This window comes from Pholcus phalangioides, unplaced genomic scaffold (genome assembly GCF_987345545.1).
Source record: "Pholcus phalangioides strain wild (caught in Gottingen) unplaced genomic scaffold, Ppha-v1.0 ptg000042l_1, whole genome shotgun sequence".
NCBI lineage: Eukaryota > Metazoa > Arthropoda > Arachnida > Araneae > Pholcidae > Pholcus > Pholcus phalangioides.
The window spans coordinates 10,619,912-10,730,971 of record NW_028301628.1 but is presented as its reverse complement, the minus strand read 5'-3'; the positions used below and the strand labels follow the sequence as shown (position 1 = coordinate 10,730,971).

At 37.4% G+C, this 111,060-nt stretch overlaps 3 protein-coding genes across 5 annotated transcripts; 2 read left to right on the top strand and 1 right to left on the bottom strand.

Moving 5' to 3' along the window:
* Window positions 1–3,646: 3,646 nt before the first annotated feature.
* Syn1 (Syntrophin-like 1) lies at window positions 3,647–20,435 on the bottom strand. The gene is made up of 6 exons (XM_089255490.1): window positions 19,964–20,435; window positions 15,529–15,929; window positions 13,350–13,492; window positions 9,107–9,315; window positions 5,991–6,169; window positions 3,647–3,976 (listed from the first exon to the last, which is right to left on the bottom strand). The coding sequence occupies exons 1-6, from the start codon at window positions 20,409–20,411 to the stop codon at window positions 3,884–3,886; spliced, it is 1,473 nt and encodes a 490-aa protein (XP_089111616.1). The 5' UTR covers window positions 20,412–20,435; the 3' UTR covers window positions 3,647–3,883.
* Window positions 20,436–20,642: 207 nt separating this feature from the next.
* LOC149064468 (Fanconi anemia core complex-associated protein 24-like) lies at window positions 20,643–27,659 on the top strand. The gene is made up of 5 exons (XM_089255491.1): window positions 20,643–20,798; window positions 23,386–23,525; window positions 25,948–26,100; window positions 26,454–26,598; window positions 27,380–27,659. The coding sequence occupies exons 1-5, from the start codon at window positions 20,726–20,728 to the stop codon at window positions 27,475–27,477; spliced, it is 609 nt and encodes a 202-aa protein (XP_089111617.1). The 5' UTR covers window positions 20,643–20,725; the 3' UTR covers window positions 27,478–27,659.
* A 5,466-nt stretch (window positions 27,660–33,125) lies between these two features.
* On the top strand, window positions 33,126–110,148 carry LOC149064467 (rhophilin-1-like). Of its 3 annotated transcripts, none has more exons than XM_089254591.1 (15): window positions 33,126–33,436; window positions 92,940–93,055; window positions 99,662–99,793; window positions 100,495–100,570; window positions 101,258–101,335; window positions 101,966–102,090; window positions 102,198–102,306; window positions 103,162–103,314; window positions 103,512–103,607; window positions 104,722–104,878; window positions 104,983–105,099; window positions 106,261–106,455; window positions 106,593–106,669; window positions 107,972–108,211; window positions 108,841–110,148. In XM_089254591.1, the coding sequence occupies exons 1-15, from the start codon at window positions 33,395–33,397 to the stop codon at window positions 109,270–109,272; spliced, it is 2,145 nt and encodes a 714-aa protein (XP_089110717.1). In that variant the 5' UTR covers window positions 33,126–33,394; the 3' UTR covers window positions 109,273–110,148. The 3 variants fall into 3 exon arrangements, with proteins under 3 accessions (XP_089110717.1, XP_089110718.1, XP_089110716.1); XM_089254592.1 differs by lacking the exon at window positions 33,126–33,436 and adding an exon at window positions 56,632–57,928; XM_089254590.1 differs by lacking the exon at window positions 33,126–33,436 and adding an exon at window positions 79,369–79,694.
* Window positions 110,149–111,060: the final 912 nt, after the last annotated feature.

Sequence of the window (111,060 nt, the reverse complement as noted above, 5' to 3'; positions counted from 1 at the left end):
TTGCCCAAGTCACACATACATTGAGAGATTAATATGCACCGCATGGCTCTCTGGTGCAGTTTGTGTCTAAATACTTTGGGTATATAGCTTAATATTTGTGACACTTATCAAAACATATATAAATGTTATCTCAAGCAGTGCATGTAATTTCTACATAACAAACCACTTGATGTCCAAAAATTCAAAAATAATAAGCAACATTACAATCTATCGAAATAATCAGCTCCATGTGATTCATGGAAGCAAATAAAAATTTTGTTCATATTGAAAACAAAAAAATAAAATAAACTGGATATTTTTCTCATCGCAATTAAATCTACATTTTATGCGTATAAAAAAATAAACTCTCAATTTTTTTTTTTTCAAATTGAAAGATTTGATTATATTTATTCACTCTTTTGAATTTGAAACAAAGATTCCAAATTTTTTTCAAAACTATTATATACACTCCCTGGACAAAAGAAAGGGGGGAAAAATTAGTTTGCCTGGCATAATGTTTTAAGGTGGTTTTGTAACTTCAGGTACTTGTAGATGTTTTTAATGCTGATCGAAGAGAATCACAATATTTCCAGGGCAGTGTAGAAATGGGTTTAATAAAAAGAGATGCCTGTCTTGCAAGGCCAACTTGCATAACTCTTTGATGCAACAGTAGATGTGTTGACACAACAGCATGTAAATGCTGATGTGTCTTACATCCAGAAAGTCCTCAGCATACCAAATCGTAGCTCTTGTTATTAAGGCTAGGTGACTGATTTTTATATCTACGGAGTGCCTGAATTTCAGTTTATTTGTAACACTTTATCATAGGAAAGTTCTTATCATAGAAAAGTTTAAAAAAATTCAAAAACTTTTCTCTCTGGATAAAACAGAGCCATTTGATGGTTTATATTATGAAAGTTTTGGCCTCTATCAGTCATACTAGCAATGTATGGTGGTAGTAGTCATACTCACTTCCACTATTCAATACACGAGCATTAGCAAACATACTATTTAGCCATTGTCTCTGTTATAATCCTACATAAGTAGGATCCCACAACGAAGGAGACACAGGACTTGTCCCAGTGTTCTGCAACCACTATCAATGGTAAATTCAAAAAGAAAAGATATTGAGGAATTTTTTTTGTAGCAGCAGTGCAAGCTAATTTACACCTGTGCATGTCCTACAAGTACCTGTCATTTTGCAAGTGAGATGCTAACCATACAAATATGGTTGGAAAGCTGATCAACTTTAACTCGCACGTTTCTAACTAAGAAAAATAATCACTATGTATAAGTTAAAAAAACAACGTTCACAATAAAAGCTACTCAGGAACAGAGAGCTATTGTTATTTTATATACATATATAAAATGCAGCTGCCAATTTCATTTAAATATCAAATTGAAAAAATGTTCAATTCTGTGAAAAATTTCTAACATAAGAAACAATTTCTTTTTTACATTATATTCTTGCAGCTATAGAAAATTTTGCAATGACAAATAGATACCTTCATAAGACATGAAGTTTAGCAGTTCAAACAACCTGTCAATATTAATAAATATCAACTTTAAATTATTTAAACAAGGAAAGGAGTAGAAAGCAACCATAATTTTCCTCTAGGGAAGAGGGGACATCACTCGTCTTCTCCCACTTGATCTAAGTGACTATTCCCTAAACCCACACATACCAAGCAGCATTCTACTGCAATTTTTTTCATAAACCATTGTCATTGGAGCGTAGTTGTTTACAAAATCCTCCAAGATGCTTTAAAAAAAAATGGTCTGAGCCAGCAAGGGTTTCACAAATGGTTTTCTTGGTTAAAATGTCATCTGAAAATCAACTGTTACTTTCCCTAAATGCAATGAATGAAAACATTTTCAAAATTCATGATGAGATTAATGTTTGATCAGTGTGGAATGATCCTAAATTAAAGTTATTGACTGGAGTTCCTTGGAGCTCATGTAAATTAATTTTTTTCAGTTGTTTTTTTCCCCCCTGAAAAGTAAACAAGTAAACAGAACTCGCAGTATGGAAATACCTTACATCATCACAATTTTAAATTTGACATCGTGACTTGATGGTAGAGGTCCCCCTAAAAAAAATGGCACCAATTTCATAGATTTTTTGTAAAGAACGCTCGGTCAGAGGATAGCCATATATACACACACACACACACACAGTGAGATGACAGAATTTAAGAACCCTCTTCTCTCAGAAAAAATGTTTTGTTACTTTGAACTCCCATCTCGTACATTACATTGATGTCCATAAATTAGGGTACAGTTAAAATTTAAGGAGGGGGGGAAGTTTTTGAAAAGTTCCTGATGGAAAATACTTAAATATATATAATATACGCACACTAAAAAGAAATTTACATTAATGAAGAAACCGCCTTCCATTAAAATTCAGGACATATGGGCTGCAAAAAGTCATTACTCCTTCACAAGAATGATGCAACATGATGATAACGCTTGGGCTATTGTATTCTGTCAAACGTAAGTTCGGTGGAGGATATCCCTCACTGCAAAGCACGCGCTCCTCACTGAATTCTCTAGCAGATAGTGAAGTAAATATCGGCTGTTTCTGTTCTAACACCATGACCATATAGCTGTTATATAGTATATATGCTATACCATCAACTGATGCTGACCGCCCTCAGTAAAAAAAAAAAAAAGCTAAAACTAACATTTTATATTTGTCTCTTAATTTATGGACACCGGTATAGCTATAGTTTATTTTGAGGTCTTATTTGGCAGTGCCAGAATAACTTCTAGATTCTCAGATAAAATCTAATTTCTTGGTTTTAGTACATCACAGTAGTCAGGTAGCAAAATACACCTGAACAAATGCTATTGAGGGAATACAAGATTACACACTAACATTTAAAACCTTGAGTAAGAACTGAAATAAAAAATATGAAAATAGTCTTGCTTAAGTTCAAAAATGTCAAACAAAAATGGATCATCACAACAATAATTTCTCGATGTATTTCACGCTTTTAACAATCCAAAATTCTTCCTTACTACAGGATACATAGCATGAACTAAAGTTATCAATCATGTAGAAAGATTAATAAAACTAAGAATTTCATGGATACTTCCGCAGGAGAGTAAAGTTTTTTCATGGTTTATATACATGCAAGATACACACAAGTACGAAATTTCTTTGTTTTGGATCGCAAACACTAAAAATTCTGCATTCATACTTTCAGATTGATCGAAACATTCATTCTTCCCAGCCATGTGACACGACCACATTCTCGAATTTCTACCATAAGGCTACTGTTTTACTTAAGAATATTGCTTTCTTTTATTCCCCCTCTTACATTTCCACAGGTAACAACCACAAATCAAGGCATTGTAAAGCTCATTCCATAGGTACTAAGGGTGTTTTTCTACATTTGAGTTCATAAAGAGAGGCTGGGACAGAAATGTTCCACAGTTCTTGGTATACATATATGATCATTAATAACTCATACAAAATTGTTTCATAAAAGCTGCTTCAGTGAAAACGAGAATGAACAGAGTTCCATAAGAACTCTGATTGCAACAACTTGTACTTCAGGTGAGGAAGGAGTAAAAGCAGATACGATTATACAGCAGCAAATTTCCTTCCCCCTCTTTCATCAACTCTACTAAGAATATAGAGTTGATGAAATATTTTCTTTCCCCCCCCATTTATGATAGAAAAACATCAGCAGTATCAACATCAGGCTACAGTGAAACATACAGCGCAGAGTGAGGTATGATTTCAGGACAACAAATAACAGGAAGCCAAGATGGGAAAACTTTCATTTCCCAGAAACGTCCACAACAAATGAGCTGCTTTGATGAAAGATATCAGTTATCAGGGGTAAGAGTTGAAATACCTTGACTCCTGATCATTCCCCCAGTTTTGTTGCCACTGTCATGCTATCAAACCCAATCTGGTCACTTTCGCAGACAAAAACGTGTGCAGAGTAAAGACAAAGGGCTTTGGTGACTGAAGCATGTCCAGTTCCTAATTAACAAAAAAAAAAAAAAAAAAAATATATTGTTCAGTCATATTTCAAAATCGTAAAAACCCAAGGGAATAAGAATATCACAAGACAACATGAATGCTTTATGTACGTCATTATACTATTTGACAAAATTCTTTTTAGTCAGTTCTGCTGAAAAATATACAAAACATCACTGCAAAAAAAAAATAATAATAATAAATAAATAAAAAAATTTATTTGCTGATTCTGGCAAATATGAATGAAAAAAGAATGACCTAATTTACCATCCTTGGTTTTCCTACAGGAATTTGATGCTAGTATATATCTGAAAATAGCTTTATTGTATAACTATAAGCAAGTGTTTTTGCAGCAAGTGGTCCAAGGAAGTTTCATGTCAGTCTGCAAAAAATTCTATCCCAAATCATGTACAATGAAACCCTTCATAATGGTCATCCTCTTTTACGGCCAAATAATAAGTTCCATTGTATAACAAAAAAAAAAGTATTTGAAATTCCTGATTTAGTCACCCCACTTTCACTGACAAAATGTTTTTGTTTTCCAGTGTCTGCAAAAGATGGGTTTTATTGTAGTTGCTACATGATCAGAGATGCAACATTGCTTCTAGGTCAACACAAAAATTTCAATTTTCTATCATGTGAAATTTTTTTTTTCAATTATATCAGAACAAAAAAACTCATTGTTGTTAAGGCAGTACTTTGTCTCTCAGAAGCAACACTGCAGTCAAACGTATGAAATTTTCTATCATAAAAGAACAGCAAATGTTCCACACTAGCTAAAAATAATAGTTTCATAAACACTTGATTTAATTTAAAAAAATATATATTATCTGGTCGTCAGACTGTCTACAGACTACTTAATATTTTTCCTGTCCATAGGTGCAGAATGTATGAAAAAAAAAATAATTAAGATTTTTGAAAGTAAGGAAACGTTTCTTAAACAGTTCAACCTTCTATGGTCAGATGCATATTTGAATATAACTGCAAATGCAAAAATAATGCAGGTATAATAAAAAAAATTATACCCATTTCATTTCTCAATACTATTGTTACTTTAGAAAGTACATCTTTCAGTACCATTCCAGAATAAAATACGTATATATAAATACAATAAAGAAAAAGTTTATTCCTTGTCAGTGCCATTTTTCGAAAGCTGCTGAAACATTGAGTTTAAAAATTTATAAAATTGCATCAAAATTGAGGAAATTTAAATAAAATTCAATGTTAAAACCTTGGCCTTTGCAAAGGCTGGGACTACATTATTAAAGTTCTTTTATTAAACTTCAAAAATGCAACCAATAAGGCTTATTGATTGTTTTTTTCCTTGTAAATGCTCTTGTATAAAACTTTTATAATGTAATCTAGACCGAAGCAATATTTTTCTGTTTATAGATAAAAGTAAAATAATGGAAGACTTGCATTTTACCCTTAATTGGCCATTGTAAGTATTAAAAAAATCCACTCTAATCAATTGCTTTATTGATGTGTTACTTTGATTTGAAAAATGCTAACAGGACTCATTTATATCCATATTGGTAATTTTTTTTTAATATGTTTTTATGGGGCAAACCATAGAGGGTTAATGCAAAAATGTGTTTCTATAATAGTTTAAAACTGTTAATTGAACCACTCTTATTTTTTTCTGAGTTCAACATCAATATATAAATATATTTTTTTGTTGAATGATCATCTTACGATTAAACATTTTAATATTCTTGTAAAAATTTTGTAAAAAAAGTATGATGAATGTTAACTGTGATTATAGGGTATTTAAATTCATATTCACAAGAAAAAGTGTTTCATGGCTAAAAATTCAAATATGAGGAATTATTAGTATCGTATACGATTACCCTATATAACAGTGAATGGTAACATCATAATCAGACAAGAAATTTCATTGACCTGTTATAAAAGTTACCAGTTTTTCAGATGGTATGAATGATGATGAGTTGCAACGTGAATTAAATGTAATAAATGTGAAGAGAGGAAGTAAAATAATAAAGGCACACTGGCTCACCTTTTCACCATCTTCCCCTCCGAAATCAAGCCAAACTAATCTCATTCCATCATCCGCAGACATTCTCAATTTTTCAAACGGAAACTGCCACAGAATTGTATGATGACGAGCATCTTGAAGTATGAACCCATTTTCAAAATGCAATGTTACTACACACTCTTGACCTTGATACAGACAAGCTGGAATAAATTTGTTTACATTTATGACTTATAATAAAAAAACCCTATGAATATGATCTTTAAATGATTGGAAAATTCATTCTCAAAACAAACTTATTTTTAACACTTATTTCTTGACAAAATATTAATTCACATTTTATAAAATTAGAGGGGGAAAAGTTTTTTTCGTCTTGAGGGCAAGATTAGCACACGAAAGAGATAAAAACCAACTTATCAGTATGGGAGTACCAAATTTTTGATAGGCCAAGAGTTTCAAAGACCCCCTTTCACTTAGCTCATAGTGAAAAGAGAAAATGATATCCTGGGCTCCAGGGTCCTGTGAACGTCCTCCATGCATGAGGGGTGTGTGTGTGTGTGGGGGGGGGGGGCTCATTTATGGATGGTTGATCATAATTGACCATAAAGTTTTCAGGAGATAGAATATTTAAAAGACAATCTTAAGCAATTGCATAAGCCAACTGTATTTTTTTGAAGATTATAAGTATGTCAAATATCATTATTTTACACCATTTGCATGGCAAAACTTCTCAAGCCATGCAGCTTTATAGACAAAAGTGGTGCATGTGGCACTCTACAAATTTAATACTTGGACCATACATTCAGTGTTTATAGCAAATGTTTGTTTTTTGACACACAGTAAATATATAAAATTCAGTTGCTTCGAAGTTTTCATTAGAAATTTTTACAACCGTTTGAATTTTTTTTTAAACTGTTTTCAAATTATTAATTTTGTGGATAAAAATCAGTATAAGAATTCAAGTTATTTAATTATTGTAATTACAGTAAAACCTCAATAAGTGATCACCTCATGTTATCGAAAAATTATGATGGCTTAATAGAAGTGCCGTCAGTTTAATGTGCAATACTGTGAAAATTGTATAAATTTAAAGTAATATAACATTTTTTAAAATATGAATTAAATTTACAATATTAATAAAATGTATGGATTGTTAAAGAAAAAAATAGACATTTTTACCTTTTTTTGAGCTCTTATTACTTAACTTATTATGGTAAAAAGTGGTACACTTTGATTTAGACTAATTCCACTTTTCACTTGAGGAGGCCTTGGGTAGGGAAAAACATACTTCAGTAGACCTCAACTTTGTAAAAAAAATGTCTGGTTTTTCAACGATATTTTGTTTAAATTTGAAGCCCCAAATTAATGGAGGTCCATGCAGAAATCGGGTCTAGCTCGAACATCCCCCAAAGCTAAGAACATAGTGGGAGCGGCAAACAAAGCGACGAATGAGAAGGAAGAGAAGCGAGATGAGACTATAGCTGCGAGCAAGAAACATAGCACAAACAATAGGGGCATTTAATATAATAGAGAGTATCAAATAGAAACTCGCAATCAGCTTGGTTTTTTTAATTAAAGAATACTTAAAAATTTCATAATTATAAAAACTATTGCTTAGACAAAAGTTTAGAAATAATAGTGTTGTGTGAATATCGCTATTTTTAAATATAACTACGGAAATATTCCTCATATTTTGGTTGCTTCCCTCCCTATATCTTTTCCCTCTGCACTTGAATGCAATCACTTCTCAAAAGATCAATAATATTCTCTACTAAATTTATGAGTAAAAAATTAAGAAAAATATCAAGTTTATCAAAGTCCCCCCCCCCCATTTAAATTTATATTATTAGCATAGGCGGGAGGGTAGAAGTAGAAAATCCCCCTCCCTCCGCTAGAAGACTCTTTTACACAAGAAACGTAATTATTGACACCCAAAAATCCAGCATAAAAAACATTCAGTACGCTTCCAGTATGGAAATATTGAGAGTACACAGAAAATAAACAAAGAAATAAAACTTGAAGTTTTCCACAGAAACATACATGATTTTTAATTCAGACTACTCAAATACATTTTCCCCCACACGGTGCATGATACATTAGCTTAAAACTCAAAATATAAATCATTTTTGGTTTGGTTAAGCATGTGTCCATGAAAAAAGTTTGATGGGAAATGTATGGAAATATTTGGTACTTGCTGTTTCCATTTGATCGTCCACACAATTTTTAAGTACGACGAGAACTTAACATCAAAGATTCTGGTGACATTTTTAACCTCACTATTGCTTTTTAACAGCAAAAATAAGCCCTTTGACAGCCATCTTGAAACTACACGCAAGTGAGCAGAGCAGCGAAAACAAAATATTTTGAATGGGTTGCTCTCATCGCTTATTGCACAGTTCCTGCCCTGCTGTGGTGCACGCCATGATAAGCAGGCGCATTAGAATCAGTGTTTGATTTCGCTGCTCGGATCTCTTCTCCCCTTGTTGCTTTGCTCTCCATCTTGCTATGTATTCAGCCTAAGGTATCAAAAACTGAGTCAGCAAATGGACTTCCCCAGCTAACTTTCATTCTTTGAACTGTTTCATTTGGGACATAAGGCTTTTATGGCAACTTTTAAGCACATGGCAATGCTGTTAACAAGTTTTTTTTTTAAAGGAAACCATAAAATTAATCTGTTCCACTTTCTCAAACTTTTTCACAGTGATGAGTTAACCGAAATTTGAGATGAGTAAACAAGATTTTAATAACATTGTAGTCTATGAAAGCTAGACAGGCCTGAAGAAAAACGACGACTTAACCTGGGTGATGACTTAACGAGGTTTTACTGTATATAATATTAATAATTTTAATATAAATGAATAGCATCCTCATAGAGCAAAGAAGCATATTTTTTTAAACTGGGATGAGATGGATTTCTTGGAAGAGAGACGAACAGTGATGTGTGTGTGTGAATTGTGTGGGTTCTACTGTGCATCAATAAATTTTATACATCAATTTTTTTGCACGTTTTCTAATTTACTATTTATAATAAAATGATTTAAATTTTTTTTTCTCATCAGGGAAAAAAACCCTTCTTAATTAAACAATTTGAAAAAGCTGGAAATCACTTTTAAACAAAGGAATGAAAAATTCAAACTTACAGAAGTGAGCTTCTTTAAGTACTAATGCTGCACTGTGTGCTCCTTGAACAAGATGACGAGCCCAAAAAGCCAAATCTCTGTGTGTTTCTACTCGCATTACTCTTGATTCAACGCCTTGTCTTGTGCCTAGTCGAAGAGTGAATGTGGTAACATCTGTGACTCCGAGTACATATGTCGTTCCAGATTGCCTAGTTGATGAATGAACTAGCCTGTGAAAATATAAAATATTTTCAACATTCATCAATCATACAAATATATGAAAAGTAGATAAATTTTGTCTCCTCTCGGCTTTAAAAAGAACATGTATAACATGAGTTTTCTATCCAAAATTATCAACTGATCTAATTTATTGCACAGTGAAATTTATGAGACTGATGAGTTTATTATGTGTTTCAATCAATTGTATTTGAAAATATAGTACAGTGGAACCTCCCAATACATGTAATGGATATTTGCTGTTAGCAGACAAAATCTTCTGCCCCATTGTGTCTGCTGTCGATTATGAAACATATTGTTCCACCTTGCATATATCCTTTAAACTTCTAAAGATGCTTATAAAATCAAATTAATTCTAATTCCTTAAAGCTAAACACTTCATTGGTAATTTTGTCACACCAAAGTCATTTTCTGTCTAGTGTAATAGTAATCTCTAGTAGTGTAGTAGTAATATCTTGTCACCATTATCACTATTCATGTTGTACCTCTGTATCAGGAAAGACTCTTTTACAAATCAAAAAAAAAAAATTTAGGCACCAGTTAAATTTCTTAGCTGAGCATTTTTACCAATTAAAAAAAAAATATATATATATATATACACACACACACTTGATGCTTGTTATAACAACCCTTATGCTACAGTGACCATTCCATTACAAGGACATTTCAATCTAACATTAAGACATTACAACTGACTGGTAGGATAAGTCATGAATTTTTTCATATAACGACTATCATATATTTTTTTTCTTTGGGATCAGGGTTATATATATATATATATATCATAATATGTACCCCATATTTATTTTCAAAATATCATATCTGATATTTTAGATATTTTCAGTCAAAAACAACAAATTAAATGTATTAATATGCAGGGTTGTTTGGTTTAAACCACGTTGATTCTAACCAAGTGGTTTTTTTTTTTAAAAACAGTTTTTTTGAACAACCCTGTTAATATGTATAATTATATATTTTCATGGTTTAAATATCAATGGATTTACAATATAAATTCTCTAAATTTGTCGATCAGAAATTGGTTAATCTGCAAATAAATAGATTTGTTTGATCATTTTTGTCGCACCATGGTCATTTTCTGCACACCAGGGCTAATTGGACCGGGACCTACAATAAATAGATTTCTTCAAAAACAGATGTATTCAGTTTGAAATGGTTTGATATTTTCCATTGAGAAAAGGGTTTTATATTTTCGATCTCATGTTTTTATCCAAGAATGATTTATATCTTCATTTGAGAAGGGTTTCATATTTTCAGTTCAACTGAAAACATCAAATCATTTTCAACTTAAAATATGAAACCATTCTAAAATGAAATATGAGACAAAATACCAAACCCTTCTCAACTGAAAATATCAAACCATTTTCGTATAATATATTATATATATATCAGAAATAAAGGACGTTCATAATTAAAAGACCCTATTTTAAAGTAGCCTACAGGCGAAACCAGTCATCAGAAAATTGTGAAATTTTGATACAGAAAGATATTCCACATGTGTGGATCTTATGGACAGTGAACATGGCCTATCCAATGCCTGTGGTACATGCCTGACACTACTACACGCCCCGAAATACCACGAGAATTCGAAGCTCTGTCCTCTTCCACCTGAAGCGAAACCTCCTATACTGCGTCTATAGAAACAGGTTTTCTTCCTCTTCCAGGACAAACGGCCAACAAACCCGTGGTTTCAAATTTCATTATTATACTCCAAAGGTTTATAACATTCATTGGACCTTTTTGAATCCTCTTTCAAGTCCAATATTTCCGTAGAGCAGTTACTGCACAATTGCTGTTTTGGTAAAACAATTTGACCAAGAAAGCGCAATCTTGTAAACTTCTCATCACTGTGAGAAGCAAATACATTGAGAAACAAGATCTCTGCAAATGTGTCTAGGTTTTATAACAGCTGCTGTGTGACATCACATAAATTTACATGTTTACTACAGGTATTCAAAGTGAAACGCCCTATGGTGGCGAGATATGCAACTAACTTTTCCCTCCATGAAACAAATTCCCATCATTTCATGAAGTCCTCCACAAAATTTCACAATTTTCTGATGACCGGTTTCGTCTGTAGGCTACTTTAAAATAGGGTATTTTAATTATGGACGACCTGTATATATTAAAATGTCAGTTATACATGAAAATACAGGATGCGAGATGAGAGAGTAAGAGACAAGATTTAAAATATTTTTTTCATTAGAAAAAGGCAAAAGGAAATGTTCATATCAAGTGAAATTTCTCATTTATAATTTATATCATGCTCAAAACATTTATAATAAACAGTACGTTGACTATTGAAAATATTGGATAAACCAGGTGTACATGTATGAAATGCAGATTTCAGACAACAAATGGTTCACCAATCCAGTTTGTGGTATAAAAATTTGACACTGCACCATTTTGTTGTGATAAATCATCAAGTGTCAGACACGCACAAGTGATAAATTAGAAAAGTGTCAGACACGCACGAGTGATAAATTAGAAAAGTATGTGCATAGTCTTGTGTTTAGTATGTCAAAATTTATACTGAACAAAGAGCATTCGCGGACAGCATTAATTTTTTGTTTTCATTTGAAGAAAACTGCTGCTGAATCATACCGATTACTTGGAGAAGCTTATGGGGAACATGCTCCATCGCAAGATATGTGTGAACAATGGTTTCAGCATTTCAAAAGTGGTGACTTCGATGTTGCAAACAAGGAACATGGAAAACAGCAAAAAAAATATAAAGATGTGGAATTGCAAGCATTGTTGGGCGAAGATGATGCGCAAACACAAAAACAGCTCACAGAGCAATTAGGCTGTCAACAAGCTGTTTCCAATTGTCTACGAAAGATGGGAAAGATTCAGAAGATCGATAGATAGGTACCACATGAGTAGAACGACAGACAAATGGGAAAGTGCAAAAAACATGTGAAAGTTTGCTCCTTCAGTACAAAAGGAAGTCCTTTTTGCATCGTATAGTTACAGGGGATAAAAAGTGGATTTATTTTGAGAATTCCAAGTGCAAAAAAATCATGGGTAGACCTAGGCGCATCATCCACATAGACCGCAAGACCAAATCGCTTTGGCAGAAAGACAATGCTCTGTGTTTGGTGGGACCAGAGGGGAGTGGTCTATTATGAGCTGTTAAAACCTGGGGAAACAGTTAATACTAAATGTTACCAACAATTGACCAATTTGAACCGTTCGCTGCTTAAAAAAAGGCCAGAATACTGAAAGAGGCAACGCAAAGTAATTTTTTCTTCATGACAATGCTCCATTACATATGGCAAAACCGGTTTGCACTACATTGGATGCACTCAGATGGGAAGTTCTGCCCCATGCGGCTTACTAACCAGAATTGGCTCCTTCCAATTACCACTTGTTTGCATCGATTGGTCACACACTTGCTGAGCAGCTCTTTGGTTCGTACGAAGATGTGAAAAAAAGACTCGATGAATGGTTCGCAGCAAAAGGGGAAGATTTTTACTGACGTGGTATTCACAAAATGTATAACAAGCAATGGAGCATACTTTGAATAAAGCACTTTTTATCATTATTCAGAATTTAACGTGTTTTTAAAAAAAAAAAAAATCCATATTTCATACTTGTACACCTGGTATACCTAAGTATTGGATGTTTTCCCTATTTTCGCAAATATTGCAATATTTACGAACCCTGCTTTGTAGGGTGTGAGTCATGTAATGACTACCCCATATAATGGCTGTTTCTGACGGGAAAAATGAGGGTCATTATAACAAGCATCAACTGTTAATAGCCAATATCTAAAACAACTTTTTAAATTTTTTTGAAACTTGACAATTCCTCTTATTGTTGGACATGCAGACATAAATTCCAAAAATGCTGTGTTTCTGAATAACCATTACAACTTGTGATTTATTGAGCCCGCTGTATTAATTCACCACAACACAGAAAATATGTGCTACTTAGTCAGTATATATATATTTATTTTTTATTTTTTAACAAAGGTGCAATAAAATAATATAGCTAATATATGTACCTGGTATGAATTAGAGGTACACTGTTGACAGGAACTGCCCAAGCTTCTTTGGTCCAAGGCACAAGGTCATATAACAAAAGATCTCTATCGGTAATAGCTAGGAAAACTGGCCTCCATTGAACTCCCCCGCCTTCATCGCTCACCTATCAATTGATACACAACAGCATTCAATAAATATAATAATAAGAGCATATTGATTTGTCTTGTGTTTCACTCCATATAAATGAAATTTATACCAACATTTACAGTCATTTGATCATCTTTTGTTGCACTGAGGTTATTTTATGCATACACAGGGTAAACAGACAAGAAGCTGTCCCCAGTTGCCTAACCACTCACTGTGTGTACTACTACTTAACGGTACACACATCTTGTACACATTCCTCTGCCATATTTCCAATGGATCGGTATGTGCCGGAATGTGTGTTCTGAGTTTATGTGGCGATCCTAACATATTTACATTGCCAGAGTGGTACTTGTTCCGTGTTCTGCCATCTGCCTTCCATATTTTGAAGTGAAGATGATAAATGCCCGAATTTTCATGTTGAAAGTCTGCCCTTACTCTCTTCAGAGACTTTCTCAAATGGGACACCAGCTCCATCACTGTGCAGATTGCTTGAAAAAACAATATCTCGCTACATTCAAAAAGTTCAGGGACTAATTTTATTGCAAAAGAATTAATACAGATAGAATACTACACTGTATGAATGAATGAATGAATATCGAATGAATACAGTAGTTACTTCAAAGTAAACACCAAATAAATAGGTTGTTTACTTTGAAGTAACTAGCATGTGCAACTTTTCCATTGTTCATGCAAAGATGTAAATGCAGATTGCAAGGATATTTTTGTTACACCCTCCAGTGCCTTCGTCGTTGCTCACTACACTTCTTCGGAACTTGAAAATCGTTGCCCCTCAAGCAAATTCTTGATTCAAGGAAGGGGAGAAACGACATGGGACGAGATCGGGAAAGAAGCTGGTTTTGGAAGTATTCAAATGTGATGTTTTGACAGAAAATCTGACACCGGGGGGACCTGCGAATCCTCAAACGTCTCCCCGATTCTGTGAAAAGCAAGAGGCCAGATCTTTGGAAGGCCAAGTCTTGGGTGCTCCATCAAGATAATGTGCTGGTTCACAGGTCTGTGGTGTCAGATTACCTATCAAAACATCACATTCTAACACTTCCAAAACCAGCTTATTCCCCCAATCTTGTCCCATTTAACTTCCTCTCAGATTAAGAATTTGCTTAAGGAACAAAGATTCTCAGGTTCAGAAAAAGTGCAGTGAGTAATGACGAAGACCCTGGTGGATGTGAAAAAAAAAGGCTTGCAATCCCCATTAACATCTTTGCATGAACAATGGCAAAAATACATAATTGCACATGGTAGTTGCTTCAAAGGAATCACCAAATAAACAGGTTCTATCTGTATTCGTTTTTCCATAATAAAATAATTTTCTGAACTTTTGGAATTTAGCAGTAGGTCATCTTGAGACCACAAGTGAAAGTTTTACCTCAGCATTAGTTCTGACAAGGACCTAGAGGTTATAGATGAAGTAAGGCTGTGATCATAGTGGAGCAAAGAGATCCGAGTTCCAAGAAAAACTATCGACTAGAAAGGATAAAATTCATAGAGGTGGAGGAAGAGATGCCAGTACATACTAAAAGAGAAAGAGGATAGAGAACATGGTCGGAGGAATTCTGAAATGGAATGTGTGATGATGATGATCCCTCCACAGAAGATGGAAAGAAAAAAAAAGGTAGAAAAAGACTAATCAACAGATAGCAAAATTCAGCACATCGAGGTGAAAACAAACAGGATTGTTCAAGTTGGGCACCTCATTGAGTGACTTTTCTCTTCTTTGTCTTGCTCCTAGAGTATGTGCAGTGTAGAACAAAACAATACAATTGCATTCGTTGCTGGTCTCTATTATGCACTCCCATACCTCGTGGTCACCTCACTATGCGTTCGGCCTAAGGGAGCGTCTGTACATTATACATTGATTATTGTTGTTTTTGTAACTTTGGCGCAGAACTAAAGACATATTTTATAAATGAATTTTTTACTTCTCAAAGCATATGTATTGATAATATTGTTGCATATTATTTAAAACATAGAAAATAACCAAATAATAAATTGCTGCAACCTTAATCACAGAATAAAAAAATTCTGAGATACCTTCTCAGAGAGCCAACCCATGTGCTTCAGCTCAGCTTTCTCCAAAACATCGGAAAGAAGAAGTCCTGCCTCCACAACAGCTTGAGACATGAGGTTGTTGATCGCAGTATGTATTGCATTGAACCAAGCTGAGCACTGAGCACTGTCACAACATCTGAGGACACAGGAGTGTCGCCTGTCGGGAGAATGGAGTTCAAATGTCCTGTTCTCTACATCAGGCATATTCAAGTTACGAGCCAAGTGACACAATAAGAGTGGAACATGACGAGTGTCCATGCGACCGCTTCTGTAACGGCCCTGCTGTGATGAAGACAGGAATCCACCTTGCTGAAAATCCCAACCGACTTCCGAAAGTGCCATGCCCTTTCTGAAGTAAGGCGTCACCTCTCTCAAATATTTCACTGGAACATTGAAGATATATTAATTTTATTTACAGAATTGCACACACAAGATGACATTCAACATAAAGTTATGGGAAAACCTATAAAAATGAAAAACTCTCGATTATTAATAAGTTTTAAGTCTCATTTGTCAGAGGGTTCGGTGTTTGTTTCTCACCACTAAGGCTAGTCGTCCATCTTGAAACGATAAACAAGTTGTGCGCAGTTATCTGTATTCGCAAGACTGATTCCATTGCACTGAAAATCTGGAACATTTTCCACCAGAAATGATTTTGAGCGGTGACAGCAGCGACAACTGCCAGATCTGAAAAATTTGGGATGCGACTTGCCAGTTCTGCACAGCACAGTGCAGTGGCTAACATTTTTTGCAGATCTCTTACTCCATCTCTCTCTCCTTTTCTGCATGAACATGGAGGCTAAAAATTTGATAACGGTCATTCATGGATTGTGATGACAAGTAGTAATTGATGAATTATTAATTTATTCATTCACAGCATCAGAGCTTTCTCCACGTTTGCGTCAGATGTCTCATTAAGTATGGACCATGGACTCAACGCTGGCTTGTTGCTTCCGGTGGATAACCAGCCTAAGATAGTTAATTTCTTGTCACAATGAAGTAAAGCTTTAGACTTTGGTCAGTAATGGGTTCTTCATTTTTTGTCAAGAGAGAGAATGACTATGGATATCTGATAAGTATCATATTGATTTTTGAAATGCTCATAATCAGTCAGATTTTATTGCTCAACATTTCGAGTCAGGGTTTAAGCTACGGTTGCATTTTTCGCAAAATGCGAAAGAAAATCGTAGAATGCGAAAAAAGTAACAACCACTTTTGCAAAAATGCTTACACAGGAGGTACGCAATGAGTAGACGTCCAACCATCAATCATTACATTAGCATTGCGGCATTTTGCTAAAGCTTTCCCCCCCCCCCCATTTTTATAGAATGCGAAAAAAGTAACAACCACTTTTGCAAAAATGCTTACAAGAGGTACGCAACGAGTAGACGTCCAACCATCGATCATTACATTAGCATTGCGGCATTTTGCTAAAGCTTCCCCCCCCCCATTTTTGCTTTTTTGCGAAAGGAATTTTTTACCCAGCTTAACCCCTGTTTTGAGTTTAGGTTGTGGCGATATCCAAAGTTTGTGCACATTGGTCAGACCTTGAATATTGACCATAACACATACAATAAAATACTTAGTTACACAAATATTATCAAGGAACCAGAGAGAAATGTATCATTATCAAGAAGTTATCGATACAAATAGAAAATACTACTACAATAAAAAAATATTCTGAGACTTATCACAGAAGAATGAATACAGATAGAATCTGTTAATTTGATTTTTTTCTTTGAAGTAACTACCCTGTTCTATTATACATTTTTGCCATTGTCCATACAAAGATATAAATATGGATTGAAAGCTTTTTTTACCACATCTTATGGTGCCTTTGTTGCTGCACTTTGTCAAAACCCGAGAATCGCTGCCTCTTAAGCAAATTTTTTATCTAAGGGAAAGTCACATGGGGTAAGATTGGGGTAATGAGCTGGTTGTAGAGGTATTGGAAAGTGATGTTTTCACAAGTAATATCACACCATGAGAGACCTGTGAGCCGGCACATCGCCATGATAGAACACCCACCACTTGGCCTTCCAAAGATCTGGTCACTTGTGCCTCCTCACTGAATCATGCTGATGTTTAAGAACTTATAGGTCCCACCTGGTGCCAGATTACCAGTCAAAACATCACATTCCGATATTTTCACAGCCAGCTAATTTCTCTAATTTTGCCCCCATGCAACTGTTTTTTCTCAGATAAAAAAAATTGCTTAAGGGGCAAGGATTCTCAGGTTTCAAAATGAACCAACAAAGGTACTAGAGGATATGACAAAAAAAGCTCACACACAATCTGCATTTACATTTTTGTATGAACAATGGCAAAATGCATAGGTTTACAGGGTAGTCACTAAAAAGGAAACACCAAATAAACAGGTTCTATCAGTGTTCATTCTTCCATAATAAAATAAGTTGTGAAACTTTTTGAACAAAGCAGTATTAGCACTACAAAAAGTACATCAGAACCAGAGTGATATCATTTTACAGGCAATTACTGTTATAAAGTGTTTAAGGGTAGGCTATGTAATAGATTTTCACTGCATATAATATTGCTCAAAACATCTGGATGTCCCCTGCTTCCCCAGAACTGGGTCCAAAGCCTATTTTGCACATGAGGGACAAAGGACATGAGCCCAGGACAGACAAATTAGCTATTTTATATTTTAGTCAAAGCCGACATGTCCCCTTCCCACTGTGAATGCGGTCATCCAAAATATTTTGAAGTGCAAATAACAAATTCCTGAATTTTCATGTCACATAAGTATTTTGTTGAAGGTCTGCCTGATCTCAGCGAGTGAGGAAACCCTTTTAAATGGGGGACCATCTCACCATTCTGTGATGTTTGGTCAGAACATGATCTCTCCAAAAAATGGCTTTTTGATCTTAAAGTCATGCTAACTAATTAGAAGTGGGATAAATGCACAAATACGTGTGTGTGGCTAAACAACATGCTGATGTATGATATTTTCATTTGTATTTATGTGTATGCTTTATTTTTTATTTTTAAATGACAATGAAAACGCTTATAGTAGCTCAAAAATGTGACTTTGGAGTCATCATGTTCTGACCAAACACCACAGAATTTGTGCCTTAAAGTTGGAAAACCAACTCCAGCTGTTTACCACTATGTTACTAATGGTGTCGAACCTGGATCTTCACTATGCCCAAATGACCCCCCCACAGTAATAGCTTTGCTTGGCCTCCTAGACATATGATTTATATATATGTCAAGAATAAGAGCCAACCATAATAATTTATAATCACTTTTATTTACATAAATGCTGATACCAGAGCATTTGATCTCTCTCATTCCACTATATCGTCGATTTTCCCGCTCCTTGGCCTTACAACTCGATCTGCTTCTTCTTGGATTCCTCTTCCTAACCTATCTTCCTGGCTCCAGGACATTACAATCCAATCCTTATATATCACTTTATCTTACTTCTAACACATCTTTTTTTTTTTGTTGCAAAAATGACTAGTTCATAGTATTGATCTGAGGATAGCGCCATTGCACCACACGAGTGGATCATATTGCTCCGATGGTAATGGGTGTTTGTCATCCTAACGACTGTTCAGTTGACTTTCTGGGCATTGTGCCATCATTCTGAACCAACCCCGCGGTGGAAGCTCCACAACTTCCAATTCAAGATGGCCAACAACACATACAATTGCACAAAAAATTTTATTTATGACATTACGTCAATCTAATATGCGGTAATGTGTTATAATCAATTGAAATATGCAGAAAATGCGGTAAATTATATAGAAATTATACACAAAAATTAGAATTAACAAAATATATGTTGTTTGATAAAGGGTTGCCAAAACTAACAAACACTATATCAACATTAAGGTTGCCAATTCGGGTGTGAAAAAAAAGTTGCCACATTGGCGATTATGGAAAATTAACCTTGTCCAGGTGGAACTGATTCCTTTTCACAGATCCCCTTAGCATCTTGGATATTTGCACCTCTGGATATTTGCCCTGCGCTCGATTTCACCCCATGTCTGCCACCCACACTGTGTCCTACATTCAGCTGCTCTCGAAAGCAGAGACTTTGGTGATTATTATAATATAATAAAGATCCCTTTGCGCAACAGTAGTTTCAGTTTCCATAGAAACAGCTGCTATTTCTTTATAGGACTACTTTTTTATATTTTTTGTGGGAGTTTTTTTACTACTTTTTACAGGAGTGCATTCCAGTTACAACCCCCCCCCCCCCCAGTCTAGGAACTTTAGGATTTTCAGAGGCGCTTTATGGGAAACTAATAGTGTAAAAAAAAATTACTTATTCACAGCCCCAGGATTAGGGCCTCTCCCATATTTCGGGGGTGGATGCATAACATAACGTAATTATAACGAAAATCAATACGAAGATAAAATCTTATTTGCAAATGTAAATTGAACTGACCTTCGAGATCGACGACTTTGCCAGCTCGTTTGAGCGCACGAACAGCCTCGTCGTGAGTGGCATCGCGAAGGTCCTCTCCATTGACAGATAGGATCGCATCACCCACGTACAGCTGCTCGGTTTGATCGGCGGCCATGCCCTTAAAGATCTTGCTGATCAATATCGGCATCTTGTTCTCTTTTCCGCCCTTTATGCTTATCCCGAGCCCGTTGTTATCTTGTTTGACAACACGCACCACCCTCTTCTGGTTCGCGAGGCTCTCGGGTATGTCCGGCGGTTCCGTGTCCGACAATCCGTTCGTGGGTCCGTTGCTCATCACGTCGTAGCTTTCGTCTAAACTTATAGTGAGACAGTCTTCTTCTAAAGTGACGAGAACTTTCTGCCATTGCTGACGCGTGTAAACCTCGAGTAAACCAGACCTATGAGTTACTCGGCCTCCAGCGGACATATTGGGCCCATGTAATCTCTCATTTCGCATGACGTTGCCACAGACCGGCGAATCAATATATACATATTTCATCAATCGACAACAATGTATCATTTAAATTGTTTTTCAGCATAAAAATATAATTTCCAGTTTTTTCGTATGTTTAATTTGCTTTAATGTTTCGAAATTGTCGAAATTAAACAGATTTTTTTTTCATTATTGTAGGAGCAGAAGATGGATCGACATAACTTGTCTAGTGGTCCTTACGACTTCTGTTGGAATGCTTGTAAACAAACAGAACTGGGAAAACTTTTGTTGTGTATGGTTGCAGAGAAATGGATGTCCCAGCTGGATATATTTATGTCAACGAGAGATGGAAAGGACAAACTCTTTCTTCAATGTTAAATCGTAAGAATTTTTATTTGGTTTGAAATTAATTGACACGTTCAAAAACAAATACGATAAACATGTTGGGGTAAATCGAGAAGCTATCCATACTTAGAATAAGACAACCATAAGTATTCTTTATGGGTGTTGTATAATATTTAATCATGTGTTTATAATTTGTGTTAATTGCATTTTTAATTGGGTTGCTGTTTTTTTTAAAATATATGACATCCATATTTTTATGGGCATCTTTTTCTCAGCCACCTCATTGGGCATTTTGCCTGTTGTGCGGTTGTATTTGGTTGAATTTCTTGAAAAATTGTTTCTAGCCCTGGGGAAAGTGGGCATTGGGGATCTCCACTAACTTGTTCAAAGTTTTTGTTTAGTTAAGGAATATACGCATTCGTCTAGAAATCTATCTTTGTTAGTGACTAAGAGTATGTGTGCAAGCATTTGAGTGACTAAAAGAGTGACATGTAAATTATGGCAATGTTCAACTTAGGGAGTGACCTAGAGTGTGTGCAAGCATGTTTACCAACCAGAAAAATGACTTAAGGAGCGAGGGACTGAGCTAGTGTGTGACCAAAAGCGTTACTTAAGAAACGAGGGACTGCATTATTATATGGTCAAAAAATGCCTTGGGAATGAGGGACTGAACTAGTGTATGACAAAAAGAGTGACTTAGAGATGGTGTAAGCATGTAGATGATCAAAAGAGTGACCTAGAGATAGTCTAAGCATGTAGATGACCAAAAGAGTGACTTGGAGGCAAGACTCTGAGTCAGTATGAAAGCATGAGCACAGGGCTACAACTAGATGCCTGGTCAGCTTGGGAATTTTGTTGTCCCCCCCCCCCCTCCCATAATGTTGAAGGGTGAAATTGGATCCCCCTCTGGTACAGTGGCTGGGGCAACAGACCTGCCTGCTTCCCCTAGTTGTGGCTCTGCATGGGGAGTTACCAAAGAGTGATCTATAGAGTGAGTAAGTATGACATTGACCAAAATATTGCCCAAAAGATAGAGTAACCACGTCAGTAAGCAACCAGAAAAGTGATGTAAAGACAGAGACACAACTAGAAACAAAATTTTACTCTGTCACCTGGGGAAAGTACAGGGCTGTAACTAGGCTGGGGCAATTAGGGCATGGCCCTGAGCCGAAGAGGACCTCACAAAGAATGTACATTTATTTTGCAGAATTTTTTCCTTTTTAAGGGCCCCCCAAGAAAATATCTGCCAGAGGCCTTAAGAAAACGCTGTGGCCCGGGGCCAATATAAATTTTTTCACCACTCTCTGTAATTGTTAATAAAAAAATAGTAAACTCATCGCCCTTCTTGGTCCAGGGCACCAACTGCTCTCACCACCCTTCCTCCCCTATTTGAGGCGCTGCGTAGAAAAAGTTAGGCACAAGAGAGATTGGGAAAACAAGAAAGCATGCCAGTGAGAAGCCAAAAGAGTGGCTTAGTTAGCAAGGGACAAAAATAGTGACCTAGAGAGTGCGAAAGCATGAGAGAAACCGAAAGAGTGACTTAGAGACAGAGGCATGTTACGGAATGGGGCTGAGGTTAAGCAGGTTATAACTGACAGCAATTTTCAGGAAAGATTGGTCAAGAGAACTAGACTAGAATAGGGGGAAAGGGCAGCAAACTTTTTATAGCCCACTCGCTGCAAAACTATATCTGCCTCTGACTATATGTTACCTAAATTTGGGGCCCCCTGGTGAAATTAGCACAGCATGCCACACTTGTCCTTTGCTGTAATTATTCCCAATTGTTAAATTATGTAGATACGGTCATGGCCCCCACATCCTGGAGTAGGGCCCCTAGGCTGGAATCTTTTGTGGGCCCCCCGACCAGACTTTCACGGACCCTTTTGTGATGGATTTATAGCGTGAAAAAACAAAAAATAATGAAAATCGTCCCGGGCCCCAGGGCTGGAGCCTTGCTAGCCCACCCCTTGTGGGGGTCATTGATACGGTATTCTGAAACTTTTATGTTCATACCCCACTTGAAAATTTTAAAATGCAATCGAATCCTGTTTTAACAAATACCATTATAGCAAAAATCTTGTTTTAATGAAAACTTTTCTAATCCTCTAAATACGTTTAGGTAGGAACAATGCTAAAACCTGGAATTCCTTTATAACAAAATCTTGTTATAATGAAGTGATTCCTCCGGTCTCTTGGAAATCCATTAACAGGATTCAATTGTAGTTTTTCTTAATCTTTTTATCCCACGGTCTCCTTGTCTTATACAGAGGCCCATTACATATCCCCCCCCCACCATCCAGGAGCAAGACCCTTTCTACTCATTGAATTGAATTTTAGTCAAAACTAAATTAATGTAAACTAAATTTTTATAAATATGATCGATCTCCTAAACCCTGGTCCATGTAAGGATCCAGAAGAGGAATGATATTCCTGCTAAAAGCTGAATAATATATGGGAAATTTTTTAGAGAAATTTTAACATTTTGAGAAGCATCGCCTTACTTCTACAGCGATGCAGCTCGAAATGTTGATATGATAAAATGAAGTTTTTTTAATTTTAAAACTGATATTTTCCAATGAAAAAATATTCATCCATCAAGTTTTTTTTTTTTAATATATTTCAGGTACTGCAAATTTGAAGTTTATGAGAGACATGGGTGTCGTTGATTTTCATCCTTTCAGTGATGCTGCTGCGGTATATATCACTGAAGCCGCACTCTTATCTGGGAATGACTACAAGAAAAATATTGTGAAATTGCGAAAGGTAAGTACTTTCTTGATAATGAAATTAATACAATATTCATGATTAACAAATAAGTAGAGCATGTACTCATGTGTAAGACAAGTTTTATTTTTGGGGATGCCAGCGAGTAAGCAGGTCAGTTTTGAAGAAAAAACCACTTCAGGACCATTGTTTTGGTAGTCCTGGAGGGCTCACTTACATAGGAGTTTGCACCAGGGCTGAACAAATCCCAGGTGCCAGGTCTTTATGGTAGCACCCGAGTGGCGTGGTGGTAAGATGCTCATCTTACGGTCAAAGAATCAGAATCAAGTTATTTACCCACCGAGCCTGAAGTGCCAACCGATATAGATGGCACTTTCATTTCCCACTCAACTCCACTGGTTGGAAATTGCCATATGGCAGTATATATCAGGAGTAGGTGTGTGGTAAAGTAGTAAATCCGTGTCGTCTTGAGATACTGTATACCAGTGGATCTAAAACAGTGGGTCACAGCTCTCAGGGGTATCGTCAATTTCTGTATGGGGCGTCTCGAGGAGTTAGTGTACTGATGTGTGCCCATTCAGAGCTTTGAAATGATTTTTTTCTAGACCATTCTTGAGAGCGATGGATAAACGATGACAAGGCCAAGGAAGTCATGGGTGGGAAAGTTTGAGAGCCACAGCTGTATGGAATTTAGTGGGACCCTGATTGTCCAACCCTACAATAATTTCGGGTTATTCAAGGCACTTTTATTAACAGATTTCAAAAATTAGATGCAGTAAAATGACTTGCGAAACACTTTTTTGTCATGACATAACTGATTCAAGTAGCATTCACTGTGTCAAAGAGTGAGTGGTACTCATTGGCGCATGCAAACCCTTAAGCCTTGAGAAAATTCTGCTTACGCCTATGGTGATACTGCTCTTTAGAGGTAACGGGAGATGATGAAGGTTTCTGTCCCGAGTTCAAACCTGTGGCAGGATATAGATAAAATATTTTCCCTAATGAACTCGAGGCGACCACTGATAGACAGCACCTTCATTTCTAACCCATCTCATTGATGGCAGTAAATTTTAATATAGTGATATGGCCAGAGTTGGTGTTTGGTGAAGTAAACCTTCATGGTGTCTAAAAAATCTGTATTGGTGCTTAAAAGTTTTTAAACGTGGTTGTTAAATTGGAGTCTAAGAGTAGCACAAAATTTCCGGATTTCATTACGCTACATCTTTTAGCATGGGAAAAGTAAAAGAAAACAGTATTTGGGACTTTTCTTTTTTTGGCGAAATACCATTCTTGTCTCCTAAGAAATCGTGCTAGCACCTAAATATTTTTCAATTTGTCACACCATGGTATACACAGTATGCTGTTTTACAGACATATAATTTGAAAAAAAATTCTTAGATAGATCAAACCACTGCTGCTGGAAGATGTTGTGGATTCTCAATTTCCTAAATTATACTGAGTATAAATTAGGAAATCAAAATTTTATTCATAAAGCTCAACCAATTAAACACATTTAAAACACTTCCAATATCCCTGATAAAATAAAATGTATGATGTAAATGAATAAATAAAAAATGCTATACATGAAATAATCCTCAGTACTTTTATACATTTTTGATGTCTTTTGTGCTAAAAACTAAATATGCCACTCGACAGTCATTTCACCAGCATAACTTGTGCCTGTGTGGGGGTCTGCCTTTAAATCCCAGCAGGAGCATGGCTTTCTCTATCGAACCATTTAAAATCAACTCTAAAATAATTGTCCTAGTCTAATTTGTGTATGAGAGAACCAATTAACAGGTCGAACAAAACAAAAGCTAAATGTTTTTTTTCTTAACCATGTACAGGCACACATTTTCATGTACAGGAAACAAACTTGGACAATTTGTGTAAATCTCAAATTTTCTTGTTCCCATGTTAAACCATGTCCACACCTGCAGAACTGCACAGCGCAAAAAATGGTTTTAAGGTGTGACTTGCACAGCAGGGGCGATTTTCAATGGTTGATTTTGCATAACTACACCCCAAAACTGGTTTTTTGCACTGCAGAATTCTTTAGGTGTACACCCGTCTTTAAAAATAGAGAGGTATAAAAAATGTTAGTGCAGTAGAATTATCTTTTGTGACCAACCACATTCTTCACCCTCCCTATATGTCTCTCTTATATGTTCTTATTGTCTTGTATATAGTAGAAAGATACTTTATATGGGGGGGTCATTTAACAAGAGTATAGAAAGACCTGGGAAGGAAAAAAAAAAAACTACTTCAGTTTATCGGGTTACAATGAAGCTTCACTATTATGAGGAAAAAGGTGTAGAAAACAGGGAGACCTAGAATGATTTTCTTCCATTTGCATTGGGCTGAGATATTTTGTCCCTGATCATTAAAAAGTTAATCTTTAAACATTTTTGTTTTTCATTTCTAGCTATGTTAATATGTATGTGCTTGTTTTTTTTTAAAGGCTGGATGCTCCAAAAATCTAGTCATAGTAGAGGTTACTCATGTAAGCATGCAGTATTTCTTCAACCTCGAGAAGTTTGCTGTTATGGAGCTTGGAATGTCAGTTCTCCCAGTCAAAGATCAAACCAACTGTGCCAAACTCCTAACATTTCTTGTAAGTTTCTGATGAACTCTCGTTTTAGAGTATATACCCAAATGGCCCCAGTTTACAGTATCCTGACAATGATAGACAGAGGTTTAAGAAGCAAATTTTTCTCACACATTTGATACAATGATTGTATAACAAATTTCAACTGTGTTATGTCAACGCAAAATAATTTTATATGTAAATCTGTTTAAAAATTAGTTTTTGAATTTCTGTGAACAGTATTTTTCAATGGAATTATGTCTATTATATGCAGACTTGACTGTATCACATAAAGTACTTATATATATTTTTGAAATTTTAATTTGTTTAATTAATTAAAATTCTTGATCAAACTAATAAATTTTTCCTTTTTATTGCAGGTTTGCCATATTAGCAAGGGTAACTCCAACCCTTTTCAAAATAAAATAAGGATGCCTCCTTTACAGACATGCATGCTGAAAACTTTATGTAGCATTCCATCATTGGGTGAAGTCAAGGCCCAGGCATTGATGGATAGTTTCAAAAGTTGGTGCAGATTATGTGTCAATATTTATATAACTTATCTGTAAATTTATTTTATTTTCGTGTGTGTGAGAGAGAGAGAGAGAGAAGGGGGGAAGGTGCAAGCAGGCAGGTCATGTGTCTTGACATTTCTGATCTGCAATGAATTAAACTATTGACTTAAGAAAATAAGAGATAATAGTAAGATCGAATATTCAAGTTTCCCCCCCCCCTCCAAAAAAAAACAAGTTAGAAGAATTATATTTCATCAAATGAGAATAGGTTCCTTCTAACCATAAATTACAATTACACTTCCCATGTCTCCATGCAAGTGAAGATCACTACACAAGTGGGAGGCTGAGGGGCTTCAGCACGGTGATCAAACCTTTATTTTCTAAATTTTTAACTATATGTTTGCATCCCACCCTCTGGAAGCCATTTTTCAATGGTGGTTTTTAAATGATCTGAGTTTTCAATAATCGGAGGTGGTCTTTGTTTCATTCACCTTGAATTATTGAGGCTCTACTGTATCACTAAACTAGGCATGTGCTACCATAGGTGTGAATGGCGATAATAATGAGGATAAAATTGAAGATGAAGCCGAGATTTTGAAATGTTAAGAATGATTATAAAATGTTTTCAAACATGTGATAATTTATGAGGAACGCCAATTAAATTTTGTTTCGATTTTGTATTTTTGGTATATCCTGTAACCATTTGTTATGCTAAATATAGCAAAAGCATAAATCCAAATGATTATAAAACAATAAACTGCTTCCTGAATTCAAATAATTGTATTTTACAGGCCTGAGTGACATCTCAAGGGCTAGTGTAGAAGATTTGGCCAAAGTTGTCGGACATAAAGTAGCTTTGAAGTTGTATGAATTTTTCCATTCCTCCTGATGATATGAAGTAGTACATGCACATCACCACAAACTTCATCTGAAAGAGAGAAGAATCAAGGGTGATTCTTGAACTGTCGGATGTTTGCATCTTGTAAATTCATAGGTTTGAAATGTTTCATATGTTTACATATTTTTGTATCTCATACCAGAATTTTCACAATAAACTCATGTATGTGTCAATTGTATCTTCCATTTCTCTTCAACTGTGTGGATACTCAGATATATATTATCTCATATACCTATCTCCATAAGTTCAAGATAATTTGTTTTTCCCCAGCATCAGAAATCAACGTTAAGTGATTGTTTGCAATTGGTTTCAGGCCAAAAGCTGCAATGATGTTTAAATCTTATGATAATTAATTATAGTTATTCTGCTGCTCCTGTTTTTCATTTTTCTGAAAATTTATATTTAAGTGATTCACAGTAGCATTTCAATGTCTGATTCATCTCCCCCTCCTTTTTGTAATTAGTTTACACGCATCGAAATAAAATACAAATTTTTAACATTATGCTGCTTAACAAAGGGGGGAAAGGTCAGAAATTCAGGAAAAAAATGAAATTAAATAAAAATAAAGAAATTTAGAAAAGAAGGTGGAAATGGTGAAAGGTGAAAATGAAAAGAAAATGGTAGAAGAGATATAGATGGCTTTTTTCTCAGCCAGAGATATCAAGGAAACAGATTTTTTGTTTTTTGGATATTATGCTGAGGTGAGCTCGGAAAGAAAAGTCATCACGTCTCCGCCGGGACTCGAACCCAGGCCCTCTTGCATACCGGGCAAGCATGCTACCATCTACACCACTGGAGACACATGAATCTGCCTTCCTAATTTCACGCACTGTGTCGTGAGGCGCTGAAGTAGAGGCATTAGTAGCCTCTCTTAACTTCAGGAAATGGCCCCCGGGTGGGACGGTTTAGAGAGATATAGATGGCTTTTTTCTCAGCCAGAGATATCTCTATTTATTATATTAATAAATTCTAGAGCTTCAGGGACCGAACAAGTTAGAAGTTGAATTTTTCCTTTGCCTTTATTTGATCTTTCCTGAAAAAATTGCTGGGTTGGGAGTACCAAAGTGCAGCACACTTGCCCAGTGGCGTTGGAGACTGGGGGGCTTGAGAGCCCACGGAAATTGTACAACGGGTCCGAGCACCTCCCAGAATTGATTCCGAAAATCCTAAATTTCCTACATGAAACTCAAGACAACTACCCACATGTTCCAAACACTTACAACGCCCCTGCAATTGCCCCTTTCGACAGGGTGCATTCTTATTTTTGGTATGGTGTTACGGTTGCAGACCGTGTTTGTTCCTTCCAAAAGTGTGGTGTCGTGAATTTTTACCATTGGAAATTTTTTTCAAATTTTGTCCAACTAAGGCCAGGGATGGCTCTTGGGCCGTGCTCCAGGAGCGGGTGCCTAATCCGAGGTAAAAGGAAGAAAAAAATTTATTGACCAGGAAAAAAAAAGTTAGAGGAAAATGTACCCGCTCTATATATAGGAGGGGCGTCTAATCTGATATGGAAGGACAATTTTTTTATGTCTGAAAAAAATAGGGAAATTATAATTCTATGCCTACTCTAGGAAGGGCACGAATTTCGAGATGAAAGAGCGAAAAAATAATAATAATAAAAGTTTGGTAGGAAATTTTGGGATAAATTGGGAAGGGGGTGCCAAAAATATGTCTCTCACGGGTACAGATTTGTCTCTAGCCGTTCGCGTGCACCCCTTTCACCTTCGCTTAAGCCGCCCCTGCTATTACCATGGGCGGAGATGCGGGGGGGGGGGCGTCAAAGGTGGAGTCGACTGATCTAATGTATATATGTTTTGACATCATCATCGTGCCGCCCCCCCCCCCCACCCACACTTCAAGGTCTATCTCCGCCCATGGCTATCACATTCAAAGAACCTGACGAATAGGCTTACTAGCGTAAAGGCATGGTCCCCCACATCCTGGAGTAGGGCCCCTAGGCTGGAATCTTTTGCTTCCCGACCAGACTTTCACGGGCCCCTTTATGATGGATTTATAGCGTGAAAAAACAAAAATAATGAAAATCGTCCCGGGTCTCGGTCAATTTGTCGCGGGACAATTCGTCGCATTCAATTTGTCGCAGCGTCAATTCGTCGTGCTACAAACTCGTCGCGGTACAAATTTGTCGCACGCTCATTTCGTCGTGGTACAAATTTGTCGCAGGCTCATTTTGTCGCGGTACAAATTTTTCGCAGACTCATTTCGTCGCTGTATCGTCAATTCGTCGCGACAAATTTGAATTGCTTTAAAATTCATATGTTTGTTGTGATCTTATAAATAGAGTAGTTGCTTTAGACGTAAAAAATGGAACTAATTTTTTTTCTCATTTATTGGAAATGTTGCCCCTTCCCATCTCTGTTTTAATTTTTAACAAATGAAGGAAAGTATTCATTGAAGTCATCGAGGGACATTGGAACGTACACCAAGGTAATAAATTGGGATCCAATAAATTTTTAAAATTTAATTTTCACCATATAAGCCGCATTTCTGTCGGGATTTCCATTTCTCGCAGTGAGGGGCGTTGGGGAGCTCACCCAAATAATAAATTGTGATCCAATAATTTTTTAATATTTAATTTCCATCGTATAGGTCGCGCTTCCCGCTTTCTGTAGGGATTTCCATTTCTTGCAGCGAGGGGCGTTGGGGGTGCACATCGAGATAATAAATTGCGATCAATGTGGCCCTCCCAGCATTATTTCTGTAATTCACTATTAAATGTATCCATGCGGAGAATATATCTTTAAGGAGTTTTTTTATGACAATGTATGTAAGTTTTATGTGTAACAGCTGCGAAAAGTCTTATTTTCAAATTATTTTTTTGCAATGCAATGTACATTTCAAATCACTTTGTATTATCACACCGAAATAATATTCAAACACTCCGACCATAGGCACCAGAACTGGGGGCTGATGCCATTTGAGGCCCCCCCCCCCAACGCCAATAACTCATGAATATACAATTCAATGCACCATTTCGCCTCCCGAGTACGGGTTTGAGTCCCTTATAAACGGAATGAATGGCGATTTTTAGCCCCTCCCCCCACCTCCTCAATGTTTCTTTCATGTCGGCACCTATGACTGGCCAAGGATGCCGGAAGTGTTTGGAACTTGTGGGTTCTTGTCTTGATCTTGAAGTAGGAAATTTTGATTTCTGAATCATTTCTCTGGATGCTCATACCCACTCCATAAAGTACCCTGGGCACCAACAGCATCTCTGTCTCTGACACCACTGCAAATGCCAATCGATTTTTGATTTTTTTTTCAACTCTAAAGTAACAACTCTCGAGTAAACAGAATGAAATCAGACTTTTAATTAGCCCATTGTATGTAACTTCATGTACATGACACTCATACGGCTCCAGTCAACAATAAGTAAAAATTTATTCTTACAATACAAGTGAATTAACACTAACAGACAATGTACGATTATATTCAGTGGTATATTTCCTGGGTGGGGAGAAGTATGCGGGCTTTGTACCAAGATGACAAGTTCAAGTGAAAGGGCGTAACCAAAATTAAGTAATTGGTGATCAAGAACATGAATTAGAAAGGAAGAAGGGGGGCAAGGTTTGAATAGCCCACAGGTGGGAAAGCTATAAATCCGCCTCTGATTACAGCCTACATTTATTAGGATAATTTTAATTTTAAAAACAATTCGTATCGTACATATAAACACTCCATAATATCTAAACCTTTATTTTCAGTGCTTTTGAGTAACATTTTATTTAAACACTTATCTAACGTGAATATCACAATAAAAAGCCTGATTAATAGAATAACTAGTGATTGCTATATTTTAAACTACCATAATTATTTTCTTTTTTTTAACGATATGTAGGAAAAGATTTCAATTTATTGCAATTTAAATTGAATTCAAACAATTTAATTTTAAAAAGTACTACATTATTTTTTGTCATCCGTATAATCTGTATCTCTATTTTATGATACAACAAAAACTCAAATGAAGAAAATTAATAATAGACTAATTCATTGAATTGCATTAAAAGTTTTTCTAATTTCGGAACATGAATTATGGGGTAAAAACTTTTAAACACACACGCAAACCAACATATAATTTCCACGTTCGGTTTTGCAATATTCCATGTTTTTGCCAACAGAAATATGTAGACCAAGCACGCCAACCTTGTACCAAAAGCTTAGACGCAAATAAAAATTATTTGAAAATATTCAAACAGTCCAGCCAAAGATATGCGACTGATTATAAACATAAGATTAATGGTTATATTATATCTATGCGACTGACCCATACTCTTATTTGTGATTATATTATTCTTATTGGTGATTACATGGTCTTTGTCGGTGCTCATCCTGTGGGCAATATGAAAACATCGAATCGTCATTCATAAGCACTGTACATTTCTACCCTTGATCTGTGCTCCACTGCCTTCGCTGTGAGAAATAGAAATCCCAACAAAAGCGGGAAGTGCGGCTTATACGGTGAAAATTAAATATTAATTTAATTGAATTATTAATTAATTAAATATTACAGGTTCTTATGGAAGTACTGTAATGGTAAATGTTGATGACTCTCGAAGGAGGGATGGGGAGAAACTCTCGAGCCCATGGGGCAGATAGAAATTTACCGTTAAAAATAGACTCACTGTAATTTGGGGAATATCATACAAACCGAAATTTTTCCACATAATATTGAAATTTTATCACAGCAAAAATCAATTATTTAGCATTTCAAATTTTTATAACTGAATTTTCAAATATAATTAAACTTTTATATGCAGTTAAATTTTGAAATGTAATTGATATTGTAATTTTAATTTCGATAGCCTTTCCGCATTGACAAAAAATAATTATTTTCAGTTAACTGCGTGTACACTTTTGTTCGTGTTTTTATTTCACGTGTAAGACAAAAACCTACATACAAGCTCGCGTGGAACATATACAGTGAAGAATCGACAGTTCGACGAATTGATTCTGCGCTGTAATATATAAATTGACGTCAAGACGAATAGACACGGCGGCAAACTTGTACAGCTACGAATTGGAGCTGCGACAAATTTGTACCGCGATGAATTGACGCTGCGACAAACTTGTACCGCGACAAATTGGCATTGCGACGAATTTGTACCGCGACAAATTGACCGGCTACGCCGGGCCCTAGGGCTAGAGTCTTGCCAGCCCACCCCTTGTGGGGGCCATGCGTAAAGGATTAAGTATTCTGTACATTTCCATCAAAATTAATCGCTGAGCATCATGGGCCAAGTGAGTTTTCTGAGCCCCTACCCGGCAAATTTTCGAAAAATTCAATTATTTCTCGTTTTCCTGAGGTGCCCGATCAGGCTGCGAGCTGGAAGTGAAATTTTGTAGCTGGAACAAGAGCTTATTTTAATAAAATTTATATAATTCATGTTTTTTTTAACTTATTTAAATAGGAACCTAAAACGTACGCAAGCATAAATTTTTTCCCCCCAAAAAAAAACATTTTAGTAGAAGAATTTTGTGCGACATACAGAAAATGCTAAAGAGGCAAAAGAAATCAACTCCTACGTCTCAGTTCACGTTTACAATTTCACCGACAGGTGGCGTGTCACCTCGAAGGGATTTTTGTAGGAAAAAAGTAAAAAACAACTTGTTCGCGGGTATTCAATTGCACTTTGATTGAGTGACGGTCTTGAGCTGCGCATTTTTCGGTTTTGTTTAGTGAAAGTTATACCTCCCCTCTGAAGGAAGGAAGGATTTTCAAATAAGTATCTGCACACATTTACTTCATGACTGATTCTCGATGCGGTCATTCACTCGCGCTGTTTTTTGTGTGTTAGAAACTTAATTGGTGTTAAAAACGGATTTTTTAAAATATTGAATTGGCTAGAATTGTGCGTAAACAATCTCTGGATATTAGTGTCAAGATAGCGACATGCAAAAAGAGGGCGAGAGAACTTATTTCAAGAAAGTTCGGGTGAGTGTCATCTCTTGATTTTCAATTTCTACTGTCATAATATTTCGGTTTATGTAGTGTGTAAGATAATATTGCAAGTTTCTCAGGAAAACTCATATTTACATTCATTTTGCTTTTACCTCTATTTATTTTATTACTTATTTTTATTTAATGGGAATAAATTGGATCGTACCATTGTGTGGTGCTAGTTATCCTACTGACACTCTTACAGAAATTTTGAGTTCTTTGAAAAATTAGCATTCTTAGTCTGAATCAATATAATCATATGAATTTATTTTAATAAACTTTTAACAAAATTATTTTTCATATTAGTTTCACCTTAACATCATGGGGTGTTTAGATGCCTTTTCCATGCGTACACCCATCACCGGAACTGGGGGGGGGGGGGTGCAACTGCCTGCTGCAAACTTTATGGGGCGGATAATTTTAGGAAAGAACGAAAAATACAATTATATATTTGCCCCCCCCCCCCCAAGAGATATCCTAGTTACGGCCCTGCGTATGCCACTGGGATTATTCCACATATTAATGCAATTCAGTAATGTAATGAATTTTATAGATTATATTGAACAAGTTATATCACAAATCAATTTTATTTGTAATCCTGGTAAGCCCACTTGATATATTATCGTGAACAGTTTTAAATACCTGAAAGAATAATTACCAAATCGTTATGAAAATTGATATTTGCATCCACTATTAGAAAGCTGGGTGTTATTGGTTTATCACTAAAGTTTATTTGATCTCAGCGAAATTAATACCTGGTTCGAGAGAGGGGGGGGGGGGTGGATGGATTCAAATCTAAGTTCAAGTATCAGATTATTTTATGGATTCAGATGGGAGGATCGGGAGAAAATATTTCCCTGTTTATATATATTTGGCGCCACCTGCCCACCCCTCCCAATTTATCCCCATGTCAACAATTCCAAAAAATAATATACATATATTTTCATCCTTTCACACCTCAAATTTGGCGCCCTTCCTAGAGCCGACAGAGAAATAGTAATCATTTTCAAAGATTTTTTTTTTTATCAATAAATGTTTTTTCGTCCTTTCACCTCGGATTTCACGCCTCTCCCAGAATAGACAGAAATCATTTGCGACCGCCCCGTTATTTGAAGCAACTTACTCAAATTATGTAAAATAATTCCGAATTTTCGAATTCGGATATGGTTTGAAAAATGCGTTTAAAATGTTTTGATAGGAAAAATTATAGTGCACCGGATTTGATGGAGGAAAATCGTTAGATTTCCTAAGAAGTCCATAAAGAGTTCTGATCGATAAATGATTTTAAGAGGACAATTTTGAAATTGAGGCATGGTCTCGGTGAATTGATTTGTTGATTGGGTTTTATATTTATTTTTTATTAGAGTGTATTTTATAGTGAGTTTTCGCGAGAAATATTCACCGTTGATAGAGATGTAATCAATCAAGACGTATTCAAGAAATCTATTTTTCTGAATAACGGGAATTCCTTCTTGTTCATATAACCATGAGATAATAGGTCGTACGAAATTATGGAAGAAAATTCTGCAATCTCTCACTTGTTGCAGATCAATATGCCTGATCTATAATTGCATTGCAAACATAAAAGGTTGTATTCACTGATGAAATATGTATTGTGTTGAATCGAAGGGATAAGTCAAAGGGAAAAAGCCATCTATTTAAAAGTACCATACAGTATTAGGAGTAAAAATGTGCAGTTTAACTTCATTCATGGAACGTTCGAGACACAATTTTGTTTTTACACCGGGGCTGAGGTAGCAACCAGAACCGGTTTCTCGCATGGGCAAACGGGGCATGTGCCTAGGGCCCACAAATTTTTAGGGCCTCGAAATCGGTTCCTTTTTGTAATACAGGCATGGATTCCAACCCGAGCCTCAAAGAACACTATAAGTGGGGGCTCCCCAAAATTTGTACAAGGACCGAACTTGTGAGGAAACAGGGCCTCATGCTAACAAATATACACATAAAGACTTCAAAAAACTCGTTTAATTGAGTTTCATTCATGAAATCCCCAATTTAATCAAAGGCATTAAAATGGTGATACTGTATTGTCACAGGTGAACATTTTTTATATAGATTTTTCAACAATGGTTTGTAAGTGCAGTATTTAGCACACGTACTTGCGATCCAGATACCAACAAATATTAAATGTTTTACAGACTACACTCACGGTGGAAACAGAATTTAAGGCAGTGTTCCCAACCAGTATGTCCAAGCCCACAATTAGGGGAGGGCGGGTGTGGGTCTGGTGCTCAGTAAATTTTCGTTTCTAGATGCGAGACTGATTACGTCGCTGTATTTCAATCTGCTTATAACAGGGATTCTTAACCTTTTTCAGCCGCGACCCAAAATCACCAACACTACCAACTTCGCGACCCATAGCGCTATTTTGGATATAAAAATGCTTAATAAATGGCTTTTCAATGCAAAATATTTGGTTTGACATGCGACCCACCTCGGAAGCCCTTGCCACCCACACGTTAAGAACCCTTGGCCTATAAAGTGTCTTGTGATCATGTGGAGGTGCCACGAGGTATTTGAATTATTTATTCAGTTATAACCATACCAAGTATTTTCCAGAAGTAATTGGTTATTTTGGCTTGTTTCTTCGCCTTTCCACATGCCTTTGTTTCATAAAAAGAACAATTTTATGGGCATTATACTGAAGAAAATATTTAATACTACACAGGAGGCATAAATTCGAAGAAAATTCACCAGAAGAGACAAAAAAGCATTAAGTGGTATGGTTACAACGAAGAGTGTATTTTTTCTTATACGGCAGTGGTTCTCAAAGTGTGCAACTCTTGAGGACGTCGCGGCAAGCTGGTGATATTTATGTCTGAGTGTGACTGTTTGGTCTTTGGACCGGTATTTTACTAGAATATTCTTGGGAGCCACGGATACATGTTGATTATGACAAGGGAGCCGCAGTATACAAAAGTTTGAGATCCACTGTCATCAGGGTTCTGCCGTGAACGAAGAAATTCTGGGAAGTGATATTCTATAATAGAGGAAAAAATATTCAAAATGTGTCTGAAAGTTATCTGGATTGACACGAAAATTTTATTGAGGGGATTTATCTAGTTGTAGATTCTCGAATAATGATAATAAATAATTAAGTGAAATGCACAAAAAAAGGACTTTCCAATGGTAACTGATGCTACCAAGCATAAAAAAGCAATGCTATAAAAAGAGTGGAAACCAGAAAAAGTTATTAAAAAAAGAAAGACTCGTGTTTATGTCCTTCACCTTTTATCTAACATTGCCTGGTTTTTGTTTATCTTTTTATTATCTTTTCAGTAAAATTTCTTTCCTTGTAGTTTTTGTGAAAGCGGATGAGGAGAATAATTGCCGTTAGTGTGTAACTGTTAGAGGAAAAAAAAGTGGCTACTTTTCTGTGTTCCCAAATGCTGAAAAGATTTTTTTTTTCAGTCATTTTTTCCTCTCTCTCTCTCTCATCTAATCAGTACGAGTTTATTGCATAGAAAATGGTCATTACAATACAAAGAATGCATATTTCGAAATTTTTCATTACTGTGTGTCTTACTCGTATTTTCCTGGACTGTATGACTTTTCGATGTACAGGTTCGTGGACTGAAAAAAAGAAAGTTTTTTTTCCCTTTTCCATTCTCAGTTCTATCTCACAATGACTAATTATAGTTAGTACTTGTTTTGTAAACGCCCAAAAATATTTCAGGAATGCAGCTGAATCAATCCTGATGATCTGTTCTGTTTTAATAAGAAGCACCATTACCAGACGGGGACCCGGAGCGAAAATAATAGCCGAGCCCCTTATTAGCCACGATTTTTTTCTTCTGTGAAGAAAGGAATTAAAAATTCAGAAAATAAAAATCATGGAAATTCAGAATTAATGCAAGAAATAATTCCAGAATTGTCGTGAAAATTCAGAATATATGAAAGACATAATTCAAGAATCGCTGAAAATTAAAATAAATGGAGCTTGAATGGAGACCGGTGTCCGGGCAGACCAGGGCTACTAGTACGATAGAAGATCGCCGTATTTACAGAATGGCCCTGACGCATCAGACTGCATCTGTGGGAGAAATTCGAGCTTCTGATAACACTGGTGTGCCATAACAAATTGTATCGAATTGGTTACGTGAAAATTCAATCCGGTTATTAGGCGCCCTGTGTGTGTGTGGGGTGGGGGGGGGGGTTGCTACTGACTTTAAATCATCGCAGTAGGAATGTGTACAAGGTGGATGTATGGTTAAATACTAGCAGTACGAAATTTCCGTGGTGTCGAAATAGAACCTATTGGAAGGCGGAGTGGACATCCTCACATGTGTTCTCACTTGAGAGTCGGTTTTGCTTTGGCTCCAGTGATGGACGTACGTTGGTTAAGAGGAAGTCAGGCAAACACTTGCGCCAAAGCTAAATGCGTCATACTGACCACTTTATAACTGAGGACGGATTTGTTTGACAACAGCAGGACCATTCATACGGTTATCCCAAGTATCTTGACGGCTCATGTTTGCATTGAGATGATTGATCCGGTTGTTCTTCCATCCATCCATGAGCAGCATCCAAGAAGGCATATTCCAGCAGAAGCTGAATAACTCACGTTTTCATATCGCATCTGTAACCTTACGTGTTCTACAGAATATTAACATATTGGCTATAGCCAGCGAGATCATTAGATCTCTCTTCCACCGAGCAAGTTTGACACATTATTATGTCAGCTCCAACATAATTCACAACCAGGAATGACCGTGGCCGATTTGACTACGTACAACAGGCCTAGGGCTCCGAAACTAAGAATGACATCTCTACGGCAGAATGCAGGCATTTTTTACTATCTTGCATTCAGTGTCGTGGTGACCGCACGTTTCAAATTGCTGTGCGTGCTCTGGGGGAGGGAGGATGCTCGTAATGCATATTCTTTAAACATGTAAAATGTTTTACCTCTTAATCTATACAACCACAAGAAGTAATGCAGTGAAAAGCCACCTTTCTATCGGACCAGTAATGATTTATAAATGGTAGCCCTCTTGAGAAAAGCTTTATTAGTCGCCTCTCTCCTTAATCAGATATCAACGATTCCAGCACACACCATCCGATTAATCGGGGAAGAATTTAATTGCTGTTTTACAACGTTTGTATAGTTTGTATTTTAGAAACTGATGAAGAACCAATATATTAGATTATTATATCAACAGTTGACGTGTGAAGCGTAATATTCAATTGGGGGGGGGGGGGGTTCGTTGAAATTATCATTAAGTGGGGGAACTTTAACATTTTTATGGGAGAAGTTTTGGAGGAGGATTGCATTTGTCTAAGTGGGGTATCCGATTAAGCGGGGCCGACTGTACCTGAATTAGCTGATGTTGCAGCAACGGTTGACAAGTAGTTTTTAAAAATTCTATCCGAGAACATAATTTTGCGAACGTAAATACAGTAAAAGAAATCCAAAACGCTGTCGTGAAAATTTGGTATTTATAGGGCATTAAACTAAAAAAAAAAAATAACAGGGTGGAAAACCCCCACGTATAAAATTATCAATATTATCTATTGCGCTGCGAAATCGCAATGCAAGATAAAAAAAATTATGAAAAGCACAATCTCTACGGGCTTTGGATGTGACTTGTTCCCGGTAGAGGTCAAGTTCGGTTGTAACGATTCAAGCTTGGATAGCGGAGCAAAAATTAAACAATTGACTCAATAGAAGGTCAAGAATTAGTTGATTCGAATCGTTGAAGACCGTAATCGATTATCGTGAAGTACTGATAGTGTTTGTTGTTACTTTATCCGTCATCCAAGGCTTCCGTCGTCGTCGTCTAGCCAAGGCTTTGGCGAACGAAAAAGGTTAATAATAGCCTTCAATATTTACTGGAGAACGAACACACACATATACAGAAATGATCAGTGGAGCGATTCATGTTTTTCTGTCATCGTGTAATTGTAACGCGAAACAGGATGTGTGTGTGTGCGTCCTTTGCTGCGAACTGTGCTAATCTTAATACAGTTAATCTGAGCGTGAAAGACTTTTGAGAAGCATGTCATATATGCTCTCTCTCTACGTGTTTTGTGTTCTCCGCGTGAGATTTTCCGTTATCACCTCACAAAGAACGAATTCTTTGAATTCTTTCAACCATTGTGTTTGTATGTTATGGCGTATTGTAAGCCGGATTTGCATATTGTTCACCTGGTCAAGAGGCAATAAGAAAAGAAAATAAGTGTAAGCTCAACAATAAGTGCTCCAATTGTATGACTCAATGACACTAATGATTTCCAAACGTTTGTGTATAAATTCTTTAAATTAAATCCTATTATGGAGCTATTGGAAGTGCTGATGATTAGAGCCCTGATTATATGCACTCAGAAAGTAGCGAAATATACATTAAAATCCCCGCAAAATATGCATAAAAAACGGTCATGCATTTTAAAATCCTGAAAAGTAAAAAAATTCCGAAATATAAACCAAAAATTGAGAAAGTGTGCATTAAAAAAATTACCACACAAAAAAAGTTTTTAAAATGCATATTTTCTATTTCTTAGTGCATATTCATTTACAAAAAAATATTCCCACCTATGCACGCAACTTTAAAATTCCATAATTTTGTAACGGTGTTCTTTGTTCCCTCCTAAAACTGCCACCTCCTAAATTTTGCCGCCCGGGACAGTTGCTTCCCCGGCGCCCCTCTAGTTCCGGCCCTTCACCTATGTATCTATATAATGAATTTCTAGTTTGTTGTAGCTATTCAGTTTTGAAATACCAGTAACAAAAGAATTTCGACACTATTTTCTAGAAAAAATTTAATTCTTTCACTAAAAAAATGTTTTGACATCTTTACAGTAAAACGGTTGATTTATTTTTATTTTTAAATACAGTATCAGGAAACATCTCTATTAGTTCGCTAAATCTTACCTGCGGGAAGAAACCGATGTTATGGAAATATTATGAGCAATATTTATTTTATTTAAAGATCTATAAAAGAATTGATTGAGCTTAAATATAAACCTTCAAAAATAACCACTCAATCTGAAATTTGTTTTATGCATTAATGCTAAAAAAATGATCTTGATATCCTAGAGATAAGAGACTTAAATGAGTTTAAGGTAAATATCGAATCTGGTCTCATTGTAATGAATGTGAAAACGTTGCTGCTAGACGCGGGGCCAGGGAGGGTGTATTAACAATTTCAGTGCTTCAAAAATGTTTGTGACCTCTTTTGCAGAGAAAGAATTCTAAATTGGTGGAAATAATTTCGAAGCTAATGAAAATTTAGAATTGGTGATTGAATAAATAAATAATTCCAACACTTTTTAAAAGATTTGGAATTAATGAAAATTTAGAACTGATAAAAACATTCGAAATCGACAAAATTTGAAAAGTAATTAAATAATTAGAAAATTTTGATGAAAAAAATAATTTCGAAATTGGAATGAAAGAAATAATTTCAGGATTGATAAAAGAAATGAATCCAGAATTAATGAAAGAAATAATTCCATAATTGAGATAGAAATTCAGAATTAATGAAAGAAATAATTCAAGAATTTAGAGGAAATAATTCTGGAACTTGCGAAATTTTTTCAGAAATGTGATGAAAATTCAGGATTTATGAAATTATTTGCGAATGGATGAACGCCTTCAATAATTTTGAGGGGGAGGTCCTATTAAATTCGAGTTCTAGGTCCCTTTGGGTAACGATTTGCTACCCGAAGAAAAAATACATTTTTGTACTCTGCCCCCCAACCTTCAAATTTTCCTCATTAATTTCTATATTTCATAGCTGAAGCTCATTTACCTTTTTTCTAACAAAAATAATTTGCTTAATTTTAATTAATTTTGAATGCGGGGTCCCGACGCAACCGCAACTGCTCTAAAGGGTGGCTCTGCGTGAAAAGCATTTTTGGATACGATTTTTTTTTTTTGGTTGAATGTCTCAAGAGGAGAAAAAAATAGGGGAATCGAGATGGTATGCACTTTGTAAGTGTCAGAGAAATTTATTTGGGTTGGCATTTTATGATGGTGGTGTTTATTCGTTTTCAACAGCAATGGAATGTGTTTATGTTGCCATTGCTGGGATGGCATCTGGGTTATTTCACCGGCTTTGCCTTCTCGTATTAACTCTGCAAAGAGTAAGTAATGTGCGTGTGGTAGAATAAGTTTAGAAGAAATCTGAGCTCATTACTTTTTTGGGGATGGGGACGAATAGTGATTTAGCCGAGTACAGAATATTCTGTTTGCTTTGGCCGAATATAAATTTTCTCAAAGTTCATCACATTTATAAATAAAATTAGCGTTTTTAATCGCGAAAATAAAATTTAGTTGATTGAAATAGAATTTTGATTGTCAATTTATCATACTTGAATAAATATTAAAAAACGAATAATTGTGAAAGATTTTTTTCTATTGCTTTGTGATACTCACAATTAAATATATTGTATTTTGAATCATTTTTTTTTTCAACACTTGTTACGATTTTACATCTTACTAAGAAAATGTCTTAGAAAGTGTGTAAAAAATGTCTTGCTAAGAAAAGCGACTTCGAGGATGATGTCACTCTCCGCTATCCATACAAAGGTTTTAACAGCTGGCTGATGCGAAGATATATTTTGGAAGGAGAAAATTCAACTGCCCCTGCGGGAAATCGAACCCACGTCCTTTCACTTTCCGGGTGAATGCACTAGACTACAGAGGCAACGAATTCGAATTTCTCAATCTTTCCATGGGGCTGATACGAATGATCTTTGATTTGATCTGATGATTTGTGAATGAAGGATTTTTTGTAGGCTCCTACTGGCTAGGAATGCCTGCCAACCAATTTATCTTACTCTCGAAAACTTCAACCACATTTCATTTTCATGAGGGCCCTTTCCTTTAGCAGCTTCGGGCCGTGCCGGGTAGGCTCATCTGTCGAGATGGCACTGGTGTCGGATATAGAAGAGATTGAAGTTTTCCACGGTATTCTGTGATTTGCCTTCAAGCAGCGCGCTCTATCGACAAAATATGAACTATTTTTTCCTGCACCAAAATGCCAACCCCCCCATTAATAAATTCTGTAGGGGGGGGGGGGGAGCAAGCTCCCATGATAACTAATGAATATACAGTTTTCAGCCCCCCCCCCCCCCCACTGTCTGTCCGCTCCTGTAACTGTGCGCAATTGTCTTTTCACCACTTTGAAAACTCTCCAATAGAACGTCAGATATAGGTTTACTTTTACGCAGGGAGAAAATACTTGGTCTACTCAATACCTCCTAGATATTACTAACAATTTTTGGCAAAATTTAGTGATATCCCTTATTTAGGATCGCAATTTCCTGCATACTCCTCGATGATGTATTGGTGAACCTAAGTATGAAGGTATAATTTCATTTGAACCAATATAGATATATTACGAATATAAATTATATTACTAATACGTTACAACGGATAAATAATTTTATTTACCCTTACAGCGTCAATCCCGAGATATCTCGTCAAACTTTGTCTGCTTTATTTCGGTTACCCCGAAATTTATCGGGTTCTTAACACGCTTTTGTTTCCAATGTGGCAGTTATAATGCGGATGAGGAAAATTTTAAAAACTGCTTAAAGGGTCAAGTCTGAATTCGGACCATCTATGCCATCGTCGCAGACCACGGGTTGAGAAACGCTGATCTATGAGGTATTGGTCTACCTCTTCGGATTTTCTCTGGCGTAACAAAAATATGCCGTGTTTTAGTAGGCCTATACAATACATTTTTGCCGTAAATTCCAGAGAGGATTCAGCATGTTATTATATAATACATTAAATTTGGTAACAGATACGCGACACGGAACCTCTATCTTGGTACAGTGCCCACTCGGGTTACCGTTAATCAGGTCTATATTGTCCAAAGAAGGCGCAGTTGACGCCAATCGTGCCGATTATGGTTTTCTCTCACAGGTGCATTATCGGGAGTCCTCTTCTATTAGTCATATATTTTACAGAAGAATTATTTTGCTTCATGTATTATTGCAGAAGAAAAGGCTTCTTCTGAGTATTCAAGAGAAGACGACGCCTGGAGACTGCATTCCAGTGATTGTTTCCTCACTGTTTGAGAAATTTTTCGAGGCAAAATAACAAACAGGCTCTTATATTATCTGTAGCTTTTACCTGCGGGAGACGAGACGACTCCTAGAATTATCTTGTTTGTTCTTTTTCTTTTACCTCTTGTAATTGTGACAGGCTTTTGTTCGCCTTTGACGTGTCGCGTGCTGCTGATGCACAACCCATTCAAGAAAGTGTTTGTTGAGGAGGAAAAAAAAGGATAAATATGAAGAGGCTAGAGGTAAGCTATACGAATAGGGGATTTATTCTCACGTGACTCGTTGGGGCCTACCTACCTTTACATTGTATCATTTGCCTTGTCTTGTAGACAAATGGTGGTGGTTGTTGTATTGGACATTCCGCTCGTGCTTCCCTCCATCTCTCCTGAGTGATCCCAGGAACAGAAAGAGATACCATCTCACCTCCATGGCGTGTTTCGTTATCTTCGCAAGTTTGGTGAATATTTGTCATACTTCTTCAGTTATGCATGACTTCTTAGAACTGTACTTATGCATTTTTAGGCTCAGTATGAGAAGTATTTTGCTGTCCAATAGCTGTATGGGTGTCCCGCGGCCCGGTACTGACCCCTAACATTAGTTTCCCAGACCGTCAGTGATTCGTCGTTTCATTTTCCCCATTTCTTTCCCGTTGGTTGTGTACATCAGTGTTTCTCAACCTAGGACCATGTTCCTACATTCTAGAGCAGGGTCCTTAGGCCCTGTATTTCTAGCGGGCCCACAAACCGACTTGTATAGTAAGGGGACTTCTATAGTAAATTTATAGCATGAAAAAGCAAAAAATGATGGTAATTGGCCCTGCCCCTCTTATTCCGGGCTGCAGCCCTAATTTCGCGGGGGGACCACGCATATGGCCTCCTTGCGGTCCTCGAATATTCTAAGTGTGAAATCAGTGTGAATCCATTATGTGTCAAAATCGGATGAAAAAGGAGGGGGGACCCAACAAGTAGGAAAGGGGACACAGAGAAATGTGAAGAAATAAAGCACCATGTCTGGGGCCTCATGTCTATAGGGAGTGTAAGTATGAGGCCAAAGAACATCACATTCGGCCCGGGGCCCATGATGTTGGTATGATTATGCATAGAAACCCCCCAAAAGGGAAGCTCGCTCCCTCCTAGTCCACGGTAAGCACTGAACCAGGGGTGTGGGTCCATCGTCCCTACTGACCCCATGTGTCGGAAGAGGCCATTCATTGTGCAAGTTAGTTGGATCGTCCCGTATTTTAGAGCAATTTCCCCCATATAATTCTGCTCTTTGATGGGGTGATCACCCTGTCCCCTTCTCATTCCATTCTGGATCCGTGCTTGGCCCAGGTTTCAAGAGAGTGATCGTATTTATAAAATTTTTGTTCATTATGAATTTAGTTTTGATAGAATTCAACTGAATAAGTAGAAAAGGTCTCACTCCTGGATGAGGTTGAAGCCCCCGAGTAGGACGGGGGGGGGGGCATTGGCTGAAAATTTTAAGACCGGTGAAAATGACCTGGGCTATCCACTTAGGAAAAAGGAATAAAATCGGCCGTGGCTTTCCAAAGGTTGAAGAACCTCTATCCTAGTTAGCTTAGGACAGGATTGCACAACCTTGAAGAAATGAAAATAATGAGTGAGTTGGTTTCTCATCCAAGCTCACACCCTCTGAAATGTCTGCAATGATGGAATGTAGACGAATGGCTAATTTAAATCGACTTAATGGCCACAAATGTCTAAAAAAAATACTTTGCCCTAAATACCTATCAACAGGCCGATACACATTATACGCAACGCCAGGGCGTCTCAGCTTCATGAAGGAAGTGGGAGGTAAATCCCTCGGGCGAAGTGATGCGCTAGGTAGCGGCTCGGAAATGTTTTAGACCCGTGGGTGCTCGACTTAATCTTCATGTAGGAGATTTTGGTTTCTGAATTAATTCTGGGATGCTATAAAAAGCCATGTGGAAATCTGCTGCGGGTGTTCGGGTCGTTTCGTCTGTAACTGTCCCGCAGGTAACTCAAGTGATGTGGAACTGCACCGCGGGCCGCTATAGTGCTCTGTGGCTGTGCCGCTGGACGCTTTAGTGAGGTGTACAACTGCACTACGGGCCATTTAAGTGCCCCGGAGATTATGCCGCGAGTCATTTAAGTGATCTGCAAATATACCGTGGGTCACTTCATCTGTAAATGGACCACAGGCCGCTTAAGGAATCTGGAATTGCGCCACAGGTCTCAAGTGATCTGGAAATGTGGCGCTTAATTCATTTTTACAAAATTAGGTCTGAGGTCACGGGCCAAATCAGATGATTCCGAGGGGCCGCATTTGACTCGCGAACCGAGTATTAATATCTGGCATTAAGATGAATGGATCATTGTTGTTTGTCTCTGTCTCGCACACACCACTGTCATTTAATACTCATGACTCAATTAGTTACACTACGCACAGTAAGTAAAAAAATCGATTACAATCGACTGATCAATCTATCAATGAGTATTAATGACTTTCTCTCTCTAATAGAAGTTGCTATTAGAACCGACCGATTATTTAAAAATCAAAAATATAAGATTTTTTTTTTTGTCACGTGACCTCATAGACATCCGGTCAGAAAATTGTGAAGTGAAGAGAAAACTCATGAAAAATACATGGGAACAACAACACGTTCTCTTTTCCCTTCCGTTACGTTTTCATTACTCGAGGCGATTGTGCTCCATTTTTTTTGTTATGCGTGTAATAATCTTGGCGTGGAATTTGGACACGCGTCCGTGATATCAGACATTGATCGCGACAAAAACCCCTGAGAAAATCGAATCACACGCGATCAATGAGTGATCTTCGAAGCGAGACATTATTCGCGTCTATGTAAGTGAAAGTGATCACGGCATTCTGTATAATGCAAAGAAAAACTCCCTTTTCATGCACCGTCATTTTTATTTTGCTCTGGAAATGTTACTGTTCAATACCGAATTATTACGCAATAAATTTCCATCGCTTCCTTCCGTAGTCATCATTTGTAACAATAATGATCGGAAACACATTCCCCTTTTCCAATCCTACTTATTTGAATAATATTATAATATTGCGTTATTGTTGTTTTGCTTTCTTGTGTGGGTACAAATTGTAGATTTCCGTATTTTAGAGCTTATTATTGTAATTTTGTATTTTCTCAATTTTGAATAATACATTGCACGTGAAACATTTCCTCAAGACACTCTTCTTGGATCGGATTGGAGCATTCCAAGGACCATGTTTTTCTAATGTTTTATGTGTTGAAAATGTAGTTCGTACGATTTACGGAAAATTAACAGCCACGCAATTCACGGCTGGAAAAATTCACCATCAGTTCGGCTCTAGTGAGTGAGCAAGTGAGTAGCGGTATGAGTAACCGTATGAGCGATTGAGTTATGTGGGGCGAGTTATGTGGTACCAAGTGAGTGAGCGCATGAGAGAGAACCAGTTAATGACCGAGTAAGTGAGCGATTGAGGTGAGTGACTCTATGAGTGACTTATTTGCTCATTTACTCAAGGGAGGCTTAAGCAAGGGTGCAAAGGACAGCAGCTGACCTTTAGTCGGGCACCAATTTTCTTTAAAGTTCCAATAGTAAAAATTCACATGACACAACGCTTTGGAGCCGTAGGTCCAAGCCCGTTAAGTTACAATATTAGAATAATATAAATCAGTGTTTCCCAACTTTTTCCAGCTCATGACTCCCTTTGGACAATATTTTCTTCTCGTTTCCTCCGTCTCATCCAGGGCCCCTCATCCCAGAACGAGACCCTTTCTTATTAAATTGAATTTCTACGAACTAAATTTAATCAAAACTATTTTACAATGAGCAAATATTTTGTGTGATCGATCTCTGGAACCCTGTGCTATTTATTGTCTAGCATGGCCCAGGTTTTTGACCACCTGTTTATAAAGGTGGTTCGTTGAGACAGCGGCGATCCATGTTCTGGTTAAGAGAAGCCCTGGGACGCACGAATCCAGAAAATGGGTGATCATACAGTATCTTCCAAGAGCCGATTAAATGCGAAAAATAGGTCTATATAAAATATGGGACGATCCAACATGAACCTACTATTATCGATCCTCCCACTACATCCCCCCCTCCCCACCACCACCACCTACCCTGGGCTAGAGTTCTGGGAGCTTCCTCCTTGTGAGGGTTTTTATGCATGGCCGTCTGAACATTATAGAATACCCATACTTAGCTGGAAGTAACAGCTTGCATATTTACGTAATTGCATTTGAAAATCATAGATCTCATCACGTAGGGTAAGTTGGCCCTGGTTCAGAGCTGTAGTGTGGCCTTTTCGGGGTCCCTCTTGAAGTTCCCCCCCCCCCCCCCTCCCTTACCCCTTAGACTATCTCAGTACCGCAAGGCCTCGGGTTGAAAACCACTTATCTAAATAATCCCACTGTTTATACTATGATGAACAATGTGCGTGTGTACGCGTCCATTCCTTTTAAGTTAGCAAACTATCCGAAGATTCAACTGCAAGTACGCCTACCATCCGAATCTTTGTGCATACACTCAACACTAAATCAGTGAGAATCGCCTGTGGGTGTGTGTGTGTACGGGAAAACTCGTGCTTCTGAATGACATTACCTCGTGCTCAGAATTAAATACATTTATAGTGTATTTCGTTTTGCACCCATCCATCTCTAATCACGCTTTTCTATATGCGTAATATCCATCGAGGAAATTTTTTTGCAGGTGAAAAAGAATCTCAACACACACCATTCATTGCACATAATCCGCCCTGGGCGCTGATGTATGAAGGCCATCGCAAATGTGTATGCATGATACCATCTTTATCCTCTTCATGTTGTTGTGAAACCAATTCTCCCCCCCCCCCCTCTATTAATGAATTCCATGTGGTATTTTATGGACCATAATAAAATTAAAAGGAAGCGAAAACAATATCATGAGCCCTCTGGGGAATGAATATTTCGGTTCCGGAAATGAACTCTAATATCAACTTGTGTTTTAATTCAGTGCTGAACGTTATTGCTCGTGTTTTGCGCAATTGAGTTGAGTGATTGCGCAGTTCTTTCTTTTTCTCGGTGGCGCCTTTACATTTGGCATTGATGAATGTTTGCGTGTTTTGGTATTTCCCTGTTGGAAATGTATCAGGTGTGGGAAGTGGATTTTTAGCTTGTGAGCAATGATTGATTCGTCCCTTCCTTCCCCATGAGAGAAATCGATCAAACAGGGTGATATCGATTTCGATCTGCGCGGTCAATTCATCAATGGGTGAAAAATCGTGATTGCCGGTTTCTAGCGTTTCCATCTTTCCCTAAGATGCAAGCAGGGCTTCTGATAAAATTCTTTAACCTTTGCAGCTGCAATGACGAAAATTTTGGGATCCGGAAATTTCGACCCCGACATTGCGCCTGCCCTGACCGTATAAGCGACCATATAGCTGGGTCAGTGAGTGTGATTGACTGTGTAAGTGACCAAGTGTGTGTGATTGACAGTATGAGTGACCGTTTGCGTGACCAAGGGAGTGACCCCTCACTTGGTCTCATGCGGTTACATACTGTCACTCACTCATACGGTCATCCTCCCACTCACTTGTTCACTTACTTACCCATTCCCTTCGTCAGCCTTACGGTCATTCTCATACATCCTCTCCCTTGGTCAATGTTATTAATTCACTCATACATCCACTCGTTTTGTCAGTCTTATGGTTATTTGTTCACTCACACGGTCAGGGCAGGTGAAATGTATCGGGGTCGAAATATCCTTTAGCCTGACGAGATATCTCGTCTAACTTGATTCGCTTTACTTTGGCAATCACGGAATACCTTGCTTCCTAAAAAATTCTCTCATTCCGGCAATGACAAGCCCAGATAATTTTATTATTATTCCTTGTTGTTTTTATTCTTAGTTTCGGGGGTAAGCAATATCATCGCATAAAATCAGAAAAAAATACTCTTCTTTAAAATAGATAGCGATTTCTAGAAGGTTTAGTGATTTCCACTGTGACAATTGTAATGCAGATCAGAAAAAATTTAAAAACCTGCTAAAACTGTTCTAAAACTTGTCACCCGTGGGTCCCTTGCCCTAGTCAACGTTTACCCGCAGCCTCCAAGAATGGTGTAAACCAGGGGTTCTCAAACTTTTTCTACCCGCGGTGCTCTTTACCCCCTAATCAACGCGTATCCGTGGCTCCCAAGAGCAGTTTAACAAAGAATCTCCTCGAAAAACCTTCGTCGGGCTGCCTCTTCGCGGCGCCCCTGAGAAATTTTGGCGGCGCAAAGTTTGAAAACCCTGGTCTAAAGAAAGTTACGTCAAAGCACCTATAAGGCGTGCATACCAACATCGCCAGATAGTCGCGACGCCCATTCTGGGATCCACTGATTTAAGCCCATAATCAAAAGACGCGCATCTATAAGCAACGCTGACGCAGCCTGTCTCATGGTATTTCAATTCTTGAATGCAGTTTTTATTACTTGCAGCAGGCGCAGATCCAGAGGGAGGCAATCACCCCACCAAAGAGCCTGGTAATATGAGGAAAAAATTGGTCCGTCCCCTTAAAATACGGGACGATCCCGGACCTACACAATCTCACCTCCCGATTCATCAACTTGGATTCGCGCCTTCTTGCAGCCTAGGAATATGTACAGGGTCTGATTTCTCCCATGGGCAAATAGGTCCCATGATTTGAGGGCATATAAAATCAAATGCACAATACAAAGTCGAATTTCGATTTAACGTCACTATTTATTTGGTAGAGAATTCTGGTGCTATAACGAGTTGGGCATTATATCGAACATTTCTGGTCCAAAGCGGAGAGTTGGAATGATATCTAGAGGCGCTATAATGGGGGTTCAGCTTATATTTTCTTATAAACCTTTGTTTATTCTAGAAGTTAGAGGGTAGGGTCGCATTAATTCCTGCCTTGTCATGCCCCCCCCCCATGTCAAAGTCGGACTCTGGATACGTATGTGGATATGATTGTTGATATACAGCCAGCCCCTCTTAAACGGATAAAATCCTTTGGCGCCAAAATTTCTCTTATAGAGATTATTCTGTTAAGTCCCCATGTAAGGAGGCCCTAACATTTTCCATGGGAGAAGTTAGGGTTCTAGAGGATTTTATCCGTTTATGAAGGGTATCCACACATTATTCGTTAACAGGGGTATCCATTTAAGCAGGGTATCCATTATCTATGTAAGTGGGCTGACTACTTTCATTTCGGGGCTGATTGTCCGAAATGTCTTAGGGAAAAAATAGGTGCAGAACATCCAGTTTTGAACGAGGACATTCCGAATGATCCGTAGTCCATTGGACTCGTTACTCTCGCATCATCTCTAGGATCAGCCTCATTCTCAAAAAAGAAAGATCGCATTCTTCCTGACAGTCATTTGAAATGAACGACCATCTTCAATATTCAACGACAGTAATATCTTTGACCTTCGTCACCTTGACCCCTTCCACGTTATGGCTAGTATTACTTTTTCTTCTCTATGTTTTATAAATAACCATGATCCAAAGTGGGAAGAACAAAAAAAAAGATGAATATACCTCTCTCTCTCGTAATATGTTATTCAGTGTATGATCTACCGTTTCCTTGGATGAATAATTTTTGTGGTGCTTTTTGTTTTTTGCAGCAACAACGTGACGTTCTGTCTAGAATTCTTTTCTCCAGAGATAACGTCATAGAGAGAAGTTGGTTGCGTCATTGAGGTTGAGTTCTCCATGGAGGCAGGCTCTTTGGTAATTTCATTCGGTTGTGGAGAGATAAAAAAAACCTTTGCAACGTCATCCGAATATTTCAGTTATTGTATAATCCTCCGAAGATAACGGAAGTTCTTTTTTATTGCAAGAATTTTTGGACGCGATGAGATTGAGCGGAATAGGATATAGCAGGAATAAAATTTGTGTACTTAATCTGTAGTAAAGGCCCAACTAGATTACAATTTTGTAGCACCGCGCTCATTTTCTGCACACTATGGCTGATTAGACCGGGACCCACAATTTATTGCCGTTTCCGAACGGTAGCCTCTTTCATACTCACCGAAAGGTTGGTGCACTAACCCCTCAGTGTGGGACTTCCTGCGGTCATGTCACCGTTTCTGTGGTGCCCAGCTGTGTCAGGAAAGTTTCTGACAAGGATGAACCTGGTAAGAACCTATTGAACTCGCGACACCTCTGAATATCCTTTGGTACTTTCGGCGAGTATCTTATCGACCTGGGCTATCACATTTGATCATTTTTGTTGCACCGCGGTCATTTTCTGCACACGAGGGCTAATTGGACCGGGCCTGGGCTATCTCGCCCGACTAAATTATATTAAATGTAACAAAGTGTTACTCAACCGCTCGTGTGTGGACCGGAATCGGTCCGTGTGAATTTTCTACCGGTCCGCAAAAAATGTTTTGCCGTTAGGCAGTCTGCAGACTATTTTTTCTATTTATTTTCTTTCTGGTCCGCAAATTATTCTTTGAATTTATTTTTTTTTGTCCACTTTGCAAATAATTTTTCGTACGTATTTTACTTTTTTTCGGTCTGAACTATTCATCGTATTTGTTTTTTGCCTGTCTGAATTATTCCTCCTATTTATCTTTTGTCGGTCCGCAAAAACTATTCCTCCTACTTATATTTTTTCAGTCAGCCAATTGTTTTGCCTATTTATTTTTTCTTGTCCTAATTATTCCTTCCATTTATCCTTTCCGTCCACAAATTACTTTTCCTTATTTATATTTTGCCCCTCCACAACTTATTTTTCGTATTTATTTTTGCCTGTATGAATTAGTCCTATCTTAGCTGGTCCATATTATTTCTCATTTCTGTCGGTCCGAGAAACTGTTTTACTCTTTCCGCCGGTGTAAACGGGTTGAAGAACACTGATATAGATAGAGTCGAGCCAAAATATTGAAATTCTCTGTTAGTTTGAAGAATGAAGGATTCAACTTTCGGTGTCATGATAAGATTGCAGTTGCATTTTGAGGAACAGTGGGTCCAGTAGAAATTTTTAACTTCCAGATGTTTCGTTTACATCCGCAGGGGTAATCTTTAGTGGAGGCTTGAGCGTTGTCACTGCGCCGTTTGGCTATCCTGAGACAACTGAGGCGGAGTTTTTCGCCTCAATTGGCGACGCACCCCTAACTAGAATTATGAATTGCCAGAGCACAGCTCCAGCCACAAGTGAAGATTACTCGCAAAAATGTCGACGAAACATCTAGAACAGGAATCTTCCAACGCATGGCCAGAGGGTAACAAGGGGACCTCACATGTCTTCTTCGTGGGGCACCGACGATTTTGAGAAAATAGTTCCTTAATATTAAAAAGCAATTTAAAAATTTTCACGAAGTCCACAGGACGCTAAATTATACTGCGATGTTCAGAACTTAGATATTTTATGGATTCACGAGTTACGCTGCATTATGCATCGTATAAAGTTTTTTTGTATCCGGATGCCATCTTATAAGGCTTAAACACCACTATATGATTTTGTAGCCCCATGAGCATCACTGAAATTTTTAATGTCCACTATATCTAAAAGGTTGAAGACCCTTCGTAGTTTAGAAGTTGAAATTCTGCTGGACCACGGCCGGAACCATCTTATCAATGCGATATGCAAATTCATGCTCACCTCAGCAAACTTAACGTAAGTCAAGTTGTGACTTATTATAAGCATCATACACACAGTCAGGAAACGGAAAACTTTTAGGGTTTTGATAACAATACCTACTGAATATGCATTATTCGAGATATTTGGCAAAACTATCTTGCTTGCGTCTCCAACAGATGGTGCCACTGAAACAACGTAACTTCCAGTCGTCTTCCAATAAGATTAGAGTGGATGCCGCTGAAGACGTTTTTCCATTTAAGAAGTCTGTCTTGCTTACACATTTGTGTAGATAAAATAGGGATTAATTAATTTTAATTCAATCGGATTCGATTGTATCTACCCAAATGTCTGACTGAGGGTCGGGGCAGCATAAGTGAAGGTGCAAGAGGTGCGGTGCAACCGGGTGGCAGCCTAAGCTTTTGTGTTGACACAAGTTTTTAAAATTTTGGGATAATAAAAATTCATACGACACCACACCATACTGTCCAGGTGCGTAATTAGACTGGGGCAACCGGGGCGCCCCCCCCCACACCCCAAGGACACGAGCCGAATGGGGAGCCTCACAAAAAAATAATTAGTACTTTTTTGCATGACACTTTCAAGAGCCTCCATGGGAAATGTCTGCCCCGGGGTGGCTCACTGATTGCTGTCACTTTTTCGAGCCACATTTTGGCAACGAAAATGTTGAGAAAACTTGAGAGGACAGACAGGGTCCGAGGCCGTAATGGCAGAAACAAGAATAGACTCTATCACATGTATCAAGTGAGCAAATGGAGCAAGTGTGTGCCTTGTGGTTCCCCCAGACAATAATTTTACGTGAGCGGTTAAGTACAGGCAAAGAAAGAATTTAGATTCTCACTTGTCTAGGGCGTGGAGCGTCAGGAACTCCTCCTAGTTGTTGCCCTGAGAACCTTGGAATAAGTATTTTGGCGATAACAAGCTTTAATTGTATTAAATTTAGAATAATTAAGAAACCTCAATCCTATAAGGGAAGAAAATATGATGGCAATTATCACCAATAAGAGCTGCAACATGGAATTACTCTAAATGAGAAATCTAAATTTATAATGTCAAATAAAGGAAAGTGAAATAATTCTGGGGGGGGGGGGGGTGAAATTAAACAGTTTCTTTAAAAGCGACATTTTGTTTGTTAAAAAATGGTGCGCAACTTCGGGTGGGTAAAAAAAATCGAGTTTGTTCAAGTGACCCATAGCCCTTGAAATTGGTTTTCTGTGGTTCCCAATTTCGACACATCAATGCGAGCTGATGTCCCCGTTAAAAAGTCTCGCGACAGAGCAACAAGCAGTGCCGTCCTAACGCATGGGCCCAAACATGAGAACCAACTTAAATTTCCGAGAACTTTCCAGGTAGGGCCTCAGAGAAACCAATTGGCCAGGGGGCCCATGATGCTCTGGCAACGGATCTGGCAACAGGCCTACAAACGGTACAAATATTCAATCATTACACTTCTCTTCTGAAATATAGATTGGCAACACTGAAAAATCACACACCACTAGATACGCACTCACTGTTAGGTACTCACACTTCCGGCACACCTCACTAGGTAGTAAATTAATTGCCAATGCTCTTTCAACCTCCCACTAGAACAAGTTGAGAAACAAACGCATAGTTTAAAAAATTGATTGCAGATGGCAGCACTACACGTAACAAGCATTACACGGAAGGTTCACTATACATACACGCTCATTCCAACATGTACCAATTCGTTAGAAGTTCCGCAGAGGAATATGGACGAGGTGCATGTCTGGTTTAGTAGTAGTAATAGCCTCCCACTAGGAACGTCTTTAGGGGCAGCAAGTGAGCTAGAGCCACTCCTGCTGAGGGTCAGACGTTTGGGTAGATGCAGTCGAATCCCGTTATAACGAACTCCAAATGACTGGAGAAACCACTTCGTTATTAAAAGATTTCGCGAATTTCAGCATTCATTAAAAAAATTTCGTTGTAGATTTAAAATTCCCACTTATTTCGATTTTTTCAAAAATGTTGAAAGAGTAGATGGAGATATGCCGTATTTTTTTAATGCCACATTGTTTATATTAAATATATACTGTAGCATCAATTTCAAAAATTTACTTTTAAGTTTTTCTTTAATCCAAACTCTCCTGTCGAGGCTACTCATTTGGAAACAGAAGAAATGCGTAGCACTGGCTTACCACAGATTTTATTAATTTTCACGCACCCGGTGTTGGTTAAAAACTTTTTCCGCACCCCCCCCCCCCCAAAAGCCATAGAACAACGAGTCTTGTCCAATAGTTCAGCAAGCTAATTCTCTAATACTCAGCAGCTCTTTTCTCCCCCCCCCCCCCTAAATCCCGATTTTACGGTATCATTTTTTTTTTGATCCTCACGTATTCCCAAGGGATCAGCATGATCCGTCCAGGGAATTTGTTAGTGATGTATACTAACAGTACCTAACCTACCTACTTGTACCTAACAGTGAGTGCGTATCTAGTGGTGTGTGATTTTTCAGTGTTGCCAATCTATATTTCAGAAGAGAAGTGTAATGATTGAATATTTGTACCGTTTGTAGGCCTGTTGCCAGATCCGTTGCCAGAGCACATTTCTGTGTTCTTTTGTTGATTTTCAGTAACTTGCTTTCGGATTCGTGATAACGGATTGTCTATTTCGTAATATCGGAATTCGCAATACATTGCTCTTATGTAAACTCATTTAAGGATTAGAAAAGTTTTCGTTGGAACGGGATCCGGCTGCAGCTTCATCCCATAGTCAAAGACCAGTAATATAATTTATCCACGTTGCTAAATTACTATTATATCTCAATCCTTCACACTGATTTATTAGACCACCCATCGTGTAATACTTCATAAATGATGTACGACAGTAATTACAGGCGATCGTTCAAGTGTGTATTTTGAAGATATTTGTCTTTGGTGGAATAGTTTGAGGTCCATTTGACCCGAGAAGCGTGACTGTGGCTGTATTGCAATACTATCTCCCCCCCCCCCCTCCTTCACAGAGATGCAATATGCTGTCAAAAGATGGCTGTTGCTGCTGCTACGGATGGACGAGTCTGGAACATATTGTCACAAATTGTGAAAGGTCGAGTTCATCATCTTCACTCACACGATCCGTGAACACAAATTACATGCCTTGTAAAGAATGCCAACTTTTGTTTCTTGCGGGAACAATTTCATTACTGTGCCAAAAAATTTGCTATGCACAGGGATGATCGGAACAGCGCAGCGATTGAATCATTTCCGATATCGGAGAATTCTTTTTAATGTATTAAGATTTCTTTTTTTTTTTTGATCGACTTGCCTTTGGCCCGTTTCTTTGTCTCGAGGCTAATCAGGTCTCAAACAATGCTTCGAAATAGTATTGGTTGGTAGGTAGGCCCGTTTGTGCCTACCTTGTTCTTCTCCTCCTCCGAATTCCTTTTTCTTTTAGTTTTAGAAAGGGGGTTCTCAGAAACCGTCGCGCTCTGTTTACGCCATGAATGGCTGAAGCCATTTCGGAATTATTGTCAATCTCTATTATTGTCTATTCTTTTTTCTTGCAACAAAAGGTAAATTCTTTTTCCGATTCGCCTTCGGCTTCACCACGTGTTCAGCCGCAGAGTTCTTTGGTCAGTGTCTTTCATAACGTTCTGTGTAACGGTGGATGAAAGACGTCCTGTCGCATTTGGACACTGAGGACTCAGTCGAATAGTTGGTGCTGTTGGTGATAAGACATCGCATCACTGAAGAGATTTTTGAAAGTAGACGCATTTGGGGTATAAAACTATTAGAATTCATCAGTTAGACTGCATCACCATCATTCACGGCAGTGTATCTCAAAGTTTACGTCACGGCAAGCAGGAAATATTGATGTGTGTGTGCCTGCTGGAAATTGGTTCTTTTATGCATGCATGATATCTACTAAACCAGGGGTTCTTAACCTTTTTAAGCTGCGACCCAATATCAATAAGATCAGCTTCGTGAGCCGTGGGATTTGTTTTTCGAAATTTGTGAAATCGGTGACTTAATAAGTGCGTTTATTACAAGACTGCAAGTGGATTTGATCGACTCATCTAGGAAACCCCTGCGAATCAAGACCTTATAGCTCAGGCGTTCCTGGCCGTTACTGGATTTTCCATAGCTCACTGGTCGTTAGGGGATTTGAACGAGCCCATCTTACTTTTGCAAATTTGTGTCTGCACCCATAGCCCAAGTGTTCCTCGCTATTAGCATATTTGAAGGCCCGATCTCACCCCCTACAGATTTAGTTTGTGTTGGGACCTATAAGTTAAGAACCCCTGAACTAAATTATTCTAGAGAACCGCTGACATGCTATGACAAGGGAACTGCAGCTGAAAAAGTCTGAGAACCACTGATTCACTGTAATGGTCATTAAAGAAATACCGAAATCGCGGCAAAACTGTTTGGTAAAGAGTCGTGTATGCAAAAAAGACTTCGTAGCAAAGCGTGAATAATAGCTTGAGAATATGATAATTCCTTTTCTGATGGATACGTTTCATTTACTTGTAATACGATGTGAATCCTAACTGTATTTGGAAGAGATTTTCTCATCAAAGACATTAACTCTCTCAAACTTAAGTGTGAATTCTGTCGACTCTGTTGAATTATTCAATTCCGAGTAAAAAGGAATAAATAAAATAGAATAGAAAATCCATTTCGTTCATCAAATAAGATTGTTGTGTGGCCTCGATACGATTGACTGGCGATTGTGCGATCTTTTCGTGGTTTTTCATCGAACGCCGTAGTTTCCGGCATTTTTTGCAGAAAATTTGCTTTTCTCCCCGATTGTTCTATTGGACACGATCATCAAGTTCTCTTCGTCTTCGAAATTATTTCGAGGACTATAATGGAGAAACGGGAAGGAATCTGTGGTTTTACTGATAACGTGAGTATAAAATAATTTTATTTACTCACAAAAATGCTTTTTTGGAAGGGTTTGTTTGCACGATATTGACCATTTTGTGATTTTTAGCTTGGGCATTTATGAATAGAATTGGGGGGGGGGGAGGTCGTGTTTTGTTGATGAGAAATGTTATTATAAATATTATAAGTGAAAGAAATTTTTTTTTTTGGCCAACAGTTTTTGTCAAATTTCAGTTGAACTTAATGGAATCGGAAATTTTTTATAGAGGAAAAAATTAAATACCAGCGAAAAAATGGTTAAATTTATTTAACATATAACTTTTTAACTTTGATGTTTTTTCAAACGTAGTTGTTTGGGGCAATTGCTTTTTTTTTTAAATTATAATCTTGTGATATAGCTTTATGGAAACCATTTTTTCAATAATAGTTTTTCCAAGTGCGATATTCACAACAATCGTTTTTTCCCAGCGTCGCTATTCGTAACGATGGCTTCACAACAACGATGCTATTCGCAACAGCCGTTGTACAACAACAGTGCTATTTACAACAATCGCTGCGCTTCCCAACAATTGTCATTCAAACGAAGCTCTTTCCAACAATTGTCATTCAAACGAAGCTCTTTCCAACAATTGTCATTCAAACGAAGCTCTTTCCAACAATTGTCATTCAAACGAAGCTCTTTCAAACAATTGTCATTCAAACGAAGCTCTTTCAAACAATTGTCATTCAAACGAAGCTCTTTCAAACAATTGTCATTCAAGCTCTTTGAAACAATTGTCATTCAAACGAAGCTCTTTCCAACAATTGCCTTTCAAAGGATGTTCTCTCTGGCAAATGCCTTTCAAAAGATGCACTTTGCAAAAAAAAAAAAATTAATTATGTTTTTCCGTCACTTCATTAAATAGCCTCTAACTTTGCTGCACACCGTAGGTAAAGCAGTTTGACCAAATATTTTGTGATTGCGCACGTCGGGCACGTTCTTATTATTAATTAGTAAGCAAGCTGTAAGAGAATACATTCTATCTACCGTTTTCAGACGTTTTCCCCTTTAGATATAATCTCATTTCGTATCAGATTTGATGGTTCGTATATGTTTTAGTCTGTCGAGGAAAGTCTACATCTTTTTCCCTCTTAGTGAAATCACATGACAAGGAAAAAGATATTCAGGCATGATATTGCTTTTTCCCATAAATGTTTATTTTACTTAAGGGATAAAAAGGATGATATATGCGCAGAATAAATTTTCGTAAAATCCTGTACCAAACAGGATAAAAAAAAATTCAATAATATTTTAGCTTAAAAGATTTGTTCAAGGACGTTTCATTCTGTATATTATTTGAAATGTCAGTCGTGAACGTATTTCCTTCTAGGATGTAATTAAGCGGTTTTTGTACTACCTTATTGGTCAAAACAAAGCGATCAGCTTGTGTGTATTCAGGGCTGTCACTGAATGATTAAGTAGTAAAACACGTGGAAATTGACAGATAATTCATATAAAGTGAAACCTTGATATAATGCTCTGCGGAACAAGAAAACATATTGCTGTACAAGAATTATTATATCGAGAGGCAACGTTATCGCCACGTGTCACCAATTTTACGCTGCTGTTGACATCTTTTCTAAATCGGCGCTGCCTCTACCACCAAAATATGAAATGAGCCTTCAGATACAGGGTGTTCCACAAATTCGTAAATAGTTGACAAATTCATAGAAATTGAAAAAAAATTGATATGATATTTGAATTCGGTTTGCGAAAAAGTTATTTTCACGAAGAGGGATTTTAAAAAAATTAGTTCAAGTTTATTGTCGATAGAAGGTTAGGGGCCGTTCAAGTATTACGTCATCATCGATGGGGGGGGGGGGTTCCGATTTTCTGACTTTTGATGACAAGGGGGGGGGAAGGGGGGTTTGGATAATGCTTACGTCATCAGCCACCCTTTATGAAAATATGAGTTAGGATTCAGAGGGGCAGAGCTGATGACGAAATTTTGCTGAGGGGGAGGGTAAAAAATGGCTAAAAATTTGCTTACGTAATACTTGAACGGCCCCTTATGACGTTTTTTTTTAATTGAACCTTTCTTCTGTATCTGGAACGTTTGTAAAGTTTCAGCCGGTGAATCGTGACAGGTACAACTTCACCAATAGTTTTTTCCACCGATGTCGACATCACAATGTAAATCTCATTAAGAGGAAAATGGAAAATTCAGATATGAGCTGTTAATCGTACACCCTGCATTTTACAGTGCTCTGATTTCATATTTCCAGTGATTTGCATTCGAGCAGTGCTTCCTGACGACAAAAGTTGTAAAATTCTTTTTTTGTAAAGAAAAAATTCCCCCTTCTTGATAAGAACCTTTTCCGCAAACCGCATTCAATTATTCATATATTCCTAAAGGGTAAAGCCGACTGATCTAATGTATTTGCGTATATATATAAATTGACATCATCATGCCCCCCCCCCCCCCAGACTTTCAAGTCTGTCTCTGCCTATGCACATCATTGATGAATTACAGAATCCGGAATTTTTAATCTGCGATTAAAGGGTGGGGGCTCCTTAAACATGGCGAAAGACATGCTCTAATAGAAATATCATTAGAAGTACTATATTTAACCATTGATTTACTTCAAATGTTTTTCACGTGTTCTTGATTGTATGTGCTATCCTATGTTCGTACATAGTTTTACAGATTTTTGCTACTTAATTTTTTGTAAATTTTCAAACAGCATGCATGCATGATAAAATACTATGACATCCATGTAATTGAATAAAGATTGATTAAAAATATAGAGGAAACTTTTCGGATCATGAAATGAAACAAAAGTTCGAGATTTCATTGACTCAATCTTATCTAAAATTATATTTTCAATTTAAAAATGTTTGAAATTGAAATTTAAATAATAATGAAGTCAATGAAATCTCAAATTTTTGCATCATTTCCATGAACTGAAGTTTTCTTTATCTTGAATCAATTTTTTATTCGATCGCATTGATGTCATGGTATTTTATCATGCATGCAAGCTGTTTTTAATGGGTTTTTTTTTAATTTACAAAAATTAAGTATCTAAAATATGTAAAACTTTGTAACAGCATAGGATAGTAAATACAATCAAGAATGTTTAAAATATTTGAGCTAAATCAATGGTGAAATAGTATTTCCAATGATATTTCTATTCGAGCATAGTTTTTCACCATGTTAAAAGGCACGAGACCCCTTAAGTACTATGTAACACTTCTATTGATGAAATCGTGACACTGGCTAGTCACGAATGAAGCCGTTGACCGACCCAGTCGTGTCAGTGAACGTCTCACATGCTTAGTTTTTATCGCATATTTGAGAATGGATTCAATCTTATTATGCAAATTTCGCACATTTCAGACAAAACCGTTAGTCGAAATAACTATGTATCTCATGGGACATAATATGGTAATATGAAATCAATACACGCGCGTGATCTCTGTCTCCGATCCACTTTCACTGGCTATCTTCAGCCGAGTTTCATAAGCTGAATCATTATCATCACCAAATCGATATCTACGCGTGTAGTAGATTATTTCTCCATCCTATTTTCGTCAGCCATTGTTTCCAGATAAGCACGTGCCACGTGCGAAGGTTTCCCAAGTTTCGTATTCGTATCGATAATTGACTCTGTAGTTTTCTTAATACATCTACGACATCTACGTCGGGTGGAGAAACGTCCCTTATCACTATGCTGAGCTTACTACGCTACATTGATTATGATAGTTTAAAGAAACCATTATCTAATAATGACGTTCACGAAATCGATACGACAATACCTTCCTGATTATATATTGATGGCTCAAGTCTTTTTTGCCTGGATTGCCGTCGAAATCCTCATACTTAAGTCTCACATTCGCGGTGTTTTGATGGTTTTGCAAATATTGAAAAAAATAGCTTTCATAGATTAGCGTGTATTTATGTAGGCCTATGACTTAACGGTAAAATGTCTGTTTCCTGTTTATTGTTTTTATATAATACGTGGTTATATACTGTTACTACTTGTGGAATAAATTACAATGATACCTCCGCTAATGAAGATAATTCGTTCCGGAATCACGTTTGTTAGCCGAAACATGATTTTCCATAGGTTCCCATGGAAAATCGTTTAGTTCGGTCCAGGAACAACTGCCTGAAATTTAAAGATAAATTGTATAACATACGAAGCGGAGCAATAGGAAAAAAAGACAAAAGTCTTACCGAAGGCTAAAATGAACAGCTTTAAAATTGGATAAATAAGAATTTACAGGAAGATGAGATACTAAGATATTTTTTATTTTACACTGTGCACAACGAATACCAGCTTTACCAAACTAAACACAATCCAGTTGAGTTCGTAGGTGTCCCCCATCCATTTGTGTTTTGGTCAGCTCATTTCTGTGTCTTGTACATGCAGTTGGAAAAGATACGCTCTTAGACTGTCAGTTAGATGCTAATAAGAATCTTGCACTGAAAGAACGCGTACGCTTAAAACATAGGCTCCTGTTTTCAATGCATTTTCTACTAGATGTTGCTCTATTCCATGTAAAATGAAATATTCAACTTTCAGAAAGAGTTCATGGAATAAGTTTTTTTTGAACGAGATATAGTCACACACATGTACAAAATCTGCGTGTGCATTCGGAAATGAGCTTCACAGAGTTTGTCGATCTTCATGACCAATCTTGACCTAAATTACGCGACGTTAACCGGAACTAGAGGGACGGGGGGGCGGTGGTCTGCCACCTGGGGCAGTTTTAGGGTCACAGAATACTGTTACAAAATTATCGCATTTTAAAGTTGTGCGGGCGGCAAAAATCAGTCCCTAGAAAAACTTCCACTATGTGGGACTCGATACATTTTAGTCTGTCGATGTTGACGTGACGCTTTCACGGCGTGTCCTCGAGTTTAGCCCACATGGGTAGAGGTCAGAGTTGCTGTAGGGCCAGGCTGCGGAAGATAAGAAGTTAAACACATTTTAAAATTTGGAGCCATACTCGGAAGTTTTGGTTTCGTGGGAAGCTAAATGCAGCTGGAAGTTCCATGATAAATTATGGAGACAACTATTTAGCAATAATTAGCTGAAATATTTCACTATATGGATGCAATATCTTTGGAGACTTAGATGTGGGTGCTTTTTAAATGATTCTCTCGCAATTGTAGTTGTATGGTGATACTTTTTGTAGTAATAACGTTCTCCAACGATGATATTTGCAACAATCGCTGCTCCACGAGAACGGCGCTATATTCGCACCAATATTTCGGAAATATTCCGATACGAATATTTCCAAAGATATTGGGAAGGCTTAAAATATTTGGGATGGGGAAATCGGACCTAGTATATACATAAGTATTATGAAAAAAAATTGTGTTTTAAAACTGCCACTAGAGTAAACTCTTAGGCAGCGATGAATTTAAGGCCACTATACGGGCTGTCCCAAATTATTTGCACAGTGGATATCTCTGCAACCGTTCATTTTCGAAACATACTTTCAATTACAAAAAGTTTTCAAATGATGTGCAGTTACTTAAAATCTCAATTTGTTTCAGGGGTCAAATAAATTAATTTTTTTAAGATAACAGCTGCGCAAACAATTTCGGACAGACTAAACAACTACCATATACAAATTTTCAGCAAGAAATAAAATGACATTTTAAAATACCTTGTGGGACCTTATCACCTGAAATACACAAACGGGTACCAAATTAATATTTCAGTTGCTGTTTTTTGAAGTGCTCCACCCACAAAGCTGTCTCGCTGTACCATAATCAGTTTACGGAGCACATGTTTTTAGACGACTGAGAATATAGATGGCAACAAGCGAAACCGATTCATGGTGTTTTAACGGACCAGCAGTACCTAAATCCAGGGTCCCGAATCATATGTGGGGGTGGGGGGCAGAGAGGGCAGAGAAATTGTTGAACGCTGTCACAAATTCTGAAGTTATTTCTTTCATATAGGATTCTGAAATTTTTGCTCACTAAATTTCAGATTATTTTCCATTCATTTTAGGATTAGTTTTCGTTGATACCGGAATAATTTTTCATTAATTCCTTAATTATGCTGTTCGTACATTTCAAATTCGTCACGTTTCAATTTCAAATAATAGTTTAATCTCATAAAATTTTGCGAAGATAATTTTCAGAATTCCTGTGTATTTTGTAATAATGTCATGCCATGTTGGATGCCGAACTCTACCCAGAAATACTGTACGTAAAATCATCGCTCAAGTGGGCCCTGTTTTGGTCAGAGTCCAGGCTAATCTAGGATGTAATGATCCATAGGCCATCGAAATCTTTGAGACACCTCCGAAACAATTGATGCGATACATGGCCCCCACAGGGGTAGGGCTGACAGCGCACCAGCCCAGGACTAATATTTTTTTTACACTATACATTTACTATAGAAGAGCCCATTAAAGATTTCAGTCTAGGGAGCCCGAATCTGAGATGTGGGGCCATGGTGCAACAAATGGATAAAAACTAGATTGCAAGCAGTCGTACGACTTATCTCACGAGACTCTGCGACCCATAGGTCAGTGACAGTATTTACTGTAGGATTCTATTCTGAAATAAGTTTTCATTCTGTCGACACTTACGAGGACATTTCGTGGTCATGGAAGGTATGGGAAGAATTTCTTACGGCCCATAGTAGAGGTGTCTGTGTAAGAAAAACCATTTGGTGGAGTCCAAAAGTCACGTTTTTCTAAGCCATAATAAAAGAAAAGAGGCCACGAGCTCATCCCTTTTTTTTCGGTTTGTTATCGGCCTAAGAAACATTCTGTATTAGTCATATTTGCTTTCGGATGAAATACCGTGTTACGGGAAAAATAAAAAGCTGCGTACTCCGTAAACTTCGTGTGGGTTTCTGTTTACGCGCTTCTGAGGTTTCTAAGGTCAGGTGGAAAATGTGTAAATATGCACATACGCCACAGAACTTTAGACAGATGGATGCACCTGCGGTTATCAAAGTCTGCTTTCACACCGGATAAAGTTTTTGTTGTATTTTTAGGTGGGAAGAATTTACTTGAAAAATTGGGGGTTTTTTTCTTAAAATTCTTGAATCTTATGCATTTGAATCCCCACCACTCCGTCTTGTTGGTAAATATTCCCAACTGTAGTCTTCTTACCCCTCTAAAAGTCTAATTTCTTTGAGTGTAACAATCCCCACGTGTGAAATTTTATTCAACAGGACAATGTATTTCTTAGGAATGAAGGGATTTTTGTTCGCATTTTTTCATACGCCTTCTATTATCTTTGACAAAATGTTTTTTTTACGAATCATTCATTTAATTTAATCATTTATTTTATTTCAATCTCTGGAGAAACAGCTGCGGATATTGCGTATAGATCCGCACTAATAGATTTAGATGATTTTTTACGTGTGATACTTGGATTATGCGGAAATTATAATATTTAATTACTTGTAAACTGCCACAAATGAGGAATCGTGTTGCCCCAGAAAAAATTGAAATTTTCTTGAGTTTATTTAGAGGGGGAAAAAATTGGTTTTCTCATGGAATAGCGGAAGTTTTTGTTTTGAGTAATTCCGTTTGTTTATTGTTGAAAATGTTTCTCTCGCCATTCAACCGGGAAAAATAAAAAAAAATTATTTTCCTATATCAGGAAAAGAATTTCACAGATTGATTTGTCGCGCCATCTATCGCCTTGTCACGTAACTTCAAACGCTCTCGGCTTTTTTTTTCTTTTCATGCAAAAAATCAGGCATTCAAGATTTTTTTAACAGCCTATTTCAAATATAAACATGGTCTCACCATGGATTACAAGGGCCTTTAGAACAAATGTTCGGATGTTAATCCCGGCCATACTTTCATTTTGGTTGACACGGGAACCTACTATCATAGGTATAGGAAGTGTTTCAGACCCGTGGGTACTCTAGATTGAGCTTTATGCGGGAAATAGTCATTTGTGATTCATTTCTGGAGGTACGCAAACCTTTTCCACAAAATTATGAGGGCTCGCCTCTGGATCCGACGCTACTGCCTACTATGTTTCACGGACCCTTCATGTCCATATGATGAAGTTCGTAGAACCCCTGCGTCAATAATATGAAGCCCACGGAACCAGTGTCAATGTGAAGTCCGAGGGCACCATCTACAAAGTAATATTAACAAAACAGCAAAGTAAAGGGTAGTGAGTAAATTGTTCTCCCGTCTGAGCTCACGGACCTCAAATTTCTCAAAGGACCTCTTAACGGGTCCGTTGACCCCCCTGACTTTAACTGTGGTGGGGTAAACCTAATACCCCCGCCTCGCTGCATCGCAATAACAATGTCCCTGGATATTGAATGGTTTTTACTGAATTTGTGTGACAATATTTTAGTTCAGACTGTGCATAGTAAAATGTATCGTGATAATTTGTTAATACTGCATATATTATCGAATAAGTTAAACGTTCACTAGCCATTAGTGAATAGGTAATAATAATATCCTTTTTAAATTATTTAATAGCAATAAAGTTCTGTAAGTGCTGAAAAATGTTTTTATCAAAAATAATTTCTTGTAAATAAAACAATCACTATACTTAATATCGTTAGCATTTGAGAATTACTAATTAGGTTTTATTGCATATTTTTGTTTATTATCGATTTCGATTGTTATCTTGAATGGAATTGAAGTTATTGAATTATTGGTTCGATTCCGGGTTTCGCATCGTTGTATATGGTCATTTACTTTACTACTTCATATAAATGTTCGAAAATAATGTAAATAAAGCGGAAAAAGTTATCTGGGAAAGCAATAGCAGGAGTAATTTACTTCCAATGTATTTGATGGGGGATAATAATATACTCTATATCCGCATTCCTCCTGGAACTGTGATTGTTTGACTTATTGCAAGCCCGAAATGGGGGTGGGTTTTCCCTGCAGTAATCTTTAGTGTGTCAAATTCCAGAGAAAACAAAGATAAGCACTATCACCTGCGCATTACTTATACTGATGGTTATGCATAATTGTCGAATGAAATTCAATTTATCAGTTTACGTGATGGGGGTGCACTACATATATTTTTCTTCATGAGAATTAAATTTAAATAAGTGTTAGTAGAACAAAAACGCATAAATTATATTATCAGCATTGTAATGTTAACTTCCTTCATTTTCATCAACAGCCAACATCACCGATCGAAATGTCCGATAAAATTAAGTAATTTATTGACGATTCACAGTGGCGTCGGAGCCGTGGGTGCTCGAGCACCCATGTTTATTTGCGACACGGGTCCGAGAGCCCACAGAATTTGGAAATTAAAATTTCTTACATAGTGCTCAAGACGAGGACTCGTAGGTTCGGAACACTTCTTACGCCACTGATTCATCATATTTATCAATTATTATAGCCGGACCCCGATATAATTTAAATTTTATGATTCTACCCCGATGCAATTATAATTCTATATTGTATCATACGGTGCGATTACGATTTATCATGTTTACTAACGACGCGACCCTTAGTAATTATACATAATCGCCGGTTAAAGTGATAATTTTTTTAATACTTATTAAATTTACCAACGACGTTTGGATACTAGTGTAATCAACGATAAATATTGATAAAATTTAGGGAAATTTATCAAATTTACCAAAATGCTCTGTGATTATCATAATAACCTGATTTATCTAATTTACCGTAACATACACATTTCTTCACTATCATGATGCCCTTGAAAAGTTATCTTCCTAACTTTATCGAACAGATCCTTCCCCATCGTTAAACTATACATCATATCTTGAACGATAACAGATGAAACATCAGTATTTAATGTTTCGAGCTCAATAATGACTCATATATAAAACATCGGTCTAATGCTTATTATGAGTCTCTTTTCGCCTTTATTATTATTTACTTATAACACTTGTGTGTAATGTCAAAATGAGTCATTGAAGAGTTTATAAAATTGTATGATTGGCGCATTTTATGCGAATAATGTGACACACCACGTGCGATATGTGTAAAGAAGCGTAATATCAATCAAATCATAAACAACTAGGTTACAGAAGCGGCCATCTTGTGTTGAAAGTATTTCCACAGCCTTACTGAAGAAATTAATCTCTTGTCACTCTGATGAAAGTGCTTATAGCACATGTTTGAAATTCTCTGAGAGGGGCCTATTTTAGGACACTTCATACATTTTTTTTTATTTCACGTGCTCTTTGGAATGAGTCCCTACGAATTAATCCGATTACTCCGTATTATTCCGACTATTTCCGTTTCGAAATAGGCTTCGTTATTTGCGTTGACATTGAAATATTATAAAAACATTCAGGGATTTTTTTCTATGAGAATTTTCCAATGCCTCGCTTTCAAGATGAAAATTTTAAAATATTTCTAAATATCTTTAAAATAACCAAAATTTTGAAAGTAAATATATGCTATCAATTTCTGTTAACTTCAAATGTTTTTTGTAGGTCAGAACTGAAAATTTTCTATGAGAAATTTGTTGTGCTCCCTCTCAAATTCAGTATGCTGCTACCCCTCCAAAGGTCAATCCTACGTACGCCTCTGTAGGGGACCACGAATTTCTTGAAGCGGCCTTACCTTCCGATGAGAGCAAGTCACTTGAGTTATTTTTTTTCCCTAGACGTCCGCAAAATTCCCACTTGAAATAAAATTTAATAGTGAGTGGCGTCTTGACGGGTGTAGTTGCCGGTCCCACGTTCAGGGCCGCAACCGGGGGAAGACGAAGAGCAGGCGGGTTTATTTTAAACAATTGTCGAATTAACGCTTTCCCCTAGTGTTAGAAGATATGAGTTGGTAAAGACTGAGGTGGCAAGAAAATGAAATTTCTGAAGAAAGGAGCCATATAAAAGAAAAATTGTTAAACTCTGCTTTAACCTCTTCCCTACCCGAAAGCACTGAAATGAGTTTTTTTCCAGCTGACCCTCGTTAACCCTCTCACGTTCCTTGGTTTAACCGGGGGGGGGGGGGGAAAGGAAAGACTCCCTAATCTTTGAAGAATTATTTTTTCTTGAGGATCAACGTCCCCACATTGTGCCCCGTAATACAGACAGCCATAAAATAGAGTAAATTGCACCGTCACACCGAAAGATACCCAGGCCACATCGCCATATGGCAATATCGGCTCATTGTCCACACGGACTGGATACCTCTGGCAATTTATTCATAAAAAGCATACATTACAAAATATACATTACAATCATAACTATAAAATCATAATGTAAAATCATAATCTAAGTGTAAAATCATAATCTAAGTGTAAAATCATAATCTAAGTGTAAAATCATAATCTAAGTGTAAAATCATAATCTAAGTGTAAAATCATAATCTAAGTATAAAATCAATTGCGAGATCACAAATCTACGTATACAATCGGAAATCAAACATATAATCCTATATATTCCATATTAAATCTTAATTCGAATATAAAGTCCTAAATCACATATTGAATTCAATAATGAATCAGATAAAATTCATAATCGATTTCATCCTCAATTTAAATCGTTCGATTTCCATGACATTATACTGGTCTTGTGCTATCAGTTTTCTTTGTAGTTTCTTTTTTCTTTGTGACCGGCGAGGTGGTAAAGTTTGTACTTGTGCTATAGGCTGATAAGGCGTCCGTGGGATCACTTTGTCTTCGTTGTCCTCTATCCATCTAATTATTTTCTTGACTTTATTTATTCTACTTTTGTTTTTAAAAATCTCTCTGATCCGGAGTGTGGCATTTTCAGCAGCGGGCACAGCCATGTGCCGGGCCCCCGCGCTTTACGAGGGCCCCGCACTCACGGTAAACTATTGGAGGCTTTTATCAATTCTTTAACTATTTTTCCGTTAATTCTGTGTTTTTATTGATTCTAGAATTTTTCCCCGTAATTATCCTTTTCATCAAGTCCGGAATTTTTTCTCGTTAATTCTGAATTTACATAAATTACTTCCTCTCCAAAATACACAAAATCTGAGGGGGGAGTTGAGCATTTTTGGTGCCCCGGAATTGATGAGACGCAATCGATCCCGATATTATTTTCGTACCGAGCTCCTTGCCTTGTAAGGGCAGCCATGGCTCGAAGGTACACGTCTCCTATGTCTTACTATTCAAATCTGTGTGAAACATATAAATACAGTATGTTCTCCTGAAGTGCAACATCCCATATTTTTTTAAATATTGACAATACATTTTTTCCGGCATGTAATAGCATTCAGGATTCCTCATTTGCTTATTATGTAACCCCTCAAAATTTTTCTCCTTTGTGTATTATTTCAATGCTTGCCAATTAAAGGGTTAACTTCTTGTTCAACATTACACGAGGGTGCCGAAATGAGTTCTCGTCCAGCTGAAAAAAAATAGGTGTTGGTCAATTACCCCCACGATCGTTTGGGAAGAAAAAATGAGTCGATTGCTCTCACCTTAAATTTTAAGGAAACGGGTCGTTTGCCCTCTTCCTCCAAATTTCTTAACAATAGCAGATAAAGCCTTTATCTGAATTATCAGATTATCCCTGCTGAGTACAGCAGGAGAAATTTCGTTCATCCCTCTTTTTCCTTTTATAATATACGACAGCTGGTAAAGGTACAAAATGGTCTGAACAACTTGCATCCGAGATATTTATTAATTACAGATATATAAGAACAATTGTGACCGAGATTCATAATTTTTATATGATCAAGGCATGCTAGAAAATGGTAGATTCTCGCAGCCCTGGTTCCCAAATTTAAAATATGATGAATAAGCAGTACGGAATACATTGCAACAGACACCAAATTTTGAAAAATTATTTCAATGGTTCATTCTCATGAAGTCAGAAGAGACATCGTATTAACCGATATTTCACTGTATCCGATTATTTTATAAGTGGGCGTGACTTATCAAAAGAATCAAGTATTCTGTAAATTGTTTAGAAATCAATTTTTCGGATAAAAGGAACGATAGAAAGTAAAAAGATGTCACTGAAATTCGTAAGAGTAAAATCAGGAATTGTCATTTAAAGTCAAAGATGGATAACGTTGCAAAACGAACCTAATTTATCTTGGCATTTTTTATGGATTGAGGTTCACGAAAAGTTGGAAGAGAAAATCGTATTAACCGATATTTCAGTATATCCGATTTGACTGTAAACGGACTCAAATTTCTTAAATATTTTTCTAATTATAAATTACAGTACATATTCGAGAAAACATTGTTATTCCAGAAAAGTAAAGAATATATCGTTCACATATACAGAAAATATACATAATTGACAATAGATGCCTCTAGTGAAACCGAAACTAAATTTGATTGGAACGCGTAATTGTCGAAACCGAAACCGGGTGTCAATACAATGACTTCAATGATTCAGGTTTACGAGCACAAAATAAATTAAAATTGTTTTAACTGATATTTGACTGTATCGAATTTAATTTTCATCAAGTTCAGTTGTAATAAATTTTATTAAAACACTGACAATTTAAATATAAAAAAAAAAAACAGAAATAAATGTAACACTAAAATGTGCATCGATTAAAAAATAGTGTCTTGAATCAACAGTAGATGGCAACAATAAAAACATTTTTCTGGCATATCGTGTCAACACATTTTCAATTGTTTAATTTTTAATCTTTACCAAATTGCACATAATTTTTATGGTTACTGGTTATTCAATATGTTTGAGAAATTTCAAAATCTCCCCCCCCCCCCCGATCACCTACAACAAGGATGCTCTGCCTTTTGGGGAGTCTCTTCGAGAACGTGTGCCGGACCACATGATATAGAAGTGTGCTGCGAGCTACTTGAGTCATTTGGAAACATACCCCGGGACACTTGAGGGGGTATGGTTATTTGTCACGGGCCACATCAAATGACTCCAAGGGCCACATTTGGTTCACGAGGCCATGGGTTGAGCATGCATGACCTACTGTGACGAAAATCAGACTGAGGGGCAATCCAGCTGTTGCGGGGAACACATTGAAAATTCAAAGGACTCCATTTTGAGAGCAATCGACCGATGTCCAAAAAAATACCTAGTTGTGTCCCTGTCCACGATTTCCTTTGTCAAACAGTGTCCCCCCCCCCCCAATTATTACACTTTTTCCCTAAAGGATCAACATTTCTTTTGCATTCTACAATACGGAGGAGCTCGAAATAGCAAATTGCACCTGCCGTAAAATGCTGAGGCTTGATCCTGTTTATTAAAAGACAAAACTGCCATTTTTAGTATTGATTATAATTTATATCGATTTTTGTTAATAAATATTCAAAGATAATCTCAAGAGTCATTGATAAAATCGTTTATTGCAACTGACAGGTTATAAACGGCTTTACAAAAAATTGAAGAAAATTTATATGTAAATTATGCGAGAAAACACGCTTATAACGAAGTGACTACCAGAAAATAGTCATTAGCGCTTTTGGACTTTTACCGGCATACTTTTTTTTTCTATTTTTAATAACTACAGTCATAATCTAACACAAGTTATTAATATTCATTGTTTCGTCTTGGAAAACCGGTTCTAAAGAGAAAACCATTTATATGTAGTTGTAATGATCTTTGGAGAAGATTCGCCCTAAGATATCCACCATATCGTTTGTTGCTATCGTTGCGATTTCAGATGGACCCAAGCAATCAATGTTCTCAACTTCTTATGGTCAGTAGGGTTTAGATAATTATGGTCAATGCGTGTTTATCACAATAATGCTTTGATAATATGATGACCATGATCAAGGTGACTGATTTGTCCCGCTCGATCGATAAAATTTAGGACAGCTTCCAAGAATGTCCCGCCGCCTTTCTTTCTCGTGAATTTTTTTTTCCCCGGTACAATCCTCTCCCTGGTCTTGGAACCCCTCATGAGATAAAATATTCAAACTCAGTTATAACGACATTGAAGATTTCTTGAAGTTTTGTCATAACACGAGAACCTTTTCCAAGTCGTTATATTAAGAGAAATATGCCCAGTTCCTAATGTGAAAATGAAGTTATTTTACTACGATTAGGGTGGAATCCGGAAAATTCACCCCCAACTCTTCGTCGCCCTGACATTTCACCTTGACTGAGTGAGTAAGCAATTGAGTGAATGACTGCATAGATAGGTGTGTGATTATATGAGCAGGGCCACCCTTATCAGACGCAGGGCTCGGTGCGAAAATAATTTCTTGGCTCTTACTCCGATTTTATATATTTTATGGGGAGGAAAAAATCGGCATCCAAAAATTCCTAAATTATCACAGAACGAACTTACATATTTTGAAGGTGGCCACCCACACAGATTCACAGTGGGGATTTCCCGATATATAATGCAAAGTTCATCGACAACAACTCATGAGTAAGTGACATAATGAGTGAGTTGATGAGCAAATGAGTGATTGATCATGTGAGTCGGGAAGTTAGTGAATGAGCAAATATTCGGGTGAGTGAGTAATGAGCCATTCATACGGTCGCTCGCTACCTTGGTAACTCACTCGATCACTCATACGGTCACTGGTGTGGTTCCTCACTCGATCACTCATACGGTCACTGGTGTGGTTCCTCACTCACCCATTCATGAAGTTACTCACTCACTAGCTCATTCGATCGCTTACTGAACCACTCGGACACTCATTGGTGACGAACTGTCGGTGAATTTTCCTTAAATCCTTTTGTTCACCAAAATTAGCGCTTTAGAGCTCCTAACAACGCGCCTCCGCTTGTTGCTCGCAAGCACCGTGGTACTCCTCTCCAAAATGTTCATCTTGATCGATATTTTAACCAAACCATTCCATCCCAAGCTCACTTAAGAATACAGTATTTATTTTGCTGAATAGAGTTTGAGCATTAGAATATCCGAGTTGCGATATGGGTGCTCTTCATGGTGCTTGCATCATGGGCCTCCGGGCCAAGGAACTTTTCTGAGGCCCTACCTGGAAAATTTATGAAAATTTCAACCGGTTCCTATTTTTATTCCCCCCCCCTCTTGAGCTACCCGTGCCGTACTCGGGTTGACCCACGTGTTAAGATGACACTGCTCGTGACCAGAAAAAAAAGGGTTGATGACCCCTAGACGGACTGTGAGGCCGTACTCATTATATCGGACGTCAACTGCTTTTTTTTTTAGATATTTTTGTAACTTTTAGCTATTGATAACGTATTTTCTCAGTCTGTTGTGAAGAGAGGACCTAAATAAGATATGATTTACATATTACTTTTACTTGATTTATTAAACCTAAACACATGTAGGGAAAAACTGGTTCCGATACCAAGATGGCTGCCTCGAGCATTAGATGGAAATCCTATTAACCGACTTACCATTATGAGAAGAAAAAGATCATCGCTTCTAATTCGTCTTTAAAGCAGGCACAGCGTCTTCATGTCATTCAATCATCGTTGGTCAAACATTAAGCAAAAAAGTGGCCCGAGACTGGATCGTCCGGTCGGTCCATCGTCCCAATTTTCTTTTTGTTCTGGTCGATTAGTGCCAACGTTCCCTTTTTTTCCCCGAATACTCGAAGTGTTGGGATGTATGTATCCAGCAACTGCTTCTGCAGAAATTGCTGGCAGCCATATAACGAGGTGAATATCATTTTATACTACTTTTTAATTAGGAGCTTCTAATTAGGCAAGTGACATCGTTCGCTTGCACTTGCTACTTCACTAAAACGTGATAGCATCATGCCGATGCTGAAGTTGAAAGCTTCATTTTTATGTCAATAATCCAGATGGCGGTCTGTTCCAGATACATCGTCATTGAAAAGAGAATTTAAAACCTCTCTGAGATGAGACTACATCAGCATCAATATTCAGCAAGGTCCAACCATTCATTTTTTTTTTAGTCCATATCTAAAAATATCGATTGGTCATAGTGATGGACTCGCGTCGCGACGACCCGGGTTGGAACCCCACCAGCGCCGCAGTTATGGTCGGTTGAAATTTGTTTTCTGCAGTTCCGTCCGAATGCGAGTCCGTTAAAAAGGCTTACAACGGCACAAATATTTCAATCATTACATTTCATTTCTGTAATGTAGATGGCAGCACTATAACGTCGGACACAACACCACGTACGCACTCGGACTGTTAGGTACACACACTTTGTTCCAAACTCCGCCACGAGGCTGAGTTGGAAGAGATCTCGGCAACGGGATAAATCTGGTGGCAGATCCCTGACGTTCATTCATCCAGTCCATATCTATATGTAAAGAATTAATAAAACCGTATCAACACATTGGCCTATCCTGACACGATCTTGGGAGAGGGGGTTGCTCAACGTCATGAGATCATGTAATTTTTGAGAATGTGTGGAGTTTGAAAATTGGTAGGCAGGTACTACTTAACCGTACATACGCCTCGTTCACATTCCTTTGCGAAATTTCTGTCGAATATGTACATGCCGGAATGTGTGTTCTGAGTGTGTGTGTGTGTGTGTATGGCCCTTAAATATTTGTTTTCAGAGTTGTGTTTGCGCTTCGTTTTATGCTGGTACTGCCATCTCTCTTCTACATTTTGAAGTGCAGATGGCAAATGCTTAAATTTTCATGTAATGTATCATGTTGAAGGTCTCCGCGAAGAGAATTTTCCGATTCGAGAGCAGCAAATTCCTTTGAGACTGGCTCTCATTCACTCCTCGAAGTTGGAAAACCAACTTCGGCTGATCACCATTACTTCACCAACTCTGGACATATCGATGTATTGCAATTTACTGCCATTAATGAGATGGGTTGGAAGTGAAGGCGCTGTCTATCTGTGGTTGCCTTAAGCTCATAAGGGAAAATATCTTATTGACATCCTCCCTTGGGTTCGAACTTGGGACCGTGACAGCAACCTTCACGGTGGTAGACGAGCATCTTACCACCACGCCACTCGGGCGTAAGCAGCTGATCACCACTGTGCCACCAACGGGGTTTGAACCTGGATCCTCACGATGAGAATCCAGCTCCAGGGTTTGTATACTCATTGAAAACACCTGAAGAAAAAGTTCATTTTAGTGTTTAAAAGTCCTTCAAAAATCGTTGTAGTCCTTGAAAAAAAGTAATTATCAAATAATAATCTTTCAAGTGCTTGGAAAAAAAAAAAAACTTTTTGCATGAATTACTTCCACGAATTTTCATCCCACCTCCAAAATCATGTTTCTTTGAGACGAAAACGAGTAGAGCAACAACGATGAGTCACAGACGCAGGACATATGGTCTCACATTTGAGGTATTTCTATGCCTAAAAAGATGGTGCCTAAAATCTGGCAGTAAAGTACTGCCATTCGCAGCAGAGAGCACCTACAACGGTATAATTATTCATTCATTACACCTCGCTCACTATGAGTTGAGAAAAAACTCATAGTTTAAAAAACTGATTGAAGATGGCAGCGCTACACATAACAAGCATTACACAGAAACAAACTTCACTATACGCACACACATTCCAACATGCACCGATTCGTTAGAAGTTCCGGCGAGGAATATGGACGAGGTGCATGTCTGGTTTAGTAGTAGTAGCAAAGTACTGCGCTTAAAATGCAAGATGGTAACTTGCATGTTAAAGCGCGGTACTTATATTTCAAACTATTAATAAATGTCAGTTGCATAAATGAATGCGATTTTTTAATCATGCATAAATTTCAATACTGTTTCAAACACCAAATGAATTCTGCTTAGATGCCATTTGTACGCTTAACTACAATGGATTTTTTTTTTAAAGCAAGACCAATAGAAGTTGATATCGTCCACAAGTTGAAATGAGAATTATAACTGTTTTAAAAGTTAATCTTTAATTACTAAATTAGCATTTAAAACGTGGCTAAAATTAAAAATGAGCAAATGTGTTGAATATAAATTGAAAATCATTTTTTATCAACCCCCCTTTGAATGTTTTTGAATTTTTAAATTTTTCCTGGAAAATGCTTGAATAGTCCTTGATGTTTTTTATGTCAAAGGTTATGAACCATGTGCACGACGCCTACATTATCGCACAGAGACGGTATACGGATACAGCCCCCTTACATAGGGGCGGGGATGCCTATTTACGGCCCTGGTTCTATCTATAACATCACTCGATGAAACATGGGACTTGCAATTTAATTACGGTACTTGATGACGTTATAAAAGACTTCATAATGATGCTTTTTTTTCCGAATAGAATCGACGCGTATTTTCCGAAAGAATCGAAAACATTTATGACATTATACGCAATAAAAATTATAATAAGCATGCAAGTCAACATCGGGCATGTTTTTAGCGATGATGTCATTCCGTAAGCATTTCGAGTCGGTTTCTTTTACCAGGTGGTTTCTGCGAAATGCCGACCCGCCCTTTTTTTCTGTTTTTTTTGTGCACTCTTCTGTAGAGACAGACTTCTCGAAGCAGCTGCAGCATCCGAGAATACAAAAATATGAGTTTCAGCTACGGTTTCATCTAAGTATTGAATATATAACACTCTATACGCAACTGAGAATAGAAATAAATAAATTCTGGTTATATTATGGTTCCGGGTCCGCATCAAATAATAGTATGATTCAATCGTGACTCTTCTTTCTTCGGCCTTCGTTCGTCATGTCTGACGAGTTGGCCGAAGAATTCGGAAGTGAATGTAGTTTGTCTACTTCATTTGAAGTTAATGGAGATATTAAATAAAAAAAATTTAATGGGAAATGTTTTTGAAGAGATTGTCATGCAAAACGGTGCAATACTGAGTTTATGAAATCGATGCTTTTAAGTATTATCGGATTTTTGTGAAGTTCAAAGCTTTCCGTTTTTTTTTTTTTTCTTCAGAAGTCCTATACAATGAAATCCGACTAAAGCAGTGTCCTTCAAGCTTTTGACAGCTGTGGACCGGCGGAAATGAGAGAAATAATTTGCGTACTATCAAAAATATTGATATGTGAAACATTTTGAGGACCGTCAATATAAAACGAACATATGAAACGAATGAATGAATTTGCGAACCAGCAAAAAATAAATATCGTAAAAAAAAATAGAAATAATTTAAATTCTGGTCTGGTAAATTATTATGCTAAAGTAGGAGAAATAACTTGACGACACAGACAAAAAATAAATGAAGGGTGAAAAGGATATTCGGGCCGGTAAAAAATGTAAAAAAACATTTGGATGGGCAAAAAAAATGAATGGGAAAAATTATTCGAAAAAGGTAAAAAATATACATGAATGGAGAAATAATCTGAGGACCAACAGGGAATAAATAAATGACAAAATAATTTGCGGACACCGGCATAAAATTAATAAATGAGAGAAGTAATTTACTGATCGGCAAAAATTGAAGTACAGTAAATGGGAGAAATTTGCTAAGCGCGCACGGCAGAATATTGAATGGGAGAAACATGGTTTGCCAACTGGGAAAAAAAAATGAATAAATGGGAAAAATAATTTAGGACCTGTTAAAAATGAATGGTGGAAATATTTAGCGGATTTATATGAATTCTGTGGATCAAATTATCGAAGATAGAAATTACTTCGGATGAAAAATATGTTTAATTGTTTCAAACATTGAGTTACCAATTATAACTTTACTGTTTTTTTTCCATCTTATTAAATCGAAGAAAACTATTACATATACAGTCGAATCCTGTTTTAACGAATACCGTTATAGCGAAATTCTTGTTTTAACGAACACTTTTGTAATACTTCATATAAGTTTACATAAGAACAATGCAAAAACATGGAATTCCTTTATAACGAAATTTCATTACAAATTTCATTCGAAATTTCATTTAACGAAGTGATTTCTCCGGTCTCTTGGAGTTCGCCATAACGGGATTTGACTGTAGTTCGATACGTAAAAAAATAAATACAAAAAAATAGCTAAAAGCACTGAAAATATTCATAAGACAAAAAAATTGGAGAACTATATAAATTTATGAAACAAAATATTGAAATGATAGATATAAAAAATTACTTAAAATTGTTATATAAAAAAAATTACTTAAAATTATTAAAAAAATTGAAAAGTAATTAATATTAAAATAAAATAAATCAAAATTAAGAAATGGGAAACAAATATTACAATATTTTTAAAATATTGGAATCCACAATGTAGAATATATGATGCAAAAATTTATAAAAAATATATTGCAAATTGTGTGGTAATCAAAAAAATTTGATAAATAAAATAACTTAAAAACTTTTTAAATGTTAAGGAAATTTAAAATTTCAAGTTCAAAGTTTTCCTAGAATTTATTAAAGTTCCTATTTTTAGAAGCGGAACTATAGCACAAAAAAAATTCGTAAAATTCGTCGTCTTGAATGTGAAGCTGAAAGATGAGAAAAATACATTCTCCTAAAGGAAAGAAAACTACACGTGTTTACTAAAATACCAAATAGAGGCCATTGAATACGAATTCTTAAATACACACTTATTATATCAGGTAAACACGACTATAACCTGTGTGTGTAAGTTAGTAATAGTAAAAGACTACGCTTGGGGTCATCATCATCATCCCCTTGGCGTATTTCTTGGCTTTTTGTTTTTTTCTCGGAATCGCCAAACAAGTGTCTGGCGATATCAATCAGGGTCAGTGGGGCAACGAATCTCTTTTGCTGTGTGTGTGAGAGAAGTTTTTTGAAGTGTGGATGAAAATGTATTTTAGCCCTTGAGGGAGGTTCACACGAGGTGAAAGAAAAGTGTGTGTTATTATAGTAAAAAAGAAGGTTGTGTTTTCACAGCGAGAGAGACACTTTTCCCAGCGTTTCTCCTCCTCCTTGTCTGACATTTATTTTTATTAGCGGAGTGGATACTAGTTTCATTTCTCTGTCAGTTATTGGCTGTAGTGGACGCGTAGTTACGTGATGTTGGAGACTGAACAGTCACCTTTTTCCGATCCGGAAAAGTTATGGAATTCTTTGCATTTACGTTCGAATTGTCTTCAGGTGAGAAATTTTCTTCAAGATGTAACTCAATTCAAAATGTTTGAATTTTTTTTTTAAATTAATCGAAACTAAAAATAAATTATTTATCAGTTGACTTGAATAATTTTTGTTATTGAGAATGATATTGCTTGGAAAAAAATAAAATTTTCTTTAAAAGAACGAAACCTATCTGGGTGGGAAACCCAGGGCTGTAAGTAACTAATTTTTTTATGAGCGGGAGGGGGGGGGGAAACATCATTGTACTTCCCCCCCACTGTAAAATTTGGCATTCTGGACATGGAGACGCCCTTTATTTCTCGTAGAACTGGTCCTTCGTAGAGGTGGCCTTTTTAATAAAGGTAAGAACCACTACTGTAAAAATTAATTCAACTCGTCCGCTGAGAGATTTCAGACGGGCCGTAATCTTGGATGAGAATAAACTCGTTTTCACATTGCTGTATACTTAATACTGTTTTAGTATTTTTTTGAGCCCTTCGAATATTTTTACAATAACTTTACACCTGTGTGTCCACGGACTTCATATTATTGGCACAAGGGGTCCATGGGACACAAAAAATTAAGGACCCCCCGATATACCTGGTTATGTGGTCCAGAAAATACCTTAGTTCAGTAAAATAAATGTTTATTTGCAGCACTTTTATTTTGCAAGAGTTTTTATAATTTTCGGGAAAACATTGTTATAAATATCCGAATTCTCTTATTTGGTAACACAAACATTATCATAAACACTCATAGAGCGTAGAAAAATATATTAACAACCCGCTGGTTTGGTCGGTTTTTATGCATAATAACCGATTTATTACAATTAACGTAACACTAATCTATTTTTCTATGGCCTATGAGTGTTTGCGATGTTTTTTTATTTATCTAATAAGAATTTATGGGGGTTAATTTATCAGGGCGTCCAATAAATTCATTAAAGATTTAAAAAATTCAAAATTAATTGGAGAAATTTGTATATTTCAATGTAGTTATTGGCGAAAAGTCTGTCTTGCGAAGGGGGGGGGGAATACAGAAAAAACTACAAATATTGTTGATAGATGACGCTGCACAAAAGCAAATCATTGGAAATACGCAAATCAGTCTCCTATAAAATGCAGGGTGTACGATTGACAGCTCGTTTCGCTATGCTTATTTAATTATCTATAATAAGCATAGCAGAAACTTATAATTCAAATTTCCAAAAATAGGCCTCAATGATGGAGAAGATGCGGCCCTACGGGCCGGTGCTTCGTTTCACATTTCACGGACAGCTCGTTTCCGAATTTTCTTATTGCTAATACCTACATAAGATTTTCATTGTGTTGTTGTTGACATTGGTGAAGCTGTTTTACCTAGGCCACGAATCGCCGGTTGCAGCTTTACGAACGTTTCGGACGAGGAAGGAATTGAGAAAATGATCAAGTCAAATTATTCCCGATTTGCTTTCGTATAGCGTTCTCTATTAACGGAAATTTTAAGTTTTACCTGTACAAAAATAAAATTTCCCTTCGTGGGAACATAACTTTTTCCGCAAACCGCATTCAAATACTAATTCTTTCAATTTTTATGAATTTTCAAACTATTTTACGGAATTTGTGGAACACCCTGCACTTGGGCGCTAGACACGAATTTTACAGTGAATTTACAGCACAAGAAAAATTAACTGATCCCGGGGCTCCTGTGGGTTAGAACAGTGTTATACATGTCGGAACCATGTACGAAATACTCGAAAATTTTGGATTCATCAACATGAAAGAAATTCACATTCATGAATACTGTTCAAGAATAATTCGTTTTCGCGCAAATGGTAAAATTAATTTATCAATGAAAATGCGGGGGAAAATCCTTCTATTGGATAATTGCTTTCATTACGCGTTCCCTGAATCATGTGGTCATTCATTGAGATGCTTCTCAAGGACATGGGAAAAAAATTACTGAATTACAGTTCATAGAACGTTAATATTTTAATTAAAAATAATAATATACTCGTGATGGCTCGTACCACAGTTCCGTATTTGTCTTACTCATATCCATAATCTAGCAAATGAGGAAAAAAAATGTTTTTCTCGTGTGTAAAAGGCGTGGGAAAATCCTTCCAAAAAATAGGATTATTTACTCTAATCCGGTTGATGTTGATAGGATTTCTTTAATGATGGGGTAAAGCGCTTTTTAATGAGACTTTATTTAACTGGTGTTACCAGCTGGTATATGTACGAGTATATCAAATTTGAAATGCTCATGGGAATTGCCAAAGTTGAATGGAATGGATTTTTGGGATTCTTTGAAGTGGAACTTGAAGCCTTCACCCAGCTTATAATTTCACTTTCTAGTATGGACCAGGGCCGCCCTTAGTGGGGTGTGATTTTACCAGGACACGCGCTTAATTATATAATTATTTCTATGAATGTTTATGAATTTTCATTGATGCTGGAATTATTTCTTTCTATTGTTTTTAAAATTCATCAACTCTAAAATTTTCATTGGTTTCGGGTATTGTTTCTCTCATTATTTAAAAATTACCGTCAGTGGTGAATTTTCATCAATATTTTGTTTTAATCTATATTTAATTGCATTTTTAAAATTTTTTGTATGGATATTTCTCACTATTCCTGTATATGCTGAAATAATAGATGCCGATTCCTCTCCCCCATAAAAAATGTATAAAGTCGGGGGCAAATTGGGCCTTAAACATTTTTGGTATCCCGAAATTATTGAGACCCGCGTCTGGTTAGGGTGCCCCCTTCCCAGTTTCGACTATTGAAAACCCGTATTTTTAGAATAAACGAATTTTGAAGAAGACTTTTTGAAGAGTCCTATAACCACCCTTTTGTGGAATGAGTTGAAAAGAGGGGTCTCAACCCATGCTCTATTGAACGATAGCAAGACGGATCGAATAACGAAGGAAGTCTTCCCTCATCAGTCGGCAGCCCCTTTGTAACTCGATAGGATATCTTTTTTTTTAGCTGGTATGTGTCTTCTTTCAACATGATGAACTTGGACAGTGATTTGACACCATAGTTCACTAGATACTCTAAAAGAGAAACCCTGAGAAGAAAATCGTAGATAAAAATCACTTTCTTACAGGAAGCCCAAGATAAAGTGAACTTTAATTATCTTAATGAAGTGACCAGTCGGTGTACCGTCTCGAAAATTTATCCCTTTAACGCCTTTTAAGAAGGACGGAAACGTTCGAAAAATTTTAGTCGCTTCATAAACCGGCTCCTAATATTGAACTAAGCACTGTGAAGGATGAGGTGGTAAATCCCCAGAATACCATAATTCTTTCCAAAAATATGGTATATTCATCCGGGCCATGGTAAAACCACCAGGGGGGGGGGCAAAGCGATTTTTCAGAGGATCCCTACAGAGGATTCTCTGAATCTAGCCCACCAGTGGGCTACATAAAGTTTGTCACCCTTCCGCCATTCTAGTCTAATTTTCTTGATCACTCATTCTTCGAACTTGCTGCCCTGTGCTATATCAGGCTTGGCCCCCCATTCCTGTAGATAGGCCTGTGTCTCTAAGTAACTCCTATGGTCACTCACATACTTACGTGCTCTTTTTTGGTCACCCATGCTCTTACATTCTCTAGGTCACTCTTTCTGTCACTCGCATACTTGCGTGCTCTTTTAGTCACTCGTACTCAAACTGTCCTTTGGTTTCCAGAAATCATTCACATGCTTGCACACTCTATAGGTCGCTCACTGACCTGATCCGTTTCTTTCTGGGTCACTCACTCTCTAGGCAGAGGAGGATTTTTGTTTTTGCCACCCATCCTATTCTAATAATTTTCTCGGCCACTCATTTTTGAAATTTGCCGCCCCTCCGACATTTTACCCGTGTGGGTTGGATCGTGCTGGGGAGACATTGCCAGCCTGGGGCTATAACCGCTAAGCTTCCGTTTAAATACGTCCCTCGGTCTCTATCTGATTGGAAATGCCTGCCTACTAATTAAAATTTAAAATAGAATTTTGAATTAGCGGAAATTTTATTCTTTATTAATATTAAATCAGGCATATTTTCAGACACAATATTTAAACCACTAACTGTTAATAAAATAAAAATTAGGCTGTTTTATTCTGCATAAGTTAATATTTTAAGGAGAAATAAAAAAACTGATTTAATTATAAAATCAATTTTTTGATTTTTTTTAAAATAATCGTGATTTTTATCAACCCTGCTTGCCTCTGACATTTATTTAACGCTCTCATGGCAGTATTTTCACGAGGGTTGTGTAAATATATTCGGGTGAAGTCCAATAGTCAAATTCCTGCGTAGAGCAAAGTCACAACATCGGCTTGACGTGATATCCTTGAAAACGTTTGGGTACGCTACTGTGTCCCCCTCGACACACTCTACAAGAACCACTGTCCTGCACTGGTCTTCATTTTATTGGAGCTGCTTCCCACTGTTACTTTGCATTGGTCCGGGGTTGTGAGCGATTCTATCTACCACTGTCACATTCATTAGTATTTGTCACAGAACCTCGGTGTTGCAATTGCTCCATCTAATACGGAGGTGCCAGAACTTTTTGACTCGAAAGAGGATTAACAGGCAGTGATCCCCGAGTGGTATGACGTGGCGTCTAGGGTTCCGTGAGATATTTCTGTATGGAATTAGATTTTAAGAAAACCTTTTTGACTAAAACTTGTAATTTGAATATGAGTGAGGCTGTTTTTCGGTTCTCTTTAAATGTGTGTGTGTAATTTTATATATATAAGGATTGACATAGGATTACGTCACGTTTTAATTATAGTTATAATTAAAGATGGGGGAAGTAGTGCAGTCTTGTTTGAAGCATGACCACCTTCTTATGGATACTTACCTTTACATGCGTTATATGTGGTTTTTGTAATCGTACGAATGCGTAGGCGTCGGAAACATTGTTTTTTGAACTGAATATAAGCCTTTTATAATGAGGAAAATAGAGCATTTTCAGTCACGGTTTTATCTTGAAGCCGCAGAAATATCGTTCCACCCTGTGTCTTATGTAGATGAAAAAATATATACTGCACTTTTCCTATAAAACAGATACATTTATGCAGTATAACTTTTGTTAACGGCACCAGGGTCGTAACTGAGGGAAGGGGGGGGGGCAACTGCCCCGGGCGGAAAAATTTAGGGGGGGCGGAAATTTTAGGTGGGGACAAAGAACACATTAAATTATCGAATTTCAAATTTGGGGGCAGCGAAATAATGTTTGCCCCGGGCGGCAAAAATCCTAGTTACGGCCCTGAACAGCATCCAGAAGGGCGCGTCAGGTCCAGGGTTGTATCATTTTTGACCACGGGTGATCTTAAGTAGCCTGGTCTTTATCAGTTTCGATCACTTCAAGTGGTCAAAACTCTAACCTCATCAAATTTTTCCCATTTATTCCTAAGAAGTTTCATGGGACTACCTTATAACCCAACTTAATGACTGAAGAAATAATCTATGAGTACTTGAAGGAGAGATAGAGAATTAGTTAATTGCATTTAACCCATTAACGCCGATTGGTGAGAAAATTTGCCATTCTAAATTTTAAGTTTTTTCTTTGAAACCACTTCCACCATTTATTGACACTCATTATTTTTTACTTTAAAAAAAAGTCGTCGTTAATGGGTTAAATATTTACTGTTAATTTGAATCAAATTGAATTCGAAACAAAAAAAAAAAACGAAAGGGAGGGGGGTGAGGTCATTTATCCAGTGATTCCCAACCATTTTGTGCTTAGGAGCTGCATGTTTAGTTTTTGAGGGACTCAATCTCAATTTTGTGAGGCCCCCGGGCCCATGCGTTAAGACGGCACTGCATAGGCACAACGTTGGGCGGCGGACGGATACCTTTTTTCTCTCAGTTTTCACCAAAGGTTTCTTCGGCAGATACTGATCGAAAAACAGTATTTCTATCTACTTAGAGCATCGCAATTCCTTTTTTGGTACTTTTTTAAAAATTGTTCCGGAGTTAAAAAAAACTTTGATATTTTTTCATAGAAAGTGTCTCAAAATGATGTAAACAATAATAAATTTTGTACTAATATCATTTTCTATGAAAGTCATCTTTTATGTCGAATTTTAAGCCAAGTAAGTCCGTGTAATATTCGAAACACGATTGCAAAAAATTTTATGAATTGAAATTTTTTGTTTTAAACTCAGTGTCAAAAATAGCATTCTTCCTAAAACGAGTTTAAAGTTTTCATACACGAATTACAGTCGGCCCCACTTAATAGGGTATCAACGATCATTTTGATCAGTTTTTTGTCACACCGCGTCATTTTCCGCACACGAGGGCTACAATTTATTTCCGATTCCGAACGTAGCCTCTTTTATACTTGCCGAGGTGTTCGTGCGCTAACCCGTCAGTGTGGGACACCCTGCGGTAGCAATCTTTTTACTTGGTCATGTCGCCGTTTCTTTTGTTCACCTGTGGCAGGAAATTTTCTGCACCCACTCTCAACTCTGAAGTTTTTTCCAAGTCTTGACTTGGCAATTTATTAGTCATTACTTCCAAATGTTTCATATTCTCTCCATGGGAGAAATTTTGATTCCAGACGATTTTATCTGTTACCCGATTAAGCTGGGCCGACTGCACTTCAGCATAAAATAATAAAAACCACAGAATATTTTCAGCTCTAAATACCAAACACTGAACCAAATCAAAAAAATTTGCGATAAAATCAAAACCACGGTAGCAACATAGAAATTGCGGGATTCACTGAATGATGGCTTCGTATGATTCATAAGATTATTTTAAAAAATCTAGGGTAATAAATATATATATTTTTGTAATATAAATCTTTCCTATGTAAGGATATCCACGGGTTCATTCCCTCTCACGAGGAAATCATTTCCCGAATCATGCGGTATACGATCAACATGAGTGGACATCATTACGTATTCAAATTCCACAGAATAATTTTACGTCACGGTTCTCACGATTCATCTGAATGATAATAATACATGATGGCCTGGTTTGATATTCATACACGGTATATTCGAACCGTAGAAAGCAGTAATAAATAATAATAAAAAATGCCAACAATGTAGAAAATAATCGCCATTATTATCGTCTCATGTTACAGTAATGCTTTTTTTTTTTAGAAAAACCTCGTGCAATCGATCATGCGTATATAGATAGATTAAAAACAGATTCTATTCCTCATTTTCTCTGGTAAATTACTTCAGTGAAATAGCCGCCAATTAGAGGTCAGTCAATAGCTTCAGTCTATTTAGAGGCCTAATTCTTTTTCATTATATGGTTTTTCTTCTCTACTTAGTCCATCGAGAGTATTGAATACATTTTTTATTTATTAGGATCTTGATATCCATAACACTTTATTCTTTGATGATTTTTCACGTGGTCTTGTCCAAGCTGTTGCTTGTATATGGGTAACCTTATTCTCGCGTCAGACTTTGTTTTCTTTTGCTCACAGGTGTGTGTCTGTATATTATACCATCTTCTTGGATATGATGAGGTTCTATCTATCTCTTTAGTCAAGAACAAGGTCGGCCAGTCCTTGACTTTGACCTGGATATCGCCAAGAAATTACTCTCTGCGAATGGGAGGAAAAGAGCATCATGTCTGTTATATGGTTTTTATATGTCTATAAGGGTTTTGTCGGTGGCTTTCATTTTCCGGCTCATGCCGCGACCTCTTTCCTTCCTTGTAATATTATACAAGATGTGTTCTCACTTGTTAATCACTTTTTTTTAGTTTCTCGGGGGTGAAAACCTCCTTATACTTTTTTGTGTGGATTTTTAATGCTTGCTTGATGTTTGAAATGTGTGCCAGTGGGACGTGTTTTCTGTGATCTTGATGCTCAACGCTATTTATTTCCTTTTAGAACGTTTTGCCTTTGTGTGTGTGTGTGTTTTTTTTTGACGGAAAAGCTCCACCTTTTACGAGAGATTTTACAAATGATTTTTTGATGGGTCTTTTTATATGAATTTAGAGAAGTTATTTTTATTTTCCTATGCAGTTATATATAGGTGTTGGATCATGAATTGGGAGCCATTTCTTCAGTTATGTATTGCGTTTCTACGATTTACGTGACAAAAACGCTGATTTGAATGAGGATACCTATGGCGTTGAACAGTCCCTAGAATTAACTGAAAGACCCTTCAGCTGCCTTATTACAAGAACTCAAAAGTAATCGCATTGGGCAGGGGTTCTATGCCAAAGCGTTTTATAGAATTAACTGCTGTGAGACGAAAATCGATTTTACGACTGGGACACTGTTTATTCGCTAATATTAGAATAGAACTGGATTGCAATACAGATATAGCAGAAATTTTCTACAGTTTATATGGCTTGTCAGTGCAAAAAATCGAAATCCTCTTATAATAGCGACAATTTTTCCCGTGATTGTGCGCTCTCGTTATAACGGATTATAAGCTTTCTGTATTTGCAACCCCCATCCCGAATTTAAAAAAAAGCACCCTAATACAATCGTCCTCGCTTAATCAGGCAACTGATGACCCGATTATACGGATTTTACCCTTCTCGAACCGAACCCCCCCCCCCCCTCCCCACGCTAAACGATACAGTATTACAATTCACATGACAATATTATAATTCTACATATCAACTACTATGTATATAATATTTTAATTGTATAACACATATAAAATTAATGCACAGATATGTTAACCTTGAGAGCTTGGCAAGAAAACATTCCCCCAAGACTTGTGTTAGAAAGGGTACTGGTCTCAAAATATCCAATTTTCTTCATTAAGTGCCGTATATACTCGTGTATAAGCCGACTCGTATATAAGCCGACCCCCCTACTTCAGGACCACCAAAACCGCAATAAATTGAAAACCCGTGTATAAGCCGATCCCCAAAAAATCCGTGCATTTCAGAGAGAAAAAATTCTTATAATTCCATGAAAAATGAATAGCTTACGGAAATTTACAACAGAAAACGATTCAAACTTTTTAAACCGTTTCTTCTGAGTCGGCACTAGGCCAACGTCAGGTTTCTTCAAGGCACCACCTTTTGTGGTGATCGGAACTCATCCATTCGATCCACAAATTCCTCAAACAGTCTTTGAAAGGCTTGTTATGCTCACATCTAAAGGCTGTACAATCAACGTTAGCCCACCTGGTATCAAAGTCAATGATGTTTTCGATTTCTTTGCCTCGTCTTTGACATTTTCGGGGGTTTCAACATATCCCATACCAATAATGCTGGTTTCTAGAACACTGCTACAAAAATGACAACTGATTGCGGGGGGTCGATATTTTCTCATCAAAAACTGACCCGAGTATAAGCCGACCCCCCCCCCCCCCCCACTTGAGGAACGAATTTTTCCACAAAAAAACTCGGCTTATACACGAGTATATACGGTACATTCAATCATTTTATTTTTGTTCTCTGTTGAGCTCATAGAGGGAGCTAACTGTCGCAATGAAAAGTAAAAATGCATTGTGACGGTTGTAATTCAATGTAATTTTCATTTCATTTTAATAGAAAATTTATTCCTGAAGCTTAATAAAAAATTTATACTTCATCAGTTTTTAATATATAAACTATACTATCGGTGTTAAGCAATAATTGAATTCCTCCCCGCATAATCGAACACCCTTATACGAACACGCTTATTCTAATATTGTGTGCTGGACCCGTTGATATCTGTTTAGGGGCCGTTCAAGTATCACGTAAGCAAATTTTTAGCCATTTTTGACCTCTTCCCCCCCCCCCTTGTCAGCAAAATTTCGTCATCAGCTCTGCCCCTCTGAATCCCAACTCATAAAGGGTGGTTGATGACGTAAGCATTATCCAAACACCCCCCCCCCCCGTCATCAAAAGTCAGCAAATCGGAACCCCCCCCCCCCCCCATCCATGATGACGTAATACTTGAAGGCCCCTTAAGCGCGGCCGACGGTGCTTTCAAATGTTAAAAGGAAAAAAAAAAGCATATCGTTGAGTGAAACTTGTAAAACTTTGATCGTTACTACAACTGTTCACTTTCAAGAAGGAATCGTCCAAGACGGGTTTTTCATGAAGTTTATGCCAGCTAATACGTTGAAATTATTGTCCATCTGGGAAATATCCATTGTCTTTAAGCCAGAAGTAGTAATAAGCGTAGAATGATGTCGAAATGGCATAACGAGCCGAATAAACGCCGCAATGTAACTCACCGACTTTATCTACTGCATTCATGAGACCGACACACCTTCGATTGGATGGTCCTTCTATATAAGCGAAGTGAATAAAGAAAAGCGTATGCGCGACCTACTGTTGCATGAACAGCCTGATACATACTCATAATTATAACCACCGCTAATCAAACGGAGTGAAATGCTGATATTAGACGACATTAAGGTCTCATTGGTATTCGCGTCCTTATTCTCTGAATTACCAACGAGTCGTTCCGCTCGAAACGAATCGGTTCGGGGCGACTCTTATTATGTGTAAAAGAAAATGCTATCTCGATGGTGATGATGGAGATCTCTCTTTTATCTCTTTTAATGTCCACTTTGACATATAGTGAAAGTTTATAACTCCAATCGCTGATAAGTTTGCATTGTCCCAGCGGGTCATTGGTGGCGGACCCTCCCAACTTGATCCATGTCTAGATTATTCTTTCTCTCTCTCTCTCTCAAATATCATGCATGTACACCACGGTTTTGGCAAAATACAATGGCTATAAGATGTATCTTTTAATTTAATGGATCTAGGCCCGTGAAGGTATTCGGGTCGATGCGGTAGCGCTGCATTGGTGGTACTAGTCACTCTATTATAACGAAACCTCGGCTATAACGTCAATAACTGATGGACCAGACTGATTCCCGTAAAGAATAATGTCAATGACCTTGCTTGTGACGGCGATGAAAACCACTTCGAACTCTGATATAACGACACATTTTTCGTAGCTTTTATTTTCAATTTTTTTATGGGGTTTCCCAAAAAAATTCCTAGAATTACAACTCATCTCATGAAGGGAATGTTCGTCAGCTGTTGATGTTCTCTGAATGTTCATAATCTTAACCCTTTATATCCGACATTATAGAATGAGGCCAAGATAACACTATAAAAGTTTTATAAACGTACTTTTCTAAAACTTGAAAAATGCCATCAATAAGATTATTGGTTACATTCTAGAAAATGCAACCTTTTAATATTTTATTGGTAGCATTTTTCAAGTTTTATAAAAGGACTTTTGTCAAACTTTTATAGTGTAATACCCCGTGAAGCACCCTGTATTATTAGACTGCACATTTGTTCCACGCACTTCATGCGTATTTCAATATTTTTTGAAGTCATCAATCGATGAAATTTATTTATGAAAATCCCTTGAAAAACTCAACACACGCACTCTCTATACGTGAATTTCATTGATTGAAAATGAAAAGAATTCCTACGCAGTGACTCTTACCAAATGTCGTCATCGAATTCTCCACCGAATAACTTCTTATAAAAACGCCCTTCACGCCGCAAGAGCTCGTCCTTCTCTTCGTGTGGTTTTCCTGAAGAAGTTCGTAGTAACGGAGAGAAAAAGCACAATGAACGCGTCGTAGGCCACAAAAACAACCGCACGTATTCTCTTACTATTTAGTGAATCGTCGTTCGTAGGTGGTGGGTTGGTTGGGAAATCGAGGAAGGCCGTCATGGGCACACGCGATTCGGACGTGAACCAGTCCAAGTGAGAAGACTCATAATGTTGTGTTTGTTGCAGCAGTATGTGAACGGGGGTTTCCCAGTCCATTAAAACAATGATAATAATAATGAAATAAATATCTTTGACTTTTGAACTGTTTCATCATTTGCGTGATCACTAACCAACCAAATTGTAATCCTCTGTCCTTGTTCCACACAGTCAAGGTCGAAAACTTGCTGCCGTTTCATTTTATTTTCGGGCTCATCGCTGGCTTGTAAATAATGAGTCATCACGCATGACCTGCTCTGCCCAAGATTCGACCATCCTCATGAACATTTCCAACGTAGCCATGATTTTTTACGTTTATTATTTACGGATTTCTCAAATGGTGTTCTGTTTTGGTCATCACGAAATGACTATCTACACTTTTATCGCTAATAAACATGATAATTTTCATTTAAAATGATTGTCTTCGTCATAGATTTCCTCTTAGTTTTCCACGGATTCGTGAGAGCTTTTTCTGGGATTACGGGTTATCGAAATATTTGCCGTTAATAAATGAGGGCCATTTTAACAGTATTATAGGTCCCTGGGAAAAGTGATTTTTCTTAGGAGAGGCCCCTTTTTTGTCTAGCTAGAATTACTTGCCTACTAATTTACATGTATTCTTTCTCTAAGAATGGTAACAATCTCATTCATTGTCATGAAGTTTGGTTAAAAAAGGGGTTTGGTGCTTCTGCAGTTGAGGCATCCAAGGTGAGTCTATGCGTTAAGACAAAACTGACTACCATAAAAACATTAAAATTAGAAAAATATTAACGTTTGTGGGATAGCTTTGTAACTCGGGGCCGTCTCAACAACAACGGGTCCCCGGACCAAGAAATGTGTTGCTTCCCCCCCCCCCTCCCTCCCTCACAGCTGAAAGTATTTACTAACCGATTTCATTCATTCTTATTCTCTAATATCATAGTACCACATTACCGTGAACTGCCCTTGTGGGCAACGTTCAAAGGCTCCACGTTGGAACTACATCAAGTTCAAACAAAATAAATTTAGAAATGGAGTGACTAACCAGACCAGACCAGAATTGAACTTTAAGCCGATCGAATTTTACGCTTCATACATATCAACCACTATACATATAGTACTTTTATTGAATGACACATTTGCATTTAATGGTAAATACGTAACTAAGTTAAGATTAAAAAAAAAAAAAAACATTTAAAGTACGTACCGGCCTCCAAGTATTCAATTTGTCTTCAATACGAACATTTAATTGTTATTTTTACTCTCTATTGAGCCAATCGAGGGCGCTACCTTTCCTAATTGAAATTAAAAATCTTAGATATTGTGGTCATTGTAATTAAATATAATTTTCATTTCATTGTTGATGTCTGATTTATTTGAGAAGCTTAATATATTGATTCTTCATCAGTTTTCAATATACAAACTATGCTAACGTTGTACAATGGCAATTGTACAACGCCACATAGTTGTTGTTTTTTGTAGTTGTAATTTGTTCCCCTCATAATCAGATAGCCTACTTAATCGCTTTAGTATGCTGGAATCATTGATATTTGATTAAACGGGACCGACTGTATTGTAACGTTGCGTGAAAATATTGATATGTTTATATAAAAATATACAAAAAAATATATTTTTTTGTTCCTGACCTTATTCAGGGTTCGGACCCTCGAGCTGCCACGTGTCGAGGAAAGTTGCAGTTCCGCCGATCGAAACTCAACCAAGAGATCAACAAGCAGATGATGATCAGAAATGGTGCCGAGAAGTTATATAGGTGAGATACATTTACACCTATATTCATAAATTAAGGGGGGCAGATATGAACTTTAAATTTTAGGACGTTAAATTTAACTGAGTTATCGTAATCGGCTAAGATAGACGTGTGAGAGATACGTACATATATTTTTTTTTGAATCACAAACACAACACGTCAAAAGATTTGTGAGAAGATGGCAAAAAATGAATCGAGGCTCTATAGTGAAAAAAAAAAACAAAAACTCTTACATGATCAACTCATAACCCGCGGGCCAAATATGGCCTTCGGAGTCATCGGTTATCACATTCTCACTTCAATTAAGTGGCCCTAGGCACATTTTAAAAAGATCACTGAAGTTGTCCTCGGCACGTTCCTAGATCACTAAGCAGCACGCAACGAATTTACAGATCAGTTACGTGACTCACGTTTTAGTTCACTTAAGCAGCCCATGGAACATTTGCAGATCACTTAAGTGGCCCTCAGCACACATTCTCACATCAACTAATTCGCCCGTAGCAGATTTCCAAGATCACGTAAGTGGCCCTCGACCATGGAAGAGCAGGCAGGTCTAGTGCCCCGGACTGGAGAGGGCACACATTTCACCCTTTGACATCTCCAACATTACGGGGGGGGGGGGCGCTTGCCAAAATGCGTGCTTGTCCTAGCTGACCAAGCATTTACTTGCGGCCCTGTCCTCGACACGGTTTCAAACCAATGAAGTGTCCCGCACTCTCCAAAATGTTGAGTACCCTTGTCTTATATGAAATGGTTTTAGATGCGTTGAATGTCAAACAATAGATTTTCTATTTCTTCTGTCGTGGCAGTATTTGAATGCATATTGTCTAAGGTTCTCTAGGTACCATAAAATAGGGGCCTGGAACTCTCATTGTATTTATAATCTGATTCGTTTCGTTATATGTCTGACCTCACACGTTTTTTTTGTAATTGTATATGAATACACATGTGTGACTAGGGGTCCTTTAGATCCCACGATAGGGGGACCCCTATTATTCTTTTTTTCTCCTCCTTGTCACTCGGAAGTTTCACCGGCATGATCACGCCCTCCGGGGCAATGAGCTTGTATCGCGTAAGCGACAGAACCTGGTCATACTCGATCCGTTCTGTTCTCTTTTATAACGGCGATGAGACATTTGAAGGAAGCTACTTAATTATTTTATACGGTGAGCTTTTTTATTTTTTTAACAGCATTTTTTTTTTTTTTTTTTTTACGCAATTCTCGAAATGTGACATTTTGGTGCAGGTGTCTTATGAATTCCAATAACTCTTTAAAACTGACATGGTATACGTATCTTGCAGTGTCGCTTGGCAGGGACCGTAATGCTAGAGATATTGGCGACAAAACAGTACGCCAATTAAGTTATACCAGTAACGAGTAACTGGATTGTTGGCGGATCGAAAAAAGAGAATATTTTAGTGGAAATTTTGAAGAATATAGAGTTGTCAAAAGCTTATTTGGACAGCTGTGAAAACGGCTCCACAAAAGTAGAACTCGTACTACAGCTACGGTCAGTCACCGAAAACAACTCATAAAAATCACTGTACTAACATTATGGCCAAAATGTGCTATTAAATGTAAATATTTTCAGTTACGGTAATAAATACTTTCAAAACTATTAAAAAAAAATATTTTCTTAGTTGCTTGAAAAATATTCCAAAAATTAATGAGAAGAATATATTCAACGTTAATGAAACATATTTTCGGAATTAAAGTGTCAATTATCAAAGAAATATTTTCGAAATAAGTGGAAAATATTTCTAGAACTATTAAAAGAAATATTTAATATATTGTAATGGGAGAAATAATTAGCGGACCGGCGAAAAATAACTAACTAGGAGAAATATAAAAATTACGGTAAGAATGATAAAAATAATTCGTAGACCTGCTGAATCTAAAATTATGTATATTATAGGCTTTATGAATTTGTCGAAATTTCTCACGAACCGTAGGAAGTTACAGTGGACTGGCGTCTGTTCGCGGACCAGTGGTTGAACGCTGTAGTAGTACGTGTGAAAGTTGATTATATACAGGGTCGTCCATAAATTCGTAAATAGTGTAAAAACTCATAAAATTTGAAAGAATAATTGAATGGGGTTTGCAAAAAAGGTGTTCTCACGAATGGGGATTTTTTAAGTTTAGAACAAAAATGAGTTCAAATTTTCGTCGATAAAGGGCACTGAAGAAAATCAAATCCCAGAATTCCAAAGAAATCTCAACCTTCAATTTCTTCTGTTTGCGAAATGTTCGCAAAGCTTCAGCCGGCAATTCGTGTCTAAGGTAAAAACAACTTCACCAATAATGTTTCATATGTCAATGTCATGGCCAGACAGTTCGCGAAGTGGATGGAATCCTTGGCTAATGTCCAATAACAAAACATGATTCGAGGTCATCGCCAAGTTGGCTTATTTTTTCGTGATAATTATGTTCACGTTAGCTATAGCGACTCATGAAACAGCAGTCACGATGCGGTAATCATTTTCCCCCACTTCAAAATTTGACAGAAAAACTAAATATTTTTATAGTTTTTCTCTCAAATTTTTTTCCTTCCATCGCATGGAGCTAATCCAATACAGCTTGTATGTAATAGATACATACTACATACAGCCATGTAAAACACGCTGGCTATTGAAAAAATGGATTTGGGGCATACCGGACCGTCTCATCGAACTTTGGCTAAAGATCTCCGCCCGTTATTTGGTCGCACTTCGGGCCTTTGGCAGTGATATCTTCATCACAAACTTCTGTATGCGTCAGTAACAGAAAAATTCAGAAATGAACTGCTAGTCGTGCACCCTGCATAGGAAAGACTCTCTGCATTTTTCCCAGTGATTTCATTAGCTTTAGTGCAGCTTTCTCTTTCGACAAAAATTTGAACTAAAATTGTTCTGTACTAAAAGAAAAAAAAGTCCTCTTCGCAAGAATAACTTTTTTTTTTGCAAATAACATTCAAATACACCAATTCTTAATTTTTACGAATTTTTTAACTATTTATGAATTCATGAGACACTCTGCATAATGGGAATTTCCTTTGAAGTCATAATTGGCCTGAATAATTGTGAATGGAGAAGTTCTTTGGCTAAAAGGGGATATTTCTTGTGACTTTTCGATTACGACGATAAGATATCGATGAATAATTGATGAGATGAGAATTGCGTCAGTTTCTTCCGTTTCATTTGGTCACGTTGTAGTCATTTTTTTTTTTCGAGGCTCGTGCCATCATCATTCATTAGCGCGCGTTGGCGGACGTTGCCATACGTGATGTTTTTCTTACAAAAAAATAGGAAAGTTCTTATACAACAGGAAACGTTCTGGCGAATCAGTTGCGTAAGCAACGATTATGGTCAACCATATTTATATTTGTACAGCTGCTTCCATTAAAGATTCTTCTTTTCTCCTCCGCGTGTTCCCTTTTGCCGACTTTTGAAATGTTGATTTCACGTTGTGATATTGTATATAGAATTATACTATATAAGAGAGAATCTTCTTAATGTTTCGGGTGGCTGACTGTCACCTTTTTTCCTGAAGTGTCTTTGCGTGTGGGAAGACGTCCATGGGAGAGGCTTCTCTCTTTTATATCTAGGACAAGCAAACCATACATTGCCGAGATAGAGAGTATTGACCTGGCTGTTCGTTCGTCCGAGGACACTTGTCACTTTCAGTTTTTTCCCCATTTTACCCAGTTTACGGTATTTATGAAATGTGGTACTTTCCTTGTGACATGGTGGCTGTCTGTCTTGGGAAAGAAGTTCTTGGGTGATCATGTGCCTCTAAAATTAGTCAAACTCTGTTATGAAGACATTCAAGACACTTGTAAATTTTGTTTGAACCGAGGTTGAGATGTAGTGGGTGTACCATAAATTTATAAACAGTGATTCCTGCAATTTTTACGTTTGAATGCGGTTTTCAAGAAAGTTGTTCTCACGGAGCCTCCCCCCCCCCCCCCTCCGCATGAAAAATAGTTACAAATACTGTCGATAGTACTACGCAAAAGCAAATAATTTCGGATTTGAACTTTTTTTCCAATCTACATATTTTGCGTCCGAAACGTTCCGGTCGGCGATTCGTAGCTGAGGTAAAAGATGAGCTATTAATTGTACACCCTGTATTTTATAGGAGTCTGATTTGCATATTTCTAGTGATTCGCTTTCGTGCATCTTTCAAAAAAAAATCTCCTTCGTAAGAATAGGCCTACTTAATAAATTTTATAAAATTTTTATATCATTTATAAATTATTTTAATAATATTAATTTAAATTCTAATTATTAATTTAATAATATATCAATTATAAATATCATAAATCTTTTAGGTATTTATGGGACACCCTGAAAAATCATGATGTCATGATATTTCACCACAACATAGTCGACGCTCATTGTGAAAACTATTCAATCTCTAGCCCTGATTCTTTTTTTTGTTTCTTTGCAAATTAATGCATGAAATCCGTGGTTTTCACTTACCGAAATTTTGTTTGACATTGATATTGGATCTTCGTACATGTGTGTGTGTGTATGTAATTAATTTTTGTTACAATTTTATTATCATTTTGTTACGCATTTTCACACTGCGACTGCTTATATCGCAACAAAATGAATAATATAATTTCTTATTCCTTCGAAATAGAAGTTTTCTTAAGAAGTTACTTTTTTTTTTAAACTTTCGATACAATGGCATAATACTGTAAAATATTTTCCGTGGACCGATAGGCGTTGTTAGAACCAGAGGTCTGCCCAGACTTTTTTGCAGGGTCCTACTTTTGTGAAAAGTGACATTAATTTTGTAGGCAATGAGTAATTTAGTGGGTAGCGAAATAATCTAATCGATCTATCACAAAAGAAATGAAATTTGGATACACATTATTCTTTTATTTCGTGAAGGGTTAGTTTTTCAGATCCGGAATTTTGTGAAGGACAGATTTTGGCTGGACAGACCCCCTGATAACGAACTTCGACTTTATAAATAATGCACACACACAAAAAAAACCCCACATAAATATTAGGGTGGGAGGGGTGGATATCTTCGTTTGCATCGAAACATATTTTTGAAAATATGAATCTTATGATAATAAGTGAATTTTGGCAATGGATGTATGGATTGAACGGACTTGAGTATCCCTGGAGGATTCTTCCTATGGATAATAAAAAGGGGAAAAATTAATAGCATAGCTGCCAACTTTTGAAAATGAAAATTAGGGAGAGATTTTCGCGCGGACCCGTATTTTATACTAAAACCTCTCCCTAATAAATATAAAAGGGATTTTTCCAAGCACAGAAAATAAAATCCCTACACAAAAATTGAAATTAAATAAAACAGGGATTTCGCACACATGGAAGTTAAACCCTTGGGAATTAAAATCCCTACGCAAAAAACATATGAAACTGGAGGCTAAAACTTAAAAAAAAAATATTGTGTTCAATCAGAAACGATGTGAACAAACATTCTGCGCGAATGACCCCAAAATCATCGGAAGATAAAGGGAAAAAGCGTCAATTTTTGAAGAACACTGACTTTTTATGACGCTTGATGTTTTTTTGATTTCACATGGGTGATGTCAGTTTTTCCACCATGACCAATGTTTATGTCCGTACATATACAAATAGGAAAAAGTCGGCCCTTTTTTCTGGAACGTTTCATGAAAGAAAATTCATCGGGGAATAAGTGTCTTTAAAATTGATTAAATATTTTTTTGCTTATCAGTCTTTTTGTTATCGCACGTACGTATCAACAAAAGAGGAAGTTTTGACCACATGCGCGTCATTATTATCTTCAATTATTATGCAGGACTATTGGCTGCTAAGCTATTTCCCTGCACGATAAGACAAAACTTTTCTTGTTTTCTTGTTACCATCAGAGGGTTTGTAAAACTTCCTTAAAAAGGAATTTCTCACTATTCCCCCATTTACGACGTGTGGCGTCATTTCGAAAGGTGGGGGGACAGAGGCAGAAACTTTTTGCCTCAAAATAAATTCCTTAGGGATTGTTTTAAGAAGCGGAAATTCTTTTTAAATGAAGTAGGGAATTTTTAGGGATAATTAGGGATTTTTTGTGATATTCGTAAAAATTCGGGAGATTTAAGAACTTTTCGGGAGGTCGAGAGATGAAGCTAAAATTCGGGAGATTCCCGGAAAATTTGGGAGACTTGGCAGCTATGTAATAGGGATAAAACATCATATAGTGATTAATTATTATAAACAAAAATTCCTGGGAATTCTAAGAAAATTCTTGCCCCATTTAACATTTTGAAACCTGTAATGTTAAAAAGATACGTCCGTTTTCATACGTCCATTCGATTAAACAGGACATATGGTCATCGTACTTACAAGTGGTCATAATTATCTGCCGATTATTGTTATCAGAAACCCCGAGTTTCGGTGTGGGTGACATTTCGCGGCATGCACTGTAGTTTCATTGTAGATACAATTTGAGAATTTATGGAACTAAGATGAAACACAGTAGAAATTTAATGGCTTTGTATCTTTCTCGATGTTGGGATAAGTTTTAAGTTTCTATTATTGAAGTCATGAATCGTTGTATTATAAAGTGTACTCATGTATTATGTTTTAATAAACCGGGAGTATTTCATCCGGGTTTTAAATGATGTATTTCAGGGCTACAAACAACAAGAAACTCAGAGAAACCGTTGCTTTAGAGCTGAGCTTCGTTAATTCGAACTTACAGCTTCTGAAAGAGCAGTTGGCTGAACTCAACAGTTCTGTCCAAATCTACCAGAACAACAACAAGTAAGCAAACCTGACTATGTTTTATCATTTTTTTAACATGCTGTTGAAATTCGATTCATTTTTTTAACGTTATTCAATGGAAATTTTATCCTCATTAGAAAATCCGTAATGAAGTCAATATTTGCAGACATGAAAAAAATGTCAAAATAGGTAGCTATTTTCTGGATGAAGTTAAAACCAGAACTTTTTTCACTCTCTTCTGTGTTAAACATTCGTATAGCTTCAGCCGTCGATTTGTACCTGAAGCAAAACCATTTCACTGATAGTGCTCTACCCACCAATGCCAACATCACAATGAAGACATTGCGCCTGTGTGTCAGGAACAGAAAATACTCAGAAATGTGCTGTCCAAATTTTAAGCCCGAAGATTCAAAGGGTTCCTAGTACATGTTAAAATATGGTAGGTCCTGAGAGAAGTTCTACTGTGTCTGTGAGTATCCCCACTGGACGCTTGACCGAATATTTTAGCATGTATTCAGATATTTCAAAAGTCTCTTCCATAGGTTCTAAGCTGTCCAAGTGACTGATTGTGAAAAAACATAAATGGGGGCACGTGATGAGCTTTTTTGTTTAATAGAAGCGAAATTGGGGCTTTAATACTATTTACACACGTGCTGTAAACTATTTGTTCGTGTTTATCTATTTTGTTTTTCCCTCTAGTATGTATATACAGTAAGTTCGTATCTTTCTCTTCATTACAGCGCTGTTCAGTCGGTTCCCATGATTCCATTAGGTCTCAAGGAAACAAAAGAAGTTGTGTTCACGGAACCGTTTAAGGTGAGAAATTTCGTTCTGGTTTAGCGCATTTGTGGGTCTTTTTGAGCTTTTGGGAGTTTGTTCAAAAACTTGTACGTGCCATGAGAGACGCGAATACCGTTTGCTCGGAAGATTATCCACTTCTCGTGATAATAAATTATCGCTCCTCTCCGGGCCACAACAAGGTTTTGAAGGTCCATGACATCAAGTGTCGTGTGTGTATTGTATGAATTCGGTATTCCCCAAGGGGATTTTTCTCACGATATTTTTCTCGTGATTGAACAAAAACAACGAGGATTTATCGCCTTGAGGTTGTTGAGTCGACATAATTGATGACCATGGACAAACCGTTTTTTTTAATTATTCTTTGTCTTGTTTTATTATCATGTTTCACAATCAAAGTTTTAAAATTAATCCACTGTCACGGTATATTTATCTCTACCGGAATCGCCGTTGATATTCGTGTCGCATAAGCGGACGTTGGCTGGTATCTATTAATTTCAAGGGTCAGTAGATGGCGGAATTTATTAGATTTCAAGTGCTCAAAGAAATCCTTATATACCATCAATTACAGCGTTGGAATTATTTTCAAGCGAATAAAACTTAAAAATAATAAATCCCTCTAATCCATATTTCATTGCTGAGATATTTTCTCCTTGAAATGTGACTTGAAATGCTACGTCTAAAATGTGTCACATATGCTTTCAGGATTTCATTCTAGAACACTACAGTGAAGACAGCGCCAGTTATGAGAAAGCTATCAAGGATCTGATGGATATACGCCAGGTAGATACATAACCAGAACTTTTTTTAATACACTTTTTAACACTTTTTTTTAATACTTAATACAGTCGACGCCGATTGTTAAAATCACGGACAATGTTATCATTGAAGTATTGCTTTCACTTTTGCATAGAACGGAACAGACTAATACCATACCATGGAGGAAAAATTGTTTTGTCATTTGGGGCATTCGGTTTAAAAAAAATTATTGCAATTCGTAAAACACATTCAAACTCCTCTAATGGCTGAATAATAAACGCAGGATTTTATCTTATATATTCGGTTTTAGAATATATAGCACAATTATACATTAATTATACAATTATAGTATAATTATATGCGTATTGTATTATATTATAAATTATAATACATAACAATATGAAAAAAGAAAATGGCAAAATTGTGTGAACATTTTGCAATCAGTTATGTGGAAAAGAAAAACTGTTGTATGTCCCAAACGGGACGCATAGTCACCAGATTTGCTTTTGGATTTATTTCGGATATAGTTATCAGTCAATTATTTGTGCACTGTAATGAGTATTATGTTTTTCATACATCAAAAATTTGTTAATTGTTAAAATCTTATGCTCATTTATACCCATAACGATGAAATTTTGTGATTGTATCTTCAAGGCCGTTCGGACTCCGACCCGCGATGCTTCTGGCGTCCAACTGCTTTTCGAATATTACAACCTGTTGTGGTTCGTCGATAGGAGGTTTTTCTCGCCGTATCGAAGTCTAGGCATTCATTTCGAATGGTGAGTATCCCCCCCCGACCCCTTATCAAGGTATACGATATATTTTCCTTAATCGATTTCTTTTCTAAATTACTGTAATTAAAAATCATTTTCTTGAATTTTCACAGGTTCGATTCTCTGACTGGTGTCCCAAGCGTACAGAAGACCATAGCATTCGAGAAAGCGTCCGTCCTATTCAACATTGCCGCTCTGCATACTCAGATCGCTGCCAAACAGGTAAGCTCAATTTTTACCCTGCAAAATAGCATAATGAGCCCTAATAGCCATAATTAGTGACAATTGTTGAATAACCCCCCACCAATGCTACGAGGGCCGGGTGTGCCCATGCGAAGAGTGTTAGAGTGCGGGCCTCTTCATTCTCAATTGAAAACGCGTTGCGAGCCACCTAAGTGATCTGCAACAGCGCCGCGGTTCACTGAACTGAAAATGTGTCGCGGGTTACTAAAGTGATTCATGAATGTGCCGCGGAACGCTCGAGTGACCTAAATCAGTGTGTCGCTTGGGTGATCTGGAACAGTACCGCGGGTCATAATCTATTCATGTGCCGCGGAACTCTTAAGTGATCTGTGTCGCGGATAACTTAAGCCTTTGAACTACGAATTAGAAAAAAAAATTGACTCCATTTTATCATGAAATAAACTAAAAATGTTACAAAGGCAAATTTAACATTTTGATTTGTTTTTTATTTAATGGTTTTCGGGCCATAGGCCTATATGTGAGTCGTGGTCATTGGTGGGATACATATGTCTCAGTCCTATTCAATGGTATGATGGATATCCCGGTAATAGTCAAAGTTTTAGATAATTTGTAAATATGCCTCGGGGTGTCTTAAGTGGTCTGGAAATGTGCCGCGGGCCACTTAAGCGATGTACAATAGCACCACGATCATTCAAGTGATCTGAAAAGGTGCCGCCTAGTTTTTTAATATACTAGAAAAGTTTGAGATTGCGTGTCACACCAGATGACCCCGAGGGTCACGCGTTGAGCATGTATAGCCTATGTCGTGATATAGCCCTGTTTGCGTATTTTCGAGTGTTCTCGATTCTAACATCACATTTGTTTTTCGGAAAGGATCGCTCACCTTCTGGTGATGGAGTTGAAGCTGCAGTGGACAATTTTCTGAGAGCTGCCGGTACATTCCGTTACATCAAGGATCATTTCAGTAACGCTCCGAGTATGGACTTGTCTGCGGAAACTCTTCAGGTTCTCACTGACTTGATGCTTGTGAGTTGTTGAATTTGAATGTACCTTCCTTTTTAAATATTTCCATTGATTAAATCAAGTTTTTAACTCTTCATTCTCATTTTAGTCCCCAATATATTTTTTTTTCGAGGGGATGGTGAAGCTTTTTTGCAAAAATTAAATTTTTATAATTTTAATTTTTGGACTGTAATTTGAAATTATTTTGTTTGATAACGTAGGCACAAGCGAGGGAATGCCTGTTCGAAAAGCTATCATCCGGTGCCGAAAAGCTTGGTATTATGACATGTCTGGAAGTTTCTCAGGAAGCTATGGAGGTGAGATTCTTATTCTGCTGCAAGTACAATGCAGTATTGGTTCCCAACCTCTATATACTTAGGAGCATACGTGTGATTTTTCGTGAGAGTTCTAACATAAATATTGTCCAGGATTTTCTACCTTAACTGTAACACATCAACTCTGGAATCTAGAAAAACGACGAACATGTACACGATAAAAATAAATGACTTCAAGATATCTGACAACTCAATGATACAGAAAACTTGAAATAAAAAAATGTATGGTTATTTTTCTCTCATTTATATTTTTGACAATATTCAGTCAAATTTAAATTATAACGAGATCAGAGCTGGACAAATTTAATATCCTACATACCCAGGGCAAATGGGTATGTAAATTGAAATGTAATTGAAAATGTAAAGTATTCGGCATAAGTCAGGGAAATATTCTGCGAAGGGAAAGAAACTTGAAAAAAAACAAATTCTCGGAATTTGAAAGGTTAGGATTTTGAATTGCATTTTTTCCGGAGTTTTTGTCACGGAAATGATTAAGCACATTTTGTTGGCAACCCTGTACTACTACGCAAATGTAGAGGAAAGGTGACATCAGATAGCCCATATATGGAGACTTACATGCGATAGCATTACCGAATTTATTCATGAAAATTGATCATCGATTACGTAACCGGTGACGTCACCTCATTCATAACGTTGTTCATTTAAAAAATATTTTTCTTCCAAATTTGGAAGAACTCCACGTGACGTAACTGTGACATGGCCAATTAAGTCTTAAAGAGCTGCATTTATGTCAAATAACCGACAGGGATGGAAGGAGAAGTTTCCTAGTCAGTTAATCGATCGTATGCCAAAAAAACTCTATTTTATTTTTTCACACACAAAAAAATTACATTAATATGATAACATGAATGAAATATGATAGAAAAACTATTTGGGAGAGTTTTAAATTAATGGGGTGTGCCTACTCTGAGTGACTCTCAACGGGTGTCACACCATAGGTTGTTGTAAGTCTTGATATCGATCATCGGTATCGCAAACGTTATGGGAATCTCGAGACTGGTTTTTTTTTATCTATTTTCAATCGAAAAATATATGATGTCGGCGAAATCACGATTTTTCTTGTCTATTCGTACAGCTGTCGGAAGTGTACAGAGAGTTGCACAGCACGATGTCGTCGAGAGCCATCAAGAGCTACGTCCCTTTTTCATGGATCAGCTTGATGCTCGTCAAGTCCGAGCATTACAAGGCATTGGCCCATTACCACGTAGCCGTTGGTCTCCTCGAACACACAGGTAGGTATCTCGATGGCCATTTGATGACTTTTCGTTTCCAATCCAATGATTTCACAGACAAAAGAAAACTTTAAATTTTTCAATTTTTTCCGGACATTTTGTAGGTGAACTCGATGCCGATGCCGCTTCTTATCTGAACTGCATACATGGTCCAGATGTGGACAGCGGTACTTGCATAGACATCAGAGTGCCGACGAATCAGGAAGAGAAGAGACAACTCGGTCAGTGTTTAATTTTATTTATTTTATTTGTGTGTGTGTGTGTGTGTCTCTCTCTCTCCAAACCACGAATTATGATTTACGGAACATTCACTGCCAAAATTTCACCGACAACAAAATTCATCGACGGAAAATTCACGTTCAACAGTTCGACACGAGTGAGTGAGCTAGTGATTGCGCGAGCTTTTTTTTAACATGTTGACTGATGAGGTTTTCTCCTACCAGTAAAGAGAAAAAATGTTCAGTCGTGGGTTATGACATTGTTTTTACGTCAATGATTATGATTCTTGTACACTGTTGAATACCATTTCTGCAAAGTAGTCCAGTTTGAATTCCTTATAAAATTGTCTGATTGAGCGAGTAAGTGAGCGACCAATGACTGAGTAAGTGACACGAATGAGTGATTGAGTAAGTTAATGAGTGAAAGAGTGAGTGACATAGTGAGTAAATGAGTGAGTCAGTGAATGACGGAGTGATGAGTGAGTGGATAACGGGCGCGTTCGATAAGATTATCACCTAAAGTACCGAAAGGATGTGTATAGGTGTCGTGAGTTCAATAACCGGTTCGTCCTGAAATTTCCTGACGTGAGGGTTCCCAGACAACAGTAAAAATAACATGGCCAGAGAAAAGAATGCTGCTTCAGGAATCCCTACACTGAGTGGTTAGTGCACAAACCTCTCAGTGAGTATAAAAAAAGCTGCCGTTCGGAATTGGCAATAAATTTTAGGTCTCGGTCTAATTAGCCTTCGTGAGCAGAAAATGACCTGGCGCAACAAATATGATCAAAGTGATTAGTGAGTGACCGACTTGAAGAGTTCGTGAACTCTCTCATCTCCTTACTTGTGTCAAACTATTGTCGGTGAATTTTCTCAGCGATGAATAGTGCCGCCTTAACGCATGTGTCCACTAGGACACGGCCCGGCGTTCTCAAATCAAAAGGTGGCCTTACGGTAAGATATCTGCGCAAAATTTTCGAGACATGTAAATCGGTTAGCAGAGGCATTTACAGTCGGGAGGGAGGGGGGGGGGGGGGCTCGGAAAAATCGGATTGCCACGATATTCTAAAGACGGCCCAGGTGATGAATGTTCCTTTAGGTGAATTTTCCGGACATGGAATTATATAAACACAATGGTAACATTGAATTTTTTTTTTTGCATTTCAGGCAAAGCGCATTTCAGAGAGGCTTTGCTTTTGCACGAGGAATCGATGAGGCTGCACAGGATGTGTCGCCAGCTCAGACAGATGGACACTTTGGCCTCGACGCTCCGCACGGTGCACGATCGGTGTCTTGACCGATACTCTGCACTGGAACAAGAGGATGACTTCCAAGAGGTTTTAGATGCACCGCCCATACTTCGTGAGTGATTTCTTGTCGATCACATTGTGGAATTTGTGCATAAATATGCGTCATAAACATTTCAATTGTGTTTAATGCAGAATAATAATTTTGAAAAAAAAAATAATTTAATAATAACAGACTTTTCTCTTTAATAGCGGCTACAAAATACCAATTGACTTTGACTGCACCAGACTTCTCTCAATACCCTGTCCAGGATCTATTCCGAGAACTGGTATGTGTTCAGAATTTATATATTACGAAGTGTCTGTGATAAGCTTGTAGTGCATACCTAATTATAGCACTATTATGATCGAAAATGTAAATTTACTTTGGGGGATTACGTGGGGTTATCCAAAGATTTCGGCTTAGGGTCCAGGATGTGGTGACAATTAACATGGCAATCATCTAATTAAATATAACAATTGAGATTTCCAATGACTTTCAAAAGACACGTTTTATCAAAATTTCTTGGGTTCTATTTGGCTATAATACAATACGTATTTCATTGGTGTCACTGTATAGTCAGATGTTACAATCGGCTATTTTGACAGGCAAGCAGCTTGTTTATTTCTGAAGGTAATTGCACAATACTTATGCTCATCAAAAGTATCAGAGGCAGAAATGTGAGTTTGTCGCTCTTCCCACGTTATAATTTAGTACTGCTGATCAACAATTGCCTAAATTTGACCCTCTAAGCTATAGCCCTTTCTATATAAATATAAACTATACCCCCCTCCTTCTCTAAATACGCCACTGCAAGGAACTATTCGGCATGTGCTTGTTCAGACAGAGGTCATAGTATTTCAGTTTGTGGTGATATTTGTCAGAGAACGGTTCAGAAGTTGAGGATACATCATCCAAAAAGCAATCGGTCCTCAACCTTTTATAGACGCTGTAGCCATCGCGCAACTCTCATCGCAAGGATCCTGGTTCGAATCATCCTGCTTTCTGTGGGTCCCAAATTTGAGGCGCGACTGTGAGCCAATCTCCCATAGAGGCTTACCCCAACGGTACAAATATTCAATCACTACACTACATTCACAATTTAAAAAAAAAATCATATATGGTAGCACTGAAAAATCAGGCACAACACTAGATCCGCTCTCAGACAGTTACGCACACTTTAAAAGAAAGACATTTTTTCTGGATATTATGCCGAGTTGAACTTGGAATCAAATCATTTAGTCTCCGCCCGGAATCGAATCCAGTCTTCTTGCAATTCGGGCACGCGAGCTATCCATATATCCCACTGGAGACCCCTGTAATTACGCATAGTGGCGTAATGCGTTAAAGTAGGTACGCCTCAAAAAGTTTGACTTTTTTGATTTGCTTCGAATCCTAAAAAATCCCAACTCACCTACAGTGCATTTCATGTGTAGTAATTTCTCATTCTGTCTATATTACATGCGCGAACTGAGCAAATCCCACGAGTAATATGAACTCTCGTCTAAGTGTTTGTTGAGTCATTGCTGATTTTTGATTGTTTCAAGACGATAATCTCATTGGTCTGATTTGTATTTTTCTCTCATTACAGGGACCACTTTCAGTGTTTTCGGCGAGACAGGAGTGGACAGTGGCCCGCGTTATTGTCTTGACAAAGAAACGTAGCCTAGAAGCCAGTGATTCTGGAGACTCGTTTTCATCGGACAGCTCAGCAGTGACGACGTCATCAGAGGAAGACGAAGAGAAATCTCAACAGAGTTGCTTCGGTTTCAGTGTCAGAGGCGATGCACCAGTCATGGTTGCCGGAGTTGATTCGGGAGGCAAGGCCAAGGTGAGTGGTCATTTCCGATCGAATAACGTAAAATGTTATTGTTGGGTTGCTCTATAACATACATGCTCAACCCATGGCCCGCCGGCCAAATGCGAGCCGATCTCTCCGTTAAAAAGGCTCGTCATTGAGAGCGCCAGGCCTAAAACGATAAAATATTCAGGCATTACACTTCACTCATAGTTTGGAAAATCGATAGTAGCACTTAAACTTCACGCAAAATACTAAATTACCCTTTGTGACAGACCGGGGTTGTGCTCGGTAAGAAAGAATAGAAGCGCCAAATGTGGCTCTCGAAGCCATCTGATGCCCGTGACCTCAAACATAATTTTGTAACGCCAGTTTCAGGTCCCTCAAGTGGCCCGCTGCACATTTACAGCTCACTTAAGTGACACTTGACATATTTACGGATCACTTGAGTGACCCGAGACACAGCTCCAGAGCACTTGAGCGGTCTGCGGCACATTTGCAGATCATTTAAGTGAACGGCGACGTTGTCCCAGATTACTTAAGCGGCCCTAGATATGTTTTCGAACCAATTAAGTGACCCGCACTTTCCCATAGGGTGAGCACCCATGCTTTATGCGAGTTGTTTATTTCACGAACCTAATTATCTTTACATGCAATTACAGTTGGCAGGGATCAAGGAAGGTGACTTCATCGTCGCAATCGGAGAACAGGACGCCAAATGGATGGGACACGAAGAAGCCGTCCGTTTGATACTAGACGCTGGTCAAGAGCTCAACCTGAAAGTGGTCACGCCGATCGAGAGAAGCTGCCTGCGTTTCAAGTCCTCTGGAAATGCTTCCTCCTCCTCCTCTTCGGGGTACTCGTCGTCCACGCTCAGCTCTTCGTCGTCGTCGTCGATGAACGGTCACTTCAGGTCGTCGTCGTCGTCTACGAGCGACATCGCTCTGCGCAAAGACAGGAGCCTACGAAGACTCACCTGGAACTTTTTCCGTAGAAGCAGCAGCAGTAGTAACACTAGCAGCCCGTCAAAGAACAGGAACAGCGAGGAGAGGTATTTCTCGTTGCCACCAAACGAGAACATTCTGCTGCGATGAGACGAGTATACAGTACAGTTCAGTGTCATCAGTACCAACCGTGAAGAAGTCAATATCCCGGAGGTGTGTCAAACTTCCCAGCGGGCCCATTTGCCTAAGAGAAGCAGTAGGTTGAAGATCTTGTCTGAAGCATTCCGGGCGGCAGCAACAATGTTTTTCCTTCGAACTGTCAATTCCTGTTGCAGTATACTGAAGATATCAATTGCGGTCTTTCACTGGAGTGGTGTTCACTAGGGTGGTCGTTCACTGGAAGCTACAACGAGCGATAGCAAGTCAGTCACGTGTATGCGCGGGACTGCTATAGCTGTCTTGCGTATACACGTGACTTGTTTTTCGCAAGGCCTGTCGTCTACTGGAAGCTACTACGAGCGAGAACAAGTCGCGTGCATGCGCAAGACCGCTATAGTAGTGCTGCGTATTATCGCGACGTATTCCGGGACTTGTTATAGCACCTAGTAGCTTTCGGTGAATAACCAGCCTAAAGAGGTTCACCGATATTCGGTGGTGGTGCAGTTCTCCTGATTCTAACATGTTAATTTGAAGCCTAATTTCAGAATTTTCCATCTCCGTTTCCACTAAGAAAATCGGACTTGTAGCTGTATATAAGTTCTAGCATCTGCATTATTGCAATAATAAGCATATTGTCGTGATCTTACAAAAAATGGTCAATTAAATATCTCATCATTGGTGCCACTATTCAAAAAGCCGCGGTATATGTACAAAATCATCCCGAAATTCGATTGAAGATTAAGAAGAAATGTGCAGGCTGTATTTTATAAATTTGGCTGCATTCTATACTTTCAGCTGTTTTTAATTGTTTATCGAAATTAGTATTATTGTTTTCAGTATTATGTAATAAATGAGTTGTATTGTTAAGAGTTTCTTACGATTTAGCTCGTTCTTTAGGTAGTAATTATTGAATCTTTTTGTCACTGGTAAACCTAGAGATTCGTTATGAGACTATAAATCGGAGGGACCCACGGAAAAAATTATATGATCTGGGGTAGTGTTTCTTGGCCTGGACGTATGAACCTCCCTCCCCCCCCCCCTTTTGTGGTCCTGGGGGGAGCATATACATAGAGCAGTGGAATAAAAGTTCAGATGTGAAGAAATGAAGCTCTTTTTGTAACAAATGAGTAATACCAGAGTCTAAAGAGCAATGTTTTTTAACCCTTTTGCACCCATGGCGTCCTTCGGACAATATTTTTGTTCTCGTGGCCTCGTCAGGTCCGCATTCTTCATCCAGTAGCGAGATAATTTCTAGTTACTTTCATTTTTTGGTCAAATTTATAATTTAAAAAAAATTTAAACAAGATTATTCTCCAGACCCCTTTAGGATATATTTGAGTGAGGGGTTGTTCTCTATGTTCAGGGCGTCCTCAAACTCAATAACCACAACATCAGATCTCTATGTAGCTTTTCCTATGGGCATGAGGCCCCAGCTTGGCCATTATAGCAGCATCAGGGGGGAGGGGGGGGGGGGTCAGAATAATTCACATATTTAAAAAAAAAAAATCAAAAACATGTTATGATGTAATCTTTTCACGTGGAGGAGCACATGCGTTAAGACGGCCCTGGTTCTGGAGACAATTCAATTCAGCGGGATTGTGAAAATAGTCACACTTATTCCCACCACATTTCACTTGAGTGATTCATTTCGTCGCATTTGACTTTTTCATAGCTCTCTGTGGCCCCTTTTGCCATGACCCCCCCCCCCCAAAGGTGGGGCTGGCAGAGCTCGAGTATAGTTGTCTGTCGAGTATAGAGTCTCCCATAGTTGTTTTTATT

Coding starts and splice junctions, on each gene's coding strand:
- Syn1 (XM_089255490.1), bottom strand. CDS start 20,411: ATGTCCGCTGGAGGCCGAGTAACTCATAGGTCTGGTTTACTCGAGGTT. Junction 15,930..19,963: donor CAAAGTCGTCGATCTCGAAG/GTCAGTTCAATT, acceptor TCAATGTTCCAG/TGAAATATTTGAGAGAGGTG. Junction 13,493..15,528: donor TGGGTTGGCTCTCTGAGAAG/GTATCTCAGAAT, acceptor ATCAATTGATAG/GTGAGCGATGAAGGCGGGGG.
- LOC149064468 (XM_089255491.1), top strand. CDS start 20,726: ATGGATGTCCCAGCTGGATATATTTATGTCAACGAGAGATGGAAAGGA. Junction 26,101..26,453: donor CCAAACTCCTAACATTTCTT/GTAAGTTTCTGA, acceptor TTTTTATTGCAG/GTTTGCCATATTAGCAAGGG. Junction 26,599..27,379: donor ATTGATGGATAGTTTCAAAA/GTTGGTGCAGAT, acceptor TGTATTTTACAG/GCCTGAGTGACATCTCAAGG.
- LOC149064467 (XM_089254590.1), top strand. CDS start 79,614: ATGTTGGAGACTGAACAGTCACCTTTTTCCGATCCGGAAAAGTTATGG. Junction 79,695..92,939: donor TACGTTCGAATTGTCTTCAG/GTGAGAAATTTT, acceptor GACCTTATTCAG/GGTTCGGACCCTCGAGCTGC. Junction 103,608..104,721: donor TTTCTCAGGAAGCTATGGAG/GTGAGATTCTTA, acceptor CTATTCGTACAG/CTGTCGGAAGTGTACAGAGA.